This window comes from Ochotona princeps, chromosome 4, assembly GCF_030435755.1.
Source record: "Ochotona princeps isolate mOchPri1 chromosome 4, mOchPri1.hap1, whole genome shotgun sequence".
NCBI classification, from domain to species: Eukaryota; Metazoa; Chordata; class Mammalia; order Lagomorpha; family Ochotonidae; genus Ochotona; species Ochotona princeps.
This window is the reverse complement of record NC_080835.1, coordinates 91,790,245-91,912,140: the sequence shown is the minus strand read 5'-3', so window position 1 is coordinate 91,912,140 and position 121,896 is coordinate 91,790,245. Positions and strand designations below refer to the sequence as shown.

General features: G+C 50.7%; 2 protein-coding genes across 2 annotated transcripts; both read right to left on the bottom strand.

Moving 5' to 3' along the window:
• Positions 1-2,601: 2,601 nt before the first annotated feature.
• On the bottom strand, positions 2,602-73,344 carry POU2F3 (POU class 2 homeobox 3). The gene is made up of 13 exons (XM_058662323.1): positions 73,323-73,344; positions 71,030-71,098; positions 47,561-47,595; positions 23,791-23,895; positions 22,536-22,638; positions 18,754-18,836; positions 15,814-15,996; positions 15,310-15,451; positions 13,588-13,724; positions 11,176-11,337; positions 5,670-5,736; positions 4,048-4,183; positions 2,602-2,754 (listed from the first exon to the last, which is right to left on the bottom strand). The coding sequence occupies exons 1-13, from the start codon at positions 73,342-73,344 to the stop codon at positions 2,715-2,717; spliced, it is 1,284 nt and encodes a 427-aa protein (XP_058518306.1). The 3' UTR covers positions 2,602-2,714.
• A 14,835-nt stretch (positions 73,345-88,179) lies between these two features.
• Positions 88,180-104,442, bottom strand: OAF (out at first homolog). The gene is made up of 4 exons (XM_004584991.2): positions 103,793-104,442; positions 90,317-90,451; positions 89,989-90,169; positions 88,180-88,817 (listed from the first exon to the last, which is right to left on the bottom strand). Exons 1-4 carry the CDS (start codon positions 104,057-104,059, stop codon positions 88,552-88,554), a joined length of 849 nt encoding a protein of 282 aa, XP_004585048.2. The 5' UTR covers positions 104,060-104,442; the 3' UTR covers positions 88,180-88,551.
• Positions 104,443-121,896: the final 17,454 nt, after the last annotated feature.

The following is a 121,896-nucleotide window of genomic DNA, read 5'->3' as shown; positions in this document are numbered from 1 at the left end:
TGTCTAATTCCAATTTTAGTCTTTCCTTGCAGCCATTACATTCATGAAGCACTCCCTTTCCTACCATTCAATGTTCACTCTAGCAAAGGCAACGATTTTTTTTATTAAGCTAAGAAAAAATGCAATGATAGATAACTGCCCTTCAACCTCCTTACCCAAAGTGGTAACATATACTAAAACCATATATGTGTGTGTGTGTGTGTGTGTGTGTGTGTGTGTGTGTGTGTATTAAATTATCTTTGGGGGCTGTCATTATAGAGAAGAGAGTTAAGCCGCCACCACCAATGTCAGCATCCTATTTAGGAGCACCAGTTTAAGTCCCAGGTGCTCCACTTCCCATAAAACTCCCTGCTGATGTGCCTGGGAGGCAGAGATGACCTAAGGGGCTAGTCCTCTGCCATTTACATGGAATGGAGTTTCAGGTTCCTTGCTTCAGCCTGGCAGGGTCCACTTCATTGTAGACATTGGGGGAATAAACCAGTGGATGGAAGCTCTATCTTTCTGTCTTTCCATCTTTCTTTGTAACTGTGCCTTTCAAATAAACACATATTAAAAACAAATTATATTTTGCCTTAAGTGTTTTTCGTTCCTCATTGTTAATAATCAGTAGTTGATATTTAGAATAGTAGAGTCTTCAGAAAGTTCATGGAAATGCATATTATGAAAAACTGTGTCTGGATTTTAAAAAATTTGTTTTGCACCAAGGTAAACTTATTCTTTAATTCCATTTTCCCAAGATTCTTTGAAGTACTGTCATGTTAACTTCAGAGTCCACTTCTTTTTCTTTTTTAAGATTTCTTTATTTTTATTGAAAAGTCAGATTTACAGAGAAAGATCTTTCATCCGTTGGTTCATTCCCCAAATGGCCACAATGGTCAAAGCTGAGCTGATCCGAAGCCAGGAGCCAGGAACTTCTTCTGGGTTTCCCACGTGGGTGCAGGGTCCCAAAGGCCAACCTCTACTGCTTTCCCAGGCCACAAGCAGGGAGCTAGAAAAGAAGTGGAGCTTAAGGCTCTGAATGACTTGATCTTAAACATACACCCATCCTTGCCTATTTTGTCCTCCAAACAGTTTTGTCCAAAAGAGAACCTTGGACTCTTCAGGATGCCATACTAATGGATGTCATCTTCAGCACCGGTTTGGAGAGTGATACACTTGTACCAATTTGAACTATTTTTCTTCCCCTTTTTTTTCATTTCTCGTTTTATTTGAAAGATAGAGAAACACAGAATTTCCATCCCAATTCACTCCCCAAATGCCTGCAATAACCAAGGCTCGGCTGGAGCTGGAGCCAGTAGCCAATAACTCAATTCAGATCTCCCGTATGGATGTCAGGAACCCAAGTTGAGTGATCCCCCGTTGCCTCCCATGGTCTGCATTAGTAGAAAACTGAAGTGATGAGCCAGAACCATGGTGAGTCTGACTCATGTACTCTGATGTGGGATGTAGGCCAAACATTCATTTCCCATCCTATTTCATTATATGCCCTCACATTCCTCCACAAGGAAAAGACCCAAAACAAATTATCTATTCTTATCAACAGTGGAATAGTTTCTGTCATCATTACACAAATTCTTTAGGAACAGAGGCATTCCTTTAAATCTCAACAGCTTCCTGGATATGTAATTTTTTTTTTTAAAGAAAGTTACCATTTCTAGAATCGCTTCATGTTACATCTTTGCACACTGGTCCACACAGGAGATACTAGAGATCATTCCCAATAGAGTCAACCAAGAGTCCCAGCCCACCCTGGGAGCTCTGTGGCAGCTAGCACAGTAGTTCACACTTTGGTAATTCTTTCCTTTATAAAGAAGATAAAATATTACAGAAACAGCTTCAAAATTCACACCTGAGTTAAACATTTTGCTGGAACTTAATGCAATACCAGAAGGGGCTATATACAGTTGCTTTTTTTTTTTTTTTGCCAGCATAATCATGTGTGTTCCTCCTTTGTATTCAAGAGAAAGGGGAGAGAAAGGGAAAGGGAAGCAGCCCAGGGAGGAAGAGGAAGAACAAAGCTCCTGGACCCTGGGAAGATGAGAGCAGACAGGAGCACCTGTGGCAGAGCAGCGTGTCTAGGACTGAGGGCCACTCAGCGTTCTGCAAAGAGAAGAAAAACTGGAAGACTTGGTTACAGAAAAGGGGGTGAGGTCAGACAGGAAATGGAGCAAAGCAAAGCTTCAGCCAGGAAGCTCTGCTGAAGAACAGAGAAACCACCGAGGCTTGGGTGGACACATTAACTGCAGATCTTCTTGCGGATCTCATAAAATCAGTTCAGAATTGTGACTAAGTTCAGAGTGAAGGCCGCTGTCTCCCCTTCTGGTCATTTGGCTCACCAGACTAGTGGCTGTCCCCATAAGCCAACAGAAGAGTCAGAGAATGTAAGAAGTCCTTGCTCTGGAATATGTCTGCCACATTGAAGCCATCCGAAGTATTCTGGGCTAGAAGATGCTGGCCCAGGCAAGGAAGGTGACAATGGCAAGCTCCCAGAACAGCAGTGTGTGTGTTTCAGGAGCATTAGGTATCAGCACAGGGTTCAATCACAGTTTGGCCCTCCAGAGGCCCTTGTTCCTGAAGAAGACAAGAATGTGGGTTCACCAATGATGGGCTCTTCTTCCACTTCTCTGAAAGTAACCTGTCCATACAGAGATGGTATGGCCCCCATTTTCCCTGGGGAAACACAGGGTCAGGTGGTACGAGAGGAGCTTTTGGTCTCAGTGGAGGTAGGTGGGGTGATTCCATCGGTACCAAGATCTGAAAGGAAGAATGAGACAAGTGCATTCTTAGGTTGCTAATGCAATAGGGGAAATTGGGAACAGGGTAAAGGGTATTGGAGCTCCTTGGGGGGATAATGAACATGTCTGAAAATAAACCATGGCAAAGATTGCCCAACCTTGTAAAAAAAAACCCCATAATTATGTACTTTAAAATGGTGCATTTTGGGGTGTTTAGCCTAGCAGCTAAGGTCTGCATCCTGTATTGAGATAATCAGCTGCAGCAACTATATCCAGCTTCCTTTCATCATAGACCCTCAGAGGCAGCAGTGATGGCTTAAGCAGTCGGGTCTTGCCACCAACCTAAAAACACGTGGATGGACTTCTCAGCTCCTGGCTTCGGCTTGGTCCAGATCCGGCCACTCCACTGCACTAGGGCAGGTGAAAATGTGATTGGAAGGTCTATCTATATCTCTGCCTCTCAAATAAATAAATGTATATTTAATGATGAATTTTCTGTTCTGTGTAGTACACAACATAACAATTATTGAAAAACTTCAAATATCAATGATACGGTTCTTTCTCCCCTCCTTCCCTCCATCTCTCTTGTCTCTCATTGGCGGGGTCGGGGGAGTTGGTGAGGAACTCTAACATTTGTGCTTTGCCACAACTGGCCAATTAAGAGCAGGTTGGCTGCCTTGCTGTACTGCTGGGTTTTGAACACACAGATTCACATGTGCTGACAAACTCAGGTCTAACTTTCTGATTTGTTTTGCTTAGACTGGGGAAAAACTTCTCAAAGCACTGGCTTTGAGAATTTCTTTTTTGAGTAGTTTCCTTGACAAAGGGGACAGTTTTCCTCTCTGCACTGCACCCCCAGTGGGTGCAGGAGGCAGTGATCAATCCCACATGACCCTTCCCTACATCAACTACACCCATAGCCTGGGCTTGTTTTCTTTGGTCCTCAGCTCGAGGCTCATGTCAGAGCATTCTGAGAACTGGGATTCTGACTTGGAGTGAAGCTGAAGCCCAGCAGAGCCCTAGCGTTTCCCAACAGGAGCATCTGGAAATTTCCACCCTCCAAGAGGGGATGGAAATGCTGGCTTTGTTGACACCAGCTCCTTGCCAGCCTCACTCACTGGCTGAGGCTTCTTTTGGCAATTCCCACTCCGTGGGGACAAAGTCCCGCCTGGCTTTCCACTCTGCCCCTCCCAGTTACCCATTCCCCATCTTCCCCCTGTAAACCCAGTGACCAACTGTCTGACCCAACAGCTGCTCATGTGGCCTTCAACCCTGCAGGAACCTCTCTGCACCCTGCATCACCCTATCTTACCCTGAAGAGTTAAAGTTGGAGGAGGAGTTCACTGCAGCTTTGGAGTTATTTTGAGATGCAGTGGGGCTGTTGGCGTGGAGTCCTACACCAGGAGACGAAGGCCTGCTGTTGTTCCCAGGGGAACAGGATGACGTTACTGAGGACAAGAAGAGGCACAAACAAGAGGAAAACAATGCTGTTAGGTCCTGGGACCTCGTGACATGGCCCTCCAGACACTGGACCTCCTGGTGCATCCCCAAGGGAAATTCACCCTCTTTCTACCCACCCCACACCCATCTGTCTGCCTCCATCCAACTCAGAAGCAATCCTGCCCCCACCCCCACCGCCGCAACCATTTATCCCCAGAAGGCATCTCATCATGAATGTGAATGCAGCCCAGGCCCTTGGAGAGCAGTGTGGCTGGTTCTACCAGTCTAAGACTTGCCAAACACAAGAAAGACAGATGCCAAGATCATCCTACTCCAGGACACACCCTGGGCTGGGCATATGCAGCCTTAGCCCAAGAGGTAAGAAGGGAAAAATGAAAAAGAAGCCTAGGAAAGGGAAGAGAAGAGGAAGGAAAGGTGTGTCAAGCAGAAACAGACCCAGGGAACACAAAGGTTGCTGGCTTATCAGCAACAGGTTCATGCACCACTCAAGAGATGGCGCTGCAGTGGAAGGGAGGGGACCTGGGCCCTGTCTTGGTCCTGGGCCATTCACCGCAGAGCGTTGTCACCTGCATGGACTTGCTTCACCTTCTGAAACTCATTTTCATCTTTTGTGAAACAGCAGACATGGACTAAAGGAAATTCTTGTGTTTGGGTTCCCCAGACTATGTAGCAAAACATATTTATCCACCCAAACTAAAACTTCTGAAATGTAGCAGAGACTATATATTAAGAACTATGTAAGGGTGTGGGGCTGACACTGGGACCACCCTGGATACCCTGGACAGAGGATCACTTTTTGAGTTTTTTGAAATGCTATTGGTACGTTTTGGAAAACAGAGTTCTGAGGCGAGCATGGTGGTACCGCAGCCTGTGACACTGGCATCGATATGGGCACTGCTTGAATTTTGGCTGCTCCACTTCCAATCCAGCTCACTGTTAATGGCCTGGGAAAAGCAGTGGAAGACTCAAGTACTTGAGGCCTGCAACCTTGTGAGAGACCCTGAAGTTCCTGGCTTCGGTCTGGCTTAGCCCCAGCCATTGTGGCCATTTGGGAAGTATACCAGCAGGTAGAAGATTTCTCTCTTTCTCTCCCTTTCTCTTTCTGAAAGTCTGACTTTCAAATAAATTATTTAAATTAATATAAAACATTTGAATACTAATAAAAATATTCCATAGAAAATAAGTTTGGATAATTTTATCTCCTTCAGCCCTTCCACACAACTCATTTTAGAATCTAGTAGCCTTACAGTGTTGAGAGCTAAGCGCTGTAATGTGAACAAAAACAACAAGCAAGAAACCACATACACTTGCTTAAATTTTGATTACTTAACATTTCCCAAACCTACTCCAATACAGAAACTAATTTTTCCTAGGACAGATTTTATAGTCCTTTGCAATACACTTGGGGACTACTGACTGGGGCAGGACTCTTTCAGAAACCATTATTTAAAACAGTTCTAGTTCAAAGCTTACCTGTTCCAGGCATGGTGCTATGCACGGGAGGGACAGAGAGGGGGCCCAAAGACCCTGAGGGAGAGACCTATAAGGCAAGAGAAACTCATGAATATCCATTCCTACCGCCTTCTCCAGTTTCGGGTCCTTCTCCAGTGCTGCCAAGCTGCAGACTTTGCAGGGCTTAGCTCCCTTGGTGCTTTCCCAGACCCAAGCCTACACTTGGCCCTTCTTTACAATGGATGGCCTCTGGGCCACCCACAGGTATCCAGCTCCCTGCTTCCTGCCTGTTCTAGAAGCTTCCTAATGCTCCCAGGGCCCTCCTCTCATCTCCCTATCCCTGCCTGCCTTTCCTGGCCACGAGAGGGCGCAGGCTTCTGAGACCGAGTTGTGGCAGACACAGCTGGTAGGCTACCTCATTTCCAGTTCTTGTTTCTCCCTTCCTAAAAAAAAACCAAAACAAACAAACAAACAAACAAAAAGCCCTGCTTGTGTTCACGGCAGCCAAGTGCCCAGCCCTGGTAAGCATGCTCCAAGTTTTCCAGGCCTGATGGATGAAAGAATGGACCATGGATTCTCTGGAGAACTTCAGTCTCTGTATGCTTCATGTTGCCTGGGAGACGGCATTGCATCGCCAAGTCTGAGATTAGAAAGGGACCTAAGATAATTGAGTTTAACCTTCTGTGCAATCTAGGAAGCACACACGCTCTCTGTGGCTATGCTAGAGGCACAGAGAGAACAGACTTTAAGCCCAACAGACCTGGGTGTGAGCCCTGGCTCTATCGTTCAGCCATCTGCGTGACTTAGGGCAAGTTGCCTCCTCCTGTGAGATCTAGCTTCCTCACTTGAAAAATACGGCCTTTATCGTCTCTTTGAATTAAGAGTTAATAGGCTAATGTGCACAGTGCTTCCACCCCAGTGATGACCAAACAGAGTGTTAGTTTCCTTCTACCAGTGTCTGTGTATCTCTAGATACCCTTGAAATCTGCTTCAGACTGAAATCTGCAAGTTTCTCATGCTGGTGAGGGACACTCCCGAGAACAGCGACAGGTAGTTGTGCCTGGGGAGCTGTGGTTCCATTGTTCTCCCCTCCCTGCACTGGAAGATCCCCTGCAACAGGATGCAACATGTCCTCATTTTCTAATTAATCAGCAGTGGTCTGGCTTCTTCCTTTTACCATGAGCATCCTCAGCAGACTGGAGGCCCATGATGGGTGGAGACAGGGGTGTGGCATAGGTGTCGGGAGGGGTGGCAGAGCGGGAAGAGATATTATCAATAATTTATCCTCCTCCCTTCTCTTCCTCCCCACCCTGTGGTCACACCCAAGAAGTTGGTTGTTGTTTGAAAATAAAGAATAACACATTTAGTCGCTGTGACCTGCTTCTTCCATTTCCTTCTTCTGGAGCCAGGCAGTCCCCACACAAGCATATGCAAGTAATAGAGCCCCTTCTAACTGTTCAAATGCCGGGTTAGCATTCTGCTCACACTGGTCCACAGAATTCTGATTTCTTGTCTTTGAATTAATGATAAGTCTAGGAGATCATTTCACATTAGAAGTGGAAGAAATTATGTTCTAGTCCAGAGAAACTGTGCTACTGAGACCTGAGTTGGAGACAGGCTGAGAAACTTTTTTCCATCTTCCTGCTTCATAGTATCATCCCAGAGTAACAATTTCTTCAACGGCCTTTCTTTTCCAGTTGACTGACAATGTCACATTGCACCTCCCATGCGTTCTTTGGTGCCTGGGTCCTTGCAGGTGTTCAGTAAGTGTGCCGATTGAATACTGATACCACAGAGGCACCTTCATGGCTCCTCTATGCCTCCTACCAGCCATCTCAATGTTGGTGTCCTTAGTCTGAACCAAAGCAAGAACCTGTCTTTTTTTCTGCTCTAACCAAAACCCCATTTTTATGCTTCCTAAAGTTTTTAGAACATGGGCCAAGTTCATTACCATGGCATACAACACCCTATGTAATCCACCCCCTGCCTACTGTTCTGGTCTCTTCATCCACTCTGGCCGCTACTCCCTGGTATTCAGTCCTCTTCAGCTTCTCCATGCTTCCTCTTCGCTCACCTCCATTCCCCCCTCCCCAAGCCTCAAAGCTTTTGTACAGACTTCCTTCTCCATCTAGAATGTTCTTGCCTACACTTTCTCCTCCCTGCACCTTCCCAGCTCAAATACTTTCTCCAACAATGTCAACTGCGACAGTCATCATTCTGATATCTGTTTGAACATTCCTGAAAGAACTCCGACACTGTGAACCAAGTTAGATTTCTCAAACCCCTGTATGTGCTCTCCGAAAGATAATAAAAAAAAATGCATGCAGTGTTTGTTTTTCCCATTAAACTTTAATCAGGGACTCTTACGTGTGTCAGACACCACCTCTAGTGTCAAACATGTATGGATGAATATCATGCTGCCCCCAATTTAAATCTTCCAGTGAGTCCTTAACACTTTCAGAGTAGTTTAGCATGCATAACCCATCACTATCCAGAGCTCTCCAGCCTCTCAAAGCTGTAACCTCCAATCCTTGACTCCCATCAGACTTTCCAAAGCTATCATGTTGCCTTATGATTCTATGACTTCTCCCATGTTAGCCCTTCTATCTCAAAAGCTACTTATGCTAATTTCTCATCTATTCTTCAAACAAGTTAAGGGTCTACTCTGTGGATCCCATTAGGGTTTAGGTATCCTTCATCCATGTCCTGAGACACTACCATCTGGCTCTAGTCCAACACCTCTCATGCCTATTTTGTCACAGTTCTTTGCCTTTCCCAGCTCCTTGTCAGTTTTTCCCCTTCATCTCCTTCCTTTGCTTATCCTGCCAAATGCTGGTAGCGCCCAGGGGTTTGGACAGATTTTTTTTTTTTTTTGCTTCCTCTATACAAACTCCACAGCAGAGCATCTCCTAACCCAGGATCCCAACCATGACCTGCATGTTCTTGACTCCCCAATCCATGTCTCCAACTTGGACTACTCTCCTTACCTCCAGACTTGTAAGTCCACATATTTGAGGGCATTGCCACTTGGGTATCATGCAGGCCTTCCTGTATATCATAATGATTTAAATCATTGAGATTATCACTTTAGGGGATGGTGTACAGTGCTTCAAGTTAAACTGCCTACATCCCATATTGGAATCTTGGTTGGAGTCCCAGTTGCTCTACTTCCAATCAAACTTCCTGCAGAGGAAGGAACTTTGGCCCCTGTCACTCCTGTGGGAAACCCAGATGAAATTCCTGGCTACTGACTTCAGCATGGCCCAGATCTACCTGTAGCAGCCATTTAAGGAGTGAACCAGTGGAAAATCTTGCTCTTTCTCTCTCTCCCTTCAATAACAGTAAAATAAGTAAATCTTCAAAGAAGAAAAAGGCATCATCATTTTTGTCCACTTCCAAGCAAACTTCATTCCTTTGCTTGTTCCAAAATTCACACCACTGTCTATCTCATTGATTCAGTCTGAACAGAGGGTCATTTCAAAGGATTCTCTTTCTTTCACCTCCCAAATTAACCAAGACTTTCTAATGATCTATTGCTATTTCTCATCCCCCTTGATCTTTTTTCTTAAGATTTATTTATTTTTATTGGAAAGTCAGATATACAGAAAGGAGGAGAGACACAGAGAAAGATCTTCTGCTAATGATTCACTTCCCAAGTGGCTGCAATGGCTGGAACTGCACCGATCTGAAGCCTCTTCCGGGTCGCAAGGCCTTGGGCTATCCTTGACTGCTTTCCCAGACCTTAGGCAGGGAGCTGGATGGGAAACAGGGCTACTGGGATTAAAACCAGTGCCCATATGGGATCCTGGAGCATGCAAGGCGAGGACTGTGCCAGGATCCCATCCACCTTATTCTTACCATGCAGGTTTGCTTTATCCTTATTCTTCCTCTTTTGGGAACCTAAAGTTGCAACTTAACTGTCTCCCTGGAACCAATCCTGTGTCTCTTATGCCATTCCTAATCATCCAGTCAGAGTGCTCATCCTAAAAAGCACCCATGTGCGAGACCCAGAAGAAGCTCCTGGCTCCTGGGTTTGGGCCGGTTCAACACTAGTCACTTCAGCCTTTTGGGGAGAGAACCAAATAGGTGGAAGAATTCTCTCTCTACAGCCTCTCTTTCTGCAACTCTTTTGAATAAACAAATGAATCTTTTAAAAAGGAGAAGTAAATCTGATCACACCAGTGCCCTGCTGAAAATCCCTCATTGATGTCCCAGCCCTTCAACTTTCACACAGTCCCGGGCCATGTGCCTCATCCCTCAGCATTCCTCCACATAGCCCCTTGCAGGTCCCCGCATGTGACATGTGCATTCTCTGGTTCCAGCCCACTCTTCTCCTCTTTTTCCCTGGTGAGAGCTCCATTCCACGCTTGTTTGTCTCTCTGTTCCTTCCTGTCATTTGGACTATGTGCAGGCATTAATTACCTCCCTGGGGAAGCCTTCCCTAACCGCCACCTCCCAAGGTTTGCCAGCTCTTGCTCCCAGTGTCTTCTAGCGAAACAATCGTGGTGTTTATCATTTGTTTATTCATCCGTATCCTCTGCTAGGCAGTCAAGTTCAAGGAAGAAAGAATATTGATCTTTGCATCCATAGCACATGGTCAAAGAGCCCATATACTGTAGATGGCCAATAGATGCTTAGGGAACGAATCTACACTGGTGTCATTTTGATGAGGCTCAACAACATGCAGTCCTAGGTACTGAAAGACTTCAGGGAAATGTTTTCCCAAACGTCCTCAACCTTCAGCCTGTCACTGTCTCCAGAGACAGAGAACAGCCCCTCCCTTCAGGTACCCTTGCTCCCTGTGTGCGGGAGATGCTTCCAGCTCTACAAACTTCTGTGTCTGCTTCTAACTTCAGATTATCTCCATTTTGGGAGATAATCTGAACACCGGAGAGCCACAGGCATCACTCCATGCTGGAGACATCCTCTTGGGTGCCCAGGAGACATCCAACTTAATAGGATTGTCCTCAGATTCTTCATCTGTTTCCCTTGATCCTGTTCTTCTTTTTACTGTCTTCATCATTTACACACACACACACACACACACACACACACACACACACACAGGCAATGCCTTCTAGCCAGTTGCTGGGGGACAAACCCTTCAAGCTCTCTTTGCCTGGTTTCTCATATTCCACGCCTGAATTTTTAGCACATCTTGCTGGTTGTGTGGCTGAAGCACACACTGCCTCCTACTCCTCAAACTTCTGAGTCCTTTCACTTGCTGGTCCCTCTGTCTGGAACATCCTTTCTCTTGAATACTCACATGTGTCATTTCCATGCAACTCAGAGGTCTCTGGCCCCAGGTCATCTTATTGGAGAAGTCTTTCTGGCCTCTCTAGCTGAAAAAAGCATCATTGTCTCCTCTCTTTGTGCTCTCTTAAGTGTCTTCGTGTTCCACATATTTTAAGTGTGCCACCTGTTTGCTTATTCTATGGACCACTCCCTTCCTGGATGGAGAAGACTGCCTCTAAGTGCAATGTCTGCCTCACATATCCAGCAGGCAACTGGGTCTCTGACCACTCACCAGCCGGGAATTGTAGATGGGTGGTTTGATGGGTGTGGCCACGGGGCAGTTGATTCGCTTCTCCTTTTGGCGTCGGTTGCAGAACCAGACCCTCACCACCTCCTTCTCCATGGATAGCTGCTCAGCAATCATGGAGATCTCTTCTGAGCTGGGCTTGGGGTTCTACAGAGACCAAGGTCACAGAGTGTGGTCAGAAAGAGGAAAGAGGGTCAAGTCAAGAGTTAAAGGCAAGGGACAGGTGTTCCAAAGCAACAGGACTGAACAACACATGGATAAAAAATGTTCATGTTGAACCTGGGTGGAGTACAGGCTTTCTCACCTACTCGCTATATGTCCTCAGGGAACTTTTTAAATTCTTAGACTTTTCGACTATGAGAATAGTAGTATCTAGTGTGAGGACTACTGTCAAGGATTAACCAGGAAAATGTGTGTGATCTGCCAAACATAAGGCATGATGTAGAGCAGATGCCCCAGATCTGTGAGATTTCTTTTTCCACTCCTTCAGGTGAGCCAGGTAAAGCACCCCAGAACCCATGTGTCCTGGTGTTCTTTCCTCATAACCCGATCTCTTCCCCTGGTCATTTTTTCCTGTCTTCCTACTTCACAATGGGAACCAAGAAGGGTAAATCGCCGTGGTCCCATTGAAACCGTGGGAAAGACAGACTGACTCAAGGTTGTCACTCCCTCATTCTGACCTCACCCACACAGCCTTTGATCTCAGCACCTTCCCTTGATTCCTACACCTCCCTTAACCTTACAGCTTTGAGGAACCCGGCAGGAAGGAGTGCTTGGTTTAAATGCCTGGCTCTCTTATTGACTGCAGCATCCAGGGTCTTGTCAATGCAGACCCTGGGAGGCAGCAGAGATGGCTCCAGGAATTGAGCTCCTGCAGAGCAGGTAGGAGATCTAGGTTGAGGTCCCAGGTCCTTGTTCAGCCCCAGCCAGGGGGCACAGCAGGAACTTGGGAAGTAAATCAGCAGATAGAAGCTCTCTGCCTCTATCTGTCTCTCTGCCTCTTGAATAAATAACTTTTTTTTTTTTTAAGAAAAGGGGTGCTGGCATTTTACCATAGTGCATTAAACCACTTCCTGCAACACCAGCATTCCACATGGGAGCTGCTTTGAAACTTGGCTGCTCCACTTCCAATCCAACTTCCTGCTAATGCCCCTGAGAAAGCAGCAGCAGATGACCCATTGTGCTTGGGCCATTGCCTCCCAAGGGGGAGACCTGGAAGAATTCCTGGGAGCCTGGCCTTTGTCTTTGCATAAGTCTGGCCACTGTGGACATTTGGGGGAATTAGCCAGCAGATGGAAGACCTCTCTCTCTCTCTCTCTCTCATTCTCTGTTACTTTGCCTTTCAAATAAATAGAAATCATTTTCAGCAGGATACAGCTATGAAGTCCCTGAGCCAGATACACTACGACATGTGCTATAGGACTGTGAATTCAGAGGCCTGGGGCCTGCAAAGGCCGGACAAGGCCAATGGCCCTTTAAAGCTTCAGAGGTTGGTATCTGAGGGACCATGTCTAGAAGCTATTTTGACCACACCTCTTTTCCCTTCATCTCTCTCCCAGTTTCCTTGGGGTTCAAGGCTTTCACATACGGGCTTGAGAATATGCTCTAGCCATAAGTTCAAAAACATGTGGGTAAATGAAAGTATTAAATATATCTCAAAAATAGGATTGCTGGATTCTCTGTCATTGTCTATACCTACCATGTCATGATATACTTAAATAGCAGAATGATGGACTTATGACTATTTTTTAAGGACTATACTATTATAAAAGCATATAGGAAATCAGTGGGGGTAGAGGAATTGGGGGAGGGGAAAATCCCTAATCCTATGGAACTGTATCATTAAAAAAAAGTATGGGTATAGAAGATGATCACAAGTAGAGAAATGTGTGTGGAAAGAAGGAATAGGAGGAAATGCCTTTGGGTGGCCTTTAGTGGTAAAATCATATTCTTTTCTCTGTATTTTCCAAATTGCTCACCATGAGCATTCACTACACTGGTCATTTGAAAGAGACAAAACATGAAGGTTAGAGAGTTCATATGCAATGCTCTGGCCTTGCTCCACTCAGCTGGGCATAGAGATACAACTTTTGAGACTCCACACCCCATGCTTTAAACCTTCCAGGGAGAGGGATGACAGGCCTAATAGAGGCCAGGACAAGGAAGTTCAGTAAGGGAAGAAATTCCTGGGACCCCAGATGAAGGGTATCCTCCCACTCATATCCCTGGTGTCTAGACAGGGAGGGTGTCTGCTTTCCCATCATCTCCTAGCACAAGGTATGGGAGGGGGGATTGCTACCCAGGTGCCTGTGTGGTTCTCAGTCCCAGGCAGGTGTGTGCTTGCTGGAACGCCTGTACAAGCTGACCCACCAGCTCCCACCCGCCACAACTACTCACATCTTGAAATCTCTTCTCCAGAGTCAGGCGGATGTTGGTCTCGATGCTGGTCCGCTTCTTCCTCTTCCTCCCAAACACTTCACTGAGACTGGGGTAAGAACTGGGCGTACTCACTGAGGGGTCTGACGGAGAAGACTCTGTAGGGGAGTGAGGGAGCAAGGGGAGCTTGAGGAGGCCATGAAAGACCAGTTCAAGCCGAGCCTTGCTGGACTGTGGGATCCAAGAGGCCTTCCCAGCAGCATAGTCAAGGACCAGCCCCACCCCAGCTGGAGACCCAGAACCCTGGTTCTCCTTGTTGCTCTGGGCAGAGGTCCTCAGGGCTCACCCTGCAGAATCTCCACTGTTTGCAGTCACAGTTGAGGGAATCTTAGACATTGCTGGCATGTTGGGTGTGAATGAGTGCAAGCAGAGCTCCGAAAAGTGACATGGGTAGGTCTGCATTTTACAAATATGCCTGCTTGTGAATACTAGGTAAAATGTGAAGTGACCTTGTGATCCCAACGCCATGGCTCTCACTGCAGAGAGTTGGTGCTGCAGTTAGTGCAACTGTTAGTGTTTTAGTGTGTGATGAAAGAGGGATGGCTCTTGGGAAGGAGTCAGGCAATATGATTTGGTGTTGGGAGTGAAATCACATTAAGAATGATCTATTAGACCCTCTCCCAAAGATGCAAAAAATTTCTGCATATTTCTTTGCACAGTGCTGTCTTCAGGTCCTCCCATTGTGGGGAGTGGTTTCATTGTCCTCCCCACTCATCCCCCATGCCTCTGGCTGGGCAGATTCTCCTGGCTTCCCACTCTGCCTTGAATGCACTTGCCATAGTAACCACTAATCCACAGGCATTCGCTGGCTACAGTCCAGCCCTGGGTCCTGCCTCACTTCCTCATTCTCCACCTAAATCTGTTTGTTCTCAGACAGGTGGACCACTGGGCACCACCACCACTACCACTTGCCATCAGGACACTGGGCATTATCTGGAGACATTTTTTGGTAGTACCAGATTGGGGGAAGTGGTGCTGGCAACTGCTGAGTAGGGACCTGCGATGCTATCCTACAACATACTTGCCAGCTTCCTACAGCAGAAAAGGATCTGGCCCTAAATGTGCAGAAACCCAGGCCAGGAACTCTTGACCTGCGCTCGTCCTGGACATCCAACTCTTGGCTTAACTGCTTTATCCCTTAGCAAATGCCCTTGACCTCCTGGATTATCTCCTACCACCAGCACGTGTAAACCCTGCTCCTGATGCAAGACTCCTCCGGCCAGTGTGGCTCACAGGCACTCCCTGATCCCTGAGAACTTAGCCTGATCCCTGAGAACTAAGCAGGTGAAGACTTTGTGTTGTACCTACAACCTCCCTTTCCCACCAAGACCTGAAGCACCCTGCCTCCCTCACTTAGACGGAAAAGCGTATGGCTAAGCATGTGTGCCTGGCATACCCAAACCTTGCCTCATTTAGGGAGTGGTCCTAAGGCCTACATTGGGTGGCTGTAGGGTAGCAACTGGAACAAGACAAGTCTTCCTGGCCACAGAACTAAAGCCAGGTCTTGCAAAGGGGCTCTCTTGGTAACTACTATGTCCTGTCTCTTAACTGGCTCTGGACTCAGGAGGGGAAGAAAGGTGTGTTCCATATGGACTCCCTCTAGCCCCAGCATGGACACATCCCCAGTTCCTTCCCACAGAATCCTGTCTAGGATCCTATCTGTTCCCACCCTGCAAGGCCCACCTGCGTCATTCAGCCACTTCTCCAGCAGCGGCTTGAGCTTGCACATGTTCTTGAAGCTCAAGTTGAGGGCTTCGAAGCGTGAGATGGTCGTCTGGCTGAAGTCATTGCCATACAGCTTTCCCATGGCCAGGCCCACATCTCCCTGGACAGCATGGTGGACAAACAGGGACATGAGAGACAGGTCCACTCTTCCACCCGGCCTTCACCATCCTATCACCCAGCACACAACCAGACCCTTCCAGCACCTGCCTATCACCCTTAGTACTGGCTTACTTCCTCATACCCTTACCTGGACCTCATTCCATTCCCCTCCACCACCAATGTTCTCAGTTCCCTCCTGACACCAACTACACCCTATGTTCAGGGCAGCCTGAGACATAATGAGCTTGTTCCAAACATGTCAAGTCTTGGGTCACTCTTGGAGTCCATACTTGGGAAGCTCTGAACCCACGTACTCACTCACTCAGCTCACTTCCTTCCATCTCCTTCTCTCAGGAGCCAAACCTGTGTGAAGCCCAGCTTAATGCGCCTTTGCTTGAAGGTCTTGGCAAACCTCTCCAGTTCCTCAAGGTCACTGGGCTCATCGGGCCCTGCAGAGCTGGTCAAGTGCTTGGGCCCTGGCAGGTGCTGGGATGCCTCCAGGTGGGGTTCTAAGGTGGATCCTGGCAGCCCGGGACGGCCGACTGCCTAATAGAGAACATATGACAAGTGGGACCTCAGAGATTCTACAGAGCCAACAATGCTGCCTGGCAGTCTTTATGAGCAGGGCATTGAGAGGATGGCCAAGCCCTGTGCCCCCTAGGATTCCATTGCTTGGTGGCATAAAAGTGGAAACTGACTTTCTGAGAAGGTACGAATACACTGGCTTGTCTGTGGCAGAACCAGCAGGGCTGCCAGGCAGGAGGGAGGTGGCCTTGCTCGGTTTTTGCCCATGACTCACTGTTTGAACAAGTTACTTCCTTCTTTCAGTCTTCCACTGTACAAGGAACTAACAAGGCAATTGAGAAAGATTCCCCCAAACAAATCTCAGAATGGGACAAAGGAGAAGATTGTTTGCCTAGCCCGTTCTTTTCCACGAAGTGTTGAAATTGAGATGCCCACCAGACACGAACTGGAGATAACAGAGAACTCACTACGAGAAGTCCCTGCAGCTCCAAATGCTTGCGAGCATCACTGAACTGTCTGCACCACTGCTTTCTTCCATATAGAGTGTTTTTGCTTTCATCAGGGCATTTTTTTTAAAAGATGTATTTTATTTGAAATGCAGAGTTACAGAGAGAGAGAGACAAAGAAAGATCTTCCATCCACTGCTTCACTCCTCAAATGGCCACAACAGCCAGAACTAAGATGATCCAAAGCTGGGAGCCAGGAAATTCTTCCAGGATTCCCACATGGGTGCAGGGTCCCAAGGACTTGCACCATCCTTTCATGCGTTCTCGGGTACATTAGAAGAGAGCTGTATCAGAAGTGGAGCAGCTGCAACTTGAGCCAACACCCATATAGGATGCCAGCACCACTGACAGAGGCTTGACCTACTCTATTATGCACCTTGCTCTCATTTGTGGTTGCCAGGAGATTGTCTTTCTTTAGTTTATTTTCATAATAAAATGTGCCTTTAAACTTGGAACTGTGCTGAACCCATTTAGGGTTCCATTTCATCGGTGAGGGAGTGAAGTCCAGATCTTGGGGTCCAGGCACTGGGTCCAGGGCACAGTTCCTGCCTACATGGGTAATTCAAGCTAACTCCATCTTTCCCCTGCTTTACCTGTCTACTCTTTCCCCAGATCCAAGTTAACACCTGTCATCAAAGACACCCAGGCTTGCCACTTAAATGGTCTCCTTGTAGAGAAGCAGGAAAAAGGACTAAGTAGATGGTACTCTGAAGAGTCTTTCATCACAAAAGGGCTGGAGAGATCACAGACTCACTCCTGTTTGCTTTTGCCATTTGACAGATCTTCCCGGAGGTCTCTGCAAGGCCTTCCCCCGTCACTCCCCTTCACATCCGGTCAGCTATCAAATTGCACTGGACATGACTTTCCTCATTCATTCCCGTCTTCTCTTTATTATCCTTTGCCCAGGATTGTCTCAGTCTTCCAAACATCCTCTCTCCCCCTTGACTATAAGACATGAGAGCCGATTTTGAGTTCTCTCTAGGATATCTTTTCCGGGTCTGTGACGAAGCATTTTAGGCGAGAGCCACCAAGAGGAGGTAGAGAGAAGCGTCTGACTCCGGCGTCCCACTTTCTTTCAACCACCAGGTGGCATCTTCTCCCTGCCAGGGAACCTTGCGAGGACTGGCAAGCCCGGACACTGCTTGAGTTGCTGGCTGTTGGCACAGGGCAGGGACCATAGCACCTCTGCAGCCGGCTCCGACTAGAGTTCCAGACATCCGCGTGGGCAGCGCCATCCCTTGGAGCTCTGTAGCAGGGTCCCCCAGGGTGCAGACAGGAGGGGCGGCTAAGTTCCTGTGCAGGTGGTGAATTGTCCAACCCTTACCCCTGGCATGAGATTGCTGCTGGTAGAGGAAGTGTTGCCTTCTCCCTAATAGGCAGACCTCCTCGCTGGTCAGATAGCCCCCCACAGCTGTCACTGGTCACTGTGTCCCAGTCTTAGATCTTACTTGGGGAAGGACTTCAGGAGCCGGTGGGAGAACAGCAAAGGGTTAGCAGCAAGTGTTTTGTTGAGAAAGCAGAGGTGCCCTTTCCAGAGTGGGGGGGTGTCCTTGGAGGGGAGTGATCTGGGCTCTGAACTGCCTTGCTATGGGTGGTGTCATGAAGGGGAGCAGGTATGTTCTAATGAATGAGGGGGAGGAAGTCACTCCCCCCCCCCCCGGAAGTAGGTGGAGAGTTCTTGGAATCCAGCTACCTCTTCTGGCTCATCACGTGATCCTGTGCACCTTGTCATGGTGGCTGGTGGGTGTGTGCGATTTAGCCTGCTGGGGATTGTACTGAGCAGAGAACAGGCTGTCAACTACTCTAGGTTAGAGTAAACTGGGATGAGCCGTCTCCAGATGGGAGCTTGGTTTGTCTTCAGAGCAAGGGAGGATCAAACTGATACTCCATGGGTTTTGAGAGAAGAGGAACTTCTCTCTTCTTTGGCTTCAACTGCAAGGGGAAGCCTGGAATGATGGCCCATGGATGTGCTAAGACATCTGGTCCCCTTGGGGCTTGAGAGCACCTGGGCATCCCTGGCGGCCTGCATCATGGAGCAGGTGGGCCTAGGAGTTGCAATATCCGGGTTTTGTCCTGGCTCACATGGGCAAATTGTCTACCCCAGTTATCACTTGGCTTTCCCCATATGCCAACAGGGAGAATGCCTAACCATTTCCACTTCCCGAGGGGGGGAGTGGAAAACGAGAGAGCTTAACTGTCCTCAAAGAAGGGATCCTGTGGGGTTGGGATGGGAGACCAGGGGCAGGGAGTGGCAGGAGATGCAGTTGTTTACCTGGGATGCGAGGCCAGGCCCCGTCTGTGGGAGGAGGAGACTGCTTTGCTGCTGTGGAAAGGGGAGAAGATTTGGCTGCAGACCTGGTGAAAGGGCAGAGACAAAGGAACAAGAGAATAAGACCCAGGCCTTGTGAAAGATCTGCTCTGCCACTGATAATGACCCTCCTCCCTGCTCCTTCAAATCCTGTCCCTCAGCCCCCATGGAAAGGCCCCTGTGGGCAAGGCTGGGCATTGCCACATACAGGTGGAGACAAATCGAAGCCAAGGATAAACAGAGATGTAAACAGCAGCTCCCCAACCAGTCCTGCTAGACTGGCCTCCTAGAGAGGCCAAGGAGGGTCAGGTCTACCCTGGAATCTCATGGCCAGGGCTGCAGAAACTCAGCGAGGGATGGAGAGGGAGTGAGAGAGGAAAGGGGGAAATGAGGTGGTATGTGGGCTATTATTGGAATTCCAGCTGGGAAGGAGGGGGCCCAAGGAGCTGTAAATGTCAAGCTGAATTTGCAAGGACATCTGGCCAAACTTGGGGGCCACACAGCTTTAGGGGGCAGGGCCACAGAGAATGTCTTGAGCTTAGGAAGAAGAGCTGAGAGAGAAGGAAGGAACAGGGCCAAGCTTCTGGACACTCCACTGGGCAGTGTGGGCACACCTGCTTCCTGCACTACGTGGGCCCCGCCGTCCTCCCTCCCCAGGAAACTCGTTTGTACAGGGCACTGTCTATTTGGCAGCCATGATGGCTGGCCTCCCTCTTGGGGTGGCCTCAGCCAGGACTTTAGTCTTACTGTGGGAGTGAAACCAGCTACTCAATGAGGCAGACACTGAGCACATAGAAACACCTTGGGGTCTCTGTTGGGATCACCGATGTAGGGTATGTGCTGATGTTAAGTTTTATGTTCCACAGGCTCAGAAACATAAGGCTTAATTGGTCCTTATAAAAATAAGTGGGCAGGGACCAGCACAACTTGTTAAGCCTCCACTGAGATGCCAGGATGCTAATATTGGAGTACACTGTCAACTCCTGGCTACCCTGCTTCTGATCCAGCTTCCTGCCAATGCACCCACTATTAATGAACCTAAGTACTTGGATCGCTGCCACCCACATGGGAGACCTGGATAAAGTTCTAGCATTGGCTGTTACCACCATCTGGGAAGTAAATCACAAGATGCAAGCTCAATCTCTTTGTCCTCTGTCACTCAGCCTTTTGAAAAATTAAGTCTTAAAAACTACAATAAAATAGTGGCTTGTGCCATGGCTCAACAGGCTAATTTTCTTCCTGCAGCACCAGCACTCATATAGGTACTAGTTCGTGTCTTGGTTGCTCTACTTCCCATCCAGCTCCCTGCTTGTGGCCTGGGAAAGCAGCGGAGAATGGCCCAAAGCCTTGGGACCCTGCACCCATGTGGGAGACCTGGAAGAAGCTCCTGGCTCCTGGTTTCAGATAAGATTGGCTCAGCTCCAGCTATTGCGGCATTTGGGAAGTGAACCAGCAGATGGAAGATCTGTCTTTCCTTTTCTCTGTATATCTGTCTTTTCAATAAAAAAAAAAATCTTTAAAAACTATAATAACTTCTTGGGCCCGGCGGCATGGCCTAGTGGCTAAGGTCTTCGCCTTCAGCGTGCCGGGATCCCATATGGGCGCCGGTTCTAATCCCAGCAGCTCCATTTCCCATCCAGTTCCCTGCTTGTGGCCTGGGAAAGCAGTTGAGGGCAGCCCAAAACTTTGAGACCCTGCACCTGTGTGGGAGACCAGGAAGGAAGTTCCTGGCTCCTGGCTTTGGATTGGCACAGCACCGGCTGTTGCGGCTCACTTGGGGAGTGAATCATCGGACAGAAGATCTTCCTCTTTATCTCTCCTCCTCTCTGTATATCTGACTTTGTAATAAAATAAATAAATCTTTAAAAAGAACCTATAATAAAATCAATATGCAAGAAAGGTTCCAGAAGGAACTGGGAGTTCAGAGGCTTGAGTGTTAAGAGTGATTCTAATACTTCTTTTGCATTTGAAGTGGACAAGCATTTTGGCATGCATCATTTCAACTAACCCTTACTGTGTGGGGTTTTACTGTAATCCTGTTTGTATAGAACAGAGAGCAGAAGGCCATAGGGGGTCCGGCGGCATGGCCTAGCAGCTAAAGTCCTCGCCTTGAGTGTGCCGGGATTCCCATATGGGTGCCAGTTCTAATCCCGGCAGCTCCACTTCCCATTCAGCTCCCTGCTTGTGGCCTGGGAAAGGAGTTGAGGACGGTCCAAAACTTTGGGACCCTGCACCCGTGTAGGAGACTCGGAAGGAAGTTCCTGGCTCCTGGCTTTGGATCGGCGCGGCACCGCCGTTGCGCTCACTTAGGGAGTGAGACATCGGATGGAAGATCTTCCTCTCTGTCTCTCCTCCTCTCTATATATCTGACTTTGTAATAAAAATAAATGAATCTTAAAAAAAAAAAAAAAGAAGCCCATAGGAGCTTGGTAAGTTTCCCAAGGACACACAGCTAGGAAGTGCTTTTCTTTTATTAATGGCTCCAAATTTTTAACTTTTTCCTCTTCACTGTCTGCATCTTGGGCTCCATGGGTGGGCCATTTTCACTTTATTCTCCAGTCTTCTGCAAACGAACTGAATGAGCTGCTATCTTCCCTTTCCTAATCCAGGGTATGTACTTGTTTAGCCTAAGTACATCAGAAAGGTCTAAAGTGTTCTTGTTCATGCCAACACTGTTCTGAGGGTCTTGGAGACCAAGGCTGCGGATTGCAATGAGCACAAGTGCCAGGGGGAAGGCCATGCCACACTTCATGTAGACTACCTGTATTCCCCAAACCTCCACCAGGGGTCTGTGCAGCCGAGGGGTGTTAGGTCTACTGCACAACTCTTGGCCGGAGTTGATGGGTGGAGCTAGAGTGGGAGAGGCATCCAAGGTGCTGGTCAAGAGTATGGGGGTTTGTCATACTGTCCAGGAACTTTATTTTTTAAAGCTTTCTTTATTTATGGAAGATAGAGGTGGGAGCAGGAAGCGAAATCTTCCATATGTGGGCTCACTCCCCAAATGGCTGCAATAGCTGGGGCTGGGCCAGGCTGAAGCCAGGAGTCCAGAACTCCATTCAGGTCTCCCATGTGGGTGGCAGCAGCCCAAGCACTAGGGCATCCTTTGCTGCCTTCCCAGGCATATTAGCAGGGAGCTGGACTGGAAGTGGAGCAAACTTGAACTGGTGTTCTGATACAGAATGCTGCTGTGGCAGGTGTCAGCTGAGCTTGCAGTATTGCAATATTGGCCTAGTGTTCTACAACTTTATAGTAGGTCACCAGAAGCATAATTCTCCTATGACTACCTACCACACAGTGTTATTATAAGGAATGAGTTGAAAACTACATCATTTCCCAGGAAATATGGTCTGCTATTAGGAATAGTTGAATCTACTCCTAACCAGGGAACAACTGCTCTGGGGACCACTTCCTCGCTAAATAAAAATCCTTGTCTCCAGCCTGTAGGTGGCACTGCTGCTCTAACCCAGCACAGTCATAGTCAGGCTTCCAGGAAGAAAAGCTTGGAGATTTCCAAAGAATTAGTTCTTGTCTGCACTGTATGTCGCAGGGGCTGTTTCTTCCTTGTCCTGCAACCCCGCACCCCACTCTATCCCCACCCACCGTCACTGTGGATAGGGTCAGCAGGAAGCTTCACACCAAAGGGGTGAGCCAGGCACCCTGCTCTGCTCTCTGCTCACTCACCCCAGAAGACAGCAGCAATGAGCCTTAGCTGTCCCTGGGCTCCAGGGAGCTGCCAGATTTCTTACCTTGCTGCCCAGGCTGGGTCTGAGAGAGTAGGAACTGGGACACAGACTGCAAGTGGCCAGGCACCAGCACGAGCTGCTGGAGTGGGTGGAGGGAAGCCATGTCCTGCACACATGGAGGAGACAGGCACACATCACAGGGTTTACAAGCTGAGGACACCTGCTGCACCTGCTGCCACCCATCTGGCCCGTGGGTCTCCAGGCTGGGGGAGTCTGCTGCCTATGTCCCCAGCGTCTGGCCTCTAGTAGCTACTCCCTTTACACTGCTGTACTAACAGCTCTGCACCCAGTGCTGAGTCCTTGCAACAACATATTGTTACTTAACTCTGGCTGCACAATTTAATTGGAGCGTGTCAGTCCTGTCTCCCAACTAGACTGTAAATGCCCTGAGGGCTGAGACCAGCTATTACCCAGGGCTCAAAGCTTGATCCTAGAAATGGCAGGCACTCTCAGTTCTCCTTTTAAAAAAAAAATCACATGCCACTAATTTATGCTTTGGCCATTTCCAGTGCCTAACTCTTTCCCTGGAGAGGAAGCTGGGGTGTGGGAGTTGGGGGTGGGTGAGCTATCAGTCCTTAATAAAACCAGTTTGGTGAATCAGCAAGTCCATTGCCTCTGAGTTCTTCCCTCCAGCCCAGGATGCAGGGATAGGGAATACAGACACCCGGTATGTGGGGTGGGGTGGGGGCTGGTGGTCCTCTGTGGTGCAGAGCTCACTTAGTTTAGTTCTGTGCCCAGGGAGATGTGGGGATCCCTGCAGTGGTGGGGAGGAGGTGCAGGGATTCTCACAGGCCACGGTAGTAAACATTTCTGGAACAGGAGGGGTTCTTGCTTCCCCAGCATCCTTGCTAGGTTTGAGTCACATGTACTTGAACTTAGGCTGTGCTCACTGGTCACTGTGTCAGCATCTTCTGCCTTCCCACCCCAACTCCTGCACTGCATTCTACAATCAGGCCCACCAGGAACTCCACCAAGAACCCCACTGATACTCCTTCGGAAATGTGGCTGGTGGACACCTGCCAATCAGTGCCAAGCCCCTGGCCCAGCTTTGCCTATGGGAGGAGGGCCTGGTAACCCCATTTCCTCTCCACATCTCCCTGAACTTCTTCCTCCGGTGACCTGCAGGGAACTCCTTGGGAAAGTTTATACACATAGATTGCCCTGCCAGGAGGCCCAGCCTCTGGCAAAGGGATGGCACAAACCCCACCCCAAGCACAAGAGCCCCATGGCGTGGTGTGGAGAGGGCGAGGGCGCTTACCCCAGACATTTGGTTTCCAGACATCATGGCAGGTGCCTGACTCAGGTGACATGGGCGATGGGGGAGGGTCTGCTGTAGAGAATCACTGAGGTCTTCCGTCTTAATCTGCAGTTGGAGGCAGGAGGACAGCGTCAGCCCTGGGCACTTCAGGCTGACAGAAGTACTAAAGCAGGGCAGGCCAAGGCTGCCGAGGAAGGTGCCAGCCCCATGCCCATCCAGTTGGATTATCTTGCACCTGCACACGTCGTATGGCCAGGACTGGTCAGATATATGTGGACATGGTACCCTAGAGGATCCCTCTGCAAGATGGGGGATCCCCTTTGGCTGATGGTTCCCAAAAGTCATGCTGGGGCTGTGCCAGGACCTGGTGCCGTGCAAGCTCTTTCACGTTGAAATGAAAAACACTATGACATTTCTGTGACTTTAAAAATAATACTTAACAGACTAAATTCTTTGAAGTTCTGAGACAAATTCTTTTTCCCTCAGGAAAGGAGAAGTGAGAATTCCTTTTATGAAATGATGATGATCCCAAGTGGCATTTTTTTTTTTTAGTTTATTTACTTTTGTTATTTGAAAGAACAACAGAAAGAAAGAAAGATCTTCCAACTGGTGGTTCACTCCCCAAATGTCCCAGGAACCAGGAACTCCATCTGGGTCACCCACATGGGTGGCAGGGGCCTACATACCTGAGCCATCATCCACTGCCTTCCCAGGTACATCAGAAGGAAGCTGGATTGGAAATAGTGCATCTGGGACAGTAACCGGCACTCCAGTCTGTGATTCCAGTGTCACAAGTGGAGGCTTACTTTGCTGAGCCACCATACTGCACTTGTTTTAGAGACTGGGAGACAGAGACAGACACACAGATGCCTATCTAGAGACCTAATCCTCTGTTTTACTCCCAAATGCCCACAAATTTTCTATTTGTTTATTTGAAAGTCAGTGAGACAGAAGTAGAGCAAGAGCGAGAGTGAGAATGACAGGGAGAAAGAGAGAGAGTATCCACTGATTCACTGGTTTACTCCACAAATGCCCACAGCAGCTGGGGCTCACCTGGACTGAAGCCGGGAGCCAGGAACTCAATCTGGGTCTCTCATGTGGGTAGGAGGGACCCACCTTCTTGACCCACCATCCACTGCCTCCCAGAATCTGCACTAGCAGGAAGCTGGAGTCAAGAGCCAGAGCCAGGTATCTAACCCAGGCACTCCTAATCCATGTCAACCCTTGGGCCAAAACGCAGCCCCTGTTTCTGCTTTTGCTGCATGGAAACCCATCCACGAAGCCATCAGAGGTGGGAAGCCCTCGTTTGGAGGACTCTTTCTCCATGCCTGCCTTCCGCTGCGCTTGGCTGCCTCTGTGGAGGCCTCCTGACCTGTGTGGCTCTGGTGGCAGTGTTTGCTTGTCTCCCTACAGGCTAGAGCATGTCTGCCCCAGAACCACTGCTGTAGTTACAGTCTGAGGAGCCTGTGGGGCTCTCCACACTCTCCAGTGGCTACCCCCCGCTCCCGCCACTGGCAGCTCAAACTGCCCATTTGTGGGCTTCCCAGGTGTCCCAGGGCAGGGCAGCAAGCCCCATCTGTGTCCACCTCTCCTTCCACCTCAAGGACGACAACACTCTCACAGTTTTTTTTTTTTTTTTTAAGATTATTTGTTTTTATTGGAAAGGCAGATTCAAAGAGAGGAGAGACAGAAAGAGCTTCAAAGCACTGGTTCACTCCCTATGTAGCAGCCACAGCCAGAGCTGAGCTGATCTGAAGGCAGGAGCCAGGAACTTCCTCCAGGTCTCCCACATGGGTGCAGGGTCCCAAGATTTTGAATCTTCTTCAACTGCTTTTCCAGGCCACAAGCAAGGGGCTAGATGGGAAATGGAGAGCCAGGACATGAACTGGCACCCATATGGGATCCTGGTGTATGCAAGGTAGTGATTTAGCCACTAGGCTATCACACCATGCCCATCTCCTGAACTTTTTAGGAAGCCCCTGGGAGCACACCTTAAAATAAAACATGACCAAGGCACTCTCATTGGGACAGCTGGTTGATCCCTTCCCAAACAGAAGCTCTTGGCTATGAAGAGTTTGTGAGAGAAACTTTTATTGGTCTATGCTGTCAAAACCACTGGTATCCAGAATCTTGGAACTTGAGTTCAGCACGGCAGACTATCAGCTGTACTTGTGCTTGGTCCCCATGGAGAACACCGTCTCGGGTCAACAGGGAAGAACTCAGCTGGACAGTTCAGAAGTTTCTACCAAGTGACATTTGGGAAGGAGGGAGGAATCAGGGTGCTCCATGGGGTGTTTTGCTCCTGGCAGGAATCAGTGGGCCTCGACTGAAGAAAGAACATATATGAACACATCTCTACAGCCTTCAATTAGTACATACAGCCCTGAGCTCCGGTGCCCTTGCTTTCAGGCTTGCCTCTGACTTCCTCTGTTATCTCGAGCAATTGCTCAGGCTCCGTGGGACTCAGTTTCCCCATCTGCTGCTTGTGTGTGTGGTGGTGGGGGGTGGGGTATGGGCGGGTAGGGGGTGTTCTCCCTTTTGGTCCTGGCATGGAATTGACAAGTAAAGTCGTTAGCATGCATGGCAGACCTGGCTAGTTCAGGGTGTTGCAGAGTTCTCACAAATCCAACTTAGGTGACTCTGGACAACCCCAGTCACAAGTAGCTGGGGGTGGAGGGGAAATGGCTCTTTGAGGGACAGTCTTAACAAACTACTCCTCTCTCTTGAGGAAACCCTTTTGGAGCCTGGGAAGCAAAGAGGAGGAAGGAAAAGAGACGAGAAATAGCACTACAAAGAGTTGAGCTTTGTGCATATGTGGAAGGCACAGTAGTCTCTAGGCAGCTCGCCTTCCCTCCACACCAGACTTCCCTCCTCTGCTGCTCCATGCTTGGCACAACTATCTAAGAAGCTCTGGTGTCTTACAAGGGTCTTCAAACAGCTTTCAAAATGAACAGGTTGAACACCTAGTGCATCTTGAGATAAGCGCCATATCCAAGACCTTGAGTTCAGAGCTGGCTTCACTCCCAATTCCAGCTTCCTGTTAATGTACATCCTAGCAACAGTTGATGGCCCAAGTACTCAGGTCCTGACCACCTGCCTGAGAGATCTGGATTACATTCCTGCCTTTTGGCTTCAGCCTGGCTCAGCCCCGGCAGTTGCCTCCATTTGAGGAGTGAGTTTGCAGACAGATCTCTTTCTACTCATTCCCTTCTCTCTGTTGCTCTACCTGTCAAATAAATAGATAAAAATAAAATGTTCCATGGAAAACGCACCTTCTTTTTCTCTTTGAATTCCATTTTCCAGGAATGTTTTGGGGGTAACTTCATAGTTCTGCCCCTAGAAATGAGAGTTTTCACAGCCTAAACTCTGGGTAAACATTTGTAAGCAGCTTGCAAAAATGAGAGACAGTTGATAAACTACTTATTGGAGAGCAGCAACAACACACAGCTTTACTGTGAGAGGAGAGTCAATGGAGCCTGCTTCCCCACCCCTTGCTTCCCATCTCCTCTTCAGCAGCCTGGGTCCCCTGGGCCCCAAGGGCAAACAACCCAAACCCCAGCCCCTCCAGAGAGAGGAGAGGGGCTGGGGAGGCAGGCAGGGGGAGAGCCTGGAAGCAGAGGTGAGATTGTGCCGCTGGAGCCGCCCAGGACTGCCTGGCATGGCTCCAGCTCAGAGGCAAGTGGCCGGTTCCTTTATAGACTCATTATGCGCGCTAGGCAGATAAGGAGATGCAACTATGACAGAGCTCAAAAACATGTGCTCTGCCTCCAACCTGGCTGCTATCTGTTAGAATCCATGCCAGGTCTGCCTGCAACACTTAATTTCAGAAACCAGTACCACCATGAAAGAAAATGCACCCTTTCATCTGCTTCCGGGATCAATTGCCTTCCCAGCTGTTTTCGGGGAGGCTCTCTCGACCCCTGGTCCAGAACTTTCGGACATGGGTTCGGGGCCTGTGTGTCGTATTCTCTGATCTTCTGATCTCCACCATTCTGTCCTGTGCTCTCTCTCAGTTTTCAGAATTCACCACCCCTCCCCACCCTCAAGGTGTGAGGTACAGACAGGAGCCCCAGAAGATGCACCTGGGCAGACTCCAGCTAAGAGACAGTAAGGAGGCTTCTTTCTTGAGCACAGGAGAATTAACATCTCTGATGAAAGACTGGAAAAAAGCAGTTGGGGAGATCTGCAGACAACTCCCACCTCCCCCAGCATCCTTCTCGAACACTCTCAAGGGGCAAAGAACCTAAGAGATAAAGCCCCTCTTCAATGCAAAAAAAATAATAATAAATAATCCCTTTGCACAGCTGTGAGTGGTGAAGCCTGGAAGCTTTCCAGGCAACTGGGTGTTGGCTGTGGATCGCGGAGATGAGATAGAGACTTCTGTTGGATCCTATTGACTTCTAAGGTGAGAACCTCAGGCGAATTGGATGAAAACCCAATTTCTCCCATGCTTGTGAAAACCTAACCAAACCCACAGCCTGCCTGGAACCCCAACAGTTGTCGCCAGGGTCTCTTTGGTGTTCCTTCTCACACAAGTGGCTCATTTCTCCAGGTTCCCACTTGGGATGGCCAATCCCGGGGGGATAGGAGCCACCATGGCACACTCTTTCTGCCAGGACCCAGAACGTGCCAACTCTACCCAGGACATTAGGTCTGTTGGTTTAGGATCCTCTCCATCCAATGCACTGTGCAAAGGTATCACACGGAGTCTTGGGCAGTGACCAGGGAGGTACAAAGGTATCACGGGTGATGATCTTTTCTAATCCCAGTGAACTCCCTGACATCTCTTGGGTTAGAAAGCAGCAGCTCACACTGGAGGTGGAAGCCCTTTGCATACTTCTTACTTTTCCTTCGGTCCCAGCTGGAGGGGTGAGGACCAGCATTGATCTTCCCATTTCACAGAAACCCAGAGAGACAGACATGAAGCTGCATAGCAGGACGCTGGCCAACCCGTGATAAGACCCCTCTGTAGGTGCTCGCTCCCAAGCAAAACTAAAAATATCTAGGGAATACAGGGTGGGGGGTAGGGGAATACTAGAATGGGGCCTCTTCATTGACCACTTGTTTTGGAGTTGTCAGATGGGGCCCAGTGGAGCTGGGGGACTCATTCATAGTCCCCCTTCCCGGCACACATTCACATGGCCCTTTCGGGGAGGGGGAAAATAGTCCAGCCCTAATGAATATATCACTGGTGATGAAAATGATCAAAGCTGTTGTCCCGGTTGCATAACTCGTTTGTGGAAAGTGTTTCATAAACATTTCACAAGAAGGAGCATTTCAAAGCGCGAACATCTCCCAACCTGCCTTCAATTACAGGCAGGACTTTTTTTTCTAACCACCCCCCTTCCCACCCCCTTTTACGCTTCTCCCTAGCAGTGAGGAAGGGTTTCTGTTTTGTACCTGATGAAGAGCTGGTAAATGTGCTCCTAATGCAAACATTCTAAAAATGTACACAAGTGGTAGATCAGGGCAAATGGGTGGCTTGTAGCAGGTGGGCAGGACTGTGAGGAGCCCCGCTCTTAAGACATGGAGATTCTCCTCTCTTGGGGGCTCAGGTTGCATTCCTCACAGTCCAGGGCTCCTGATTTCTTAGATACCTTGGGAAATCAGCCTCTTTCAGTCCCTGGTCTCTGTCAGGCCAGCCTGGGTGTGCCTGTGCGCATGCACACTGGGACTCCATCCAGCCCAGGAGTCTCGACCTTGCACACAAAGGAGGGACGGGAAAGAGGAAACCTGCACAGGTGTGCCAGCTCTGGCTTGTCCCACTGCACTGCAGCGTGCTGTATCATCTCTTTCACTCCTCTGGCTCCTGTGATAACGCCCTAATCCCGTTGTCCCAGTGAGGCGTGGAGCCTGGGAGCAACTGTTCTGAAGCGGAGCTTTCCCAAGAGATGCTGTTGGTCCCCTCTAGCAGTTCCTTGGGAAACGGAACACATCCCTCTGAGGCGGCGTTTAATGCTTTGGCTTCAGTTCTTAGTGGTGCTAGTGCTGACACAGGCAGGCAAAACCCCATCATTTTGAACCCATAAAAGATTTTTCACCCTCTGGGTTAGAAGTCCCCAAACTCAGGTTTAGAAACCCCCAGGGAGGGGCTGCACCCTCTGGGAGGACTAACCCTCAGACACACACAGTCACAATGCCAGGATGAACTTGAACTGGCCTGCTGCCATGAAGCCCTCCAGAATGCTTGCAGTGTCCCCTGCAGTGGGCACCCGTGGGGAGTCTCTTCCCTGATAGGGGTTGGGGTTACCCTCTCTGGTTTTTGGGGAAGGAGAACCACACAGCACTTCTGATTTGCCCCCTTAGAGTGACATTCTGTCCCTCCCAGTCAATGAAATGGCAATGAATAAGGTGTGGAGTAGGGGCAGGTGAGTTGGATTTGTTGCCAAGCCCAGGGTCAATTCTTGGAGACTTATCTCATCAGCTTAGGGTATTTTCCACCTGCCAGGGCTGTGCCGTCCTTTTCGGAACAGCAATGATTTTTTTTTTGTAAAGCTCAAGGAAACAAGCTTAAGACCCAGGATCAGTCTGGAGGCCTGACTTTAAGTCTCACCCCTGCCTTGAACTAATTGCATGATATAAAATAAAATTACTTCACTCATCTTTCTAGGCCCAGATTATCCCTCCACAAAAAGAAGAAAATAGCCTCGATGAAATTTAAATAAGAAATTTATAATGTACAAAAGAGAGAGTGGGAGTAGGCTTGTAAACATATAAGTATGCTTATGTTACTAGACCCATTTCACAGATGAAAAGACTGAGGCTTGCTTCAAGTTACACTGCTGGTAATAACAGAGCTGAGATGTCCATTCACGTCTCTCTGACTCCATAGCTCTTCTGCATAGTCCTGACTCTCATTTGCTGTGTGTGATGGAATCATCAAATTATAGCTTCTTCAAGGTCTCTTGGTACAGCTTGTGCCAGGTGAATGGCAGGTAGTTGAAAGTGTTGATTATTATTATTGTATTCTGCCCATGAAGACTAGTGTAAAATGTAGCAATCTCCTGATTTGTTTTACAGATGTGACTTCTCAAGCCCAGAGAGGGATGTTAACTCGAACGGAGAGATACAGTGAAGCTGCATCCAGGTAAAACCTGGAGACTAGGGCTGACCAGGATGCCTCTCCTAACTCCTGTGCCGCACCGTGCCATGGCTCTGTCATTTACCTTCTGCCTCTCTGGCTCCTGTGATGGCTCAGTAGTTGTCCTAACCCCACTGCCCTGATGAAACCTGGTCCGCATTGAAAGAAAGGCCCCTCCTTGGAACTCTCCAGCAGCATGCAGGACAAGGTCGGCTGCAGATCAAGCTTACAGCTGCTGCATATGGTCACATCGTGTGCTTGCCTTTGATGCCTGCACTCTGTATTTCTTTGCCTCTCAGGCACACATGGACTCCAGGGATTTTACACTGACTCCATCCCTCACTGTAGGGAAGAGAGGTGGAGCAGGAAATGTGGAGGGTCTGGGTGACCTGAAGTTTCTCTGCTGAGACTTGTCTGCCCCAGGGTTCCATCTGGGATCAGTAAGGGGCCACGCAAGTGCCCTGCCTATCTTGGGCACCCACACACGTGTGCAGATGTGTGCAGCTGCACCAGCTGATGACTGAGAAAAAGCACACGGATTCAACCACGAGCACCAGCTCCAGATAGGAGAGTACCATCTTTTTAATAGTACTTTAAAGATGACAACCCGTTTCAGGCATCTCACCATTCACTCTTAATGACAAGTCCACCAAGGGAGTGATTTTACCCAGCCAATGTGGAGATGGAAGCTTAGAATACGTAAACAGCATGTGTGATGCCACATGGCTGGGAAGAATAGCATCTGATTATACACCTAGGTCCTTGGCCTCCATCCCTAATGCCCCCCATTGTGGTCCGCAGTGGGGCAGCTCCCCCCACCCCGCCCAGGTCTCCAACCAGAACCCCCTGGAGGTTTCCGAGATGTGCTTGTTCCTTTTGCTCATGCTGAGTGCCGTGTGGCTTTAGGCATGGGGATGGGGGTCAACATGTCCACATGCTTTGCCTGAGACTTATACACATTTATGTGGCCTACAGAGTGACCACAGGTGACATTTTCAACAAGTCTGAAGGAGATTTTCAGTGCTATTTTCTGGGTGAGCCTGTGACTGGGAAGCTGACCCCAAAGTCTGTGCTTCCGGTAAACTTCATCTGTCAGACTCCTCTTCTGGTAAAGCTGAGGACCCTGTCACTTGAGTTTCTGCCAGAAAGGCATCACCATCAGGCTTGCTCCAACCGTGGGGGTGTAGCGTAGATGGCGTGTGTTGTACATGGAGGTTTTCTGCTCCATCAAGCTTGTATTCCCAGTTCAGTTTAACTGAGCAAGCACTGATTAAGTGCCCACTGTCTACCAAGAGGCACTAGGGATACAAAGATGAATAGGGAATCCCCAGAGTGATCAGGAGGCCTTACTGAATCAGAGAGTCACACCCCCTCCTACAAGGCAGTCCTAACAAGCAGAAATGGGTGGAGGGGCAGCCTTTGTCAGGGAGAAGAATGAACTCTGGAGAAAGCAAGCCAAGGAGGGCTTCTGGGAGAAATGTCATCTGAGCAGGCTGAAGCAGAGTCCGACAGACAGAGCAAGGAAAGGAGGGTGCCTGGAAGTGTAAGCAGCGTTCCAGATTCACAGCAGGTGGACAGCGCTTCCTGTGCAGGGGTTCCAAGCAATCCAGGGCTGGGAGAGGTACCGTAGCTGCCGTGGCAATGGGACATTTGCATTGCACAGGTGTGGGGATGGGACTTGGGACTTAGTATACTAGGAAGGAAAGGGGTGACATGGTGAGACTTTGGCTTGAATCCTGTGTTGGAAAGTGAGTTGGAACAAAATGAATGAGTAGGTAAGAAGCTACTGACTATAGAAGTCAGAATGAGAACTGCCACCCAAAGCAGTGGGCATGGACAGAGAGCTGGTGGGAGAGACATTGGGTTTCCACCTTGCAAGTTTATCTTTGACCATAAAGGATGGTAAATTCCAGGGATTCTTTGTTGGATTCCTGCAAGCTGAAAAGACCCAGCACAGAAACAATTCCAAAGGACCCTTAAGCCAGTGCCCTGAGGGCAGCCATCGGGCTGAAGGGGGTTTTCACTTTCAAGTCTCAGATTTGTGTGTTGCTTCATTTTTAAAAGCTAATTGTGAATTTCATGTGAGAAAAATTAAGATAATAATAATCACTCAAGATTTTATGTGTTTGTATGCAGCATATGGTTTACAATTGTTAGAGTTAGTCGTGCAGTTTTCTCTTTGGCTGTGCACAAAGGACGTCTTGAGAGGATTGGAAGGCATATGGCTCAAATAAATAAAAATACACACTAAACAAGTATGCATACACAATGGAGCTTCAAAAAGTTCACGGAGGGGGCTGGTGTTGTGGCGTAGCAAGTAGAGCCGGGGCTTGTGACGCTGGCATCTCATATGGGTGTTGGTTAGAGTCCTGGCTGTTCCACTTTTGATCCCATTCACTGACAATGCACCTGGTAAAAGCGGCAGAGGATGGCCCAAGTGCTGGGTCACTCCACCCACGTGGGAGACCCAGAAGAAGCTCATGGCTCCTGGCTTCAGCCAGGGATCCTTACCATTGAGGCCATCTGGGGAGTGAACCAGCAGGTGGAAGATGCTCGCTCTCTCTCACACACACACTCTCACTTTCACATAAATAAATCTTTTTTTTTTCAAAGTTTGTGGACAATTTGTCTTATCTTTAAGAAATTCTTTTGTTTATTTGTTTATTTGGAAGACACAGAATCAGAGTTCCCCTCTGCTTGTTCACTCCGCAAAGGCCTGCAACGTCCCTGTGGGGGTGGACACTTGTGCTGGGCATGCAGCTCAGATCGCCACATGAGTTGCAGGGGCCCAATTACTCAAGCAATCAGCACTGCCTCCTAGGGTCTACATCGGAAGGAAGTTGCAATCAGGAGCTGGACCAGGAACTGAACCTAGGCAGTCCAATGTGGGACACAGGTGTCTTAACCCACATTTTAACCACTAAGCTATGCACCTGCCTCTCACATGATGTTTGAATTTCCTTTTCCACAGGCTTTTTGAAACCTTTCACGTATGCATGTGTATATAATACACGCATGTGGTTACACAAGGAGGATCTCAAAGAATGTTCAAAATGTGTATTATCAAAACACATAGATTAATATTTTAGCAAAATAAAATTCTCTTAATCCCATTTTTCTTAAAATTTTAAGTACTCTTGCGTATATATGCATATATGTATAAATAAAATTTCTGTTGATATTCTAAACACTCCCAAAAGGTTGAAAAGGAAAGTAACATTATTTTATTTCACAAGGGCAGAAAACAAGGACCATGAAGGTAAGAGATTTGTTCACAGTACGTGGCTGACCTGCAGGAAAGTCAAGATTCAAACTCAAGCCATCTGATGAAAATTTCAACACACTTTTCAACCACCTAGGATTTCTGCAAACAGCTGCCTCACTCAGTGGATTTTTAAAGCCACTGGAATCTGAGCCTTGACGCTCTGAATCTTTCTGAAACAATAGGTTGACTGATTTGAAAGGCTGAGTTACAGAGATTTGGGACAGGTTTTAGCTGACTGCTTTCTGAATGGAGATCTTGCAGGAAAGCACCACATAAATCCTTGTCCTCCCTTAAATGGCACCTGGAAGACCATTTAGTTGGTGACTCAGTCATGATTTCTAGCTCCTATGAAAACAATTGTGCCTCCAGGGATTCTGAGATGTTTGGCCTCTGTTGGCCAACGCACCAGGGACCCCAGGCTGCTTCATAGCAGCTTTTCTTCACCTTCTTTGCCTCCTTTCCATTCAGCTGTTTCTCTGCTCCTGTTAATGGACTTGCTTTTAGGAGCTCTCTATTCCAGCTTGAATTTGCAATGTTGTTTGCTAAGGATTGGGAAAGATACATCCTTAAGCTTATTACCACTGTTTTAACCTAAGAGTTTAAGGCTCTGAGGAAGGGCCTGGCCAGAGGGCTCTGCGTTTTTCTTACTCTCAAGTGAGTTCTAAATAGGCTGCTGGGTTTCTGGATAACTGAGGCAGTGCAGTGCCTCTGTGAAGCTCCCTTTAACGTGGGACATGCCCTTCAGTTTAATTTTTAGTGAGTACAGGCTAGTCCTATTACTCTTACCAGCCTGAGAAAGCTCTGTGGCACAAGTTGATTGAACCTACACAAGTGATAGCTTAAGGTAAATTCTCTTAAGACTGTTCCCAAATGTATTCCCTAAAAAGCTGAGTGAAGTTGAACCAAGGGACTCTCTAAATGTTATGCAAGTTGAGTATCCCTTCTCTGAGATGCTGGAGACCAGTTTTTGAGGTCTCCTCCTGGGTTTTAGCATAATTATATAAATAGAATGGCATGTCTTGTGGCGGGGAGGCTCAAGGCTAAACCCAAAATTTATTTGTTTCATACACGGGGAATCTTCAACAGTTCATGAAAGAGCAGGTGTTTGGTACAGTGACTCAAATGTCCATTGGGACATTTTACATCCCCTACCAGAGGGCCTGTATTGAATCCTTTCTCTCCTACCAATTCCAGCTTCCTGCCATGGCATGCTGTTGGAAGCAGCAGATGATGAATCAAGCACTAGGGTTCCTGAAACCCTGAAAGATCTGGATTGAGTGCCAGTTCCTAGGTTTGACCTGGTCCAGACATGGTTGTTGCAGGCCTTTGGGGAATTAACTAGCTGACAAAAGATCTCTAGCTCTGTCAGTCTCCCTGCCTGTCAAATGAAGTACTGAAAAGAAAGAAAACAACTTACAGTTTAATTATATTATCCAAAACTATGCATGTATTTTAATTTTTGCAGCAAAATCAACTTATCTTTTAATTTTATTTTTCCATGAGCTTTTTAGGTACCCTCATATACCTAATACCCTTAAACTAAAAGTAATTTGTACAATATTTCCAATATAGCTTCCCTTTGTGACCTCTCATGTGAGGTCAAGTGTGGAATCTGCCACCTGTGGCAACATGTTGGTGCTCAGAAAGTTTCAGACTTTGAGCATTTCCGATTTTGGATTTTTCAGATTAAAGAGGCCCAATCTGTATCTCACTGGTTGTTGATATCTCCCATGTCTCAAGGGTTAGAGCTAAATGTCTCTTAAGCCCATTTCAGGGAAGGCTTTCCTCATTTTTGTCATCAAAGCCATAGGAAGATAATGATTTTGCACCCAGTACCTGGGAGACTTATTTTTCTTACTACAGTGTGCCCAGCACAGAGTTTCAAGTTCATCACTTAGTAAGTGCTTGTTAAATATGTAGGGCATTGCCAAGACAGCTCCTGGAGAATGCTCCTGGGTAGGCAGTAAATGTTGGCCCAAGTACTTGGGCCCCTGCCATCCATGTGGGAGATAAGAATGGAGCTCCTGGCTTTGGAGTTCAGCTTGGTCCAGATCTAGCTGTAGTAGACATTGGGGCATGAAACAGTGGATAAAGGATCTCTTTCTGGGGCCAACATTGTGGCAAGCCATCTCCCGTAACACTGGAATCGCAAATGGGTTCTGATTTGTGTATCAGGTGCTCTACTTCCCATCCAGCCCCCTGGGAAAACAGTGGAAGATAGCACAAGTACTTGGGTCCCTGCACCCATGTCTGACCCAGATGAAGCTCCTGGCTCCTGGCTTTGATTTATCTCAGCTCTGGCCACTTAAGGAGTGAACTAACAGATAGAAGATCTCTCTTTCTCTGGCTTTCAAATAAATAAATCTGAAAACAAACAAAAACAAAAATAAAACCCTCTCCTTCTCCACCCCCTGTAGTTTTTCCTTTCAAATAAGTAAGTTAAAAAAATACATATACATTGAATTTATGCATCATAAATATTTCTAACAATCCTAGGATATAGAAAACTGGATCTCAGAGAAGTCAAATGATTTCCCCGATTGGCACCTAAGTCTTAGTGAATCCAAAATCAATCCATCATAGCACATGATTTTAGAAGCTATGCTGCACCAGGCTCTTTTCTTTTCAAGTGAGTTTGCTAGAATAAGGACTCAGAGCCTGTGATAACACCATGTATGTATGTTTGCACATGTACATGTGTGTATTGTCACCAGAGGACAGAATGGGCTTATATAAGCTGAGAAAGGACTAACCAACAATGGGCCACTGTTGACCGACAATGGCATACTTCAAGACTTTACTTGTGGTCCAGCCTTGCTGAGAATGCTGTTCCTAAGGTGGATGAAGATCTCTATATGGGAAGCACAGCCTGACAGCACTCTGCACAAAGAACTCAAGACTGATGCCGGGTTGGGGGAAGGAAGCTCCAACATATGCTAGGAAGGAAAGAAAGTAGTAAAACATAACAGCTCATGCAAAAATTCTTTGAGTATGAAAATTGTACCAATTGAGACAATGGTTTTTATTTCAAAAGGCCTGCAAGGCATTAAGTGACAGGAAGAAAGCTGACATTGTGACATTTTATCTTTAAAACATCAGTAGGCATATCTGTCCTCACAGGAGTGAGTATCCAAATCAAAGGAGGTTCATTCCATAAGGGCAGGCCCCATTAACGCCTGAATTGTGGCTGGCATGATGCAGGTCAAGGGACAGAAAAGAAGTAGTGCCTGCTCCATAAAAATGTGTTGAATGAGGAAAGGGATGACTGCATGAACAAATAGTCTCACTGCACTCTGGCCTCCCATACTTAAAGAGGGTGACTGACAGACCAAAGCAGGTGCATACAACGACAATAAGGTACAAATGAATGCAAGGAATTAATCAGAACACTCAAATAACAAACTTGGGATGGCAACACGGAAGGGGAAAGTGAATTTCCCCAAATGTTGAAAGGCTGTCACCAGAAGGGCCTGCAGCTGTTTACCAAGTGATGGCCCAGGCAGGGGGTCGGGATGGAGTCGGGGGTGGGGGTGGAGGCAGCCTCATGGCTTCTGGCCTCATGAGGGTAGGAGCGCCTGACATTTTCAGGCCACCATTGAAGCAGGGAACTTGGGGCAGGGACATGGAGCCCTGATCACCCGGTGGAGGAGAGTGGTGGATCTCATGCTCCAAGGCTGGGCTGGGCTGGATGATAGCCTACTAGGCTCTAGAGTTCATAGCTGGTAAAACCTTCCTCCTCTTACCACATGGTCAGGTAGGGCTGTTTTACCTTGTGAAGTAAGAACATGACAGTAACAAATACCATCTCCTCTAACCATCATTTCACTACACACAATAAATATTTTAACACCAAAAAGGGCAACATCTCAGATTGTCAAAATGGAATTGATTGAATGTTATAAAAATTTACTTCATTATCTCCCTTTTAAAGTTCAACGCAGTGTCTAGAGCTCCCACACCTGTGAGGGAACGTGGGGTTTTGTCCATCTAAGTGGGTTCGGAGGACGGTGTTTGCCTCTGGAGAGCACCATCTACATGGAGGGATCGGGGTCTTAAAGGTTTTGGGAAGTAAGCAAAGAGATGTTGAAAGAATCCACAACTGTGCATTCTTAGCACTCTTGACCCTGAACCTGTTGAAGGGCAATGGATCAACAGACCACCTGCTGTTCAAGGACTGTGTGACACACCTTTGAAACATATGTGCAGGGGCCCGGCGGCGTGGCCTAGGGGCTAAAGTCCTCGCCTTGAATGCACTGGGATCCCATATGGGCGCCGGTTCTAATCCTGGCAGCCCCACTTCCCATCCAGCTCCCTGCTTGTGGCCTGGGAAAGCAGGAGAGGACGGCCCAAAGCCTTGGGACCCTGCTCCTGTGTGAGAGACCTGGAAGAAGTTCCTGGCTCCTGGCTTCGGATCGGCGCAGCACTGGCCGTTGCGCTCACTTGGGGAGTGAATCATCAGATGGAAGATCTTCCTCTCTGTCTCTCCTCTCTGTATATCTGACTTTGTAATAAAAATAAATAAATCTTAAAAAAAAAAGAAACATATGTGCAGACATATGTCCTAAAAAAGCAGGTTTCCTTTGGCCTTGAGAGCTGGTGCCACTCCAGTTAGCCATCTGAGGTAGTAATCGGCTGTGGGACTTGTGTGTAGGTTTCGACATGGCCCAATCGTAGCTGCTGCAGCCATTTGGAGAGTGAATCAATGAATGGAGGTGTTTTTTCTTTCTCATTCTGTTTCTTTCAAATAAATAAAAATCAATTTTTAAAAAAGAAAAATTATTCTGTTTAATATTCCTTTAAATGCAGGCTCTCTTGAGGAAGAAAAGAACTTCTTTTACACTAAACTCTGGTCTGCCTACAGTGTTTCAAACTCCATCCTCTCAGGTGCAGTGAGGCAGGTGTAGAGAAATCCTTGGTCCACGGTCAAGCAAAGGGGCAGGAAGTGAAGAGCAACTCAGCCTCTGGTAGGGAGCTGAACAGGGACACAGTAGTAGCAGCCCAGGGACAGCCTCCAGAGCCATTCAGGCAGCACTGGGGGAGGGCTTTGGGGGTGGAGAAAGTTAATTTGCAGTTGAAGCTGGGATTCTCGTGGTTACCCCTGCTGCCTCAACGGCCCAGTCTGACTTGGGGGCAGAGAGAAAGCCGGGCACCACCCTTGGCCTGCAGGCACACACACCAGCACACGCCACTCTCCACCCTGCGCCCTTCTCACGCACAGGCCCAGGGAGGCGGCTGCTCTCTGGGCCAGGGAAACCCTCTCTGGGTGGGAAGCCTTCTCAGCTCCACCCATCACCTGGCAGCCTCCTCGAGCCTGCAGATCCTATCTCTGCCTCCCCAGTTGGCAAGGCCCAGCCAGGAGCGAGCTACGGGAGCTGGTGAGAATAAGAACTCTGGAAATGTGGAAAAATACTGGACATGTGACAAATGAGAGAGACTCTGGGCAACTTGAGGGCATGTCTAACACCTTTCTCCTGTCTCAAAAGCAGTCAGGTATGGTGGAAAGTCAGACAGGCCTGCCTTACATCTGAGCTCCACCTTCAGCAATTACTTCACCTCTCTGAGCCGCCGTTTCTCCAGCTATATAATGGGAGTAATAATGCTTACCTCACCGGGCTGTTGTAAGAATTAAGCAATATAAAATAAGATAAAGCCCATATAAAGTGCCTGGCATATCACACCAACTACGGTCAGAATCCAGGCCCTGAGTAAGTCGTCTGACCTCTTCTTGCCTCCATGTCCTCATCTGTACAATGGGAATTCTAAAATCTGCCCTGTCCAGTGCCTACAACAAACCAAAGGCCCAAGGGAATCTGGCCTGAGAACAGAAAGGGCTAATCCAATATCTCAGCTCACAAGAGTCGGCTTTGGCCAGAGACAACTTATTTGAATCCCCAAGGAGTACATATTCCCTGCTGCCCGCAGAATCTGGAGGGGCCCAGGTTGCCCTCCTCTCTCCCCCTCCTCACTGCTCTTCCTCCCACTCCTGGACTGAGAACATTCCAGACCGCAGCCACCTGTTTGGGGCAGAACTGGAATCATGCAGCCAGACCCCAATGCAGGAGCACTTGCTGGTGATATTGGGGGTTATCTGGTAAACCAGCAGGTCCTAGGGCCTGTCCTCCACAGAATCCAGACAGCTGTTCCTCCTCCTACTCTTCTCTTCCTTGCCTCCTGCAAAGCTTGGTCCACCCTGTACTGTGGTTGCTGCTCAGCTTATAGAAAACAGTTATTACTGGGGCCTAAGGCCACATATTGCACATGGCTGGCAAAGGAGAACACATTTCTACTTCTCCAAAAGCCAGTATTTTTATCATGCCTTCTTTGTTGCATTTGAGAAAGGTGGTGAAGCTTAGGGAGGGAGATGATGGGATCCCAGAATTCAGTGGCCTTTCCAGTGGCATCTGCTGCCCATCTGACCTGGTGCCAACGCAGCTAAGTGAGTACCCAGCCAGGAGAGAGGAAGAGAAAATTAAGGGTTCTCATTCATCAGAAAGTAACAAGAGCTAATGGTCCTGGGTCATAATTGTAACCAGTGACTGTTCTAGGCACTATAGAGATCTTAACTCTGCTACTTCTTACAACACTAGGTCCTGTTACTGTTTCCATTTCAGATAAGAAATCTGAGCCCCAGGGGGACTGACCAATACAGAGGATCTGACTTAGCTATGTATCACACACTTCCTCCACAGGAAAGCAAGGCAGGTGGAAAGGGGGTTCCAGGAATCCTGAGGCTAGCAGGCCCGGCTGAAAGTCCAGAATTCTCCATGCACGGTGTGATTGTGAAGGATTTCCTCAACATCTCTATGCCTCAATTTCCTCATCTGTGGAACAGAATGATACTAATCACCCTACAGGCTTACACTAAGTATGAAATGAGATAATACACACAGGGGCCAGGGTTGTGGCACATAATCTTAAGCCTTTGCCTAGGATGCTGACATCCCACATGAGTGCCAGTTAGAGTCTCAGCAGCTCCACTTCCCATTCAGCTCTCTGTTAACGTGCCTGGGGGAACAGCAGAGGATGGCCCAAGCATTTGGGCCCCAGTCACCCACATGGGAGACCTGGATGGAGGTCTAGGCTCCTGGCTTTCTTGTGGCCCAGTACTTGTTGTTGAGGCCATTTTTCAAAGTGAACCAGTGAATGGAGAATGTTTCTCTTTCTCTCCGTCTCTGTCTCTGTCTCTCTCTCTAAGCTTGCTTTTCAAATAAATCAATCATTTACTCTTGCTTTGTCAGGTGCACTAGCAGGAGGCTGCATAGAAAGTGTATCAGCCAGGACTTGAAAGGACATTGATATGGAATGCCAGTATTGCAGGGAGCACAAAACCAGCCCCCCAAATTATATCTCTTTTAAAATGAGAAATAAATACTGTATGTAAAACACTCATACAGGGCACAGCAGTGAGGATGCTATTTATGGTGTCCATGTCCTTTTTCAGAGTACCTGGGCCCAAGCCTGGGTGAACGCACACCCTGGGTGCAACAGATGGTTATTCAAGTGCTTGGGTCCCTGCCACCCTCATGGGATACCCAGATTGAAATTCAGTCTCCTGGCTCTAGTCTGGCCCTATCCCAGCTTTTGTGGACATTTGGAGTGTGACCCAGAGCTTGGATGATTTTGCTCCTACCCTGCCACCACCACCACTTCTCTCTCTATATATATATACCTGCCAAACACCCTGAAAACAACTGAACAACAAGACGTCTTCTTTATAAAAATAAATGTATATAAATGAAACATGTTGCACTCAGTGCTCTATACACAGAGTTTAAATACTGTATTATTAATAAATCAACTTGACTCTAATGGAGAACTCACTTCAGAGAAAAGAGACACTTAATCTTGTCAATGATCTGTTTCCTAACACCTTGGCTGGATATGCCCCTGGTCACTCCATTGGCACAGGTGGTACTGGCATGGGCACACCTCGTTCTGATGTTCTGGGGAGCTCTTCAGATCCCTTCCCTCTCACTGTGTGGTGATCGAGTTCTCTGAGAGCACGGGCTGTGCATATTATTTTGGGGGTGCTTTTTCTAGCATCTCACTGCCTAACCCACCAGCCCCTTATGATTGATTTAGCTTAAGTGGTGGGGGCTAGGCTAGGCTGACACTGGGAATTCAATCTAGGTCTGCCATGTGAGTGGCAGGGGCCCGACTAATTGAGCTACCACCTGCTGCCTCTCAAGCTCTGCATGAGCAGAAAGCTGCAATCAGGAGCAGAGCCAGGAGTTGAATCCAGGCATTCGTAGGTCAGACGCAGGTGTTTTAACCGCCAGTGCACTTCCAGGCTCCAGATTCCACAATAGCATGCCCTAAAGTAGCTGACTATCATCACCTTCACAATCATCTCTGCCTTGTGAGTGTGGCTTTCCTCTGACCTCTCCCAGTGTCCTCTTTTAGTCCTATCTGTAGGCCTTCCCCCTTAGCCCATCCTCTCTATGTTCCTACTCTTCTGTATGTTTTCTCACTCTGTAACACTCCCTTAGTAACCTTTCCTCCTATCACTTCATTTAATATGATTCAGTGGTGACTACGTGACACACACTGTCATTCCTGAGTCATCTCCTGGGCTCTGGAGCCAAAGTTCTCACTACAGAGTGAGTACCTGCAATTCATTATCTAGCCTTCTTCCTCTTCCCAGCATCTAAACACATTTGCTCTACCTTTTGTCCTTTTGGTTTTCTAGTCAGAGTCTCAACACATGCTCTGCATTGCAAGGCAGAAATCCCAGAAGCGCACTGCATTCACCTCTCTGCTTTGCTGTCTAGTCTGCTGCCCAAATCCTCCTGATCTTTTCTCATACATTCTCTCCAGTTGGGGTCTCTCCATGCCTGCTGTCACAGTAACAACAGAGGAAACTTAGTGTGTGCATTCTAGATACTTGTCTAAGAAGTTCTCTTTCTCACACTCTCTCTCCTCAGTCTCACTCTCATTTAACATTCACAACAGCCCCATGAGAGAGGTACCATTCTCCCCATCTCATAGTTGAGAATGCTAGGACACACAGAGGTGGAAAATCACAGTCAGGGAATGCCACATCTGGCTCTTGTTTATACACTTCATGCCTTTGCTATAATTCCTGTCCTTAGGGTTGCCCATGTCTGCCCTCCTCAACTGCACTTCATGGGGCCTCTCTTGCATCAGTTCTTCATTCATCGTTCCCTGCCTTCTCACCCACCTCCCTCCAGAGCTCTTTCAGTCACCCTCAAAGCTGCCCAGTGGTCCCCTACTGCCTGGGGCAGAAATCCCAGACTTCTTGGCTGGGCACTCGCAGGTATCACAATCTGCCACACTCGTGGCTCCAGCTGACTCTTTCCATGTTGGTCTTCTCACGGGCCTCCCAGAGCTATGACCTTTCACACTCACTGTCTCTTAAGCCTGTGCAGCCCTTGCTGACCCTTCCAGCCAGTCAAAGCCCCGCTGGCCTCTTGCCACACCTGCTTCTCACACTCTTCTGGGACTTCCTTTGCAGTCTCCTAGAATTCTGCATTCTCATGCCTCTACAGGATCCACTGCTTAACAATATGTGTCATCTTCTCACAAGCCCTCTATGCCTCTATGGGGCATGGAAAAACGGCAAACATTCAAAGAAGGAGCACATCACTGTGGACTTCTTCCTGTCTCTGTCCCTCAATTTCAGATGGTACTCATCGCTGGCTCTCACTGGATCACCAAAGCCAGATCGTGCAGTTTACTTCCCCTAACGTTTCTAAAGCCCAGGGTGATTCTCTTCCTTTTTGCTTTCTAAACAGAAAGGGTAAGCATGAAAAATCAAGGAGTCCAATGAACCAATCAGAAAATAGTACAAGGAAAATGACGGCACAGATATAAGGGATCTCAGAGATAGATACACCCACTCTTGGTTTCATTCATGAGGAAATTGAGACCCAGAAAGAGGTTTATGTAAGGGCAGTGACAGACAGACAGCACTGGAGCCCCAGAGTTCCGAGTTCTAACCCAGGAGTTTTTGTATCCCTTTGGTGTCTCTCAACTCTGTCCTATCTCTTCTAACAAGCACAGTGTGGCCCTGCCTCTGGCTCCTTTGGTCTTCCCACCATCATATCCCGGATATGCTCAGAATGTCTCTGTGGGACCAGAAAGTTAGGTGCGTGGCTCAGCATGGAGGCACTGGCTGAGCCTACCTCCCTGGCTCATGTAACAGCCAGGGCTGCAATTTCTCCAACCCCTGCTGCAGCTTCCAGCTGCACCCGCTGACTTGGGGCCTTCTAGCTGAAGCTGAGCTTTCCCTTTGCCCCTGGGTCTGCCAGCCCCCTTCCCCTCCCGGCTGTCTCTACCTTCCCTTTACTCCCAAGGTAGCCACCTGAGGTTGTGCTCAGTGCTGGCCCCCAGACATGTCCCTGGGGATGATGGGCAGGCATCCATCAGGAGAGGGAAGCTGGGAGATTGTTGGGGATGATGCAGTGAGGCATCATGGGAAAAGCAAGCCCTGGAGTCCAAGATGTCAGCTTCTGGCTTAGCCATTTGGCCAATTGTGTGGTCTTTGTCAAAAGCCTTAATCTCTTAAATCCTTGCTGAAAAAAGGCAGGGCTGCTGGGAGGCAATTCCCTGAGCCTCATGACCTCATTGCTTTAAGTGGTGAGTGAAATGAGGTAAAGAAAGGCATGGCTGCAGAGGGGGGCCCTGTGACAAAGCCTGGTGGTAGCAGTGGTGGTGGTGAGAGGGTGATGTTCTTTCCAGATGTGTGGAGGGTGGGGAGGGGAGAAAAAGAGGAAAGGGAGTAGGGAGGTGTCCCCCAGCTCCCCACATGCATGTGTTGGGGCTGCTTCCAGCTCCTCCTTCAGAACCCCTCCCACTCCAGCCCCCAAGCAAAAGCTGTCCAGGTCTGCTCCTATCACCAGGATGAAATCTGAACCCTTGCCGGTGAGGGAGGGAGGCACCCCTGCCACAAGGCTCAGGTGGGGTCCACTCCCAGCAGAAGCAAACAGGGGAAACCAGACCCAACAAGATACTTAAAGGCTCAGGGGCCTCCCTGCAGGCTACCTAAGACCAGAGGGGCTGCCCCAGCCTTGTCCCCAGCACACAAGCCTGTGGGAGGGGGCAGTGGGCCGTGCAGCTGACTGGGCTGGCGGTCTAGCTTGGTGTGGGGGATGGGCTCCCCACCATGCAGCTCATCCCGGGGTCTGGGGCAGTGGGAGGAGGACCCACGTCCTCAGGCAGAAGGCGCAGGCCCAGGCCTCATCCCTGCTCAGGATGCTCCTTCAGGATCACAGAACCTAGCAGCTCTCCTTCCCTCGAAGCAAATCTGGCCAAACCATCTGCTGGGTAAGATCTGCCTCATCTTTAAAGACCAGAGTGAGAAGCCGATTCTCCTGTCTTCCTCACCTGGAGCCATTCCAGAGTTTAAGCAGCAGCACAGACTGGAGGTCCTTCCTTACAGCTAACCTAGATCTCTTAATTGAAGCCTCTCTCTCTCTCTCTCTCTCTCTCTCTCTCTCTCTCTCTCTCGTAGGCCTCCGGCAGTGGGGGAGAGCAGTTAGTGTCCATTTGTTGGCAAACGACCCAGTTTTTCTGACCAAGCTGCAGAAGTGGCTTGCCTGAGAAGTTTGGGCTCAGGACTGACCATGAAGGAGGTAGCCAGATCCTTTTGGGAAACGCTCCTGGTGCCTTCAAACTGCTCTACAGATATGGGAGGACAAGGGCATGTTTGTGGGCTGCAGCCCCATCTGAGACATTCATTGCCACTGCACACAGAGGAAGACCCCAGTGGCTACCCAGCTGGGTCAGCTGCCCTTCCCCCAAGCTATTGCTTCCCATCCTGCTCATCCTTCAAATGGCTCAAATATCACCATCTCTAAGAAGCCTACCCTGAACTCCATGGAAGATTATTTTTGTAAGATTTATTTGAAAGGCAAAGTTATACAGAGAATTGTCCGTTCACTGTTTCACTCTCCAAATAGCTGTAATAAGGCCCAATGTCAAAACCAGGATCCAAGAACTTCATTTAGGTTTCCCATGTGGGTGGCAGGGACACAAGTACTAAGGCCATCTTCCATTGATTTCTCAGCAGTATTAGGGAGGTGGATTGGAAGTGGAACAGCCAAGACTTGAACTGGGGTTCATGTGAGGTGTTAGTGTTGCAGGCAGAGGCTTAACCAGCTATGCCATAACACTGGCCCTTCAGGAAAAAATTAAGTATTCCTATTTTCTGATTGCTTTATTCTACTATACTTACTATATTTGGAAAAGAGAGAGAGAGGAGAAGAAGAAGAAGAACAACAACAACAACAAGAAATAGAGAATCTTTCCTCTGCTTGGTTACTTTCCAAATGCCTGTAGCAGCCAGGGCTGGGTCAGGTCAAATCAAGGAGCCTGGAGCTCAATCCAAGTCTCCTATGTGGGTGACAGAGACCCAAGTCCTTAAGCTTTCACCTGTTGCCTCGCACGGTACACATTAGCAGGAAGATGGAGAGGACGTGTAGGGGCCAGGACTTGAACCAGGCACTCTGACAGGCAATGTGGGAGTCCCCGGCAGTGACTCAGCTTTTGCATCAAATCCACCTCCCTAATACTCCTCTCATTTCAGCTTGATACTCTGCTTTCTACACACCAAACTAGGCTGTCTATCTGCAGGTGATTTTTGCCCCTTTGCCTCTCTCCAGGGCCTGCCAGTGTAGCTTTCTGCTAGTCTCCAGCTCAATCCTCCTCCCAGGAGCTGCCCCAATGCCCCACCAGCCTCTGCCATCACAGCCTGTCCCAGGCTTCCCATCAGCTTTCAATGGCAAGGGGAACACCTTCTTTGCAGCTTCAGCCTTTGCTTTACACACGTATGTCCATCCACCCAGCAATCTGCGCACTGCCACCTGCCATGCTCAAGGTCCTCCCTGCATCTGCCCTTCCCCAATTTGGCTCCCTCCAGGGCACCAAATAGTTTCTTCACTCACTGCACCACCCCCGCAACTCACCCATCCCCAGGGAATGGCTCCGAGCTTGTTTTAGAGGTCTCCAGTTTCCCTAGCTGCAACCCCCATCGGTGTCTTGGGGGAAACTCAGGCACTTAGTGACTGGCTCCATAAATCCCTCTGTATTCAGTCAATCCTCATAAACACACTCGTCCCAAATACAATACTAATTGAGCTTCTATACCTCTTAGCCTGTTCACAGTTGAGACTTCTGGTCTACCTCTGACTTGTGACTTGTGCTAAATAGGTATGACCTGCCAAAATTCTTGGAGGGGGGCACTAAAATGGAGGCTCCCAACATGGGTGAAGATTAGACTTGTGAGCCTTTCATCTTGAAAGCTAAGGGTTCTATCAATAGATAGTTCCACAAAGTACTTAATCTCTTTTGTCACTCCCAACCAGACTTGGCATACATGACCCTTTCCATTAAAAAACAAAATTAAAAGAAAAAAGAACTAAAAACTTCTGAAATAACCATTTTCTTCTGGCCCGAGTTCTTACCTGTCTGTTGAAATCTAGCCCATTTCGATCATTTCCTAGAAGAGATTAAAAAAAGCAATGAGTTGCCAGCAGGATTGGAAGAGGCTGAAGGTTAGAGGAAGACGAGGCTGTGGAGAAGAGCAGGTCTCTATTTAGGAAAAGGGCACCTGCTTCCCCCGGAGCCAGCATCCTCCTACTCATGCTGTTTCTTAGAAACACCTTTGGAAAGACTTCTCTGTGGAGAAGGTTAAGCAGGGAGTCAGGCAAAGAGGTCCCTTGGAGGAGGGCCCACTGCTAGTCAGAGGCATTGCTCTAGTTTCTGGGCCACAGGTACAAGCAGAGCCCAGCCTTGAAGTTTGAAGGAACCACCCTACGGCCAGGAGTCCTCCCACCGGCTCAGTCCTGTAGGGATGCTGACCCTTAAGTCATGTCAGACAGGTGTCTTTGTTCCACCCTTTCCCAGCCCAACCCCCACCACTAGCATTTACTTCTTCACTTAGTCCGTCTACTTCCTGTTATAATCAATACTGACCTAAATATGATCTCCCATAATAAAGAAACTTTTTGATATCCAAGTCTTGAAGTAGTAGGAAAAAAATGGCTGGGAGACAGCCACCATGAATAGTCTAGTTTACGCTTATGTACGCTGTCCTTCTTGGGTGTACAAGGGGGTCTTCATTAAGTTCCTGGTAAACACATATGAAAAAATCGTGTGTGCATTTCAAAATTTTTTGCACCTAAATAAACCTTTTGGAAAAGAGAGAGAGATGTTTCTGGATTGGAAGTGGAGCAGTTGGGACTTGAGCCGGTACCCATATGGGATGCTGGTGTCACAGGCAGCAAGTTTATCACACTATGCCAGAATTCTGGGCCTTCATGAGCTTTTTTAAAGATTTATTTCTTTAGAAGACAGAATGACAGAAAGCAAGGAAAAGACAAAGACATTTTCTGTCCACTGACTCATTCCCTTAAAGGGCTGCAAGAGTCAGGACCTGGCTAGACCAAAGTCAGGAGCCAGGAACTCCATGGATGGAGTCTCCCACCTGGGATACAAGGACTCAAGTACTTGGACCACCTTTCATTGCCTTCTCAGGAGTGTTATCAGGGAGTGGGATTAGAAGTAGAGCAGGTGAGACTTAGAGCAGCCCTACAATATGGGATGTTCATATCACAGGCAGTAGTTTAATCTGCTGGGCCACAAGGCCAGTCCCCTAAGCAATCTTGCATTCAGCAACAGCCAGGGCTGAGCCAGGCTAGAACCTGGAGCCTGGAACTCCATCTGGGTGACAGGCACTCAAGAAATGGGGCTAAATATACTACCTCTCAGGCTTATTAGCAGGAGCTGGATCAGAGGTGGTGGATGTGGGATTTGAACCTTCACTGCAGTAGGGGTTTCAGGCATCTTCAGAGGCAGCTTAACATGCAGTGCCACAGAACTCATCCTCTGTGAGCTTTTAGAAGTTCCAGATGTCCTGGCTTCTGTCAACCTTTCCTGCTTGCAGTTTTGCCACTCATGATCTCCCCTTCCTTGTTCCCTCCCTGCCAGTTACTTAAGCTCAGATCACATGGAATTTTTGCTGAAGTCCAAACAAGCCACACTCCTCCCAGTCACCTGCCCCTATACCTTGTTCCCTTGCACAGCAGTAGTGCCTCCCTGCTCAGGACTTGGGAGGCCTGTCTCCTGGCCACATGGCATTCACTGTGAAACTCCTTACGTGCCTGTGGTTTTCTTTCTCTCTCTCTCTCTTTAGTCTCTGACTGTTTTGAAAGCACTGGACAGGAACATGATCTACATGCCAGCAGGTGCCATAGAATGAGCAGGGGATACAACATGGATTGGAGGCTCAGGAACCACTTGTGAGAGGAGGGGTGGGGAGCTAAGAGATCCTCTGTAGCTTGACTTCAGCTCATTTCCTTTCTACTCTGCTTCAAAGGACGTCTGAGAAATGAATGGGTCCTTCCTTATGTGGCTGTAAGGCTCTGAGAGCAATGAGGCCAACACAATGAGAGCAAAATCGAAGGGGTTATGAGATTCCAGACCAAATACCATGAGACACAAAGCAAGCTCTACGGAGAAGCCTGATTTTGACATGCGCTGAGAGGGTATATAGAAACCTGCAAAGGAGCTCAAGGTGCAAAGAGTTCACAGGCTAAAAGACTTGAACTTAAAGGGGTGGGGAAAGACCGAAAGACAAAATATCCCTGGCTTTGATTTTTTTTTTTTATTATTTGGTAAATAGACACAGAGTCCCATCCTCTGATGCACAATTCAACTCCAAAAACCCACAACAGCCAGCACCAGGCCAGGCCAAAGTCAGGAGCCAGGAACTCAATTCAGGTCTCCCAAATGGGGGGCGGCAGGAACCATAGGACAAGCACCTTCACCTGCTGCCTCCAACGGTCTCCATTATTCAGAAGCTGGACTTAGGAGTGGAGTCGGATGTTGAATACAAGCCCTCTGATGTGGGACATGGGCATATCAAACACACACTCCACCTTTTCTTTTTAAGATGGCCTATGAAACAGTGATTTTAAAATATGTGGTAAAAGAGCAAATTCATTAGCTCAACAATAGTACTAAACACATGCTGGGCTCCAGGCACCATTCAGGCACTGAGGAGGGAATGTTGGAGGAGCCAGAGTGTGCAGGCTGGCTTCATGAGATTTCTTCTCTAGAAGAGCTGCAGCAAGGCTGAGCAAACATGTAGGCAGGGTTTCATGTAGAGAGCAGCACTGTGCAGAACATCGACATGCAAGCAGGACTGCCTGGGAAGTCCTTGAAGGTGGTGACATGCTGGACCTATTTGAGGTCAAGGCAACAACCTCTCTAGTTGACAAGACCATGGCCAGGGACAATACGAAGTTTGCCAACTGGCCTACTGCAGAACAAGCTGAGATGCAGGTGGGGGCAGCAGGGTGCGATGACGCCAGCCAGATGGGATTGCAGGCAGGTCATGGGGGAGTGCACTGGGGAAGCTAAGCAGATGGGCAAGACATGAGCTGATGTCCCATCTTATATCTACAGTGATCCACAAGGGGCGGGAAGGGGACTGACTGGGAGGCTGTGCCAAGGCTCGGATGCAGGGAAGGCACAGAGAAGGGCCTAGATTCTGGACTGGCCAATGGAAGCTGTGGTCAGTGCAAAGGGAAACCAGAGTACTGAGGAGGAAGAGGCCTTTTCCTTGGGAGGAAGTGGCAGTGCTCTTCATGGAGGAGGAGGGGGACTCCAGGAGGAGCAGGCTAGTGGCAGAAAAACCCAAAATTGCATTCTGGACATGTTCCTCTTGAGGTGGAGAAGTGGGGAAGTGAGTTTTGCACCCTGGGGAAATGTTAGTTCAGGAAGTAGGCCTCAGCAGCTATCAGCTCCTAAGGGATATTTATTCCTTTAACTTAAAGCATTCGTGCATTTATTTGTTTTGAAAGGCAGAGAAATGGAGAGCATGACCTTCCATTTGCTGCTCACTCTCCCAATGCCCACAATGACCTGGCCTGGCCAGGCGACAGCCAGGAGCCTGAACTCCATCCAGGGTTCCCACGTAGGTGGCAGGGACCCAAGGATTTGAGCCATTACCTCTGCTGCCTCCCAGGCATTGAGAGGAAGGTGTAACAGGAGAAGAGCCAGGGCTTGAACTCAGGGAACCTGATATGGGATACAGGCTTTCCAAGCAGCAGTTTAACCTGTTGCATCAAACACCCACCTCAAATTCATGTTTAAAGCTTCATGACTAAGATCACAAGAGAACTGAATTCAAAATTTTTTTAAAGGAAAAGAGGTCAAAGAAGAGGATAGGGAGGACTAATGAGACTGAAAGAGAGTGGGCACTCAGGTAGAAGTTTGGCCGGATAAGCTTGAGAGGTAAGAGCAGTTGGTGAACAGAGAAGGTCATGATACACACAAGAATGAGACCCAGAAACAACAGAACAACAGGGGCTAACAAACCAGTGTGGTTTGGAGAAAGCTGTCAGGTTTGTGGATAATTAAAAAATGTCTTCACTTTCAATTCCTGCACATCCATTGTTACTGTTGCATGTGAAAACTGAGCAATGAACAGGCCAGCCAGCAGAATTCAGAGTCTGAACTGAAGCCCACCAAGTGCCCTTGCCCAGAGCTCTTCCCAAGGCCCATCTCAAGAGGCCTCTCCCAAGAGAATGTACCTGCTGCCCTCTCAGCCCCGTCGCGGAATTACTGCTTCTCATCCAATTCATTCTTCACTTGCGTCAGGCTCTCTGTCCCAGTGTCCTTGTTCCCTGGGCTAACTGAATGGGTGAACTGGAGGTGTCAGGGCTAGGAGATGCCCCAGGATGATGCCCTAGGAGATCAGGAAGGAGAATAACCCACAGCTGTCAGCATCAAAAGGAGGGCTGATTTTCCCGGAGTGGTTGCTATTCAAGTCTAATTCCATGACGAAGTAGGCAAGAGTGTTCCCCGGGAACATGGCAATTTTCCATAGCTTCCAACCTAAGCAAAGGAGTGTGGGGTATCTGGTGGGGAGGGGTCCAGGCTAAGGAAGGTGGCATAGTGTAATGGAAGCATTAGGTGAACATCTGATTATAGAGTTGATTCTCCCTCCAGATCTGATCTCCTCAGCTCTGATTGTACAGCCACACTTGTTCCTGCTTCTCTCCATTTGTCTGCTGGATTTGTTCCACGTGGTGTCTCTCACCTATCCAGCCTGTGGGCAGGTCAGGGAGGTAGCACCTGGAAATCATGGGCCACAGTCTGGCTTGCTGGGGAGAGCTGTTCCCGGGAGACTAAGAGCAAGCAAGGTGGGGTGCAGCTACCATATTGTGTGTAATACTGGCCCACTAGCACCAGGAACTTTTTTTCAATCCCATTAAAGTGCTGTGTGAATGATATGCTAAGAAAGAGCCCTGGACTTAAAGTCAGAGGACTCAGGTTCAAGCCTGAGCTCCATTGTCCCTAAGCTGTGTGACCTTGGTCAAAGAAGGGACCTCTTAAAGCCTCAGGCCTTTCAGTGGTGAAAGCAGCTCATCTTTCTCATTCCCCTACCTTCCCAGGAACACAGTGATACCCCAGGGAGCCGTGCATTGTGATCTGAATAGCACCATGCAGGAGCATAGCTGAGTCCCAGGCCTGCGAGGCCATTCACCAAGCAGGTGCAAACTGGCCCTGTGCTGAGGACTTTGCACACTCTCAAATGCCCTTCTCTGCCCGGAAAATACCATCTCAATCTTCAAGAGCCAACTCAAACATCACATCCCCACCAAGCTTACCCATGACAAATGAAAGGATTTCCTCCTCCTTGTTTCCTCATCTCTCATTTACATCTCTGACAGCATACGCTGTACTTTTTAGGAGTTAATGGTGTGTGTGTGTCTGTCTCCCTTGTGAGATTATGAGCTCCCAGATACCAGGTTATTACCTAGTATTCATCTTTGTAGCTCCAGGGTCTGCACATGACAGGTGTGGGAAGACTATGGATGTAACTGATCCAAACTACTGAGAAACTGCTGCAAAGACTGCCTTTCTCTTCAAACCCCAGCAGCCATGGGCATGGCTGTGCACTGGTAGAAAGCTGGGCACACTCTTTGGAAGCCCTGGTTCCCTCTTGGGAATCCGGCTGACTCCTGCAGGGAACCTGGAGCAAGACAGAACCCTCACAGTCAGACACTTCTTTAGAGTCCAGCACTGAAGTTCCAACCTGGAATGGAAACGCTTCTTCTTGGGGTCATGCAGCCTCAGAGAACCTGAACTGGAAAAAGTACTGGAATCTCATGACTCATATCATCTTCCCAGTAAGTCTCCAGCCTGCAGTGTCTGACACAGACTGGCAGGCTTTCATCAACAGCTTAGGCAAACAAACAGGAGGGATGCTGATCCCATTCGGAAGTGATTTGAAGCATGGTGAAAAAGGAACTCGTCACAGTGGCTGACGGGGCAGGCACTTAGCCTGGTAGTCAGGATGTTGGCTAAGACTCCTTTGTCTTTCATGCAACTCCGAACTGTGGCTCCTGACTCCAACTTCCTGCCAGTGCAACCCTGACAGGCAGTGGTGAAGGCTCGAGTGATGGGGTTCCTGCCATCCAGGTGGGGGACCTGCATGGAGTTTCTGGCTGCTAGTCACTGTGGACATTCAGGGAGTGAATCTGACAGAGAGCAGACGCATTCAACCTCACTTTATGTCCCCCCCAAATAAATAACTTGTTAAAAAAATAAAAATCTTGTAAGTAAATGACAGAGTCAGGATTGGGAAACACTTTCATAGACACTTACTAGAGGTAAAAACAAGAGAAAATACAAAGGAATACATGAAAATCCTGAACTTTTGTTGAAAAAAAATCAATTTTGTAAGTTCGATAAGTTAGTCTGAACTGTACATTTAGAAATGGTTAAGATGGGGCCCAGCACAGTAGCCAGGAGCTTCTTCTGGGTCTCACACACAGGTGCAGAATTCCAAGGCCTTGAGCCGTCCTCAACTGCTTTCCCAGGCCACAAGCAGGGAGCTGGATGGGAAGCAGGACCACTGGGACATGAACTGGTGCCCATATGGGATCCTAGCACATGCTAGGTGAGAACTTTAGCTGCTAGGCTACTGTGCTGGGCCCAGGACATTTTTTTTTAAGTAAACCAACAATTTTTTTAAGGGATTTTGCTTTGAGAAATAAACTTGAAAATTAACTTTTCAATCTCATGCTGGAGAGTTGGCTAAAATTGTAACATTAAGGCCTGCCCAAATCTTTTCTTTTTTCTTAGTTTTTATGATACAAGTCAATAGACTCAGATAACCCCTTCCACCCACCCTGACTATTCTCCCCACCAGTGTTTTCTTCTCTATTATAGTATAATCCTTTAGCAACAGTCACAAATTCATTATTCCTCTATTTAAGTGCAGAATAAAAGATGGGTTTGCCCCACTTTTACAGACATCTGCTCTAATGTGAAGCCTTTCTCCCAGTAAAGACTTTCTTCAGTAAAACCAGCAACCATGCTCAAACAGACCAAGAACTGAAATACTCACAGCTGCTACATGGAGTGATCGAAAGTTTTTAAAATACTTGACCATCCAAACTGTCATGAGAATTAAGAGGGCTTGGCTGTGTTAGGTATAAGCATGATGCTGTGCTCAAGAAGGCAGCACCAGCAGGTGTGGGTGACAGGTGTGTCTAGCCGGAAGTGTCACCCACTGAGGTCTCTCTAGTTCTCTGTTAAAGTCCTTGTGGACTCCCCGGCAATAAAGCAGGAAATGGGGGAACATCTTGGAGCCCTGCTGGTTGGTGGGTCTGGGCGGCAAGCTCCAGGCCACAGGGAGAATGAGGTACTAGTATTCATTGGGTTTTACAGGTGAGGGAAGGAGGCCAAGTGATTTACGTGAAGTTGGAGGCTTTACAGACCGGCTGAGTGTTGGGGAAGGACCCTTAGTGGAGAGGTGGGGTGTGTGTGACAAAAGTCCATGTCTCCAGGCCTCGGGGACACTTGTTTTTCCTTTCCCAGCATGAGTGCTGCATTCCTAGCAGCTCTTTTTTTCCTTTTTAAAAAAGATTTTTTTTTTATTGGAAAGTCAGATATACAGATAGGAGGAGAGACAGAGAGGAAGATCTTCCATCCATTGATTCACTCCCCAAGTGGCTGCAATGGCTGGTGCTGCGCTGATCTGAAGCCAGGAGCCAGGAGACTCCTCTGGGTCTCCTGCACAGGTGCAGGGTCCCAAGGCCATCTCAGATTGCTTTCCCAGGCCACAAGCAGGGAGCTAGATGGGAAGCGGAGCTACCGGGATTAGAACTAATGCCCATTTTGGATCCTGGCAAGACAAGGACTTTAGCTACTAGGCTACTATGCCGGACCCCTAAACAGCTTTTAAAATTGGAGGTCTGAAGTCTCCTCCAAGGCCCCTGTTGAGCTCCTCCAAAATCAACACCCTCCCTGGTCGCACAGGACACCCAGGACTGCTCGTTCCACCCAAGAGCTTTCTGTCAGGTCAGGGACCAGGGCTGAAGTTGGAAGAGTATAGGTTAAAGGTAAGGACAATTTCTGGGTCTGCAGGATTTGGCAGTGGCAGAAAGAAAGAGAAAGGCACACTGAATTCTTGGGGAGCCCCAGAACCCTCTTAAACAGGGACTGGTCACTATGTCCAAGTGGGAGCATCCAAGGATTAGCCCATTCTCCCCAGTGCTAGGAGTGGGCATGGGCACCCAGGAGGGAGGCCTGCTCCCCCACCTTTCAGTTGGGTCAATAGCCTTGCCTTCTTGTAGGCCTGGCTGATTTGCATAGCTTTGGCAGCTCTGGGATGTGATTTTGCCTGGGGAGCAATTCTCTGGGTGAGGGAGGTGGAAGCGCAAGAACTGTTCAAGCAGGATTTTTCACTTTTGCTGGGTAAACAAGGCGCAGGCATTCGGCAAGAAGGCTGGGCCTCTCCTGTTTCTGGACTGCTCTCTTCTCACCAACTCTGCCATCCAGTATAGCCAAGAAAGTCTTCCAGGCACACTTTATTATCACTTCACAAACTTGCCACCACTCATGGGCACAGCACTTATGAAGGTCTTGGGAACCTGGAGGCATTGCTGAACATCCAGACACCAGAGCAAACCAAGAGGCCCCCAGTGTGAGCACCAAGGCCAGTCAAGCTTGGTCTTCTCTGGGACCCCAAGTGCAAGTATGCTGTGTGGCCCAATAGTCAGGACTCTGGACAGAGAACACCAGATAAACTGAGTTCCAGCATTCTCTCACAGGCTTGCAGACTGAGGGCAAATAACAAAGCCACCAATTTCCCAGAAAGATCAAAATGAAAAGTTCCTTTCCCTCTTCTTTCTACCTCTTTCTTAGGAGCAGGAGGAGCCCAAGTTTGCTCCTTGAAGGTACCCAAAGAATAGGCTATAGAAGGACCTGGCAGACTGCAGGGACAGCACTGGTTTAGCAGCTGCAAGGACTGAGTTTCAGTTGAGTATCCTTGGTTAGGTCAGGGTGTGGATAGCAATTGCAAAGTTGCATGCGTACAAGCAGCACCCTGGACAGACATCACTGGCAGATTGTTGCGCTCTTTTGCTTTCAACTCAGGGCTCAGCAACCATCAATTGCCATCAGAATTAGCTTACCTGAAGATACCCAGTTATAACTCTGCTTCTTCCATCTCTGACAGTCTGTGAATTTTGAGGTCTGTATCATTTAGTTTCTCTCTGTCTAGTCCAAGGGAGAGAACCACAGATTCAACAAAATCAACCACTGAGCTTCCTTGAGGCAGTCCCACTGAATGTGATGATGGCTTTCCTGTTGCATTCAATCATGAGATTGAACCCCACAGTCTGCTCTCCAGTCCCTTCCACAGATACCAAGAGCCTAGTCCCAGACCATGTGAGGCGCAGGAGTCCTGCTGCACCCTTAACCTAACAGCAGGCCAGCATCCTCTGGCAGTTGTCCACATCACTGTAAAGGAAAGGCTCCCTTACCAGGGTCTCCTAACAGGCCAGGACACAGAGTTCACACTTCATCTCTTGTTGAGACACTGCCTATATCATCCCAGGGGTCCAAAGTAGGCTGCACGATCAGGGGCCCAGTGGGAGAAGCATCCTAGGCAAATCAGCATCAGGTTCCAGAAGAGTCTTGGACCTGAGCCCTTTGTGGACTCATAGTCTCCTGACCCTGGAAAAACAATAAAAACTCAACTTCAAAGGAACTTCAATAAGCATGGCTAACAGCTCTGTTTCACTCACACCCAAAGAGCACATCTCCCCAAGACGTTATTAGCTGCCCTTTTGTTCTATCAGAGTTCTTTTGAGCTAAAGGGGACCACAGAAAACTTTTATTCCAGAGCCCATTTGTTGATAAGCAAAGGCTGAGGAGGGCAGCTTAGCCACCTGGTCTGCACACTGCACCACATGGCCTTCAGAGGAGCCCTCACACGGAGCGGCTGACTAACTCAAAAATGAAAGAGGATTGCAAGATTGCCTGGAACTACAAATGCCATCCAGACTTGGGGAATCTCATCTGCCTGTTAGCACTGTGGCCTGGAAGGAAGGACTCTTCTCATTGGCTCCCTCTCTTTCTTTCTGCTTTTGTTCCTACTTCAGGGGGGAAGGCCAGCTAGAGTTAAGGTCAACACCAGCCCATAGTGGGCTGATGGGACACCTGTGTGGGAAAGCTTCCACTTAGACTTGGTAGCTGCTGGAAGGGGCTGTCATCAAACTCTTTGACACCCGAGCATGCAGCAAGGAACTGACCGGCAGTGAACTCACAAGTAAACTTGCTCAGGGGAGGGGGTAAGGGGTCAACTCATGCCCATCCCCCAACCCCGGCTCACTGGACTGACTGTTGGGTCACTTGCACAAGGGTACACCATCTGGATGCTTTTCTTCCTGATGTACTCCTCTAGCAGGCGCTGTTGGAGAGTGTTTCATAAACGTTGACTCACTTAATCCTCACAGCAGCCCTATAGTGCATGCACTATCATTATCCCTATTTTATAGATGAAGAGGCTGAGCCGACAATCTTTAAGGAACAACCCGAAGGTCAGAGAAGCAGGGGAGCACACGTTAGAGAAATTTAGGGTGTAGCCACTCACATCATTCAAAGTACCTTATAAAAACTAACTGGTGTGTGTGGAAAGGGTTCGGCGGTGGGGGGGTTGCTCACAGGCCCAAGCTTCATGGAGTACAAGTTCAGACTCTTCATCTGATGCAGCACCTCGGGGCCCAGAGAGGGGCAGCAACTTGTCTAAGGTGACGACAGGTGGGTAGTACAGAATCCATCTGTCCTCACACCTGCTCTGCCCAGCCAGAAAGTGCAGAGATGGCTCAGAAGCCAGGGTCAGGAGGAGCTCTCCCGCCTAAGGTAGAGGCACAAGTCTCCTAGGAGGTGGGATGGGAGAGGAACCAGTCAAGGGCACACCTCCTTTGATAACCTGGAGCCCCCGGAGCCCACATTTGCCAGCCAGCTTAACCCGTTTTGTCCACGCTTCCCTCCACAAGAAAACCTTAATCATCCTCATTTGAATTTCAAATGACCCATCCCCTCTCCTCATTCCCCACCCCAGCAAGCTTTGAGGCAGGGATATGGAAATTCACCCTACAGTATGGAAATCATTGCCTTATGCAAATTGGACGCCAGGACCCCATCGTCATAGCAACCACCCGGTTTCCTCTCTTTTCTGCACTTCTCTGGGCTCCCCGGCTTAAGTTCCCCATTCCTCTTCCCAACCTAAGCAGAAGGAGGTGGCGCATGCACAAGCCCTCTCCCAGGGTCCCCACTGCAACCAATAGTAAACTGATGGGGTGTCATGGGCCATCTGTAACTGAGCTGCTTGGTGGGGCGAGGCCTGTGCCTCCTTCTCCTACACTTGTGAGCCCAGTACACCCAGGTGTAGTCAACCTAAGGAGGAAGTTGACTGATGAGATTGGGAGGACCTGGCCTCTGGTAGGGGGCAGGTGGGTACAGAGATATTCCCCGACTAATGGCAGGAGACACAAGAAGCGAGACTCAGGAGGCTACAGTGGTGCCAGTGGTATGAGATGAAAGGCAATGCATCAAACCTGTATGTAAAGTGTCATGCAAATGAACCCCTATTATTTTTTGAGTCAACAACAGCACTGGTGCCTTTTGGGAGATGCTCACAGCTTTGTTTCCCATGCTCCTGGTTTGGCACACAGGCTTGGGTTATCCCAAGCCTCCAAGGCCCTGGGAGCACCCACCAGTGAGCTCAGCAGTCCATTGAGAACCCAGGTGGATACTTTGAACTCTTGGTGATGGAAGCTTCCAGCCGAGTTTGAGGGCTCTGGTCATGCTTAACCCTGCCCTGCTCTACCCTGCTGTGATCCTCAGGCTCAAAGGAGAGGGACCCTACCCTCAGCAGGGAAGACCCTTAACTGGAAACTTAACCCTCTTCACCCAAATCAGACTGCAGGAATGGAAACGAGAGGGAAAATGGGCCTCTTGTCCGCTCTTGTCTGTGGCCATCTCGGGGCAGCTCAGACAAGCCTGGCCATGGGAGAGTGTCCTAAACACAACAACAATGCCAGCCTCAGATACCAGCTGCTCGGCTCCCCAACACCTCTTGTAGTCCACCAGACCCCTGGGGGACAGATTACAGGCATGCCTAGACCAGGTTTCAGAGAAGGGATATTTTGGGAGGGTGGGGTGCATGAGAGTGTGTGTGTATCCATCTGTGGGTACATGGGATGGGACAGGACAGACAGTAACCACATGTTAGTTGCCTGATCCGGCTGCTGCCCCTCAAGCCCCCAAGACAAGTCTAGTTGGGTTGCTCATCCCTCTTTAAATGCGCTTTCCACGTGTTCAGCACTTTTCCATACCAGGGTGTTCATTGCCCTAATTGTGTCTGGAGGAGGAGGGTGGCTTGTGAGAGACCACAAGCCTTTACTCACTGCTTGGATGGGGGGGGGGTGAGGGAACTGAAATTTGGATGCCAGGGTGTGGTGGAAGCTTGCATCTCTGAATACTGCCCAGGACTCAGTTTGTCAGGTATGCACCTGCCAGCCAGTGATAGACTGGGGCCTCTCTCGTGCTGGGGTCCCCACTGCAACCCTGTGCCATCTCCAGAGTGGGAATGAGGAATGCTAAGGGAGTCATGAGAAGATGCACCCAGGTCAGGTGCACCTGTTGCTTATGGGATACCAAAGGAAGGACTTTCTTATGTACAACATAAACTCCTCTTGGGCAGGACCCTTCAAGGGCTTGCCAGCAAGGTCCATTCATGAACTGTGTGTTAAGATCCATGGCCAAAGATGGACTGTGAGGAAAGCATGGATTCAGAAATATTAGTAGCACGTCTAAGCACACAGTCAGTGGGATCCTCCTATCAAACTAGGTGCAGACATGTTTGGGTACTGGTGACAGATAGCTCCAACACAGCAGGGCTGCCACTGGTCTGTGGCAGATGGGAAGCAGACTCTGGTTCCCCTTCCCAGATTGAGAAAAGAATTGTCATGTACAGTCTTATGTGAACTAGGGGTTAAACATACATGCTCATGTATGTACCACCACTGAGCTCCCTCACTTTTTAAAAAAATCATTTTTTATTGAATGTCAGAGTCAGAAAGAGAGGGAGGCAGGGGGAGAGAGAGAGAGACAGAGAGACAGAGAGAGAGATTCTAGCTGCTGGTTTCTTCCCCAAATGGCTATAATAGCTACAGCTGGGCCAGGCCAGAACCAGGAGCCAGGAGCTTCTTTCAGGTCTCCAACATGGGTGCCATCTTCTACACCTTATACTGCCTTCTCAGGTGCATTAGCAGGGAGCTAGATTGAAATGGAACAGCTGGGACTTGAACTGGTACCCACATGGGATTCCAGCATCACAGATGGCCCCTGGGGTCTCTCAATTTTATCCTCTCTTAGGTTGGAGAGAAATTGAGCCTATGTTCTTCTGGACACAGCCAGGGTTGTGGGAGGGGACATTTTTTTTCAAAAAGACTTTTGAGAGCCACAGGAGGGTGTCAGGCAGGACTGTCCCATCACAGATGGCTCATCTGCCCACTCTGATCTGCTGGTTGAGAATGTGTGAGCAGCTGAAAGTCTTGGCACAGGTGCGGGCTACTGTAGCAGCTGCTTTATTGTTGGGGTTCTCTGGATGCTTGGAGGAAAAGAAATAATTCCTTGAATCATAGGCTTCTCACCCAAGATCTGCAGACAAGGTCACAGTCTAAAGCCTGGATGTTGAGCTAGAATATTCTACTTTTTTAATATTTAATTTTTTGAAAGGCACAGTGGCAGAGAGAGCCAGGACTAAGCCAAGACTGAAGCCAGGGGCTAGAATTTCATCTGGGTCTCCCAGATGGGTGACAGGGGCTCAAGTACTTGAGCCATTATCTGCTGTCCTCCCAGGAGCATTAGCAGGGAGCTGAATTGTAAGCAGAGCAATCAGACTTGAATCAGTACTGCAGTGGTATCAGGAGATACCACTATTATAAGTGGCAGTAGCTTAACTTACTGTGCCACAACACCAGCCCCCACACCCCTCTTTCTTTTTGAAAGGCAGAGTAATGAGAGGGAGAGAGAGAGAGAGTCTTCCACCTGTTGGTTCATTCTCCAAATGTCCATAACAGCTAGGGTTGGGCCAGTCCAAAACCAGGAACTATGAGCTCAGATTGGGTATCCCATGTGAGTGGCATGGACCCACATGCTCCATGGTGCACGCATCTGTTACCTCCCAGGGTGCACATTAGCAGGAAGGTGGAATTGGGAACAGAGCCAGACCTCAAACCCAGGTACTTTGATACGGGATGCAGGCAGCTGCTGTGCCAAACGCCCACCCCTGAGCCAGTAGCTTCTAATTTCCCTGTCACAGAAACCAGAAACCAGAAACCAAGGCAGATGGAAACTGTGCTGTGGTGTGAGGAGGGCAAAACCAAGGATATGGGCTCGGGCTACAGTGTGAAGGCCTCAGGTGATACAGGACTTGAATGTGTTGGGGATGGTATCCTAGGAGGGTAGGCAGCCCAGAAAAATTGCGGGGTTGGATCTTCTTAAGGATGGAAGGCAAGTGGAGAAGAAAGTTCTAAGGATAGTTGATTCTCTCACTTCCCAGCGATGGCTCATCTCCAAAGGATGAGAGAGGTTCAGATGCAAGGTCCTGAGAATCTTGACAAGGGTCTTCAAAGGTTCAAGGAAAATGCCTGCTATGGGAAGACTGAGCATGGACTTTAATAATATTTTGCACTGGAAGTAATTCACCTTAAAATGTTTTAGTGTATCTTGTTTATTTAAAAGGTAAAGGGGCAGAGAAAGAAGGAGAGAGAGAGAGAGAGAGAGAGAGAGAGAGAGAGAGAGAGAGAGAGAGAGATTAATAGAACTCGCATTTGTTGATTCACTCCAAACTCCTTGCAACAGCCAAGGCTGGACCAAGCAAAAATCTGAAGCTGGAATTCAATCAAGGTCTGTCACAACTGATTGAGCCATCATCTGTTGTCTCTTAAGGCTTTCATTAGCAGGAAACTAGAGGCAACAGCAGAACCAGGGACTGCTATAGGTGATATGGGCATCTATACCAAATGCCTGCTCCATAAACTTGTCTTAATTGCATATTCCATGAACTTCTTGGAGTGTCCTTGTGTCACCTCAGGAATCCGTATCTGTTCTCTTTCTGGACACACGGAGGATGCTGAGTTCGCATAGCAACTTTAGGGTGGTGAGGGATGGGCGGGGCAGGGGCGGGGAGCAGGGAGAGGAAGGAACAGACTGGGGCTCAGACCTGGGGACCACCTAGGCTGTCCCTTCATTTAATTCTCCCAGGACTTCCTCCCCTACTGTGATGAAACTCAAGCACCAGGTACAAGAGGGCTTGTGCCACTTTTCCAGTAACAGAGCTTGTCTTAGTCTTCCCCCTGTCCATCCCCATATTTCCAGTAATGTTCAACTTTACAGTGGACTGTATTTGTATGGTGCTGGACACTCGTCAGGCTAACTTCACCCCCACTTTCACTTATCCATAATAAGAGCAGGTGCATGTGTGGGGTACATGTACATGTGGGCATGTGTGGTATGCACACACAGGCCTCATTTGGAAATGGCTGTCAATACAACCTGGCTCTTGGGGACTATCTAGACTTCTGTCCTCTCTGCCATTTGCAGAATAGTTGACTGGATTGAAAACCATCTTCATCTCTTAATGTCTTCCGTGTGTTCGTATCTATAACCAGAGCCCTCAGTTTGGTAGGGACTCAGTAGGGTAGAGACAATGAGGGCTGGGAATGAATTGATTGTAAAAGAGAGCTTCAAGCCTTGGATCTTTCCTCGGGACACCGGCAGAGCCACACTAACCTCCTTGTGTCTCAGTGATACTTCTCACGAAAACTTTGTCCACTTTTCCTTATTGTTACACTGAAAGCCCTGGATGAAGGATCCAGCTTTTCTCCTGACTCACCTTGGAACACCTTTTGAAACGGGACAACTGAGGCTGGGCAGGATGGGACAGAGGCAGCGGGGACTGTCTGAGCCCAGTTCCTCCCTCATCTTCAGCTTCCCTTTATGTGCCCTGGACTCCCCCTTTAGGGGGTGCCCTTCCCAGATTTCTGAGTGGACAGTGGCATTGTGTACCTGCACCGGGGTCATGTTGGCTGGGAAGTCTACCTGGCAGACAATAACTGCACCTGCAGAGCCACAGGAGGTGGGTGGTGGGGCTGGGACCTTGACAGGGGCTGCTGCAGGCCTAGGGCAGGAGGCAGAGTTCACTCCAGGCATAAAGTTTACCCTCCACTGTGTGCAGAGGCTTAGAATAGACCACAGCCTTCCCCCACTTCCCCAGTCATGGCCTCACACAGAGCTTCTGCTTCCTGGACAACACTAGTCTGTTTGTGGTGGGTTTGACTCTCCCAACCCTGCCAAGCCATCCTCCAAAATGGGAGGCATCTCCCTGGAAGCTGCTACACGCTCTGTCCTCCATCCCTGGTTCTCCTTGTTGGCTCCTGTATTTCCATTCCCATCCTGAGGTAGAAAATCATTAGAAAGACAGAGCCTGAATTCTGTCATTTGCTGGGTATTGAACCCTAGGCGTAATCTTCAGCTAACATTCCTTCCCATCATGTTTGTGTTGACACTGACTCCTCTTAAAGTCGTTGTAAAGACCAAATGTGTGTCCCAGTGGACTTTGCCATCACTGTATCCACACAATCTTGACCTAGAAGAGAGGCTTCTTGAGGAGGTACAGATGATCAGGGATGCCTCCTTACTATCAGTAAGGACACTGCCAGCCAGCTCACAGAGGACTGGAGAATAAATGGAGCAAGGCAGCTAGAGATGCAGGGGGAGCAAGGGCTGAGTGGGGAAGACTGGAGATAAGGGTACAGGGCAGGGAGACAGGATCACTCAGAGGAAAGGAACACACAGATGCAGGAGGGAGCATGGGAAAGCAGAGCCCTGTGCATGACTCTGACAATGGAGCCCTTAGAGATGATCTGGTTTGAACTCCCACTTTCCGATGGGGAAAATCAAAGCCCATGTGGAGCAATGATTGCTGGGACAAGGTGCTGGGAGTGAACAGCACAGTCAAGGTCAGAAACCTGATGGGGTCACACAGGCCTGAGTTAGACTCATGGTCCTAAAATGCCAAATCCACGGGGAGTGTTCAGCATAGCCCATTTTCCACATCTGGATGGAGGCCCAACTGTGCTTCTGATTGTAACTTCAAGCTCAGGTGCACCTGGAGAAGCAGCATCAGCATCCGGGTCCCTGCTACTCCTGGCTTCTCCAACTGTGGACATTTGGGGGGCGGTGAGTCAGTAGTTAAGAGATCTGTCTCTGTCATTGTCTCTTTCTCTGCCTTTTAGAAAAATAAGATGCGGGCCCGGCACTGTGGCCTAGTGGCTAAAGTCCTCGCCTTCAGCATGCCGGGATCCCATATTGGTGCCGGTTCTAATCCTGGCAGCTCCACTTCCCATCCAGCTCCCTGCTTGTGGCCTGGGAAAGCAGTGGAGGACGGTCCAAAGCTTTGGGACCCTGCACCTGCATGGGAGACCTGGAAGAGGTTCCTGGTTCCTAGCTTCTGATCGGCGCAGCATCGGCCGTTGCAGCTCACTTGGGGAGTGAATCATCAGAGGGAACATCTTCCTCTCTGTCTCTCCTCCTCTGTGTATATCTGACTTTCCAATAAAAATAAAATAAATCTTAAAAAAAAAAAAGAAAAATAGGATGCATGATCCTGGACACATTCATATCTCATTCTCAGATACAGTTGCTCATTGATGGGACTAGAGGTGACGATGCTTTGTTGTGGGAATTGAATGAGATGAAAGTTGCAAAGTTGCCTATGGGGGGCCATGAGTGGAGGAGACTCTGTAGCTGCACCTGGTCTTTCATTTCTTCCTCTTGGAGCTGCACCATTCCTCCTTTGTCACTGAGGCTGCAACGTGACCAACATGGTTCACAGACCTGAGGTTAGTGGCTCTGGTGCTGGGGTAGGGCTTCGGGTTTATGCAATGAAGGGAAAGTTCTATTACCAAGCTGCTTAGCTGGGAGCAGAAAACAGTTGCTGCCAGTCTCTGGAGCAAAGGAAAAGCAAGCGCAGGCAGGGAAGTAACGGTGGGTACAGGAAGCTGGAGAAGGCTGGGTGTTTGTCTTCTGTGCACAAGTATTCGCTGCGTGGGGTCAAGCTCAGGGCAGGGCATCACAACCTACACCCACGTGGTGCCACAGACACACTCCTAGGTGGGGTGGGTTGTTCATACTTTCTCTCCTGCCCCCCAAGGGAAGGTAAGGAAGGGGGAGCCCATGGGAGGTCTGCTGGTACCAGCCTGTGCTCTTTGACCTCTGCGTGGCTGGCCAGAGTGTGTGTGTGTGTGTGTGTGTGTGTGTGTGTGTGTGTGTGAGTGTGTGTGGTGTGTGCAGTGCTTGCTCCCCCTTTCCCAGCTCTTACCCCATGTGCCCCTTGGGGGATTTCACACAGCACAGGGGGTACTCTCAGGGAGCAGGGCTTTCTAGGTCACCTTTGTTTATAGCTCCTTTTAAAACCTGGAGACAAACCACCTATTAATTTATATACCGCTGGGAAGGCAAACCTGTCTTTTAAAAATCCAAAGGAAGCCATTAAAGCAGGTTGGTAACTATTGTAACTCATAATAAGCTCTTCTCTGTAAAAAAATGAGTCAGAATGACTTTCCAGGAAGTTTGGTTACTTTAATTAGCTACCTCTTTTTTCTCGCTCTTTACAACATGCAGTAATTTAAGGATCACCTAAGTATTGATGCTACCAGCCCCGGAGTAAGAAAGATCTAGGGTGCGCAAGTCCTGGACAGCACAGGCGTTCTGAACAGACGTCTCTGGCTCCTAGGATGGAGAAAAAGCTGTGCAGAATCCTTTCCCAAAAGGCACAGCCAGCAAAGCCAGCCCCAGGGCCTGGCTCACTGGTCTGAATGAACGGGAGTAGCAGGCTCCAGCCATCTGCAGCCCAGAGCACTCAGCAGTGAAGATGGCCCACTTGGTGTCTCTCACAACCCCACAATCTCATGGCTGCCTGCAACGGTAGAAACGGGTGTAAGCTGTGCTGCTGCAGGCACAGCTGCCACTTAGTATGCTGTCCTCCCATATCACAGACTACTTTGAGTTCCAGTTACTCTGTTTCTGATCCAACTTCCTGGTAATGTGCCTGAGAGGCAACAGATGATGGCTCAAGTTCCCCAGGGTTCCTGTAATCCATGTGGGAGACCTGGATGGAGTCCTGGCTCTTGGTTTCAGCCTGGCCCAGCCCTGGCTGTTTTTTCCATTTGGGGAGTGAACCAGCAGATGGAAGACTGTTTTTTATCTTTCCCTCTCTGTGTTACTCTGTCTTTCTAATGAATGAATGAATAAATAAATATCGTTTAAAAATCATTAAGATGCTAAATTTAGGGACCAGTGTTGTACCTGTGATGCCAGCATTCCATATGGGCACCGGTTCATGTCCCAGATGTTCCACTTATAAGCTAGCTCCCTGTTTGTAGTCTGGGAAAGTAACAAAGGATTATCCAAAGCCTTGAGACACCTGCACCTGTGTGGGACATCCAGAAGAAGCTCCTGGCTCCTGGCTTTGGATCAGCCCGGTGTTGTTCATCACAGCCTTTTGGGGAGTGAAACAGTAGATGGAAGATCTCTCTCTGTCTTTCCCTTTCCTCTCTATAAATTTCAAAGTAAATAAATAAAAAGGTGCCATATTGAGAGAGAGAGAATAAAGATAATGGTGATCATGGAGCCATGTGCCCAGCACTGTGCCAAAGGCCTTAGCTATCACTTCTAATAACTTAACCCATCCTTACTGTGACTGATGTTACTTCTCCCCTTCTCAAGGGTAGAGAAGATGAATTATCAAGTCATACAGCCAGTAAGCAGCAGAACTGTGGATCTCACCCCAGGTCTGCTCAATTCTAAATCCACAGCCTAGGGCCCGGCACTGTGGCCTAGTGGCTAAAGTCCTCGCCTTGAATGCCCCGGGATCCCATATGGGTGCCGGTTCTAATCCCAGCAGCTCCACTTCCCATCCAGCTCTCTGCTTGTGGCCTGGGAAAGCAGTCGAGGACAGCCCAAAGCTTTGGGACCCTGCACCCACATGGGAGACCTGGAAGAGGTTCCTGGTTCCTGGCTTCGGATCGGTGCGCACCGGCCCGTTGCGGCTCACTTGGGGAGTGAAACATCGGATGGAAGATCTTCCTCTCTGTCTCTCCTCCTCTCTGTATATCCGGCTTTCCAATAATAATAAACTCTTTTAAAAAAAAAATCCACAGCCTAAGAAGGTCATGAGCTCCTGCCTCCTAGGGAAACAACCTGGCTGCCTGAAGGCCACAGATCAGATGGGCATGATCTTGTATGACCTGTGTCATGGCCTGTGTCTGGATAGTTTTCTCCTTCACTCTCCCTATGCACAACTCGCATGATCTCAGACTTGAGAATGGAATTTGCTGTGGTTGTTCAGAAAACACCATTCTTCCCAGTCCCGGGGTCTGAGTCCTGTTCCTCCCCACACCTTCGCAGGTTCTATGTGACTTCTTCTTGTTCCCAGTGATTCCCTCTGGCTTGGTCATAGCAGCAGTGCCGGCACTAAGTGTGTTCTTCCTATTGGGAATGGGTCTGGACTGTAGAACCCATTGAAAGTGGGCTCCAGCCAGTCTGTGTCCAGGAAGAGGTCACTGGGCTTCTCAGGGATTACATCTCCCTGCTCTGCTAGTTATCTAGGGAAGAGTGTTGCTACTGGGACTATACCTATCACACTCCAGTTGACCCAATTTTAAAGTCTTGCTCGAATTCTTGAGATCAAAAGAAAATTTCTTCCCAACTGGGAAAAACAAGTGTTCCCTCTCCCCTCAGTAGACTCTTATTAAAAAAGCACATTCAGCTCATACAACAGTTGGAAACGGGTACAACTAGCCCACAAGATCTTCAGTCCAGCAGTTCATATATACAAGCAAAACACAAGGGTATTTTCAAAAGTGAGTGGAAAGATGAGCTCAAAAGATAAAGGGCCTGCCATTTGTCTAGCCATTAGAACACAGGCTTAGATGCCTGCACCGCACATCAAAGTACCTAGCTCCAGTATGTTGTCTCTACCTCTGGCTTTTGGCTCCAGCTTCCTGATAATGGAGACCCTGGGAGACAGCAGTTGATGGCTCATGAAAATGGGCTCTTGTTTCCAAAATGAAAAACCTGGATTGAATTCCCGTTCCTGGCTTTGGCCCCAGCCCAGGCCTAGCTGTTTCCAGTAGCTGGGCAGTGAACTATTAGAATAGATCCCTGTATCTCTCTCTGACTCTCTTTATCTGTCTTTCAAATTAAAAATGTGCTTTAAGAAGGTAAGTCTAGGGCCCGGCACTGTGGCCTAGTGGCTAAAGTCCTTGCCTTGAACGCCCCGGGATCCCATATGGGTGCCGGTTCTAATCCCGGCAGCCCCACTTCCCACCCAGCTCCCTGCTTGTGGCCTGGGAAAGCAGTCGAGGACAGCCCAAAGCTTTGGGACCCTGCACCTGCGTGGGAGACCTGGAAGAGGTTCCTGGTTCCCGGCTTCGGATCGGCGCAGCATCAGCCGTTGCGGCTCACTTGGGGAGTGAAACATCGGGTGGAAGATCTTCCTCTCTGTCTCTCCTCCTCTCTGTATATCTGACTTTCCAATAATAATAAAATCTTTAAAAAAAAAAAAAGAAGGTAAGTCTAAGGGCCAGCATGATAGTGTAAAGCTAATTCTCTGCCTGCCAATGCCAGCATCCTATATGGGATGTCTAGACTGCTCCACTTCCCAATCCAGCTCTCTATTGCATGAGAAGGCAGCAGAGAATGGCCCAAGTCCCTGGAGACCCTGTATCCATGTGGGAGACATGGAGGAGGCTCCAGGCTTCTAGCTTCAGACTGGCCTAGCTCTGACCATTGTAGCCATCTGGGAAGTGAACCAGTAGATGGAAGATGTCTCTGTTTCTTCCTCTTTCTCTGTAATTCTGATTTCCAAGTAAAATAAATAAATCTTCTTTTTTTAAAGATAAGTCTAGGGAGTGGCATGACATTGGGTTAAGCTGCTGCCTGCAATGTCAGCAGCCCATATTATAATATTAGTTTGAGTTCCAGCTGTTCTGCTTCCCATCCAGTTTCCTGCTAATGTACCTGGGAAGGCAGCAGAAGATGTTCTGAGTACCTTGATGCCTGCCACGTAAATAGGAAAGCCTGATGCAGTTGTGGCCAATGGGGAGTAAACCAGTTATTGGAAGAGTGCTCTCTCTCTCTCTGATTCTCCCTCTTTGTAATTCTGTCTTTCAAATGAACAAAATAATTTGTTCAAAAAAAAGTCTATTTTGGTGCCCGAAATTTTGAAATTAATGCTCAATATTTTCATACTAGGCATTATCCATGAACTCGTTGAAGTAACCTTGTTGAAAGCATAGTAGACAGTGCTTCAGACATTGAATAGGAAAGCAGCAGAGTTTGTGGCAAAAGTCTCCTGCAGATGCCCATCCCCCCACCAAGACCCCTAATTATCTTGTGCCTGATCCCGAGTCTTTTAACCTCAAGAATGGCACTAGACTGCTCCAGAAGACTTGAAAAAGAGCTTAGCTCTAGGGGACATCGATTCTCTTCCACTACTAATTTCTATGTCTCTAATGATCCAGATGAAAGACTAATTGAGGTCTTGTTGGGATGCTATTAAAGTTATTTGGTGGTGTTACAATTTCTACTCATCTTTCTTTAAGTTCTTTTTAATTATATGGCGCTTTCAAAGCAAGGCTCGGGCTATGGAGGTATGCATAGGGAGCTGTGAAACCTTCTTGGTTCTCTTTGGTCCTCTTTCCCTTCTTTACAGAGCAAAGTCACTTGGAAGGAAGGGCACTCCTCCTTCCTCTCCCAGCATGTTCAATACCTACATGCTTATCTGGAAGGGGACCATTTGCACACAGCTCTTTTCAGTTAGTTCCTTGAGTAAGACTGTTGAGAAAACTGAGCTCAGAAGATCCTTATTCCATCTACTGGAGACAGGGTCGGCCTTCTGTCCTCCAGGGAACACAGCCTGCTGTGTCCAGGAACATAAGAGTGAATGAGGCAGCATTGGGATGTATGGGAAAAGCCTCCCTATGTTATGCTGCCATTCAACACAGGCTCCAGTTCTTGCACAGCTGCTTCACTTCCCATCCAGCTCCCTGCTAATAGCTTGGGAAAAGCAGCAGAAGATGGCTCAAGTGTTTGGACCTCTGACACCCACATGAGCGACCTGGATGAAGAAGTTCCTAGACCCACAGTCAGCCATTGCAGTCATATGGGGAGTGAAACAGCGGATGGAAGATCACTCTCCTCTCTGTCATCTCTAATTTCAATTTTTCAAAATAAACAAATCTTAAAAAAAAGTTTCTTGCATAACTTATTGGTTTTATTCTGTTTCTTAGGAGCTAGTTCCTTCTGAGCCATTGTAGCCCAATAGCTATTGCTGGAAGTCTCCAGGGCCCTGATCCGTGTTTTCAGAGACTTCTCTCGGCCCAAGTGCCAGCTTTTGTCTGATTTGCTGAAAGGTCAAGCAAGAGGAAAAAACACACTGTTTGATGATTTCCACCCATCTCCAATCCCCCTGCTTTCCATCCCACTGCCCTTACCTGGCTCCACCTGGCTGAGCGAGCCACGCGTGTCCGTGGAGTCCGCCACATCCCCACTCATCTTGAGGTCTGCAGGAAAAACACAACTGATTTTAATAGCAGGTCACAATTCTCTTGCTAAGACATATGTGGCTTTAACTAAACAGCAAAGATGAATGTGTAATTACAACAACCATCAGACTTTCAAATTCCTGATTCCCGAACATACAACCATTAGAATATTCATAAGCCCAGGCATTCATCCCTCCTCTCCAGCTTGCCTCCTCCCTCGCCTGCCCTCCCCCTTTCTCCAGTACCCCTGCAGCTCTCACCTTCTACATCATTCTTCACCACTTCCTTCCACCATCAGGACTGGGTTGGCAACAATTTAACCAGGGGAGGGGTACCAGGCAGGGATGGAATGGGGGACTCTTCCTCTGGAATATATTTTACTTTAGTTTTTAAGGAATAGAAGAACTACCCCTCACTTCTCTTCACTCCATGTCCCCTCCTACCTGGAAGGTAAGAGTAGCCTTGAACCACAGCTGGCCCTCTTCTGTCTTTTGGTGCCTTTGTGGGGGGGCTCAAACCCCGCTCCCCTGGGGCCCTCCCTGGGGAATCCTGTCCTCCCGGGAGTCTTACCTTACCTCCTCTCTGATTTGCTCACGGAGTGAGGGAGAAAGAGACAACACCTACACCAGCCCCCAGCCTCGGCCCCCAAGTGCTGCTAGCCCAACCTTTCTGCTTGGCTTCATTTCAGTAAATTAAACATTCATCCATAACAGCCAAAAGCCATCACCTACGAGGCCGCCAAATCTGCTCCGAGGTCAGCAGAGGAAAGGAAAAACATGCAACTTTTAACTAACTCCTCTCTCTTCTCTTCCCCTTGCTAAATCACTCAAAAGCTGAAGCCGTTAAAGACAGAAGAATATTTTATTCAAATCGTGCTGACCCCCACCCCCTCTTCTCTGGGGCAGCACTTTAACTCTTTCAAACCAGATAAAGTCGTGGTGAGTCCATTTGCATACTTGGCTCCCCAACCAATCCCAGTCAAGCAGACAGATTTCATTTGCATCAGGTAATCAGGCAGTTGGCAGTCTGGAGGCCCAGGTCTGGAGATGGTCAGGTTGAAGGGTAAAAGGGAGGACCTGGCGCCCAGGAAGAGAGGGGAGGGAGCCTACTTTTAATAAGGATAATGCTGTGTGTGGCTCTGGCAGAGGGTCACACCTCTGTGGTGCAGCCAAGCCAGACACAGGTGGAGACTTCAGAGACCTCAGCACCCCCGTGGGAGGCGGCAAGCCAGCCGTAGCACTCACTGTGGTCTGAGGGATCTTTGGAGCCCCATCAACCGTGCAGCTCTCCTTCTGGGACATCCCCCGTGTGGGGCATGGCCTCCCTACCCAGCAGTTCCGCCAGCACGCCGCCTTCGGGAAGGCACTGCCTGAGCATGACCTCAGTCTTTCCTGCTGCACTTGCAGACTTTCTGTATCATCTGCCATGCGTGACTATGCAGAGCAGCCAGAGTAGGCCACCTGGACACCTCCGCAGACGGCTCTGCCGCCGCTGCCTCTGCTCGGCTGGGGAACCGGGCTGTTCTACTCCCACCCACGAAAGCGCTGGCCTGGATCGGCAGCTCACCCTTCACCGCAGTGATTCTCCAACAGCCTGCTGAGGGAAAGGCGCAGGTGCAGGAGGTGGGTTCAACCTTTGAGTGGCTCCAGAATTCAGTGCCTGGGTTTTGGTATCTGACAAATCGGGGACTTTAGCCCCAGTGACATCGCTGAAAAGCTCCGGTGACCCTAGCCACATATTCAGACACAGGTTTTCTCATCTTAAAACATGGGGACAGTGATGCACATGCCTGTCAGAGGCTGAATGCCAACTGCCTGGCTGGGTTCCAGGTATAAAGTACCTGGCAAAGGACCCGATTTAACTGCCACTGCGGAGGAGACACTAGGCCCCTTCCTCTTTGCCCCCCTTCTCACGCCTCTACCTTAACTCCTGTCCCCACAAGTGACTACCCTTGGTTTTGTTTTGGTTCCACTGATTTTTTGGTCTACCTGGGAAGTCATAGGCATTCTCCAAATTCTGGCTTCCCAGGGAAAAGCGTTCATAAGAACAGGTAAAAAGGGTAGGGGCAGTGGGGCTGGGATGCTGCCCAGACTCTGCCCAAACACCTGTCATTTCAGCAGGTACTTCTTCAGAGAAACCATCCATCACTTTACACCTGTTAACACCAACACCCCTCTGACATCCACCCTCCTCATCACCTTTAGATATACCCAGAAACCATCTCATTCTTCCTTGAAAGTACCTGTGACTTTCATCTTGGCCATGTCTAGGAGGAAGTGGATAAGGAGTCCCCCTCTCTCACCACCCCTGTGTCCCGCCATAAAAGAGCCACACTGTGATACATGCAGCACAGTCCCAGTGCAGGGGCAGGGTGAGATGGCCTGTGACACCTCCCTCTCCCCAAGTTCTGGAAAATGCAAAGGCACTGAGAACCTGTTCCCATCGGGTAGGAGGCTGGGGCTGACGGGTGGAACGAGCTCTTGGGTCTCAGCCTAAAAATGGGCCAATACCGAAACTGCCCAAGATGAGACGCTGTAACCCTTCCCCCGTGGGACAGCGCTTGCTGGGCCCAGGCTGCACCAGAGCTGTGTGGGTTGTGGCCCGGCTTCTCGGCCTTCTTATCTCTGCAGTGACTGAGTGGGCTCCTTGCCACCACTCCCTTCCCTAGGGAGGCTCATCTGCTCTAGGGCAGAACCCAGATACCAGCTGCAGACCCTCCCCTGCCTGTCACGGTCACCCCTGGAAGCCTTTGTAACCAGGGAGTAGTTCTAGGACGTGAAGCCTGGCACATCAATATAAGTCGCAGACACCATACACAGTGTCTTAAATACCACACCTCAGCTGTTGGGGATGTTTCCACCAGGAATGTCCAGCGGTGCACCAGTCCTACTTCCAAGCCATTCAGAGCTCCAGATCTTCCAGAACACACCTCTTCCCTTCCTGTAATGGGGTCTTACAACCCCAGGGGTATTCCTGAGCTCGGCCTCTGCCTCCTGACACTTGGGGTAGTGGTGGGGGTGGCGTAGTTGGGGAGCCAAACAGATGTCCACTTCTTCCCTCCCCTGTCTCCATCTCCAGCTTGCTGGCTGCCTCATCTGCCCTTTCATCTGCTTTTTGCTGGGAGATAAGGAGCTCCTCTTGGGCTAGGGAACTCCTGTGTCTGGTGACGTCCTGCCTTCTCTAGATCTGCAGGCTCCCTCCACATCCCCCACCCCTCTGCAAGGGATGCTCTATAAAGCCCAAAGCATCAAGGCTCTAGGCAAACCCAAATCATGGCCTATACCCATGTTGTTAGAGTGTGGTGGCTGACTCAGGGGCCCTGGTGCTGATGGGGTCATTGAAACAGGGGGCATGGGAGCAGCCTGTGGAATAGGGCCCAGCGTAGGAGACTCACAGGAAAAATGCTGTTTATCAACAAGCAGAGGAATACAGGATTCATGTGGAGGGAAAAAAGACTCAAAGGAGAGGAGGTCTCCACAGAGAGGATCCAGAAGTTAAAGAGGACCCCAGAGCAGGGTCCCTGATGAAACTGCATAGCAGGAGGAAGGTACCTCCTCCGCAGCCCCCTCCCCAACACTACCAGAAAAAGCATGAGACCCCAGCAAAGAGCACCCCCCAGTGGACAGCCAACATACTCCCCAGAAGGCCACAGAGACCCCATGGAAGTGCCCCAAAAGAGAACCAGCCCCTCCAGCCCGAGAAATGGACTGGGGAGGGACTGCCAGGACATGCATAGAGATGAATCAGGACTGCACACCAAGGTAGACAGAGACCCCCATGTTGGTTTTTGCTGTTCCCTGTTTTGTTTCTGGAACCTCTCTGCCCGAGGGAAGGTAAGTGGAAAAGGTGTCAGGGCCTCTGAGAGGCATTGGCTGGGAGTTGGCTGCAGTAGGAAGCATGGGCAGTGTGTGTGTGTGTCGGGGGGGGGTCCCTGGTGGGGGGGAACTTTCTTAACCTCACTTCTCCTCTAGTCACCTTGGGAACTCTCCTCAGTCCTTGGGCTGCTGGGCCCCAGCTGGCCCGTGCTCTCCTCCCACTTCCTCAGATCAGGAGCCTCCAGGAGACAAGGAGGTGGAAAACCCCAGGAAGTCTCTGAATTTGATCCTTAAAGAACTTGCCATCCATTGCTGGGCCACCCTTCCCTTGCAGGGAAATAGAGGCAGAGGAGCCTGTGCCCCCTGCTATGCCCAGCCCTGTGTCTGGGCCTGGAAACAGACCTTTCCAGACACTGGATGACTCCCAGGTAGATGGGCCCTCCAGCCTCGCCCAACTCTTCCTGGTTCAGCACCTTTCTGCCAGCCTGCCTCCCTCTCACTCAACTCTGCCAGGAATTGGCACCTGTGAATCTGGGCTCCAGCCCCATGTGCCCCCCTGCTGCTGCCTGGCAGGATGAGTGGGCCCATGGAATCCCAAAGCCTGCTCAGTTCAAGGAGATGGGCCAGGAGAATAGCCTAATCTCCCACCCATCACCTCCACTCTTCCAGAAGGAGAGCAAGTAGAAAAACTCCCCTCAATAGCCCTGAAATGTCTCATACAGACTACTGGGTCCTGTCCACTCTGAGAGACAGGGTGCCCAGTCTCCAGCGACCGAGTCTGGCCCAGCTCACTTCAGGTCCAGTTTATTTTTCACTCAGGCCCGCAGACCTCAAGAAAGCACACCTTAACACCACTCTGGCCCAAGCCCAGCCCTTCAGCTCCACAGCTGCACCTCACCCTGCTGCTGGAGGAGGGATCAGCAGCAGGGGCCATCATGGGTCCTGGTTCCCTACCACCTACCACCACCCATTCATCCACGGGAAGCTGACTCCCACTAAACGCATTTCCATCTCCTGGATTCCTGCCCAGGATAAGGGGGACTCAGAAATGTGTCAGGCAGTACCCCTTCTTAGATACACAGGAGGAGGAACCCGCTATGCACTGAGCATACAGCAGTTCCAGGGGCCACAGGACACCTCCACACCCATACACCAGGAACACCTGTGTAGGTATCTCTAGTTCCCACAAAATGTCACCGCTGGGGTCTGTTCCATCACCTTTCCCAACTCACACGTTGTGACGGGCAGACATAGCTGTGACACAAGCAGAGGTCGGCTTGCATAAGTCCTAATCAATACAATGGGTGGTATGGCACCTGCCCCAGGTGTGTGCCTCTTAATGGCCCACTGGGCTCACCTCTCCTAAGGAACCCCTTCAAAACCAAATGCTCATCTAGTCTCTCACTCACACATGTGCTGGGACACCTAACACATAACATGTGGGTGCAGGAATTTCCCTCACTGACGCACTCCTGGGTCCACACCCCTGGCTAGGTGAATCTTGAGACGGGAAAAAGTACACCCCCTCCCTAGTCAAGGATCGCAGAAACGCCCCCGCCACAATCCCTATCCTCGCTCTTTTCCAAGGTTTCTTGTCCCAGACTCCGAAATCTTTCGTCCCCTTGGACACCTCCCCACACTGGCCCCAGGACAAACTCGCTATCCATACAGCCCCCTCCTGGCTGCTGGGAAAAAGCTCCCACCCCCACCCCACGTCCCTGTCCCGCGCCCCTTCCCGTGCGCATAGTGCCACCTGTCAGAGCTTACTCCCCTCGCCCCTCACCTGTGTGCATAGGTTCCAGATTCACCATCCTGCCCCAGGTGGGGCCAAAGCCAGCGCCCCCCCAGGTCCCTCGCGTCTGCCCCAGCCGGGCCCCCTGGGAAGCCAGGGTCTCCTCCCTCCAGCCCCCGGCTGCCACCGCCGCGGTCGCCGCCACCGCTTCTGCCGCCGCTGCCGTGGCGCGCTCCGCTGCTCCGGCCCGGGCAGCGCTCGGCGCGGCCAGGATTGCCACACTCCCCAGGTGAGCACGCGGCGCGCGGGGCGGGGGCCGCCGGCCACGCCCCCTGGCAGGGCCCCCGCGCCTGGCCCCGGGCCCATGCAAAGCAGCAATTTGCATGCAGGGAGCCGGGGGCCGGGGGAGGGGGTCGGGGTGCTGCCGGGGCGGGTCCTGACCCCGAGGAACACCTGTCTGCCCGAGCCCAGCCCCGCCGCCTCTCCCCACCACAGTCCTGTCCAGCTGGCCCTTTTGAGAAACCCCTGGCGCGGTGTGGCGCGGTGTGGCGCGGGGCCGGAGCTGCCGCCTGAACAGACTCCCTCAGTGTAAGCGCTCCCGCAGTGTAGGTGACAGCTGGAGCGCTGGGCGAACCCGTGGGGGTGCAATGGGAATTAGGTCCTGGAATCTTTGCTCTTAGAGGCTCCCCGCTGTGTGACAGGGGACAGGATTCTTCAACTCCCTGAACCTGGCTTAGCTGTGCAGCCGACCAGGTGCTCAGGCACCACCTGCGGCTATGTGGGGCTGAGCAGGTGGCCAGGCTTCCCACCCCTGTGTGGGAGCCTAGATAGCGCCCAGCTTGTGATCTCAGGCGAGGTATCCCCTGGCCTCTAGTCCCCCAGAACCCAAGGCTGCCCTGAGGCTTTTGCTCCAGGAGCTGTGGGAGGTGGATGCCGTTTACCAGTGCTGAGAGCTGGGGGCTCAGCTGATTTCCAGACTAAAGAGACTGATTTGAGCTTCTCAGGTTCCCAGTCACAGCCTGGCTGAAACACAGTCTCTGGACTTCTGCTCCAGTACTCTTTGTAGCACTGTCAAACCATCATGGTCCAAGCCTGGCTCATCCCGTCCTCCTCTTCCACCTCCTCTCTGCAGGTCCTGGTTGGTGATGTGGATGGAAACCAAGGGGCCACTGCAAGGAAGCCCAGAGAGCCACACCAAGACAGAGGAGGGCAGGGCATCCCCACCAACCTGGCTTCATTCTGGTCCCAAATTCTGGTTTCTGCTCTCAGATCAGATTCTGGGCTTTCTCCCTCCAAGTCCCGTTCACGATGTTTTTCCTACCTGATGTGTCCATCCACTGTCCATCCCAAGGATTCTTATTCTAACACCCTACCTTGACTGGATATTCACTCTTCACTGAGCCCTGTTCCCTTCAATCTCATGGAGTCCTCCTGACAACTTGGACCATTATTAGGTCCATTTTACAGATGAGGAGGATGAGGCTTGGAGCCAGTGTGCCATCAGGGCTGTTGTCCTGAAGTCCTGTGTTCTAATCCTCTGGAATCAGTTCTTTCACTCCATTAACAGGACACAACCAACGTTAAAGTCTCCGCTGGGGATTATGTGGCCCTTTGCTTAGCCTAGGTCCTTATTGCTAATTGATGGGCCCCTTTGTTCTATTGGTGCTCAGCCCTCAGTGCTGGCACACCACAGCTGTAGATTGCGTCGTCCATGGGCGCCTCAGTGGCTTAGTGCTTTGGTCCCACAGAACCCACTCCCCAGTCACTTGCACCTCTCCTTTCCCTACCCTGGGCCAGAAGGCAGGGGTTCTCAAAGGCTGCTCAGTGACCTGGCAAACTCAGGAATGCCTCTCAGCGTCCCCTCCTTCCCTCTTCGTCCTTCTTTCCCTCCCCTCCCTTACTCCAGGTTTGGTCCCTTCCCTGAGGCTCATTTCTTAATCTGCAGCTGCACTCCCCTGCCGTCCTCCCAGCTGAATGCCTGCATACCACATATATACCTCCATGTGCCTATGATGTCCATATTCATCATTTACATGTCATTTGCATGGCCTTGGGCATTGAGGGTCCGCTGCTCTAAACGCCGTATTTGGACACTGATGTACATTTTTTTTCTTCTTCTGGGTTTCAGCTTTCCGGAAGCCAGAGGAGCTTTTTCTCTGCCATGTTCTAGGTGGCCTGGGACTCTGCAGTGGGGGAGGAGGTTGGTGCTGATCTGGGCGGTGGGCACTGGGACACTGATAAGATGCTGGGAGGTCACTTGCCTGGTAGCACAGTCTGGGGCTGCACACAGCGTGTGTGGAGGCGGTTAGGGAAGTGGGGGCAGGAGCTACCTTGCTCATTCATTGCATAAGCGTTGCCTTTGTGCCAAGAACTGGGCAGAACGCATGCTATTTAATCAATCAACATGACTTTAGATGAATTATTAGCCCCTTTTGTATGTAGGAAAACTGAGGTCCATGGAAGTTAACACTACTAGCTCACAGGTGGGAGAGTAGGGAGTAAGACTCAGGTCTGCTTGAACCCTGCCCTCTGGTCTCTGAATAGATTCCCTTTGACTCCCCATTTTTTAAGTTTACTTATTTGTATTGGAAAGGCAGGTTCAAAGAGAGAGAGAGAGAGAGAGAGAGAGAGAGAGAGAGAGAGGCTTACTCCCCAAATGGCCATAATGGCTAGAGCTGAGCCGATCCGAACCCAGGAACCAGGAGCTTCTTCCAGGTCTCCCATGCAGGTACAGGGTCCCAAGGCTTGGGCCATCCTCTACTGCTTTCCCAGGCCACAAGCAGGGAGCTGGATGGGAAGTGGAACAGCTGGGACAGAACCTGGAGTCCATATGGGATCCTGGTGCTTGCAAGGTGAGGAGTTAACCACTGAGCTATTGCACCAGGCCCAAAGTAGATCCATTAATGCCAAGAACATATCCTCCTCCCGTGCTCCCTAGATGTAGGAAGCTGGGGTGGATGCCCATGCTTACAGGGACCTGGGGAAGGGTAATTTCTGCTGGATGCTCTCTGGCCTGCTCTCCACTCACTGCAGTTAAATAAAGTAGAGTGGGAAAGTGAAGCGTCCCTTGCTTGCTCCCTACTCTCACGGTGGACTTGAAACCAGCTTTCTGAATTCTAGGCAGTAGGACATGGTGGGGAAGGTGCCAACCCCAACACCTGGCCTAATACTGCTATCTCTATTCAGCTTGTGAGGGGGAAAACTAAGGGAGGGGTGGGAGGAGAGAGATAGAGAGAGAGAAAAAGGAGGGTGCTGCCTGGAGGTTAGAAGGGAACAGAGGAAAAGAAGGAGGAAAGAAACAAGGACAGGATATTTTAGTGCCTTTGGACATCAAAAGAGCTATATGCAAATGAATGCAAATATGATGCAAATGAACTCCCTCCTGCCCTCCCTCTCTACCCCCACCCATTCTTTTCAGCTAGAGGACTTTTTCAGAGTCACCAAAACCTCAAGCCAGGATGCTGGAGTTTGGAACTTGTGACCAATTCTGAGTCCTCCCTAAGCACCTCCCCCATGGCTGTGCCCCGCAGGAAGTCGCTAGCTGCTTCTCCTGCTCCCAGGATGGATGGCTTTCTGAGTCTGATCTGCCTACAATGACCTACAGCCTGGTGGGAGTGCTGGGTATCCCCCTCAGTGGAGAAGGGGCACCGTCTTGGCTGTACGCCACCTGCCTCACTTTCATTTCCTGTCATGTCAGCTAGATTGAGTTGTCAGGGCCTGGAGGAAGGCAGAGAGCAAGGAGTGCTGGAAGGCCACCAAGCAACAAGTCGCTTCTAGTCCTTTGCATCTGCCAGATGCGGCTGTGGGGCCAGAGTGTGGGGGTGAGGGTGGGGGTCGCTCCCTGCCTTGGGGCTATCAAAGGGAGTGGATCCAAATTCAGTTAAAAAAAAAAAAAAAAAGAGCAGATGGCAGGTAGGTAGAGGCCAGCCAGGAGGGCCTTGCTTGCAGACCTGTTTAGAATCACACCTCTGTGTCAATCTGATGGCACCACTGCCAGAGGCAAGTTGCGAAGATGGGTGGAGGGGGTGAGTGTCAGGATGACAGAGAGGTGTCCTGGGAATCAGGAGAAAGCAAGTGTGCCTGGGGGTTGGACAGGAGAGGCTGCACAGGTTGAGATCCAGAGCTGTCCCTTGCCCTGATGTTGCTGATGCTAACCCCTCCCCTTCCTTGTACCCCAGTTCCCAGCCTTCATCTGTGGTGTTGGGAGGGGAACATGCACCCAAAGTTATCGCCCTTTGTGTACTTGAAGCTTCAGAATACTAGAGCATTCAATAAGAGCTTAATAACAGCTCTACCTTCCATTCAGTGTTGTTGACCTTGAAACAAGCACTGGGTCTGGGCTGGACCTTTTCCATCTGCAACAGAGCCTGTCCAGGCCAGGTCTTTCTTGGCTCTCCCAGCCCACACCAGTCCAGGTAACCTCTGAGTCCACCTGCACTTTCAGGGCGAGTCTGGACCCAGGCCGCCCTCTGGTGGTAGGCATCTTGTGACTGCGGCTTTTGTATACTACTTAGAGAGGGCCTGGCTACGGCTGAGGGAATTCCAGGTGCTGGCCCCAGGTCTGCGCAAGGAGGAGAGCTTGAATTTTAGTGCAGGGGCTAGACAGAGGCCCAGAGGCCTTAGCACAGAGCTGCAGATGGGGTCAACCAGCTTGGTTCAGTTTAATCAATACAGTGACAGAGCTCCCAGCAGCACTGGACTGTCCATCCTGAGCTGGACAGCTCCACTCTCCCACCACTGTCCTAAGGAGCTGCTGGGTTGTAAGCCAGCTAGCTCAGCACCCATACCAGCCATCATTCACTCATTCATTCTGTGTGCTGTGGTGTGAGCTCTCACAGACAAGCAGGGGGTGCTGTGGCATCTGCTCTGGGGTACACCCTGCCCGAGGCTCGGGGAGGGTGTCAGGAAAGGCTCTTCAAGAAAGGAACATACATACAAGCTGAGCCACCAGGCTGAGAAGGCTGGCCGTGCTGCCAGCAGAGAGATGAACTGAGCGGCAACCCAGGAGAGCGCCTGAACCCTTTGGGCAGCCCTGAGCAGCACAGGGCCTGTGGGGCGGGGGGGTGGGGGGGAACATGCAGGGCCTACGGGGCAGAGGGGGGAAGCACACACAGAGAGGGTGATGACATTCTTCAGGGAGGCTGAGATGGCCCGAGTCACTGGTTTCGGCAACAGCCAGCTTGTGACACATAAGGCAGCCGATTGCAGCACACTGCCTATGGTGTCGAGGCTGGGAACTGCTGGGGAGGAAGACTCTGGCATGGAGTCAGTCTGAAGCAGGGCAGGGGGACATACAGGGGGCTTAGCTTTGGGGGTGGATTTGGTTTTGGTTCTTCAGTGCGAAGGGGCTAAAGGGCAGAAGTGGGAAGGTCAGGGAGAGGTGGAAGGGGAAGCTAAGGCCCCATCTTCCTAGAGAGGCAGGTCCAGAGGAAGGGATGCAGAGCCCTGGCGTGGGGTGGGGGTGAGTGCAGAGGTTACCCCATTGCAGCTGTAGGTGCAGGTTGGGCCGGGGTATGTTGGTTGTGTCTCAGGGCTGGCTCCCAGCTGCTTAACTCTGTGATATAGGGGAGGAAGGCATTGGGAGTGGAATGGCACTTCATCCTACCTATCCCTGCTTAGGAATCAGGGCCTAGTCACAGCATGACCCGCCCAACAGGGGCCCGGGCAGGGCAGGGTCAGGCTGCATGTGACCCGCTGTTATTTCTTGAGTCCCTGGAAGCCCCTGAGATTGGTACCTGTCCCACAAAAAGGTCTGGACCTATGCTTTCTGCCTTACTTCTTTCTGCCCCCTTTCCTTCCACATCCATCATTCCAAGTGCCCCACTAGGGCCACTGTTGTTACCTATCAGTGTCTCTATGGGACAATGCAATAATGAAGGCCTAAGGGTGGCAGGACCCAGTGGGGAGCAGTACTGAGAGTGAAAGCTGACCGGGAAAGAGCAGGAAATAGTGGCATGGGAGGGGGTTGTCCAGGGAGATCTGCGACCTTGGAGGAAAGCAGAGCATCCGTGGGTTAAGCCGCTGCAGGCAATACTGGCATCCCATATGAGTCCTTGCAGCTTCACTTCCAATCCAGCTCCCTGCTGTTGTACCTACAACATCAGGGGAAGGTGGCTTGAGCACTTGGCACTCACATGGGAGATCTAGATAGTTTCAGGATCGATGCTTACCCTTGGCCTAGCCCAGGCTGACTGCAACCATTCTGAGAGAGAACCAGCAGATGGAAGATCTCTCTCTCTCTCTCCCTCACTCTGCCTTTCAAATAAATAAGTCAATCTTAAGAAAAGAAGCTGATGCCATGTGCAGCAGGCCTGGGTTCTCTCTCTCCTGCCCTCCAGTGGGGGAGGGTTCTTATTGGCAGAGTTCTGAGATAGTGCCAGTGCAGAGGTAGCCTACTGGAGTACACACCAGAGAAGAGTAGGGTGGATGGGAACAGCCAGCTGAGTGTTACCTAACCACAGACAACAATGGACAGTGCTGTGAGCACACTGCCATGCTGTCACATTGCTCACTGGCCAAATGGGCAATGTTTTATGACAATAGCAAGTGACGGCTAGTGGGAGAAGTCATTTCCTGTGTTGGCTTGGCTCGGCTCTGGGGCCCAACTGTTCAGCTAAACACTAGTTTTGGTGTGGCTGTTTTGTAGATGGGACTTGAAGGCAAGAGAATTATCCTTGCCATGTGGGTAAGCCATTTCCAATCAGTTGAAAGTTGTCAGAGCAAAATGGTTGCTTCCTGAAGAAATAATTCTGTCTCAAGAACAACACAGGGGGGCTGGTGTGGTAGCCTAGTGGCTGAAAGTCCATGTCTTGCATGTGCTGGGATTCCCATATGGGTGCCGGTTTGTGTCCTGGCTGCTCTACTTTCCTTCCAGCTCCCTGCTTGTGGCCTGGGAAAGCAGTTGAGGATGGCTCAAAGCCTTGGGAACCTGCACCCATGTGGGAGATCTGGAAGAAGTTCTCGGCTTCTGGCTGTGGATTGGCTTGGTTCCAGCCATTGTGGCCGCTTGGGGAGTAAACCATCGGACAGAAGATCTTCCTCTCTGTCTCTCCTCTCTGTAAATTTGCCTTCCAATGAAAAAAAACTTTGAAAAAAAGAATAACACAGGAATCCAGTGTGTCATCACGGGTTGAGTCGCTGCTTGCAAAACCTGTATCTCATATCAGAGTGTCGGTTTAAGTCCTAGCTGCTCTGCTTCCCATCCAGCTTCCTGCTAATATGCTTGGGAAGAAGATGGCCTTGAGTGCTTGGGCCTCTGTTACCCATGCAGGAAACCTAGACGGAGTTTCAGCCTTCTGGCTTTGGTCTGGCTCAGCCCTGGCTGTTGGAGCCATTTGGGCAGTGGACCAACAAATGGAAGATCTCTGTCACTCTGCCTTTCAATGAAACCTATAGATCATAAAGGTAAATAAGTAAAAACTAAGTCTTGTCTGACCATTGTGCCTGCTGCCCTGCTTTGCAGATTTCAGATTACAGTGACAGCTCTTCCCTGCAGGGCCACACATACCATGAACCTGCCAGGATTTGGGGGGCACATCAGACTCCATGATTGAGGGAGCTTATCCCTTAAAACAAATCCCTCTGTACATACATTATTTCAATAAGTTTGTGGAAAAAAACAATTAAAGAAAATCAGCATTTTCTGCGAACTTGTGTAAGCTCCCCTGGTCGGTGTCCTGTCACCTGTTTCTCTGGAGAACTCTGGCATGTGGGAAGCAGAGATTTCCACTGTGAGCATGCCAACTGGGACGGCTCTTCCTGAGGGCAGCCAGTTGGTATCAGCCACACATACATGCCCACATCCAGGGATTCCTGGACCATTAGTTTCCTTTTAAGATTTCTTTTTTATTTATTTGAAAGGCAGAGAGAGAAAAGAAATCTTCCTTCTAGGGCCTGGTATGCTAGCTTAGTGGCTGAAGTTCTTGTCTTGGATGTGCCAGGATTCTAAATGGGTGCCGGTTTGTATCCTGGCTGCTCTACTTCCCATATAGCTCCCTGCTGGTGGCCTGGGAAAGCAGCCAAGGACAGCCCAAAACCTTGGGACCCTGCACCCATATGGGAGATCTGGAAGAAGCTCCTGGCTCCTGGCTTTGGATCAGCTCATTTCTGGTCATTTTGGCCACCTAAAGAGTGAACCAGCAGATGAAAGATCTTTCTCTCTGTCCTTCCCTCTGTGACTCTGACTTTCCAGTAAAAATAGATAAATCTTAAAAAAAAAAAATCTTCTATCAATTGCTTCACTGTCACAACGGCCAGAGCTGGGCCAGGTTATAGCCAAGAGCCTGGAACTTCTTCTGGGCCTCCCACGTCAGTACAGGGGCTCAAGGACTTGGCAATGCTTCTCCGGATATATTGGCAGAGAGATGGATTGGAAGTGGAGCAGCCAGGCCTTGAACCAGCATCCATATGGTTGCCAGCATCACAAGCAGCAGCTCTACTGCCTAACCCACCATGTTGGCCCAAACTTTGATTTTTTTCCCCAAAGATCTCCGTATTTATTTGAAAGGCAGAGTGACAAAGAGAAACAGAGAAAAAAAAAATCTTCCATCTGCTATTTTACTCCCCAAACGGCCACAGCAGCCAGCACAAGGCTTGGAGCTTGGAATGCCATTTGGATTTCCTTTGCACATATCAGGAGTCTCAAGCACCTGGGCCGCCATCTGCCGCTTCTCCAGTCCCGTCCACTGGGAGCTGGGTCAGAGGCAGGGCAGTCAGGACTGGAACCAGTGCTCTGACATGGGTTGCCAGCATTTGCAAGCACCAGCTTAATTTGCAGTACCACAGCACAGGCCCCTCTTTGCCTTCATAATTTCTGCCTCCAGTCTGGCCCATAAGAGCAAGTCCCAGCAGGTGATGCAGCTGATGCAACCTGTGGCTGAGGATGAGGTCAACACTGATGGGGAGACCTGAGCAACAACCCAGTGAGGTTCCCTCTTACAGGATGGAGAGGGGCATGCAAAGGGGCCAGCCCAGGCCACCTGGGGGTAGGGCCAGGCTGTACCCACCTCGTTCATGCTGAGGTTGTAGAGTGATCCTACAGTTTCCCTACCTAGAGTGTCTTCAGGTTAACAAGACAAGACGCATCCCCACGAAGAGTCCATGGCAGGGTGCAGCCCAAGGCGCCTGCTGAAGGGGTACCTGCCATTCCTCTCCTGCTCTCTGGTCTGAACAGATGCAGGGGAGGTCTGGGCTGCTGGTCTCCATCCAGGGCACCTTGTTCACCTTGGCCAAGGGGACCAAATAGGAATCCTATTCCTGCCCATTCTGGTTCCAGGGGAGCTCTGGAACTTCTCTCTCCCCTGGTGTTTGGGATCCAGTCAGCAACACCCACCCCCTCAAACCTGTGTCCCCCCTCCTATAGGTGAGCTGTTCTGTGAGGTTCTCGCTAGCCAATCTAATAAGACTGTTTGGGTCAGGCGCCACAGAGTGAAGTGGTCAGGGGTGGGTTGGAGCTTGGTTTGGCTCTGGCTCTAAGTCTGATCTTGGCCAAGTGCCTCAGGTTTTATAGGAAAGCCACACCTATAAAAGGTGGCAGATTGCCTAGAGTAACCCATGACTGGTTTCTTTAAAGGCACTTTGGAAACCCCCAAATACTCAGAGAAATGCAAACTTCTCCCAGGTGCTTCTATCTGTCCCCAAAGGCTGCAGGCACGTGCCTGAAACAGCCAACCACTTACATGCAGGGGTGGGGGGAACCTCTCACTGCCAAAGACTTATCACATCAGTGGTGGGCCATACAAAACGATCAGCTTAAACATCAATCTGCTGTAGATGTATTGAATTTGAAGTGCCATCCGCAGTTGCCTTGGCAGGGCCAGGCCAAATGACTTCATAGGCCTTAGGCAGGCTGCAGGCCTGGGCTGGATGTGCCCTACCGCTGGCAACCCTTACGCATGTGGGCCTGGGACTCTGGGTAGAGAGAAGTCATTGTCAAGTTACCACTGCAGGCCCTGTGGCCCAGGGGGTCTGGGAGGGAGGTTTGTGGTTAGGGGCTCTGGTTTGGCTCCCAGGGGAGGTCTTTCCTTTGTCGCATGTCAGGTCAGCCTTAGGGATCCTAGGTCCCTGAGAACTGAGAGTAACTACCCAGTGACTGCCCAGATGGGGGGTGGTGGTGGTGGTGCTTGTCTAGGAAGCTGAGAAAAACACTTCCAGCCTCATAAACAGTAATTAAACAAAACGAAACTGTGCTTTTTGGTTCACTGGAAGTCATTAAGGAAGTGATAAGGATTTGGAGAGCCTGCCTCCCACACATACGGTGAGAGGCGGCCACACTTGGCAGGTAGTCAGTGGGCTCAGGGCTGAGGCCCGGGCTGGGCAGGAGTGGTGTGGGGGTGGCATCCCTCCACACCCACTGCCTCCTTCCCCACCAGGACTGAAGCTGCACCCTGAAAGCAGGTGCAGAAGACACACTCACAGCAAAGGGCATCTCCCCTGGTCCAACTTCAGCCTGACCATGGCAATCTAACCTTGTCTGCATGGGTTCAAACAGTGGCCTATTCTGGGGGTGCTGGGGAGTGGAGTTAGCGGGGACTGTTTTGCAAACCTCTGCCTTCTCCCCATTGATCTCCTTTCTACACAGCAGGCCTTCCGCCACCACCGTGAGACCCACAGAACTTTCTCATCACCCCCCCCAACTGCTTCACCGTCCCCTCCCCACACTGTTCCCATTCTACAGCCTTCACCCATATCCCCTCCCTCCCAGGAAGTCTTCCCCCAAAAGCGCAGTGTTTACATTCCCCTTCTGGAAGCTTCTGGCACCCATGAAGTGCTGGCAGCTGCAGCCTCGGTCCACTGGAAGGCGCTGTGGCAGGTGTCTGGCTTGCTTGTCTCACTCCCAACAGGAGGCCTGCTGTTGTCACCAATAGGTCCCTTATGCTGGATCCTGCACACCAGTCTCATACTTCCACCCACCGGGGAGCAGAGACAGAGGCAGTGGGGTGTCAAGGGGGCAGAGACAGAGGGAGTGGGGTGTCTCTAGGAGCTGGGCCCATGTCTGCAAGCAGGCATGTAGCAGGGCCTGTGCCTCTGCCCAGCAAGTCTGGTCACAACACGGTCTGCTGAGCTGGTCCGCAGAATCTTCCTCAAGCAACCCTGCTCCCTGGAACCCAACCCCACTCCCTGGAGCCCAACCCCTTAAGAAGCTGCAGTTCCAACCTTAGTCACCCATGGAGACGCTCCTGACACCAGGTGGCAGCATTGGCCCAAAGTTCTATCTCAAGCGTCAGCTCTGAGGCTGTCAGCCAAATACAAACTTAAAACTTTTACTTCTGGTACAAACGATAAATACTTTGCATTAAAAATCTGGAATTCAAGTGTTCCACATACGTCACTCTCCCTCCCTGCCCCAGAGCCTTAAAAAAAATATCTCGACATGGAGGGGACAGAGCTAGCATGGGCTCTTAGCGGCCAAGTCCAGGTCTGGGAAAGGCACGTGGTTAGTCTGAGTCTGTGGTGGGGGAGGGGGTCTCTGCCCGCCACCCCACAGGAGGCCCTGGGGTGGGGCTGAAATGAGAAGACTCTGCAGTTTGCTCCCTTTGTTGGGGAGGGGAGCTCCCTTAGGACAGGAACCCTAAAAGCGTTCCAGAGAAGATTCTTATACTGTCACATTTTGGTTGCCTCAAAGGGACCACTTCAGGGGAGATGGAGAAGGGATGGGGAAGGGATGGGGTGCAAGCTTGGAGGACCCCACCTGTCCCTCTCTGTCCCCAGCAAGGCACAGGCTGGGAGCAGGGTGAGGGGTGGGATGGGAGGCTGCTTTCCGATGTGGTCTTCTGTGCTGCCACACCCACCCCTTCACAGTCACAGGAGATAGGGCCAGGGGTGCCAGGGTTAGGCCAGTGGGGGAAGGGAAGCGCAACCCAGCCTCAGGGGCTGGGGCAGCACCCACGATGGCCCCTTCCCCAGGCCTACTCTGGCCAGTCCGGCTAGGGGTCTTCGTCCCAGAGACACAGCTGCCTCTGAGGCACGTAGAAGTGGAAGCTGTAGTTCTTGCGGCAGCTGCGGATGCCGCACTTGTAGGGCGCTGGCCGGTCACGGCTGTGGCAGTACTTGAGCATGCAGGGGTACCAAGCCAGGCTCAGGCTGTAGCGGCACATGCAGGCCTTCCCACGGTCGCCCAGCTGCCCGCAGCGAGGCAGTGGCATCTGCTCAGAGGTCTTGGACAGAGCCTCGAACACAGAGCTGTCCACACCTGGAGGAGAGAGGCCAAAGATGGGAGAGGGATGTGGACACACCCTTGCCTGGCTGGGTAGTCTGTTGCCCAGTGGGCATTTGCAGACACTGCCTGCCCAAGGCCGCAGCACCAGGCTTTCTGCAGGGCTGGCGTGTGCATGTAGAATGCCACATAATAATGACATCACCCTCATCTGTTGGGTCCCCACTCCAAGCCAGAAACTCTATGCTTCATTCCAACACCCCATGAGCTGGGTTTTGTTGTGGCTGTTTTCTAGACAAGAAAACTGGCCCAGAGATGTTTAACCATCTGGGTGAGGTCACACAGCAAGAGTGGAGGCAGGACAGGAACCCAGTAGCCATCTGTTACTCTACCATCGTGCTGTGCAGAAGGAGAGGCATGGATAGGCTGGGCAACACTTTAAGGAGGCTTGTTAAACAAGGGACAATCTGATGGATACAGGCAGGACAGTGTTTGCACAAAGGAGCCCGCAGAGAAAGCATGCATAGGAAGGGTGCTGGGGGAACGGCAGGGTCTGGCTCCTAGGCCATGGGAGGAGCCAGTTTCCTGGGCATGCCAGAATCAGGACCCTTGGCATGGAGTATGGCTGCTGAGAAGAGAGGACAAGGCCACGGCTCTAGGGGGCAGCTGTCTAGTGCTCAGTTGGCTGGACCTGGAATAATCTCCCTGTCCCATAGACATAGATGACTTCAGGGCAGTCCTGGGAAAGGTATGTGGAGGGAGGCCAGCACTGTGGGTATGCAGCACTGTGGGCATGCAGGCAAGAGGCAAGTTTCTGACAGGTGGCAGCACAGGTGGGCAGGGAGGATGGGTCAGTGTCTCCCTCCCATGCCTAGGGGTAGGTATGATGGGGGATGTCCTGGAATCTCTCCACAGTGGAGTGTTGCCTGGAACAGGTCCCTCTCTTCTACTGATGCTCCTCACTGCACAGTTATACACGCACTGTCTCTTCCAGGAAGCCTTCTTGGCAAGCCAGCCATTATCACAGTCCCTATGGATTTCCTCCCGAGGAGGTTCTTGGCTGGGAACTGGGGTGTCTATGCCTCTGACACCTGTGTTGTTCAGTCTCTGCAGGTGCAAACGAAAGAGCCACTCAGCTCTGGACCATGCCCCCCACCCAGCTCTGGACTGTCCCCCAAGGCTCCTCCTACCCCCACCAGGAGCCAACCTTGCTCCAGCCAGAACCGTGCATCCTCCTGGCGGGTGTAGATGGCATCAGCAGCCTCGGCACACACGTTGTGCAGGTGGGGGCTCAGCAGGCTCCCCTGGCTGAAGTTGACGGCCACGTCCATGTGCAGCTGCTCCGAGCCCCGGACCTCCTCTGCCTGCCGCACGGCCCGTGGGTTTTTCTGTATGTGCAGGAGTGAGGTTATAGGGTTATGGGGCCAGGTTCAGGACTCTGGGGTGAATGAGGTACCAGAGGAAAGCCCTGGGTGAGCTGGGGTAGGGATGCTGGGTGAGGAGCTGGGCAGGGCGGACCTGGGGTGGGTACTCACCTGCCGGAGCTTGGCCATGGCATCGCTTGGGATGATCTCATTGTGCTGCAGCCGGGTGACAAAGCACAGGGCCTGGAACTGACTCTGCCCCTTCTCCAGCTCCCCCAGGATCAGGGCTCGGAAGATCTTCACGTCCTACGGTGGGAGAGCAGGAGGATGGGAAACCAGCCTGGAGGTGATGGTGGGAATGGGGCTCCCCCTGTTAGTCCACCCCTGTGGCCAGCTCGGCCCTGGACTCCACCCCACAACACACACCTCCCTTCTGCTAGCCTAGCAAGCTACTTTTTGTTTTGTTTTTAAGATGTACTTATTTATTTGAAAGTCAGAGTTAGAGAGAGAATATTTCCATCTTCTGGTTCACTCCCCAGATGGCCACAACAGCCGGGGTTGAGCCAGTCTGAAGCCAAGAGCCAGGACCTTTCTCTGGGCCACCCACATGGGTGCAGGGGCCCCAATACTTGGGCCATTCTCTGCTGCCTTTCCCAGGTGCTCTAGCAGGAAGCTGCATCAAAAGCAGAGCAATTGGAATTTGAAGCAGCACCTGTATGGAATGCTATCATTGCATACCATAACAATGGTCCCTGGTCTATGGATTTTAAAATAATTTAAGAAAATGAGAGAGAGAGAGAGAGAGAGACCTATGAGAGAGTTCCCACACAATGGCTCATTGCTGAAGGCCCACAGTGGTTGGGGCCTGGGGAGCAGACATGGAGAAGCTGGGAACTGAACCAGATCTCTCCCAGGGTCAGCATGAGTGCGAAGTGGAGCCAGGAATCAAACCCAGGAGCGCTCAGGTGGGATGAAGGCCAAATGCCCCCATTTAAACTCACAGCTTACAACAGCACGCTCCAGTGTTCCCAAGTCTCTGGGAAACTGAGAGCAAACTACTGAACAAACTACAGAGAATCCTTCCGAAGCACCAGCCTCCCCTGGCGGCCCACAGCGCCCCCTTCTGGCATCTGGCTTACTCACAGCTGATGCTTTCCCTAGTGTGGCCCTCAATCCCCAGTCACCTGACCAGAGCATCCTGGGCAACGGGCTGCAGTTTTCCAGAGCTTTTCTGACCTGTGATTCAGGTCTGATGAGGGGTCTCAGAATGCACTGCTCCTTGCCCTGGACTTGGGCTGGGATAGTTTGGAGCACAAGGCAGAAGCTGCAGATTGGCTGCAGCTGCTGTCACCTTCCAGGCTCAGGCAGCAGGGCCAGCTCAGCTCTCCTTACGTCCTCTTCCCCCACGGGGTTATATAAGGTATTGCCAGCTCCTTCCTGTTACTGCCTCACTGGATGAATGGGACACTCACGGTGGGTGGAGGGAGACAGACCACAGGATAGTATGGGATCTCCTCAACCTGGCTTCTGGGACCCCATTCTCATTGGGGTTCTGTGCCTTGGGTCACTGTCCCCACAAGAAGCTTGCAGGTCCTGGTGAGAAAAGGCCTCAGTTTGTCAGGATCGCCATTCCTGACCCATCTCCATGGTACTCAGCATATAAAGCCAGGTGGGGGGAACTAATGAACTATAACAGCACATGGGCCCAGCACCCCTCACCTTAGGACCTGAGGTTCCTGTGGATGGAGAGTGGATTCTGCACCTGCTAGGGTATAAGTGTTACTTGGCTTCTGGGTACAGACAGCAAGGGGACTGAATTTCACCCCAAAGCTGCCACACTGTCCTGCTTCCGGGGTCACAATGCTGGAATCTTCTTGTCCTGCCAGCCCGGGCCACTTGATCTTGCCTTCACTCAAGTTGGCTGTGGGGAGGCGGGGAGGCTGGCCCACTTGGGGCACATTCCACTCCTAGCTCAACTCCTGCCAGAGGAGACTTGACACTGCACTTCCCCTCCCAGGGCTCCAGCCACAAAGATGCCCCCGGGGCAGGATTCAGAAACCACTGCCCCGGAACAAAGCTCCGGCCCTGATGAAGAGGCCTCTGCGGCTGATACACACAACCTCTTCTCTGATACTGTGGGCATGTGCAGTCAACACCCCCATGGTGTGAGAAGCTGCCTTTTGCCCACATGCCCGGCAGAAAGTGCTTGGATTTTAAACCAGCCCAGAGAGTGGGAGAAATCTGTGTGAGCTTCTTTCTAGCTGCAGATGAAGTAACAGTATCATTGACAATAACCAAATGTTACTTCCAAAATGGAACCTGGCTGGGGGCAACAGAGAGGGAGTGAGAGCCTCTCACAGTCACAGAGGATTTCTTCTGCAGCTCCTACTGGTGTAGCACACAGATTTGCTGCAGTTTCTAGCTTGAAGGGATACAGTGTTGTCATCATGGGTCAACAAGGATGAGCCATGCTATTTAAAGCCACTGCAACAACAGGAGGTAGGAACTATGATTATTACCCAGTTTGGACTGGGAAGCTTGCTCAAGGTCATGGGACTAAGAGGAAACATAACTGGAATTTTAACCCTGCCTAAGTGCTCATATCCAGAAAACAAAACTGCCTCATGGATCTACAAGTTCAATGTTTTTGGTGTCCAACTAGAGACACTGCAACATAGAGCTAGTGTGGTCTGCCCTTGGTTACACAGCTAGCAACAGGTGGAGGCAGGATTAGAACTCTGGTCCCTCTTCTCATTATGCCTGTCCAGCAGCAGCTGGTAAACCTTCCTTACACCTGCTTGGGCCATGTAGCAGCTCCTGCTGATGGCCAAGGTTAACAGACAGTAAAATAACAGGAGGAGACGACAGGGCAGGGACCCCCTGCAACCCCACCTGCCCAGACCTTCTTTTTCACTTTTTAAAAAGATTTATTTATTTTATTGGAAAGACAGAATTACAGATTTAAAGAGAGAAGGAGAGAGAAAGAAAGATCTTTTGTCTGCTGCTTCACTCCCCAAGTGGCTGCACCAGCCAGAGCTGAGCTGATCCAAAGCCAGGAGCCAGGAACTTCTTCTGAGTCTCCCACATGGGTGTGGGTTCCCAAGGCTTTGGGTCATCCTCTGCTGCTTTCCTAGGCCACAGGCAGGGAGCTGGAAGGGAAGTGGAACAGCCAGGACACGAACTGGTACCCATATGCAATCCTACTGCTTTGAGGGGGAGCATTAGCCAATTAAGCCATCACACCTGCTGCCTTGAACTTCTTACACCCTCAAATCTCCAATCTTCTCAGTCCTGTTTCTCTAGAAAACAACCCTTCTCGTTCTGGGCCCTTAGGAAGGCATGGACAGCCCTGATTACTGTATCCATCTACTTGGTCACAGAACTCTATCATTCTGACAGGTGGCCCTTCTGCCTTCTACTCCCTGCACCCGCAACCTCACTAGCAAGGTTCTAGAGCTTCCCTCTTCCTCTGCACAGAGGGAGAGGTGGGGGAAAGAAGCCCCCAGCTTCGGGAAACATCTGGTCAGAAAGATGCCTGGTTTCTGACCTTCTCTCTCCCCATTACCCCCTCCTGGGAGTTCCCCAGAATGATTCACCAGGATGTGGCCCAAAGCCCAAGGCCAATGGCATGACTGAGTAAGAGCCCATAGCAGGGGCTGGAGGCAGGCTCCTTGGGATTAGGATTCCCAAGATGTTTCCAGAAGGCTTCTCCTTCACCTGTGGTTTCCCAGACCACTCTGGTCCAACAGAAGCAGCAGGCACCAGGAAGAGGTGGACGCTCACTGCAGCCGGGACCAGCACATGGGTTGTGCAGGAGGGCACAGCAGGCATGCCACAGAGAGAGGACTGGCTGAAGTCCTTTCTGTAGTTATAAGTGAGGAGCAGGCAGCCCTGGGACTGCATAGGGGTTAAAAACAAATTCTGGAGCCAGAGTCACCTGTGTTCAAGCCCTGGGTTTGGCGCTGCCAGCCACATAACCATGGGGGCACTGACAGACCAATGTAGAGAGATTTCAAGGAATGAATGAGTGGGTCCCTGTGTGATGGCTCAGCGGCTAAATCCTCACTTTCCACGCACTAGGATCCCATATGGCACCAGCTCGTATCCCAGCTGCTCCACTTCCCATTCAGCTCCTTGCTTGTGGCCTGGGAAAGCAGTAGAGGACAGTTTAAAGCCTTGGGACCTGTATTCATGTGGAAGACCCTGAAGAAGCTCCTGGCTCCTGGCTTCAAACTGGCTAAGCTCAGCTTTGGCCACTGTGGTCATTTGGGGAGTGAACCAGGGGACAGACCTTTTTGTACCTCCTTTTCTTTGTAAATCTACCTTTCCAACAAAAATAAATAGATCTTAAAAAGAAAAAAGGAAGAAGGAATGGTGAGTGACAGATCCCAAATACAGCAGGCTGAACTCCTCCAGGTTCTCTCTCATTGCTGCAATCCTTGGTTCTGTGTCTGCCTCACTCCCACTGGAATCTACTCCAATGGGAAAAAGTAAAGGTTTTTCTCCTATAGATGCACCTGTGCTCTAGACAGGTCAGATGACTCCTCTGGGGCTTGTGGGTGATCAGCACATTAATGGGACAGCAGTGCCCCACACGACCTCTGGCAGGCACCAGGCCAGGTGGAGGTGTGGTCCTTGTTTAGGGCAATTCAGAAAGGAGGCTGACATCTGGCCACCCTAGTCAGTGCCCCTCGGTGAAGCCTAGGGTTGAGGCATCCCTACAGCTGCTCTTTCAGCCTCTTGGAGTTCAGGAGAACATCTCTCTCTAGGGTATGCAGTGTGAGGTTCCAGCAGGGGAGGTGAGCTTCACCAGCCACAGTAGCTGAGCCAGAATGCTGAGTGTTAGGGAGGCCAAGGATGGATGCCGGGGCACTGGGTTTTCCCTTAAAGGAAGGGTCTGGGAGGGAGGATTCTCAGAGTCAGGTGCATCCAGAGGCTCTCGGCAGTAATGGCCCTTTGCAGCAGAGACACTGATGGGGGACATCGGGCATTGAGGGTCTTCCAAAGCCTCCACTCAACCACTTCCTCCATGCTGCTTCCTCAAGGCGCCCTCTGTCCTCGCCCCAGAGAACAACTTCCAAGGCTGACAGCCCCTGGTCCACAGCCCCTCTTGCATGCCCCCTTGTACCAAACTGGAAAGCTTGCAGTTTCCAGAACGGGTGGCACCATGTCACCCTTGCACCCTCTTGGTAATGAACTCTTCTGCCAGGACGGCTGCAGCCCATGCTTCAGGACTGTCCACAGGGCCACCTCTCTGGGCACCATGTCACCCTCACTGCCCCTGTGGTAGTTGCCTCTACAATGCCAACCCCGTGGCTGACTCTGATCTCGTTACCTGTCTCCCCTTGCAGACTTAACTTCTAGGGGCTCAGCAAATGTTTAATAACATAAACAGAGGCCAAACAAGAGCATGGCAAGGTGCTGGGAAGAGAGGTGGTGATGAACCAGAGGTAGGGGAGGGAAGCAGTGGGGGCAAAGGTGGTGACACTACAGCTGGCACCAGGGGCATGGCATGGGGTCTGGAGGGCCCAGGTGAAGGACTTGGAGCTTTATCTGAAGGATCACAGCAACCTACTGGTGGGTTCTGGCACCTGTGGGTCTGCAGCTTGGAGCTCAAGCTGACACAACCTGAGACCAGCGAGTACTGGATCCAAAGCAGAGGGTCCCTGCTGTCACTTGGCAACAAGTCATCTGGGCCCTCGGTGAGCCAACCCTGGTGCCAGGGCAGCAACTCCCAGCTATTTATGCCACAAGCCCAGCATCTGACACAGTGCGGAGGCTTAACACCTGGTAGCTGGGTGAATGAAGAAACGGTCGGTCATTCAAGTCCCAGGCTCTCTCTTCCTGGCCTGGCTTGGCACTGGGTTGCTTGGCAGACTGGTACCCCTACACCTGCTCTTTTGGCTTCTAGATGGTTTAGGGGATCATCTCTAGGACATGGTGCAGTGAGGTTCCAGCAGGGGAAGTGACCTTTACTAGCCACAGTGGCTGAGCCAGGACTTGGAGCCTAGCCCTTCCGACTCCCAGTCTGGTAATCTCCAAGCTCCCCTCCGCCCCCATGCTCAGCCACCAACCACAGACTGGAAGCCTTTGTGCCTACTCCCTGCCACTTAGCTGCCCATCTGCCCCAAAGGGGGATGCTCCAGTCCAGAGCCCTGGAGGTACTTGTCTGTGCAGAGAAGTCATGGAAAGTGGGGTGCTGAAAGCCCTGTGAGCAGGAAGGTGTCACACCAACCCTCCCTGGTCAGCTTCCAGGGCCAAGAAGGAGGCATGGGGGGCGGGGAACCATGCTGTTTTACTTCAGCATCAGTCCTTGGGGTTTTGTGTTACTCGCAGCCATGTCTAATCTGAACTGATGCACACAGACTGACACCTGCTGTCTGCATTCACAGGGACTGAGTCCAGAAGGCCTTACCCTCCCCACCGTTTGTTCTCTAACTTATTCTTGTTCCAACCAAGTCTCACATGGGGCCTCCCGCTGCCCAGCCCCACATGCCCCTGACCTCATGTCCTCCCTTGCAGTCTTTCTCTCTGGGGGCCACTCTCCCATACTCTTTCTTCCCAATCCTCTAGTCTCACGCCCAGCTTCAGCACTACCCCGCCCCCACCCCAGCCTCCTCTTGACCACCCTGGTCCTTCCTCCCCAGTCCCCCCATCCCACTCCGGCAACTTGGTGGTTGCCCTTCACTCTCAGGATGCACTTCCCTATGCCTTCTGCTGCATAGGTGATGAGGTGCCCCAGCCTCAAGCCTTGCTATCAACCTCTTCCCACTGCAGGAAAATATGCAAAACCAAGTCTGCCTCCTCCCAGTGTCCCCCCTTCCTGCCCCTGTGGTGGTGGTCCCCTTGTGCCTCACTGCCTCTCCCGTCCACCACTCACCACAGCAGCGGTCACAGCCTGGGCCCAGCCAGTGCCTTGGGACCCACAGGCCCAGTTCGCCCCCACCCCCTCGCTCCTGGACAGCTGGCGCTCGCTCTCCCCCTGGGAATATCCTCAGCTATCCTGCTCTCCTCTCCACCACCAGAGCTCATGATTCTGGGGCCTAGGCTGAGCCAATCTAAATATTTATTCCTCTGCTCCTGCCTGGGGCTGCTTGCCTGATAGCTACAGAAAAGGGTCCAGCTTTGGTGGGGGCTGGGGAGGGTTAACAGGGAGGGAGAAGGCTGCCGGAGAGCCGGCCTAACCTCACACAGGCAGCTGGCACCTTGGTTGTTGGTGGGCTCAACTTCCCCAGATTCAACTCGGGAACCAGGCGAGTGCATGCCCAGCAAGGAACCCAGGAGCTGGGCCATCTCCATCCTGAGCTGCCCGCACACCCTCCGGGTCAGGCCCCATACAGAGGCTTCTTGTTCCGAGGCAGTGGTGCAACGGCTAGACAGGGGCAGTGCCCCCAACCACCAGCCCCCTGAGCGCTGTCAGCCAATCGCAAAGGTCACGGTTGTCCTGACTGCCCCTGGGGAACAATGCAAGGCTTTATGTGGATCAACTGCGCCCCACTATCCTGCTGACTCAGGGCTCCCAAGAAAGGGGCTGCACTGCACATCGGCCTCTCACCCGCAACCCGCAGCCCCAAGGCTCCTCTTACTCCCTGCCCTGGATGCAAATTCCCAGCCCATGATGCTTTAGTTCCTGGAGAGGAAAAAAAGAAGTAGGATCCAGCCACCCCTGGTGGACTCATCAGGTGAGTAAGGACACAGAGGCCACAGGAGGCTGCTCCGGAGTGCCTGGCTACTGGAGTTTCACCTCTCACAAGTGGCCACAGCCTCGACTACACTGGCCTTCTTGGTGACGTCGCGTGCAAGCCCTAAGCATCACATCATTGTCGTTGAGCTGAAATGTATACAGGGAGCAGTATCTGTGTCCACTTTCTGCGACTTAGAAACCATTCTCGGGCCCGGCGGCGTGGCCTAGCGGCTAGAGTCCTCGCCTTGAAAGCCCCGGGATCCCATAGGCGCCGGTTCTAGTCCCGGCAGCTCCACTTCCCATCCAGCTCCCTGCTTGTGGCCTGGGAAAGCAGTTGAGGACAGCCCAATGCATTGGGACACTGCACCCGCGTGGGAGACCCGGAAGAGGTTCCAGGTTCCCGGCTTCGGATCGGCGCGCATCGGCCCGTTGCGGCTCACTTGGGGAGTGAATCATCGGACGGAAGATCTTCCTCTCTGTCTCTCCTCCTCTGTGTATATCTGGCTGTAATAAAATGAATAAATCTTAAAAAAAAAAAAAAAAAAAAAAGAAAAAGAAACCATTCTCCCTTGGCCATACTCTCTGTCGTCCACTCTCCCCACCCCAATCTTAGCCAGGGCCAATTCTCTCTCCACTGGGAGCTGGCAGCCAGAGGAGGGCCTGTTGCACTGAGGTCATGAGCCAAGGCACTCTTTTTCAGTGTCCTGCCAGGAGCCCACCCACAGTGCTTCGGGGGCAGAGCAGCTGGGATTCCTGGAGTCTCATCGAGGATCACCAGCTAGCTTGGTCCTGTCAAAGTCACATGGGAACTCTGAGTCTTAGTGATTATGACTGAAAGCAAAGCTCTGGGTTCCAGAAAGTTCTGTTCCTCTCCTGAGAGCACTCTACTCCCCCAAGAAGACTCCTTGTCCATTACACGCCCCATGCCAAAGTGAAAGGGGTCTGACAGGGGGAGGGAGGGTGTCTGGGTCCTCAAAGCTCAGCTGTGTGAAAGGATCGCCTCTTGGGAGGGCCTTCTGGTGTATCCCACACAGTGTCCCTGACTCCTGCACCCCCACTCTCAGGGCAGGGACTCACTTAGGCACCTCCTGGAAGTGTCTCTCCTCCAGTCCCACTCACCTTCAGTCCCCAGGGCCAGGCCCTCTGAGGGACCCTGCAATGTGGCTTACCTTACCTTCTTCCCACCAAGGTTCCAGCCCATGGGCCCTCATGACTGCTTTCTCCTGGCCTTTCCAAGTCTGTCCCCTCCCCCTCCCTCACACCCCCAGCCCTCATACAACCACACATGACTGTCTTCACCTCTTTCACCCCACCCTCTCCATCCGGCCAGCATGAACCCAGGCTGCCTGGAACATGACTCATCCCTTCCCTAGCTTTCGGACACTCAGACAAGGGGGTTGGGGGAGGACAGGACACCAGCCCAAGGAAAAGGAGAACCAAGAAGGCTGTCAGACAGACAGCCAGGTAAGAGGCTAGGGATGGGGAACAGCCTGTGGTCACCCATGCCCAGGGATCTTGGACAAGAAGAGCTAATTCTCTTTAAGGGATTGGGCTTATAAAGAAGAGCATGAGGCCCGGTGGCGTGGCCTAGCGGCTAAAGTCCTCGCCTTGAACACACCAGGATCCCATATGGGCGCCGGTTCTAATCCTGGCAGCTCCACTTCCCATCCAGCTCCCTGCTTGTGGCCTGGGAAAGCAGTCGAGGACGGCCCAAAGTTTTGGGACCCTGCACCCGCGTGGGAGACCCGGAAGAGGTTCCTGGTTCCTGGCATCGGATCGGCACAGCACCGGCCCGTTGCGCTCACTTGGGGAGTGAAACATCGGATGGAAGATCTTCCTCTCTGTCTCTCCTCCTCTCTGTATATCCGGCTTTCCAATAATAATAAATCTTTTTTTTTTTTTTTAAAAAAGAAGAGCATGAGCTTATTGATGGTGTGTTATGGAGACAGTGCCTGTCCTGATGCGCAGGTGGATTATATCCTTAAATATATATGCTGCCTAAACCGTTGTTTAGAGTTTCTATGGGTGAATGATAGGCTGCAAATATGTGACAAATCTGGGTCCTACCTTCTTTTAACAGTCTGACCTGGTCCTGCTCCTGGCACCCCACGGCACCCTGGAGCACCCATTGCCTGTGGTGATAACCTTTGCTGCACACTGGAATCGCCTGACATTGTTTAGCAGCTCTGGTTGCCGGCTCTCACTGTTAAACTATAAGCTAGTGGAATCAGGTGTGGATATGGTCCAAAGCTCCCAGATGACTGCCATGTACTGCCGTGAGCCACCGAGCTGCTGCAGTTCGATCAGCCCAGTGGAAAACTGCCTTTGGGCAGGGCTAGTCAACGTGCCGCAGGACCTTTGGAGAGAGTTCCAGGCTTCTCCTTCGTTACCTAGGCTGCAGGCTGGGCCCCACAGCTGCTGAGGGCTGGGTCCAGTGTGAGATTGTGCCGGAGGTTCAGGGACAGAGGTGGAAACCTCCCTGGGCAGAGCCGACAGGGCCAGTGGGAGGGGTCAGACAGAGGGAGGTGGTTGGTGGTGGAGGTGAGGGGTGGGAATCATTGGATAGAGGCTGTGTTCCTCCCAGCCTCAGGATGGACCATCAGGACAAGAGGGTCTGAGGCTTTTAAAAGATGTATTTATTTTTATTACAAAGTCAGATATACAGAGAGGAGAGACAGAGAGGAAGATCTTCCGTCCAATGATTCACTCCCCAAGTGAGCGCAACGGCTGGTGCATGCCGATCCGAAGCCGGGAACCAGGAACCTCTTCCGGGTCTCCTACGCAGGTGCAGGGTCCCAAGGTTTTGGGCCATCCTTGACTGCTTTCCCAGGCCACAGGCAGGGAGCTGGATGGGAAGTGGAGCTGCCGGGATTAGAACTGGTGCCCATACGGGATCCTGGTGTGTTCAAGGTGAGGACTTTAGCCGCTAGGCCACACCATGCCGGGCCCGAGGTTCTGAGGGTTTTTTTTTTTTTTTAAAGATTTATTTATTTGTATTACAAAGTCAGATATACAGAGAGGAGGAGAGACAGAGAGGAAGATCTTCCGTCCGATGATTCACTCCCCAAGTGAGCCACAACGGCTGGTGCATGCCGATCTGAAGCCAGGAGCCAGGAACCTCTTCCGGGTCTCCCACACGGGTGCAGTGTCCCAATGCATTGGGCCGTCCTCAACTGCTTTCCAAGGCCACAAGCAGGGAGCTGGATGGGAAGTGGAGCAGCCGGGATTAGAACCGGCGCCCATATGGGATCCCGGGGCTTTCAAGGCGAGGACTTTAGCCGCTAGGCCATGCCGCCGGGCCCGGTTCTGAGGTTTTAAGGAGAAGGGGACAAGCCTGGAAACGGCCTAACCAGTTAATCCTCCCCACTCAAGTGCCAGGATCCCATATGGGCGCCTGTTTGTGTTTCAGCTGCTCCACTTCCCATCTAGCTCTCCTACCCTCGCATGAGAGACCCGGAAGAAGTTGCTGGCTCTTGGCTTTGGATCAGCTCAGTAGATGGAAGATCTTTCTTTCTTTCTCTTTGTAAATCTGATCTGCCTTTCCAACAAAAATAAGTAAATCTTAAAAAAAAAAAAAAAACAAAACAAAACAGAAGGGGATGATGGTGGATTCCAGGCAGGAGGCTCAGCTTGTGTCCCAAGTCGAAGCTTAGCAGGGAGATTTTGGCTGACATGTGACATGAGCTGCAGTTGGGACGCTAATGGCTTCCAGCTCTTGAATGTTCCACACAGCAACTGGTGCAGAGTAGCTCAGTCGCTACTTAAACTTCTCCAGTTCTTTCAGCAACCATGGGGTAGGTATTCTTACCCCCAATTTTACAAATGAAGAAACGAAGGCTTGGGGAGATGGAAGAGCTTGCCCTGGAGTCAGCCCAGCTAATGAGGGGGTACACCAGGCTTGTCTCAGTCCAGACTCTCTCCCCAAAGGTAACCAATAGCAAACCTCACTCTTCCCAAATGGAGGAGGGGCTGTTCCCAAACCACCCCCAAATGGGTTTGGTACAGAAACATAAAAACACAATGTCCAGGCTTAAAAAAAAAAAAAAAAAAAAGAAAAGAAAAACGGAAAAAAAATCCCTACTTCTAATCAGGACTTTCTTGGAGGAACCAACTCAATACAGAAAAGCATAATGTTTTAAGAACTGAGAAATGCCCAACCCCGGGCACCTGCTTGGGCTCATGGCGGACTGGCAGGTACTGAGGTGGGGGAGGCACACTAACTGGTCCCCACCCAGGCCAACCAGGAAAGCTTGGTGTTAGAGGTCCCTGTGGGGCTGGTTCCTCTTCTGTGACTTGTCCTCTCCATGCCCGTTCTCACCGATGAAACTGGAGATGCTAGGGGCGGGTGTCAAATGCCAGCCTCTGGGCCAGCAGCTAACCTGAAAAGCAGATGTGCAGATGTGGGCGGAGGGCTGGGAACCTGTAACCAGCTCTGAGGACGTTCTCTCACTAGGCAGTGGAGATCCGCTACACCCTCAGCCCCCGTGCCCCGCCTCCGCTGCCGGCCACCACTTCACCCTAACTGTTCCAGGCACAGCCACTGTCACCTGGGCTCTCCCTCTTCCATCAGGGCAGAGCAATAAAATATAAACATGCAGCTGAAGCCCGAGGCTGTAAATACTCAGTCCTGCCCACTACCGTGGACTGCTGTAGCTGGAGCCTCCTCCTGGGTGCCTGGGTGCCTGGGTCCCTGGGGAGGACCTGGGGAGGGGACATGACGACACATAAGGCACCAGCAGTGGGCTAAAGACCAGGAGACTCCCGGCCTGGCCCGAGGCTCACTTGTCAGGACAAAGGGCTGATGAACACGAGATCCAGCCACACTCCCTTGGATTTTCCAGGAATGGAACAGGACGGGCAAAATTCCTCCTCCCTGAAACTCAGGCCAGGGGTACCGCTGTCTCATCAACTTTCCTCTCTCCACCCACACACTGCTCAGGCCTCTGTCTGCATCTTACAGACCTAGCTGGGGCTTCCTGAATAAGAACGAGCATAAAGTCTTCCATTTGTGACTGCTGCCCAGCTCCCCTGGGTCCACCTCATGCATTTGCCAGCCACAGCTGACGCTCCCCCCACCCCTGGCCCCAGCCCAGCGGTCCCTGCTGTCCGCAGCAATTTGTCTGGGTCCAGACTCACCCAGTTCTGACCCATCTCCTCTCCAGTTCCCAGTCTCTGCAAGGGTCTCTGACTTGCTCGGGCTGTCCCACCTCTGCAGGCCCTCCTCCCCTGGCCTGGGAGCGCAGAAGAATCCCTCCGGGTACCTACTACTCAGGCTTTCCCAGCAGCAGTCTAGGTCACTCAAACCTCCCAAACATTTCATAGACCCCTCCTCCAGCTCCTCTTCCCTGCTTGGGGGGTCATGGCGGACCTTCTGGTCCTCTACACACACACACACACACACACACACACACACACACACACACACACACGCAGCTCCTCTCCCCAAAGACCTCGCCCGCTTCTGGTGTGCTTAACCTCACTGGAATACCCCAGGAGCTTCCCCCTACAAGACTGCCTCCCAGGCCAAACCAGGGCAGCCAACTCTGCCCTGGGGAAAGCAGAACAGTTAGAGAGATAGATCAGAGACAACTCCCCCGACCCCCCAAAAAAGTGTCAGCGCTGGGAGGCATCCAGGCATGTCACTGTTCTGCACACAGGTGACAAATGAGGCTGAGCACAAAAGCCACTAGCAGTTGGTCAGCCGGTGGTCTGTCTCGGTTGGGTCGGTTAAGGGCCGGTAGGTAGCCTCTGGAAAGCTCTGGGAGCGCTGGGAAACAGTGAGAAAGGGTGTGCGTGCCCAGTGCCCAGGGATGGACGCCTGGACGCAGGGGTGCAGGATGAAAGAGTTGACTGAGGAGAAGAAAGGAGGCTGGGCACAGCAAGGGTTCACTGTGGCCTCCTGTGCCTCTGCAGGTTGGAATCTACCCTGTCTGCGGGCTCCAAGGTGCCACCCGGTGCCTCACCTTCTTGAAGTCGGCGGTGAAGGAGACCAGGGTGCCGTCCGGCTGGTGCAGCTCGAGGCTGATGCTGTCGGCGTCGCTGTCCGCTTGCAGGCTCTCCTCGGTTACCTGGCCGTCGGGCAGCCGCACGCGGACCCGCAGCTCGGCCGGCGCGCCCGCCGCTGCGCCCCGCGGCGCTCCCAACAGCGGTACGAGCAGCAGCGGCAGCAGCAACAGGAGTAGCTGCGCAGGGCGCACGGTGGGGACCCCGCGATAGCCGGGGGCGCGCATCCCCGGGGGCCGCCGTGGGCCTCCGCGGCCCCGGCGCACCGCGTGGGGGCGGGGAGAGACGCTGGCAAACTTCGCCCGAAGTTGGGGGCTAGTTCGGGGCGCCCCGCTGCTGATCCCCGCGACGTGGCGCGGACACACGTGGACAGCGCTGCACCGCGCAGGGCGCCCCCAGCGGAGACGGCGCTCCCTGACGCTCCCACCGGCTCTCCCGCCCCGCGCCGCGGCCCGGCGCCCCCGGCTTCGGCGCTCACGGACTCTGTTTTGCACTTTTCATTCAATCCCACCCCCCGTCACTTCCTTCAGAAAACAGAAACCACCAGGACCTGCCTTAAAGAGACCGCGCACCTCTTGGCCTTAAAGGGCCCGCAGCGGCTCCGAGCACTACGGCGTGGCAAGGCCCCGGAGAAGGCTCGAGAGGGGACCGCGGGCGGCCCGGTGGAAAAAGCTTTTTCTGGTCCGCCCCCGCCCAGCACACCCCTTCCTTCGGCCGGGGCGGGACGACTGGCTCGCCCTGCCCCCCTTTTCTTATTTGGCTGATTCTTGTGCCACGCGGATAGTCGGGCTAGTGTTTTTAGGGGTTTTGCTTGGTCTATGAGTTTTTCTGACACAGCAGATTTCCAGAAAGTATCTGCAAAATCCGACCTCACCTCATTCTTAGCCTCTTGGTGCTCGCCCTTGGCAGAGAGGAACCTGGGTTGTGGCCCTCCGTTGGCAGGCGTCAGCCCGCTTACCTGGACAGGGCCCACTAACTTCCCACTAGGCGTCCTCACTCCCGCCCTTCACCCACCTCTCACGTCGAAGCCTTTCCCCAGAGTCTCTCCAGGTAAAAGAGGAGCAAATCGAGGGAAATGTTCAATTCCAGGCCCCTGGTGGGGGTGGGATTTCCAGGCATTGAGGATGCTGGCCCTCCATCATCGCCCCCCACTCCTCCCTCCCGCCCGTGACAAGGAGTTGGGTATGACTTGCCAATCACCTAGAGCTCCAACCTGGGTAAGAACACTGGGCCATAAACATTTGTGTCTCCTTACCCTCAGGAGCTCTTGGGCATACATACAGAGTTTTGTGGGCTCAGGAGCCCACTCAAGGGTAGTTGGGGGAGGGGGCTATTGCCAGTTCCAGGCCAGAGAAAGCCCTGGGGCAGACTCAGGACTTGTTGTTCCTTGCTGTCCATCTTTGCTTCCATTTGCTCTAGATGCCCACTGTGGGGTGATAGCTCCCCTCTGCCCTGCCACCTCTTTCTCTTCCAAGGTCCCTCCAAGCAGGGGCTTGGGAAGGGCAAAGTCAATAGAATCTGTCTCTCACCACCAACCCAGGGCCTTACTTGTTGCAAGCTCTGCCCCCCAAGGAGAGACTGAGGGTAAGAGACGTGACTTAGCTCAGGGTATTACAAGATTGGACTTTAGGGGAAAAAAATCAGCCAGTTACTTGCAAACACAGACCCCTGGTGGGGGATCCCTAAGCTATGGAATGAGGTTCCCCAGGGAGAGGTGGCAAGGGTTGGATATAAAGGACTGATGGTTGCTGGTGGGCAAGGTGTTAAGTATAAAGGATCTGATCCCAGTAGCTCTGAGTTAGGGAGCCACCTGTCCCCTGAGGGTTTTTATGGTCACATTAGGAGATCAGGCAGGCTGTATGCTGATTGGATTAGCGCTAGGCTTGCATCCCTTGTGACTGACACCCTTAGCTGGCGGGACTGAAGATGAAAGATAGGCAGAGTCTCAAAGCTGGCTTCTTCCTGGACAGGGCACTGGCTCCCTGCAGCCCTCCAGCAAGGTCTTCCCTCTGAGTCAGCCCACATAGCTATTAAAAGGGCCTCGCCTACACTTCTTAACTTTTTGCTTTAGGTTCTGTCCCATCCATCACTGGCGCTGTCCCGCCCCCGCTCTGCAAGAACCCAGAAGTGGCAAAAGAAGCCCCCAAGGCCTGACTTCTTGTTTCATGTCTCAGAGGCTGTCTTTGTCTCAATGCCAGGGTATGGGTATGGAAACAAGGATGCAAGATGGCATCTCTTTCCTGTTCCCCTCCCTGCCACACCACTTCCCCATCATCAACTTTCATCTTGACTTTGCATTTTGAGTCAGATTTTTCTTTTAAAACAATGGACAGTTTGGACCACCGGTTAAGCCACAGCCTGAAGTACCAGCATCCCATATGGATACTGGTTCAAGTCCCAACTGCTCCTCTTCTGATTCAGCTCCCTGCTAACGTGCCTGGGAAAGTACTGGAAGATGGAGCAAGTCCTTGGTCCCTGCACCCACATGGGGGACATTGAAAGAAGCTCCTGGTTTCAGTCTGCCCCAGCCCTAGCCATTGAGGCCAGTTGGGAATGAACCAGTAGATGGAAGATCTCTGTCTCCCTGTCTCTTCTTCACCCCCCATAACTCTGCCTTTTAAATAAATAAAAATAAATCTTTAAAAATGAAAGCAATGGACAATTTGCTATCTCCTGCCACTCCAGAGGCCCAGCTCTCTCTGTCCCTCTTCCTTCCTTTGGATTTCAGCTGGCCAAACTCTCCCAGATCTGGATCAAACTCCCACTCCCCAGAAAGACATTCTCAGCCGTCTGTTGACCTGCTGCTCCAGTCTGGACTTAGCTCTCTCCTGCCCCCTGGATCACCGCAATAACAATCATTATTGTGGCTGCCCCATGGATTGTGTTCTTAGCATGTCTGGGTTCTGTGCCAGGCACTTTATGTGGCTCATCTTAGGTTAATTCTTATGGCAGCCCTGCCCAGGAGGTCCTATTCTTAGCCTCTTCTTTTACTGCATGGGGGAAACTAGAGCTTGCAGAGGTTAAGTAACGTATGCAAGGTCATGAGGGCAGCAGAGCCAGCGGGGAACTCACCTAGGAGTTCACCTGACCACAAGGCCCCTGCTTTTAACCACAGTTAACATCTGCCTGTCTGTCTCCCTCTCTTTCTCCCAGCGCCTTGCGGGCACACACAACCATGCTATCTCTTCCTCTTATCTAACGGTTTCTTGTGTGGTGATCTGGTATCCCCAGTGACGCTGTCAGTTAGAGCAAACAGGCCAGACCCGTGCTGGGAACAGAGAGAGAGCTCCCTTCATCCACCCAGCATAGAAGCACTCATTCATCTTCCCTGTAAAGGCCGTCTAGAAAAGAGCTCTAACAAGCCTAATTACCCTGACTACAACCAAACAGCCCTCATTGTCAGAGAGCCCTTTATGTTGACTTGCAAGCCCTGTGTCACACCATAGACCAATTTCCCTTCCTTTCTTGTCTCCAGTCCTGGGAGAGCAGTTGACAGTGTTGGTTCAGAGCAAGGGTAGCAGGATTGCAGTTCTAGAGACTAGTTGCTCTTGGACTGTGTAACTCGGTGAGCCTGTTTCTTCATCTGTAAAGTGGGCACATCACTGCTTCCCTCACTGGGTTACTTTAAAAAGGAACTATCCTATCTTAAGCACTTTGTTGCGTGCTTGGCCTGTAGTAAGGCTCAGTAAATGGTAATTATTATGTAATGCTGTCGATTGTTTCCCATTATACTATATCCGTGTCTGATTGATTATATCCCAGAACACACATGTGTGTTCGTGCTTGTTATTTTTTTCTCTCTATCCTCTTTAGGTCTTTTGAGGACCCCTGAAACTGGGAAGTGGGCAGCAAGAGATTTGAGAGGGGACTTCCCCTTTGTTTTTTGAGCTGAATGCCTGATTGGGCAGGAAGAGAAATGCTGTGTTATTTTCCATTCTATGACGAAGAACAGAGGTGCTGCCCAGACTGCCATGGAAGGTCAGAAAGGGAACTGGAACCAAAGTCCTCCTTGGGTTCCTGGGTTGAGGAGGGGACAGAAGTGAACTTGCCTTTCTTTGGTCTGGGTCACATGCCAGCCTTCCTTTCTGGACTCTTGCAGGTAGGGCTGGTGAGTTGGACTTTGAGTCTGAGGGGGAACCATGGGCGGTGGGTGGGGGCAGGATGGGAGGGGGCACTCTGGTTTTGCTTCCCAAGGCCAGCTGCAAAGCTTCAGACCCTTCATTGCCAGAGTAGAAGCACAAGTCAGGTTACGGCATCATGTGATTGTGCAGTTACATCCACTGAGGGTGCACTGGAAAAGTGAACTAGAGAGACAAGCAGGCCAGGACAGAGGGCAAGAGGAAAAAGAAAGCGGGATGGCTGGGGAATGGGGAGGGAACAGCCTTTCTTCCCAGGCATGGGAGACATTTTGATCAAGCTGGCCTGAATCAACTACGAGGGAAGGCCACTCTCAAGTCACTGATTCCAAGCCCATGACTCTTTAAGATCCTGGATGCAAGCATCTTCTGCACCCATGCTGGTTCCTCCATGAGGCTTTTCCTGTCCATTGCCTGGACATTTATTCATTTAGTCATCTTGTGTACACACACACGTGCGCGCTGCTGCAATTGGGACCACAGAAAATTCCAAGAGACTCCAGGTTAGAACAGGAATTCTTACCAGGAGGCTTTCCTGGGTCCAGCCTGTGCTTGAAAGATGACTCCAGGTTGATGGACAAAGAGGATGTACCAGTACGTGAGCCTGGTGGGCTTTCCAGAAATGTTAGCAGATAGCGAAAGCATGACGAGGGAGGAGCTACTCCACACCATGCGGCAGAGTAACAAAGGCAGGGCCTTGCGGGCAACGTTAGCATTTTGGCTTGGCTCTGTTTTCTGGCTCTGTTTTCGCAGGAGCAATGGCAATCATTGGAAAGTGTTATGTAAAGGGGTGACATGATGGAACTTGTGCACTACAAAGATCAGTTTGGCAGTAGATTAGAGCCATCTAGATGAGAAGCAGTGGTGGTGGCCCTGACCCTGGTGGTGGCAGTGGGGGAGGTGGGGTAGAGAGGTGCTGGACTTCCACTGTATTTTGCAAATAAAATTCAATGTTTCTGAGAACTGAGGGCAATTGTGTTGGGGTCAAAGACAGCTCCCAGTTCTGGCTTGGGCCAGTGGGTGTCATCATAAATAGAGACTGGGAAACCTGGTAGAAAGATTACTGTTTTGGTAACTCTTTGGGTACTTCTATTGTAATGATTGCACAGCAGTTATGTCTGAAATCAGAGGGCACAAAAGTGCCGAGGCCAGCGATTAGTGGCACTGTTCACATCAGACACCCAGCATTCTGCAGCCAAGTCCAGCCTACTTCTTGTACGACACACAGGCTTGCCAAATGGTTGAAGCACATATGTCTCCTTTTTCACTCAGAGTCTCTGGGTACTGCACCTGCTTCTTGGTTGTGTCCAACTCCAGCCTAGAGTTGTGCCTTGTATACAACAGGTGCTCAACGATGCTGTCACCCAAAGAGGACCTCCAGCTCAGTCTGTGCCATGTGACTCTAAGACTCTTGCTGGCCATGCAGTCCACGGGGAATCGGGCCAGCTCACCATATAGGAAGTCCTTCAGCTGTTTCCAGGAGGTGGTATTGCTTCTGTCCCTGGCAAGGGGAGCAAGGGGTTGTAGATGTGTGTTACTGACAGCATCTGTTCCTCCTGCCTAATAGTTCCCCTTCTGGGCTGCACCTGCAGAGGCCTTTGTGTGCCTACAGTGGGTGGCTTGGGCAGGGCTTGTGTACTTTTGGGCTGATGACATTTGCAGTGGATAAGTTCTCTGTCCTGTATGCCAAGCCTTGAAATTGGTTGGCTCTTTCAACCCCATTTCCCACCACTCTGGCAAATAAACAGAATGCACGTGTCCTGGCTTGGGATGTGATGCTTGCACTTTCCTCTGGGGGCTGGGGAGGGGCAGCTGCACCTGGAGAGGGTCCCAAGGTTTTGGGCCATCCTCTACTGTTTTCACAGGCCACAAGCAGGGAACTGGATGGGAAGCAAGGCTGCCAGGATTAGAACTGGTGCCCATATGGGCTCCCAGCACATTCAAGACAAGGACTTTTAGCCACTAGGCCACCACGCTGGTTCCCAAATAACTAAGTCTTAAAAAAATTATGTAAAGATTTATTAGAATATTCGCTGGAAATGCACTAAATACATATGTGTTCTAATCATCGTGTGTCTGCATCCATAGATATGGTATATCTTTGTTGCATTTGTTCAGAGAAACAATCTTTCCACAATGTCCTAAGTAATAACAGTGATACTGAGATTTGCAGTGTGGGAGAGGGAGCCCTGCCTTGTTTATTAGATTAGGAGCTGGGTCCCCAGGTCCCGATTGTCTGGGCAACATGAGGGCCTTCTCAGACCCTCTCACTTAAGCCCTCCTAATATCATCAGCCAGGTAGGAGCCCGAGATTCAGAGACGCTGAAGCGAACCATGGAGACTATAACAGGAGAAGGAGGACAGGTTATGGCCAGAACTGGTCCCTCTCCGGGTGCATCGGATGGAAGATCTTCCTCTCTGTCTTTCCTCCTCTCTGTATATCTGACTTTGCAATAAAATAAATAAATCTTAAAAAATACTTAGTTAGGGGGGAGGGTGGGGGGGAGAATCCCAGATTCTATGTAATTCCAACACAATGTAATTAATGAATAAATTTAATGAAAAAAAATACTAAATGAAATAGACACGAGACAGTTGGATGGTACCTTATAGCCATTTTAAGGTATATAGCAGCCGGTCGTGTATATAAACTAAAACTGAATGTCAATGAGCTAAGCATAGGTTGTGGTTAGGACTTGCTTTTTTTTTTTTTTTAACATACTGATTATTCAAAACCATGTGAATTCCATAATATTGCAAATTGCTGTTGATGTAATATTGGGATTCTTTATTGACTGTGATGATACTCTACCAGCTCTAACTTCAGACCAGAAATGGTCTCCCAAAGAAACTGTTCAACCCATCTGGAAAATAAGTAGCTGGACTCTATGCTTGGTATATGTTTGCAAGGAAAGAATCTTGATTGAATTTGAAATGTAATACTGCATCAAGGTGGAGAACTCCACCAGGGGGCAGGGGCGTGGGGGGGTGGGGGAATTCCCAGAGCCTATTAAACTGTCACATAATGCAAAATAATTAATAAATATATATATAATAAAATAATAATTTGCCAATCTAAAAAAAAAAACTTAGTTATTTGAAATGCAAAGTTATAAGGAGATTTCGTTCATTTGCTGGTTTACTCCCCAAATCACTTTAACAACCTGGGCTGAGCCAAGCTGAAGCCAGGAGCCTGAAACTCCATTTGATCTCTCACATGGGTGTCCAAGCACTTCGGCCATCTCCTGCAGCTTTTCCAGGTGCGTTAGCAAGGAGCTGGATCAGAACTAGAGCACCTGCAGCCCAAACACGTATCCTTACTGGATGTCACTGTCTTTGGCGGTAGCTTGGAGCACCTGCAACCCAAACAGGCATCCACATGGGATGCCAGCGTCTCAGGTGGTGGCTTTACCCACTTTATATACCACAATGCTAGGTCTTCTTTACATTGTTGTTTGAAATAGGCTGTGGTTTGAAGAGAAGTGTTAGGTCCACAGCAAAATGGGGCATGAAGCATGGAGTTTCCATGAACTCTGCCCCTATCTGCTCAGACGTTGCCACTATCCTGATCCCCAGCCAGGGTAATTCACATTGTCACGATGAACCAATGATGACATAGTATTATCATCCACAGCTGATTTAGTCAGAGTTCACTTTTTTACGTATATACTTGATCAGGAATTTTATTCCAGAGCCACTGTTGGGGTACAGCAGGTTAAGCTGTTGCCTGTGTTTCTGGCATCCCATATGGGTACCAGTTTCAGTCCCAGCAACTCCGCTTCCCATTTAGTTCCCTGTGAATGTGCCTGGGAACACAGCAAAGGATGACCTAAGTGCTTGGGTCCTTGTACCCATATGGGTGATCCAGATGGAGTTACAGCTTCTGTCTTCTGCCTGGCCCAGTCCTGGCCATTGTAGTCATTTGGAGAAGTAAACCAATAGCTGAATGTTATCTCTCTCTTCCTTTCTCTCGTAACCTGTCTTTCAAATACATAACATACATCTTTACAAATTTTTATCCCTAGAAAACAAGTATTAACTACACCTTTGCCAGCCAGATCACTCATTTACTGGATCTGGTAGCATTTACTCTGCCCCTGATGTGTGCCAGGCAGGGTTCTAAGTGGCTGATGGAGTGCTAATGCAAAGAAACACACCTACAAAAAGCCCTGTGTTTAGGAAGTTTACCTGCCAGCAGAGAAAAAGGGACATAGGTAAACAACAGATAGAGCAAACTGTGCTTTTGCTGGGATATAGAAAGTGCTGTAGAGAAATATAAGTTGAATAGACAGCAAAAGAAGGTCTGGTTGTGGCCAACCAGAACATTCGTTCATGTCTGTGAAGATGCTCACCCTGCTGCTTTTTTGGGGTAAATGCTTTGTCTCTGAAGTTCCCACTGAGGTTATAGCAGGCCTCTGCTATCACCCAGTCCTGTCCTGGTCACAGGGAACAAACTATTCAAATTCAGTTGCAGGTGATTCGTAAGAACTCTACTCCAACCTTAAACCGTCAGTGTTGACTTGCTGTTGAATGAATGTCCTTTCCTCATGGTAAGTTGAGTTTTCAGTTGAGCTTTTTTTTTTTCTGCCCTGAGTGGACAGACTCATTAATCCAGGCAGAATCACTCCAGCATTGAGTCAGTCACTTTGCTGTGGCCTTGTGGGGACCTAGGCTATATCCATTCCCCCCTTCCCCTCAACAAGATTCTTGGCTCTTGTAGCAGAAGGAAAATGCCCCATGGTTCCGAAGTTGAGCATGGCCCCACCCTTGGCACTGGTATAAACCCAGAGTGGACAAGGTGCAAGGTCTTTTCCCTCAGGTGTCCAAGCCCCTTTGGAAGTTGCCTCCCACTTCTATTGCTCAGTCTCTGAGCGCTGGGACCCAGCCTCGGAGAACTGGTCTCCATGGAGAGCCGGGGATGTCTGCCAATGCTGGGTTCTCACTCTTGGGGTTGAACCCCCTGAGTTTTGGCAAATGGAATTGTCTAAAAACATCTTCTGCTCTTGCCATCCTAGTTTCAGTAAAACCTGATGAATATCCACTTCAAATGATCTTTTGAACTTTGTGACTCTTGTGAAGTTGTTATTACACACACTATTGATTCTCTCTTTTGAAAGGCAGACTTTTACACAGGGAGAAAGAGATACAGAGTGAGAGGCCTTCCATTCACTGATTTACTCCCGAAATGGCTGCAATGGCCAGAGCTGAGCTGTTCTGAAGCTGGGAGCCAGGAGCTTTTTTTCAGCCTCCCATATGGATGCAGTGGTCCGAGGCCATCTCCCATTGCTTTCCCAGGCTATAAGCAGGGAGCTGAACTGGAAGTGAAGCAACCAGGACATGAACTGCTGCCCATAGGAGATGCAGCCAGTACCGAAGAGGGTTAGTCTGATATACCTCTATGTGGTCTTATCATTTCTTACATATCCTTCTCTGTCCTGCACATGATGCTTAACAGTTGCAGTATACACAATGCTGTAAGCTCACTCAATCATGAGTTTGCGATGTTTTTCTCCTATGGGAGAAAATATGTAAAATGGTATCATGAAGCATGATTCTGCTGCTCTGCGCAGCCATGGCAGCCATGGCAGCTCTGGGCAGTCTTATGACCAGCAACCCCTGAGACCAGGTGTCCCAATTCCCTTGTATTGAGGAGAGAGGAGCCCAGGGTGTTCTGACTCCGTTCCTCTCTTGCAAACCAAGGTCTGAGTCGCTATCAACTGGAAAGCTCTCTCACATACAACCCAAACCTGCTCTGCTTACATGTGCGCGTTCCACCTGCCCCTCTCCCTCGGTGACGATGGTGTCTTGCAGCTGCCTATGGTGTGCAGATTGGCAAGGCACACTAGTGGAACTTCTTTGGTTGTCCTGACAAGCTGCCAAGAATGGCACAGGCTTTGTGAGAACTCTCATCGATTTTGCAGTCACTTTAAAAAAAAGATTTATCTTATTTTTATCGCAAAGTCAGATATACACAGAGGAGAAGAGACAGAGAAGATTTTCCATCCAATGATTCACTCCCCAAGTGACTGCAATGGCCGGTGCTGTGCCGATCCAAAGCCAGGAGCCAGGAACCTCCTCCAGGTCTCCCACGCGGGTGCAGGGTCCCAAAGCTTTTTGCCATCCTCCTCTGCTTTTCCAGGCCACAGGCAGGGAGCTGGATGGGAAGTGGGGCTGCCAGGATTAGAACCAGTGCCCATATGGGATCCCGGGGCGTTCAAGGCGAGGACTTTAGCCACTAGGCCATCACGTCGGGCTTGCAGTCACGTTTTTGAGGTAGCTGCTGTTAAGAAACCCGTGTTAGGGATGCAATTAAGTGATGGGTTGGTCACCTTCCAGCTCTGAAGGATTATTTTTGGGGATGGTGCCATGATGTAGTAGATGAAACCTTCTCCTGCTGCGCCTGCATCCCACATGGGCAATGGTTTGAGTTCTAGTTGATACACTTCTAATCCAGCTACCTGCTAATGGCCTGGGAAAGCAGCAGAGGCTAGTCCATGGCTTTTGGACCCTACACTCATATAGGGGACCTGGAAGAAACTCTTGGCTCCTGACTTTGGACTGTCTGAGTTCTGGCCATTGCTGTCATTTGGGGAATGTACCAATGGATGGAAGACCTCTCTCTCTAACCCTACCTTTCAAATAAAAACAAATGAATCTTGAAAAAAAAAAAAAGAAGTATTATTTCTTATAGTCTAGATCTCCTGCTTGGAATTTCAAATTAATTCCACATAGAGGTGGGGCAGGCATCTGGTCTTGTACTTAAGAAGCTGGTTCCAATGTCCACATGCTCTACGGGAGTGCCTGGGTTAGATTGCCAGCTCTGGCTCCTGACTGCAGCTTCCTGCTAATGCAGACCCTGAGAGGCAGCAAGTGATGGCTCGGGTTAAATGGCTTCCTGACACCAAGTCCCACTTCAAGGTCTTGGGCTCCAGGCTCTGCCTGCTATCCCCAATGTCCGTCTCATCTGAACAGACTAGGTCTCTACTTTTTTCTTAGAACTTCTTGCTTCTTTCTAGAAGCTGGGGACCTTAAAGTTCTTCTCTGGGCTTCCAGAAGCTCTAGGTGTGCCTGCACAAGTCAAGGCCTTGTGTGGGATGAACTGTGTCTCTCTGCCTGGGGGCAGGGTCCTGGCAGCCTCTCCCTTCCAGCCAGGCCCTCTTCCTCATCCTCACTCACCTTTGTCCAACTGCCTGCCGTTCACAGTGACTCACAGATCAAAGGCCACCCAGCAGAGGTCCTTAACCTTGGGGGAGCGTTAGGGGCCAGAACTCTGGGTGCTATGGGCAAACCTGTGTGTGTACTTCCTGCATTGGTCTGCAAATAGAATCCCCCTCTGGACAGATATGAGTGGGGAGGACTCTGGGGTTTCCTTTTCTCTCAGGTTTGGACTGTGACTTGCAACCTCAGCAGGGAGGGCCTAGCCCCCAGCACAAAGATGAGTGAACCAGAGAGGGAGGTCTCTGCTCTTCCCACCCTCTGTTCCAATCCTGTATTGTCTGTCCAAACCTGCTGACTCGCTTATTCAATCTCTCAGTCAGCATTCATCACTGTGGGCCTGGCTTTGTACTAGCTAATGCCTCATATAGCTCTGAATTCTATAAAGTGTGCTCCTGCAGACTGCTCTCCTACAGGCTCCTAGACCTCAGCTTCTGAGGGCATGGCCTGTGACTGTGCATTTTGAACAGGATCCCCTGGGCTTCTGGAGTTAGGTGGAGAGCCATGGCTGGAGGCTTGGCACTTCCTCCCAGGTAGGGGTAGCCCTTGGTCCTGCAGCAGTGGGCCTAACCCTGTAATGGCTTCCTCAGTTAGCACTCCAAAGTGAGTGTGGGAGGGAAGGAACTGGCTGCCTGTCCACTCTGCTGATGCTGCTGCTGCGCTGGGCACACGGGCTTGGGCACATGGGCACCCTGAGGGCAGAGAGGCTGTCCCGGCATGTGCCGCTCCATCCTGATGGGGCAAAGACCTGATGGTACCAATTATTGTTAACGAGGCTCCTTCTCCGCCTGGGCCTGTCTTGAGGCTTTGCTAATTAATACCTCCATGGTCCCTTGGGTCCCTTGAATGAGAGGTTTGGGGAGACCGAATGATTTCTTCCAAAAAAACCCTTTCTGTATACAGTAAATCATAGAGACCTCGGGCTGGAAGTGAAGGCAAATGGGATCTAGAACAAGAGGAAGCCTTTCCTTGAGGTAGACTTACTCTGTAGCAGATACTGGCCCAGCTGCTTGGAACACAGCAACACATCTTACACCCACCTAGCTCCAGCACGTAGGACTGCGGGTTCTTTCCCTTTGCAGAAAAGCTCAAGGCCCAATATTGAGGCCAAGGTCACACAGAGGGTGTCACCCAGCTAGGACCACACTGACCAGAAAGTCTGAGCTTACTGCTCCCCAGACACCCCTGTGTCTACACTGCTTCAGCATTTGGGCCATGCTCAGAGCCAGGTCTTTGCTTCCACGTTGGGTGCCCCAGAGCTGCTGGCGAGCAGGAGACACCCACAACCCTTGGCTCCCTCTCCTGGCTGTGCCTTTGGACTCAATCATGGACTTCCTGTTCCTAGGCAGGATGAGGCAACAGCGAGGCAGGGCAGGGCATGGCCCATGTCCTTCTCCCTCCTGGGGTCACAGGCCCTGGGAGAACCTGTACCCGTGCTCTGCTGCCTGGCACTGGTCACCTCTCCCGGAGACAGATGTCTCCCAGCCCAGGAAGGCCTGGCGGTGGTGGTAAGGCCAGAAGTGGCTGGGGTGTTGGGAACACATGGCCAAGGACTGATTAGCAACCCAAGGTTCTGCTGTAAGGCTGGAGCAATGCAGAAATCATCCGGGTCCCTCTGCTCCTGCTCTTTTGCCAGTTCCCCTGCTCTAGGCCCCTCCTCCCTCCAGGCCTCCAGTGCACCCTCCCTCCTCCCCGCCCACCCTGCACATCTGGATTTAACTAGGGAACAGCAGGCTTTCTGTAAAGGGCCCCCACCTTCCTCTGCCCTGGGCCTTCCACTTCAGAACCTTCTTTCTCACTGAGTAATTGGGGGCGGGGTGAGAAGGAGGCGGGGCAAACTTTGAGTTCTCTTTTCCCAAACCCTCGGGGTCTGCACAGGCCTGTTCCCCCCACCCCTCCCTCTCCCTCCACTGGCCTGATCCTCAGTGCTGGCTTGGGCTCTCTCCATCCAGGAGCTTGCAGCTCAGTTCCCTGACTTGGGGCCGAGGCGGGCAAGGGGGATAGTTGCGGGTGGGGTGGGGGGACGTCTCCTGGTGGCTGGGAGGAGTCTGCAAGTTTTCTATCCTCCAAGCCAATCCCAGGCCAAGGAATCCAGCCATCCCTCCTTCCCCCAACCTCCGTTCCCTTCCCTAGAGAAGCCCCGCTGGGCTCCCAGAGGCCAGGCAGTCAATTGGAATGCAGCAGTCACAGTGCAAGGCAGCTGTAAGTCTCATTAAAGTGACATCAAGCCCACCGCGGGAGGATGCTGTAAATCCAGGGAAAGGGGGCATTCATCCAGGGAGAACCGCAGAAGCAAAGAAAAAAACCCATAAATAGAGGAGACGTGGTGTCTGGAAGTAGTGGTGGGGCCCTCCCAGTCCAAGGCCAGCTGAGGGGGTGGGGAAGAGTGGGGGTGGAGGCTACAGGAGGGGAGAGGGGATGAGGGCTCGCAGTTAGGTCCCAGTGCCTGCGGATTACATTGGGCCCGGCCATGGCCTTCCCCCAACCCTGGTGGTGGCGGCGGATTCTCCTCTGCCCGTTTTACACATTTTCTCTGCTGAGGTTGGCACAGGGAGCAGGCTGGCCTGGAATCCCTGGGGGACGGGTTGGGGACCTGCCTGTGCTCCTGGGTTTTCCCAGAACTTTAGCCATTAGTTCTTCTGGGAGGAATCAGCCATGGAGTAAACCCTGGCTGGCGTGGGTTACCGTCTGGACTCAGCTACTTGCCTCTACCCTTGAAAGTCTCACTGTCCTCCAGTGCAAGAACAGGGACTCACCCCTCCCAGACAGGCTTGGTGTGGAAACCCAGGTGGCTGTGACACAGTGTCTCGCCCTCTGCATGTGACTAAATAAATCACCACACCCCTCCTATCCTAGAGGCTGAGGTCCTCTTCAGGTCCAGCCCCTGTGGCCAGAGTCTGGGCTCAGCCACTGATTAGCTGAGAGAGAGACCTAACCTTCCAGGACTTTCCATTTGTTTTTGTTCTCCGGTGAGGAGGCTGCAAGCAGAAGTGCCACCTCCTCCATTGGAGTATCTACACAGTGGCCTATCAATTCCAGGCAGGTTACATTCCAGAGTATTCCCCCTGGCGTCATGTGGACTCCCTCCCCAGCACATACGGGGCCTCAGGACAGGCTGTGAGTTGACTCCACCTTTGCTCTCTGCATTAGTGGCAGTGGGGCAAGTGGTCAGTTTGTGCTGAGAAAGATCAAGACCAGTCTTGTGCTCCTGAAGGTGGAGATGAAGGAGGCCTGAGAATATGCATTCCAACAAGTTCTCCAGTGATGCCCTTGTGGCTGAGCCCAGGCTGCACTTGGCCAACCACTGCCCTGAAGTGACCGTGCATAATCCCAGCTTCCTTGCCTGTTATGGGAGGTCTGTAGCTGAGCAAGTTGAGGGTTTAGGCGCTCTCCAGTTTACCTTCTGTATCATCTGGGACCTTCAGGCGCCATCACTCATGGCTGTGTGCAGGCAGGGCTGGTGGTTGGGGCAGGGGTATAAACAGCCCTGTGGGCATTTAATAACCTCCCAAGTGACTGAAGCACACGTCTGCACTGGGGAATCTCTCATACACAGAACACGCAATGGGAATTCGCTTCCTGGGAAGGTCCCACACCCAGAAGGCTTAGCGTGGGCCAGGGTCAGGGTGTGATGGTCTAGACTGAGAAGTCATCACAATCAGTTGAAAGCGATAGCAGCCAAAGCTGGCTTGGAAACAATGGAAATAATTTCCAGGCGGCTAGCCTTGGGCAAGGATATGCTGTTCATCTGTGTGGAGGTCCAGATGACCACACATATGGGTGGGGCTGCCCCCACAGAGGAGCCGGATATGCCCTGCAGGAGGGGCTGCTGTCGGGTGACTGTGGCCGCTGAGACTTGGGAGGGACAGGAGCAGATTCTGGTGGCCTCAAGGAAAAGCTGCATGGCTGGCTTTGCGTCTCACCCCAGCAGCTTCTTCCCCCTTTCAGAGAAGCCAGACCTGAGTCCAGGCCCCTTCAAAGGGTCATGCGGACACTTGGTGGGGTCAGACCCTGCAGTCCTCACCCTTGCCCAGGTCTGCATGTGAGCTACAGCATTCTCATCACTGCCAGAACATGGTTCAAGCCCTCAGGATGGGCAACAACTGTGGCCACCTGCTGGCCTCACCTCACAGTGGGAAACACGGCCTGCAAGGAAGGAGTGCACATGGTGGGTGGGAAGGGGATTGTGTGGGGGTGAACTAACTGGTGTAGGACTGCCTCAGGTACCATGGCCTGTGTGGACCCCATGTTACACTGTGTTGTAAGAATGCCAACGTTTTCTGAGCATGCCACAGCTTGTGTTATAGCATCTGTCCTCCCACAAGGAAAGCAGAGAAATTATAAGACCCCACTGGGGGCCAGTGTTGTGGTGCAGAAGGTTAAGCCTCCAATTATGATGTTAATGCCCCATATTGATTGCTGATTTGAGTCCCAGGTACTCTGCTTTCAGGCCAGCTCCCTGCCAACATGTATGAGAAGGCAGTGGAGGATGGCCCAAGTATTTGGGCTCCTGCCACCCATGGGGGAGACCTGTATGGAGCTCCTGGCTTTGGCCTGATCCAGCTCTGGCATTATAGCCATTTGAGGGAGTGAACCAACAGATGGAATATCTCTTTCTTTGTCCCTGCCTCTCTCCATCACTCTGCCTTCCAAATAAGTAAGGTGAATCTGCAAACAGATGAGAAAGCTAAGGACAGGCATTGTGGCACCATGAGTTAAGCCTGTGCTTATGACTTTGGTATGCCATACCAGAATGCTGGTTCAAGCCCTGGCTGCTCTGCTTCTGATTTAGTGGCTAATGTACCTGGAAAAGCAGCTGGTCCAATTACTTGGGCCCTTGTACCAGATGAAGAGCAGGATGCAGCTCTGAGCTCTTGGTTCTGGTTTGACTCGCAGGTATTTGAGGAGTGAAACATTAGACGGAAGATTTCTCTCTCTGCTGTGTTTTCTCTCTTGCATTCTGCCTTTCAAATAAGTAAGTAAATAAATAAATAAATGCTTTTTTTTAGAATGAGAGGGCTGAGGATAAAAGGAGTGAGCCAACCTGTTCAAATCACCCTTTTAAGTAAGAGATTGGGCCCCAATAGCAACCAAGCCTTCTGGTTCCCTGTTGGCCTCTATGCTAAGGTCAATTTAACTCACTTGTGGAAAACTTGCATCACTTCTGAGTTTGGGGGTGAGAGACAAGAGATCGTAGTACGTGCTGGGGTGCGTAGCCTGTGCCTCCTTCAAGACAGACACACACTCTTCCAGCTTCCGTGTGTTAACTGGAACGTCAGAGTTCTGTCCTTCCAGAAAGGCCCACGGCTGCCCAGAGCTTCAGTGCCTAAGGTTGGGCCCCTCCTACAGTGGGGATACAGCATGTACCTAGCGACAGGTCAACGGAGACAGACCTGGTCCCTGCCTTAATGTGGGCATCTCTGCAGGGATCACCTGCTCCAGAGCTTGCCATGAGGTTGGCTGAGAACTTGGTGGCAATGGTTTGCGGGGAGGGTTCCTCATCTCCCTGAACCCAAACTTGCTCCCTAACAGCCCCCTTCAAGAGGCTTCATTCCAACACACCTCAGCGGATACAAACAGAGCTTGGGGCTTCATGCAGCAATTAGTATGGTGTTTGGGGACTTCTGTATCTCATATAGGAAATGCTGGCTTTGAGTCTGAGCTCCACTTCCAATTCCAGCTTCCAGCTGGGAGGCAGCAAGTGATGGCTCAAGCAGCTGCCTCCATGGTACCCAAATGGGAGAACTGAATTCCAGGCTCCTGGCTTCAGCATGGCCCAGCTCTGTCTGGCTCTTGCAGGCCTTTGGCGGGGGGTGGGGGATGAATGGAAGATCTCTTGCTGTCTCTCTTTCTCTGCCTTTTTTAAAAAAGGAAATAAAGTATTATAAATCTTACACTTATCTAGATTTTCTAAGAAATGCACAGAAATTTCATAGAGTTTATTTTCTAGGAGCCTGAATTAAGACAGAAAGAGAGCACTCAGATCAAGATGAAACTGGCCACCTGGGCTCTGATCCAGGTCCACTTTGACGTCTGGGCTTTGCCCTCTGCATTGTACGGAATGTGGAGAAGCCCCTGACCTCAAGCTGTGAGAGTCACAGAGGAAAAGGACCTGCCAGACTTGCTGAGTTATCCACCTAGGATGGTGAGCACCTGTGAAGAGGGTGCTCACACCTGGTAAGCAAAAGGGAAGAGCAAGGATGGGAGAGGATGGTGGCCAAGGAGGAAGACCTCAGGATGACTGGAGGTTTCAGATCCAGAACCAGCCTGGCCAGCAGCAGCTACAGCGGCAAGCTTGAACCTTCTCCCATCAGCCTGTGCTGAGAGATCACTGTCTCTACATCTGCCCTGGGCACACAAAGAAGGGTTACCCATATACATCCAAGCAACAGGGCCAGAACCAGGCTGGATCCCAAGGGAGCTGAGAGTTGGCTCCTGTCTGGACTCTGGGGCCATGCTGGTTGTGCTCAGAACAGGTTCAAGGTCAGCAGCTTGGTGCTGCAATCACACGCCTGCCTTGCAGTTTCTGGAGACAGTCGTGGGAAGAGGACCTTCGAGGAGATCCATCTCCAGAGGCCCCTGCCCGTTTCTACCTCTGATGTATCCAATGCTAGAGGGAAGCCCCAGGCCAGAGTCTTCCTGCTGAGTGCACTGTCCCTGAGTTCCTACTCGGGAAGAGTTGCAGGTGGCAGACAAGCCTGGAGGGCAGCCCA

Excerpts from the sequence above, each read along its gene's own strand:
- OAF (XM_004584991.2), bottom strand. The coding sequence starts at position 104,059 with ATGCGCGCCCCCGGCTATCGCGGGGTCCCCACCGTGCGCCCTGCGCAG. Across the intron at positions 90,170-90,316 it reads CCATGGCCAAGCTCCGGCAG|AAAAACCCACGGGCCGTGCG; the intron begins GTGAGTACCCAC and ends CTGCACATACAG. Across the intron at positions 88,818-89,988 it reads ACGGTTCTGGCTGGAGCAAG|GTGTGGACAGCTCTGTGTTC; the intron begins GTTGGCTCCTGG and ends TCTCTCCTCCAG.
- POU2F3 (XM_058662323.1), bottom strand. The coding sequence starts at position 73,344 with ATGGCCAAGATGAAAGTCACAG. Across the intron at positions 4,184-5,669 it reads TAGCACCATGCCTGGAACAG|TAACGTCATCCTGTTCCCCT; the intron begins GTAAGCTTTGAA and ends TCTTGTCCTCAG. Across the intron at positions 2,755-4,047 it reads TCCAACTTTAACTCTTCAGG|ATCTTGGTACCGATGGAATC; the intron begins GTAAGATAGGGT and ends TCTTCCTTTCAG.